At 38.1% G+C, this 122848-nt stretch overlaps 1 protein-coding gene across 1 annotated transcript; it reads right to left on the bottom strand.

The window, feature by feature from the left end:
• Positions 1-21506: 21506 nt before the first annotated feature.
• Positions 21507-67472, bottom strand: LOC149172970 (disease resistance RPP13-like protein 4). The gene is made up of 4 exons (XM_089426525.1): positions 67257-67472; positions 67140-67197; positions 23842-24697; positions 21507-23734 (listed from the first exon to the last, which is right to left on the bottom strand). The coding sequence occupies exons 1-4, from the start codon at positions 67470-67472 to the stop codon at positions 21799-21801; spliced, it is 3066 nt and encodes a 1021-aa protein (XP_089282651.1). The 3' UTR covers positions 21507-21798.
• Between the last annotated feature and the right edge of the window lie 55376 nt (positions 67473-122848).

Here is a 122848-nt window from a genome sequence, read left to right as displayed (position 1 = left end):
AACTGGGATGGGATAAGGAGAGAAAAATGGGTTGGAAAAAATAGAGAAAGAGGCCATAGGGCCCTTAGAATGCATAGAGGAATAGAGTTAAATGAATAGGAGAATGAAAATATTGATAAAAAAGAGACTTAGCTATAGGGTAAGGGACAAGATAGGTACCTTTACCATTGGAATCCATATTAAATTTATATTACTCACCAAAATAGTTAAATGATAACCTGCGGAGCAACATGATCACCATATTTGAATCCCCGAGAGTGCAATCGGAAGATGACATGATTTGCTTTAGAGAGAGAGCTTTCTCCTCATTAACCCCCATTGGTGGCACTCTAGATCAATTCACCTTTTTTCTCATAGGGAGCACACTCTCCTCTTCAAGCTACCCAAATTTACGGCACCTCCGACATCTGTATGGGATACCCTCATAATCAAGAATTAGTGGCAAAACAACAGGGCCCATTTTGATCGAGCTCGGAAGCCCTACTTGAAGATCAACACTGATGAGAATGTGGGCCAAAGATATGTCACCATATTTAATATAGGATGAATCATGCTCAAGATAGATCCCCAACATAATCCCAATATCCTTGAAGATAAGCTCATGCCAAAAATGCACTAAACGTCCTGGTATATGTACCATATAGGGATAGTAACAAAATGCTCACACTTGGTGTTAAAAATGGGAGTCCAAGATTTGAATATGATTGATGTAGAGTCATTAGGGCTTCACTCAATGAACCTTTGAAATATCACGTGAATTTGTGGCATACAAAGAAATACCCTTAATTTGACTACATATTGAAAAATACCTCTAAAAATCACATCATTTAACCCCCTATCATTATGAACCCAATACACCTTCCCAATTTAAAAACCCCTACATTCACTGGATATTGTAGGTGTCCATTTTTTCATTAACATTTTTTATACCCCTTTATATTGTTTCATTAATTTGAACTCCATTTTTTATACATACCAATATAAAAACTCTTTTCCCCCTATCATATGATCAATATATTATGTCATTTTTTTCTTAATATTTACCCCCAATATGAATGCACGTGGTATGTATTTCTCCCCTAGTGAAGCCCTTTGTGTAGATTCCACCTTCCAAGCCCTACCCATAACGACTTTAGCATCTAGTTCATCCTATAAGATGAGGTGAATTCACCCCTTGGCTAAAAACTGCACAAGCAAGGGGTTTTTAAGCACCAACCTCACCTTTGAATCCCCTGAGGTTGTGAGAAATAGAGAGATAAAATTTATCCCTAATTCTACCCACCTCTAAGGCCCAACTAAGGCCATATGGCTTTTGTAAAGCAATATTTGCGCTTAGAGACAAAACCATCTGTAATTCGTCAGTTTGTTTCACACAATGTTCCTTTTTTCATTTTCCATGAACTTTACTCTATCCTTTTCTGTCAAGGCCTCCAACAAAGGAAAAAAATGAAACTTTACCTAGATTTTAAGCATTAAGACCCTCATCAAGCGACCTCTCGTCATTTTCCTATATCAAAACACTGCTCATTGTAGGGAGGTTTGAAGGAATGTGGGGTGGGAGAAGTGTATGGTTCACCTCGGGAAGAGAAGGCCTTCAGTGTAACCATGACCCTCTAATACACCAGGGAAAGTAATAGAACAATGGGGACCAAACCCCAAATCACAGGGTTCTTTGAACTGTGACTAAGAAACCAACAATAGAGAATAATAAAAGCTTCATGGAAGCAACAAAAACCCATGGGAGCCCTCAACAATAACATTACCATTGAGCCCCCATCCAATTGAAAATCAACAACAAAAAATGGTAAATTACTGCTAGGTGTAAGGGGCATTGTGATACATGGGGCTAAGAAACCTAATGAAGCTGAGAGCAATCTGATTGAAACTGGCTAAGAGCCCTCCCATCCTGAGTCTCGTGACTAGAAGATGTCAGTTGGGCCCAAATGGCAAGAAAATATGAGGTGTCCACTGCATAATCTAGAGAAACTCCTTGACAACGAACTCCAACACAAACCACCCAAAACCCCAACAAAACCCTCGAAAACCCAGTACGAAAAAGAAGGGCAAAAGCACGAAAAACAAGGCAAATAATTGTAGGTTACAAATAAAAAGTTGACAAAACACAATCATTATCCTATAGAAACTCCACATGATTGTAGGGCGTGTGTGCACAAACAATAAAACTAAAACCCTAAGAAAACCGCCATTTCTATTGCCCTCTTGCGCCTACTCCTCTTTCATATGTCATATGAATGTCCTCTTTTATTTTCTAAGATTATTATTTATGCTAGAAGAAAAAATATGTATTTATAATTTATATAGATATTCATTACTTTAAATTTAAGTAAATTACTTTACTTTAAAAAACAAAAAAAGACTAACATTTTATTTTAATAATGACAAGTTCGCTTAATTTTATTATAAGTTCTAAGAATAATATTATAAATTAAAACTACATAATGATAAAAAATAATATGAAATACTCAAATGTTGAAAATGAATATTCTTAAATATCAAAGCATATTTGTTTTACATTGATTTTTTTTTAAATAATAATAAAATTTAATCACTAATTATTATCTTATGAACATTAAAAATTCAATTTAAATTATAATTAAAATCAATATTTGAATACTTATAAGAAGTAAGCATTTTTATAAATGCTTTCGCAATTTTTAATGTTTGTCTTTGTACAACAGGGTCGTTAAAAAAAGCAATATTTATGACAAAGATACGACAATATTTAGTAGGGTAAAAAATAAAATCAGGATTTTATATAAAATATCATTACATTTACATATTTGTATCTTATCTCTAATCATCATTCATATCCTTCATGTTTCACACCACTCTTAATCTATCATACCTCCTCTCACATACTTCCACTTTGATCTTAATTCACGGTCTTTAAAACTTTGCCAACAATGCATTTTCGTGTACTTGAAGCCCTCCACATCATCGTCATAGAACCGCATCTCTACTTCTACTTCTTTAAGATTCCTAAGCTTCATTAATCCTTTCGGCATATTTTCTCTACGCTGTCAACAAACTTCCTCTTGCATTTGTCGCACGCATGTGTGCTACCTGTTGCTACTGTTGATGGTGTTGCTCATTGTGATGCCATTGCCATTTCATATTAATATCTTTGTCCATGAACAACTTGATGTCTTCATATATAGGCAAGTTCATACACACTTGATCAACTACATCCCTAATTGTGCTATGAATGGTGTCATCGACTCTGCTCTCATGGAAGCCATTGTACTTGTGTTGCTGAGAGGTAGACGAACACCTGTGATACCTGGAGACATAGAAACACTCATGACAAGTAATTTGTCAATCGAAAACAAAAACAAACTGGAGGACTAACATGCAACATACTTGTGTAACTGTTTGTGAAGGTTGCACAACTTTCACTGGGAGTCTGGGAGACTGACTGCCAAAACTACGCAAGGCACAGTCCAGGCTATTGGGAGGCTCACTGACTATTGGAATTGCGCAGTGCATAGTCCAACCTGGCCTGTTGAGGACTGAAACTGCGTAATGCGTAATTTCAGTCAGCAGTGACATGCAAACCAGCAAACTACATTGTGTTGTTTCTGGGGCTAGCAAAGTACTGCCTCCCAGAATTGCACAATGCAAGCCTGGAGATCATTGTTGGGCCAAATTTGCGTAGTTTCTAGAGGGAAGCCAAAGCCTTCACTTCCAGAAATGCAGAATGCTAGCCGGGAAAAGGCAAGGTCCAGGCTAAGGCAGCCCAGACCCAGCGACAGGTGACTAAATACATGAGAATTCTGAATGCATGCTGAAACTGAGTGTAAACAAGTGTGATTGATCATGCATGAAAACACCAATTGTAGGATTCAGAAAACGGGAAAACATGTATGTGTGTGAAACGGGTTGTCGCAACGACGACCGTCGGTGCAAAAAAAATGTCATGCATAAGACAAGAGGTGCAAACGAAAAATGAAATGGTGCTTCTACAAGCTAACATACATTGATATAGCAACAAGCACTCATTGAAATCAAGTAGACAACACTCACACAAATCAAAACACAAAAAGCGATAGAAACCCAAGGAAAGACATGAAAACATACTTACCTTGAAACAACTAAGTTGAAAGTGCCAAAGACTCCTGGATGCAATGTGGGATGTCAGAGCTGCAAAATCGATGTGAGGAATGAGATCTGCAGTGTTGGTTGATGAGTTTTGATAAGATCGAGGTTATGACATGCATGTCACAAATCTAGGAAAAGTGACACTTGGTGAGAGGTTTCTAAAATGAGCTTTGCATGTAACCTCCAGCTACTAAGAATAGATCCCTAGATCTAGGGATGCCTTTTGCATGCTGCCTTTTTCTATTTCGGGAAGAGAAGCCCATGCATGAAAATCAGTTTTGCTTAGTCCCGAAGGGAACCGTCAACCTGAAGGCACATGCAACAACCTGCTTGACTGAGAGAGGGATTTGCACAATTTCTGAGAGGAACTAGGCTAGTTGTCAGAGGGATTGCACAATTTTTGGGAGGAGTAGGTGACTGCTGCCCAAAATTGTGCAATTTCTGGGAGGAGCTGGGCTAGCTGTCCTAGAGGGATTGTGCAATTTCTAGGAGGAGTAGGTGACTACTGCCCAGAATTGCACAATTTCTAGGCTGAGCTGTAGTGCTGGCCAGATTGCACAATTTTTCCAAGGAAGCTGTCTAACTTCTCTACGCAATTTTGGAGCTCAGCAGTCTGCCCAACTAATTTTCACAATTTCTGGGCTGAGCTGTAATGCTAGGCCATATTGCGCAATTTTCCCAAGGAAGACTGTCTGAGTGTATGCACAATTTCTGAGCCTAGCAGGCTGCCCAATAGATTTGCACAATTTTTGGAGGGAATGTTGGTTCCCCTCCAGGATTGTGCAACTTTTCGAGGGAGCTGCTCAGCTAGCAACTAGCCCAAGTCCGAGTGGCAGCCTGTGAGAGGAGCGAAGCAAACTAACATGCACAGGTTGGCAAGCTACTGAAAAAACCAATGAAGCCTATGTACATGACAGTGCAAGACATGTTGTGAAGATGGTTGGTAGGGAGGCTCTGAAACGAAGCTAAGGCAAAATTTTGGAGGGTGGTTGTAGTTGCTTCAACACCTAGCGACAAACTGGTAGAACTCCAACTCTCTGAATGGACCTTGTTCGTGAAAGAAAGTCTAACAACTTTAAAAGTATTGTTTAGTTCTCTGTTTGTCTTGGTTTCCACAATTTCTTAATTGTAAGATGTAGCATTTGCTAAGCTCTTGGTTGGTCGACACACATTCCAAGCCAAGCCAACACAATTGTTTCGATTCGGGATTGGGGTATATTGGTGCAAAAGTCATATGATCGTCAGATTTTTAGTTTCATCTCTGGTGTTGCTCTGCTGCCAGCAGGCCTGGACAGTACCCTGGCAGAGTCGCACAGGAATGCAAGCATCGCTCTACTACCAACGAACCTGGTTAGTACCCTGCCGGAGTTACTTGCATCACCTCTCTGCTGAGGAAACCTTTCTCTTCTTTCACCTTATTCATTTTCGTTTTTTCGAAATTTTTTCACATTTTCATTTTTTCATTTTTCATTTTCCATAATCGTGTATAACACTTATTCATTTCAGAGGCAGAAGAGGGATCTCGACTTATTGAGAGCAAAAGAGGTTTTTCCTTCAGAGAAGTAGTTTATATATACCTCTGACATGATTTTTAAGGTTTTCCCCCTCACCTTACTCTACTTGACTGAGCTGACAAGGGTTAACCCAAAAACACCTTACTAGAGCAGGTGATACTAGTTAGTGCGCAAGCATTGTGTTTTCACCAAGGTTCACTTCAAACAATATGTATTTTCCATCGACGTATCATGTACTGAAGATAACAAGTTCTTCATACAAAGGCAAGACAATAGATAACCAAGTATTGATAACTGTACAAGTCCTTTTGTAATTTACCCAGCTTGTTTCAAGAGTCTCACACGGTTTCATACGAAACTAGCCTACGGATGAAAACAAGAAAAAACAACAAGACAAAGAAAAAAAAGAAGTAAATCCGTAAGAAAAGTGAATAAGAAAACAGGTAGGAAAACAAAAAAACATGAAATTTAAGAATCAAGCATGCATACAAGAAAACAAACCAAAATCAAACACTACTCCTACTCCTAAGCTAATGGTGCACGAGCTTGATCATGTGAAGTGATACTTCCAATGCAGCTACCACCGCATTGGTCGACCCATGTTGGTTAAGGCATGGTTCATGAACAGTATAGTTGTGCAAACCAGCAAACATGAAAGATATAACAATGAAGTCAAACACAGTTCGTGTTTAAATGTGTCCACAAAACATAAGTGAGTGCAAACGCATGACATGCAATCCATGGACTTACCATGGTGTTGTGCTACACTGAGTGCAGATGTTAAGCATACATATTCTCTTGATTGTGACATGCAAGCAAACGTGAGGAAGGTAGACCACTTATATTGCACAAGTGTGCTTGTTGTGTAAGATTCCTTCAATGCAAGAGTGATGGGATTGTGTAGTTCAATTGGAGGAAGCGAAATCTAGGTGTTTGGTTGATCTTTAATGCAAAGTAGAGAGGGATGAGAAGCCTTGCGTGTTTCAAAATTTCCTGATTGGAAGTGAAACCAACCTTAGGACAAGCGAGGACCTGACATAACCATCAGCTCGAGCTAAGGTGCCTCGACAGTGTGCGGGGTTTCTACTTCGTCGACAGATAGATCATCATAGACCAGTGTCTTAGATAGATTAACAATGATTGAATCAATATTGTGATCAGATGAAGAAGTAGAGAGATCACGAAAACCAAGATCAGAAAATTCAGGATATTTTTCAGCATCCTCATGATTTGATGAATCGTGAAGAGGGGTAGATGAGAAGAAAGGATGCTTAACCTCTATGTTTTCAAAAATGACAAATGACAGATTGGACGGATTTTCAGAGGAAGATGTGTCCTCTCCGTAATGTAATGACAGACTGACATCCGATGTGTCCTGTGAATGATCGGAAGTAGAAACATCCGAAATGAGTTTTCACAGGGAAAATCAACAGTGGCAAAATCACAAGGGATGTCAGGATAGAGCGGGTGAGGCGCGGATGGAAGGGATTCATCCTTCACCGTGGGTTCTTCTTTAGATTCCCACACACACTCATCATGAATGATGGCACAGGTTGGCTGCATAACACTAACTCTGTTGACAACTTGATCCTCGTTCACAACAGGTGAGGAGTCCGGAATGGAAGAACACAAGACAGTACAATCCGGAGGATCAACAGAATGTGGGGACAGAGGTTGAGGGAATGAATCCACGTGACATCCAACAGGATTGCAATTGCAATTGAAATATGTGCAGATATCAATAGCAGGTGGGGTGGGAGGATGTGACAGTTCAACAAATGTGTGTGCATGTTCTCTCACATCACTCTGCGTTGGTGGAGCTGTTCGATGAGGTGAAGGCGGACGGTCACTTGTGACAATAATTGTGCCTGCCTGTGATTGCGTTGCTCCATTACCGAAGTGTGTTGAGCGGGGTTTGGATGATTTCAAGAATAGCATATTTTTGAATATGTGAAGAAGATACTTAAATATTCCATCGAGAAATTCCCAATCAATTTCATCTTTGGGAAAGCGGTATGCAAGATTACAAAAGCGTGTGTGAAACTATTCAACGAATTCATCACGTGCTTTTCGTAATTCCACAATTTCTTTGTTGAGTGCTTTACAGTTAAAGTGATTGAAAGCATGGTCTATCTCTGCGACCAGATGAGAAAGAGAATGAATAGATTTTTTCAGGGAGCGTGGCACACCAGTGCATTGGGTGCCCTCGAAGCATGTAGACAGCCAATGCGCAGGTCATGTGTTCTTCAAAGATTTCATGTCTTTTGCATGAGCCTACAACGTCGACCGTGCTTAACCAAGGCTACATAGCCTCCACCATCATATGTTTTATGTGACAAGTTATCCCAAAGCTCTTCCGAGATTTCCAAGTTATTTCCATAAGATATACACTTCGGGAGAGAAACTTTGTAGTTAGTCATGATAGATGTGCAGAGATTCAAAACAGATTGTGAGGACTCAACTTATCATTTGGCCCTCCTTATAACGCCAAAATGGATGGACCCGCCAACATGTAAGGGGATCTCTCCGTCAAGAAGTCCGAACTAGACCTCAAATCGTTTGGTGTAGGAATCCCAACAGTGGGTCGTACGATATCGCCTTGACTGTGGTTGCATGCAGAGGTAAGTAAAATGTCCCTATTGGTAGCAAGGGTGTGACATGCGCAACAAGCCAAGGAAGGTGTATGAACGGTTCTAACACACAAAAAGTGAGGTGAGTACGCCCCTTGGAAACTTGTGGCTTGGAAGGGAACACACGAGCGAAGATGAATCACAAACTGGAAATCAAGTAAGCTAACAATCCGAAGTGATGGTTAAACCAACAACACATCTCAGTAAGATTCATACATAATTATACAGAAAGATTCCATACATGCACGTGTAAGCAAACAAATACATTTATCATTTAGAGCAAACAAGATAGTTGAAATACAATAACAACGTATCCATGAAACATGTTGGCTCTGTTATATTAAGAAGTGAAAGTTCCAATCATACAGTACAACCATGGTCAACCACTAGTCCCGATAGCGGAATGTTACAGTCACTAGCACATGATCTTCCAAAGAAATGTAATAGATTTGCATTATGGAGAAGCCAAGGCTCGTTACAATCCTCTCCAAGCTTTCTCTAAGATACTCCTATCGAAAGTTGTGCTGACAAAATCCCCTACAATGAGTTATGAGGTACTATAAATAGCAAAGGGTGGGGTAACCCTTGACATCCCCCTTTGTGACCGTTAACCTATCCTCATGACTCTTCAACTACTCTATGACTGTTACATTCTACTATCGACACTTGGACTTCCACTTTACAAGATGTCACATCCAATCTGCACATGTACCCATGTGAGACAAAATAGGCTTGAGCAAGCCATGCAAGCTATCACTAACACTTGGAGTGTTTTGGTGAGACCAACTCTTTGACATCCTTGCGATGATCGATGTTGGTGAACTGATGCCAAGCTTTGGTCACCCATGATGGTGTTCGTGTGCTCAATGGTGACATCCTACTAAAAACGAACTCTTACCTTCATTGCATCTAGGTACACTAATATGGCTCCTTTGTCCAACTCGTCTGATAACATGTGCATCATCGCCTTGAGTGCATTTGGACCAGAAACATACTGATGCATAGTGTATGTGTGATATTCGAGTGTGTGCTGGTGACCATGCGCATCAACTTGTCAAAATACAAGTTCAGATTCAGTCGGACTTGCTTCTTGTCTTCGCTTTGGTGTGTGTGACAAATTGGTGGGATCGCATGCATGCGCACAATGACATCCATGCTCCTGAATACCCTTGCATGTGGTTGACAACATTGCTCACTTTGTCTACTCCATGCTAGCTATTGGATGGGTCCATAACCTATATGGGCACAGTTTCATCAGTTTGTGCATGTTGCGCCTCCTGTTGTGCATGGTCTTACTGTAACTCCTTCTCTCATATGTGCAACTCTTGTTCTTCCTTGAGTTGCTACTTCAGTACCTGCAACTCTGTTTCTCTCTCTGCCTTCACGCGATCCTCTTGTCGCACTATCACCTCATAGCCTCAATCTCCAAAGCTGCTTTCATCACAAGTGGATCTGCTTGAACTTGAAACTTTTCTCCACCTTTGTGCTGCTCGCTATGATGCCACTACCGTTTCATATTGATATCCTTGTCCATGAACAACTTGACGTCTTCATAGATAGACAAGTTCATAGACACTTAATCGATTGCATCCCCAGTTGTGCTCTGAACAATGTCATCGACTCTGCTCTCCTAGAAGCCATTGTACATGTGTTGTTGAGAGGCAGACGAACACCTATGATACCTGGAGACATAGAAACACTCATGACAAGAAATTTGTCAGTGGTGGAAAACCAAAAAACAGGAGGCCTGACATGCAACATACATGTGTGACTCTCTGTGAAGATTGCGTAATTTTCACCAGGAGGTTGGGAGACTGACTACCAAAACTGTGCAAGACATAGTCTGGCTGTTGGGAGATTGACTTACTGCTGGAACTGCATAGCGCACAGTCCATCCTGGCCTGCTGAGGACTGAAACTATGCAATGCACAATTTCAATTAGCAATGACATGCAAACCAGCAAAGTGCATTGCATAGTTTCTGGGGCTAGCAAGGCACTACCTCCCGTAATTGCACAATGCAAGCCTAGAGGTGAGTTCTAGGCCATATTTGCGCAATTTCCCGAGGGAAGGCAGAGCCTTCACTTCCATAAATGTGCAATGCTAGTCGGGCAAGGCAAGATCCGGGCCAGGGCAACCCAGACCCGCCGACAGGCGACTAAAAACATGAGAAGTCTAAATGCATGGTGAAACTGAGTGTAAACAAGAGTGAATGATAATGCATGCAAACATGAAGTGCAGGATTCAAAAAATGGGAAAACATGCATGTGTGTGAAACGGGTCGCTGTGTCGGTGCAAAAATAGTGTCATGAATGCAACAGCAATGAGATGCGAATGAAAACTAAAATGATGCTTCTACAAGCTAACATACATCGAAATGACAACAAGCGCTCATTGAAATCAAGTAGATAACACTCACACAAAGAGAAATACAAAAAGCGACAGAAACCCAGCACAAGACATGAAAAGTAGACTTACCTTGAAACAACTAAGCTTAAAGTGCCGAAGACTCCTGGATGAAATGTGGGATGCCATAGCTGCAAGATCGATGTAAGGAATGAGCTCTGCAACATCCGATTAATGAGTTTTGTTAAGATCGAGGTTATGACGTGCATGCCACAAATCTAGGAAAAAGCAACACTTGGCGAGAGGTTTCTAAAATGAGCTTTGCATGTAACCTCCAACTACTAAGAATAGATCCCTATATCTAGGGATGCCTTTTGCAAACTATATTTTCTATTTTGGGAAGAGCAACCCATGCATGTAAATCGGTTTTGCTAGGTCCTAGAGGGAACTGGTCAACCTGAAGGCACGTACAATAGCCTGCTTGACTGAGAGAGAGATTCACACACTTTCTTAGAGGAACTGGGTTGGTTGTCCTAGAGGGATTACACAATTTTTGGAGGAGCAGGTGACTGCTGCCCAAAATGGTGCAATTTCTGGGAGGAGCTGGGCTGACTGTCTGAGAGGGATTTTGCAATTTCTGGAGGAGCAGGTGGTTGCTGCCCATAATTGCGCAATTTCTGGGATGAGCTGCAGTGCTGAGGAAGATTGCGCAGTTTTTCCAAGGAATCTGTCTAACTGCTCTACGAAATTTTGGAGCTCAGTAGTACCCAACTGATTTTCACAATTTTTGGGCTGAGCTGCAGTGTCAGGTTAGATTGTGCAATTTTCCCAAGGATGATTGTCTGATTGTATTGCGCAATTTCTAAGCCCAGCAGGCTGCCTGACATATTGCGCAATTTCTGGAGGGAAGGTTGGTTCCCCTCCAGGAATGCGCAATTTTTTGAGGTAGCTTCTTAGCCAGCAACTAGCCCAAGTCCAAAGTGGTAGCCTGTGAGGGGAGAGAAGAAAAATAACATGCACAGGCTGGAAAGCTGCTCTAAAAAACCAATGAGGCCTATGTACTTGACAGTGCAAACATGTTGTGAAGATGGTTGGTAGGGAGGCTTCGAAACAAAGTTAAGGCAAAATTTTGGAGGGTGGTTGTAGCACGGGAGGCTCCGAAACAAAGCTAAGGCAAAATTTCGGATGGTGGTTGTAGCAATACGACATAGGCACAGATGCGTGCTTGCATCTGCCCGAGAAAAAGGCACACAAGCCATGTATGTTAGAGAAAAAGGTGCATGGGCAATAAAGAACATAAATTTTCACTTCCACGAGCTTAGAACAGGTCCTAGGGGTCTGTAAAAAATCCAGAGAGGTGAAGAGCACCTTGTAGGATGGTTGTGCAGAGAGGAGGTCTTGCAAAAACAATCTCTAGATTAATGAAAAGAGAGTAGTATGGTCGCCATTCCTGTTGTAGTGTTTTTGGAGCACAAGTGTACCAAAAGACACCCCCTTAGCAGTGGATTGTTCCCTGCAAAGGATCACAATCAAAATTGGTGTTGTTAGTGGATAGACTTTAAAAAACACAACATTGTAAATAGTGGAAACAATGGATATGTAAACATAAACTAAACAAAGAGGTACATAAACAAAAACAATGCTCAAATGGAGCAACAAATCAATAATATATGGAAAAATATCCCTTTATTGATTGCTAGTGGTAGAGGTTGAATACAATAGATGAATCTTAGACACTTGAAGAGAATTCTTTGAGCTATGGAGCTAAAAAATCCTCAGCAAGGGGGTTTCTTTCCTCAATCTCTTTGCAAGTTTCTCCTCTCAAAGAAGTGTGAAGACTCTCCAATGGTGGATTCCTCTTCTCTCACTAAGATGATGGGTTTCTTAGAAGAAATATGACCAACATGCTAGTGCTCTTCACTTCTTTGGCTTCAACAATGCAATGGTGGTTTGCTCAAACAACAATTTGGCCAGCATAACAATGTCTCATATTTTGGTTCTCCCATGGCTGGTTTACATATAAAAAATTCAATTCTTCCCTGTCTTGGTAAATGTATGATAAAGACACATGAGTAGGACAAGATGATTCCATTGAGGGTTGCATATCTCCAAGGTGACTCGAATTTGGTTGTACTGACTGAGCTCATGTCAGAGAATTGGCCCCAAGTGTGTAAAGTGGTCCTGGATCACTGAGTCATCATTTTCTGCAACCACGCAACTTTTGGAGGTTATTCCACGCATGCATATTTATCGAAGAAATAAACGCGCGACCTTAATTTTTTTCTTTATAAACTTTGGACCTTAGGAGAACTTTGATTTTTTAAACTTCATAATGTATTTGGCTAGAAAATGTCCACCTGTGCATTCTGCTGGACACTTTTAGTGTCTTCTGGATTGTACTAATAGGTGTACGATTTTTTGGTGTTAACAATACCACATTTTGAAACCCTTACAATTGATCAGCTTTTGACCAAACTTGTTCAGCACATTGGAGTTTTACAATAAAGTGGGAAATCATTTTGTCATCTCTTTTACATAGCATGCATATCCTTGAGTCATGTTTGTTCCTCTTTTGTAAAATTTTTGGAGTTAGAGACTTATTCTTAATGGCAAGGCATAAAATATCTGAGTCATCTTTGGGGTCCTTAGCTTCCAGGTCAACTTCCACCACCATCCTACTTCTTGTGTATTGACAGAGAACATTGTTTTGTAGCTCAAACATGCAATACACTCCAAAAATTTGTTTTGGACCATGCAAGAGTGTTATTTTCATTCATGAAAACTTCCTTAGATCCTTAAACAATGGATGTGCCTAAAATGACCAAAATGTAAGGCACTTAATGCTTATGACTAAGAGATACATTATAAAAAATAGAGTTTCAATCCATCCTTTTCTAAAATCCTCCAGAAATTCATCCACGCAACTCATGAAAGAAATTAAAGGTAAGAAGAAAGACACACCCAAGCAACAAGATTGTGCTCCCCTATTGACCTAAAATTGTCACGGGATTTCCTACCTATGATTAATTCTAACAAAAGAACCCCAAGGTTGTAGACATCTGATTTTATTGTTAATAGACCAGGGATAACATACTCTAGTGCACAATATCCATAGGTTCCCATCACACAGGTGGAAACATGAGTCTTATCTCCAAGCATCCCAAGTTTGGCTAATCCAAAATCAGATAACTTAGAATCAAACCCTTCATGCATTAATAAATGATAAACTTTTTCTCTTCTTCCCCATGTCCCTCATATTTTACGCTATCATTCTCTCCCTTAAAGCTACTCCACATTGCATGCCTTTCTCTGAAGTCCAATCGACACCTATAGGATAGGGTGTTCCCCCAACTCGATGCACTTTAGTTAGCCTTTCAATCCCGTTGTTTTCATTTCTGCCCTAGGAAAACATAATCAATTCCTCATTCATCTAGTCTATACAACTCTTCTTCATGTTTGAAATTGGGGAACAATTACAGCCAGGCTTGCGGATAAATCGGGGAACAAGTACAGCTAGGCTTGCCGATGAAAAAAAATGTATGACGACTCATTTTTCAAAGAATTCAATGTATTTTGGCATTCAAATGATCCACTATAGGAAAAACATGTCTCAATAATGTGTGGAGAAAGCCTAAATAATACTTCTTTTCATTCACTGAGCAAAAAGATAATGTAATGCCAACCTAAATCCTTTCAATTTTTGGAACTTGCATCCCTTCATTTCCAAGTCAGGAATACTATGCCATCTCTCATGCAAATCATGCATTCATATGCTACCTTGTAAGTAGCCTCGCCTACGGAAATCAAGAAAACAACAAGTAACCTTGTTTTTAACAAGAAAATAAAAATAGTTATGGAAAATGGAGAAGCGTGTAATGAGGTTCGTTAGGGAGGACAGACGAAAAACATATTTGGTACCTACACATAGAGCCTAACTAGATTAAATGAAAACACATAGTGTTTGATGGTGAAATATGGTACACTAGAGGAAAATAAGACTCCTCGAGCTCATAATGCATTTGTAGGATTCATAATTTAATAAAACATAATCCGTTTGCAAGATTCAGAATTTAATAAAACAAAAAGAGGGTGATCAGCACCAAGGAATTGATTTTGCAAGGATTTGTCCTCCATAGACATCCCTGTTTTGGAAATAAACACAAATGACTGCTCTAATGTTACTAGGTCAGAAATTCCCATTTTTTTTTTCAGAAATTCCACATTTCTTCTTCTACATTTCCGTTGAAAAGAAATATGCATTCTCGATGGAAGATAAAGCGGCAAGGCACAACAACGCCCCACCTTGGGCACCGAAGAGATCATTGTCACAAGTGGTGAGAGGTCTGCTCAAGGCATGAGAGTTGTAACCTTCAAAATAGCAGAAGGGGTGTGGACCAATCCAGCTTTGAATTTTGCCTCGAGCTACCTGTACACATAGAGGGTGATACCGGAGGAATGAGAGTTGTAACTTCAAAATAGCAAAAGGGGTGTCGACCAATCCAGCTTTGAATTTTTCCTCCATATACCTATACACACAAAGGATGATAACGGAAGATGAAACCAGACACAAAGGACAAAGGGTTGACCCCTATATAGGACAGTGGTGGGATGACACTTGTTCACGACAACACTTGTACAAGAAAACTGGAGGGAAAAGTACAATTGGAAGGAAAATGACAGGTGGAAGAAATCTCTACGGTGGAAGACGACGAATCTCTACAGTGTCACTATGAGGAACCTCATAATAAAACACCTATCGGCGTAATAAAGCTAAACCTATATTATATATTAAATCAAATAATAATGTTTTATGTAATAATAAATTTATCATTATTTCTAATAACTCCCTATATAAAAATAGTAGGAGCTATATTTACCGAGACTTTAAACACTACTTAACATAGGAATATAAAGATATATATGAAGTACCAAAAAGAAAATTTCAACAAATTTTATGATATTGTTTATTATTCTTTATATTTATAAACCAAAATATCAACCATATGAATATAAAATAATCAATTAATTACCATGAATCTATGCCACGTGTTAACATTCAATCATGTTTACAAGGTGACAAAAGAACATCATGTAAAAGTCTTTACAAAATGATTTTCCCACATATTTGCAACAAAGTGTATTTTGATTCATCACTCTTTCATCTCACATCACGTTGCTTAAGCTTACAACAATCTATGTAACTCCACAACATCTATAAAATATTTTTCATCATATTTTTGTAGATATTATTAATATAAAAAATATATCTAACATAAGCTTTCATTTTTTTAAGATTAATGTAAATCATGTATCCTCAAATGGGTGTTTAGTACGAGAGAAGGTGGGGAGCATATTGTCACTGTTCCACCTACCTATACAATCAAGGGATGTGGAAACATGCCTCTTTAAATGTTCTACTGTGGCAATCTGTAATGGTTAACTGCCACTCTTTCAAAGTTGAAACTTTGTATACAATATCAAAGTTGGATCCTTCATTTGAAGATGAAGCAACAAAACAAAGAGAAAAATCATCAACAACATTTGAATAACAATAGGAAGGGAAAAGTTTACAAATTAAGGATTCAGTCAAGGGCAAGTCAATAGGATGTGCTCGAGGCCTATTGGGTCCTTCATTTTTGGAAAAATTTGATCAATTTTTGGTCGGAAAAGAGTCGTAAAGATGATTATGGAAAGAATAAAAGTAAATGGAAAAACAGGTTGGAAGGCAGGACCGGATGGAAAAAGTGGCAAGCAGGGAAAGAATGTGATTATCTTGGGATTTGTCAAAGTCTTGAAAGAAGGATTTAGGTGTTAGTTGTGAAAAAATCAAGCAGAAGTGGACCAAAACACCTGGATTTCGTTAAAGGGAACAAATCAAACCAGATTAAGTGAGCGTGGATCAAGACAGAGAGGATATCTATAAAAACCATGTGCATTGCGCAAAATAGGAAAAATAGAGAGATAGTTATGTCGACATGCTATTAGAATGAGACGTGAACTCTTTTGAATGTATTGTGATTATATTCGAGACTTGTTCTATTTTATTTGATATAATCTTGAGTAGATCTTGAATAGTTTTCACATATGTATTGTAATGGTTTGACTCTTGATATAATATAAAGATAATATTGTGGGGCTATATTAGTGTTTTCTATGAATGATTGGTGTCTTTTCATGCATCTCCCTTTAAATTTTTTAAAATGATTAAGTAGATAATCGACTTTATATTTGTGTATTGTGTGCAAGATTGTTTGGGTTTCCTATGTAATCAATTGAATGATGAATGATTTATGCAAATAATCTTAATCCTAATATTATCTAAACTCCCCTCTCACATTCAAGAAGTCTCGATATGCCTCAGGTGAGAATTTTCTCCTTCAAGGAGGAGTGAAAATGTCATTGTTGCACTAGACTATGATGGGATCTTTTGTTGGAAACTAGTGACCGAACCTTATGTCAACATTACAAAACTCTACATCAACAACTCGTTTTGAAGAAACCTCTCTAATGTGTAAAAGGATGGGAGAGTGATCTGATATGCCACCTTGACCTTTCCATTGATTGATCATAGGTAAGGAATCCATTAGACCCCCCACAAGTGGGAATTGATCAATTCTCTTTGTAATTTGATCCTCCTCGATTCGATGATTCCTCCATGTAGGAGAGATTTTCCCGAGGTTACAAAACTATTGACCTACATTGAGCTAGCTTTCTTTTGAAGAAGTTGATTAAGGGGTTTGACCGAGCTTGATGACCCTAGGATTCAGAACGACCCAAAGATAATTTAAGATCATCACCAATGATAATTTTGTCAAATTTTAGAAGGGATTTATTTAGTAGGAGGTCCCAAAATTATTTAGTGTTTTGAGGGGGACCATATATATATTTATCAACATGAAATCCATATCCAAAGAATGTGAAGAGACCTTGACCGCCACCACATATTCCATACTCCAAAAATTTGTAACCTTGATATGACAAGGCCTCCAGTTTGTAGCCAAGCCACTCAAATGACCCGAGCGCCAAAGGCCAAAAATTTATTTCCTCTTAGTAAAGTTTAAAGATAAGAAGAAATTTGGATATTATTGCCAAGAGCCTCGAAGAAAAATGATGTCCTGGAAGGGAAAGGACTTATAACCTAAAAGGCCCTTAATTGACTTATTTGGTGGGGGGGTGGGGGGGGGGGTCAAGAGTTCTCTTGCTCACCCTTTCTTTATTCCCTCAAAGTTTGCTAGCGTTCTAAACCTGAGAGTGCTGAAATCCCACTCGACTTTGGCTTCGGCGCTGATTAGAGCCATTTCCCGCCTCTTGTAGACTTTGTGATGAATTCATAAGGACTCTATACCAACTCATCCAACCTGAACAAATCAATGGCAAACAGATGCCCAGCTAGGAAATCCACTGTTGTGGGAAGGATCCTACAGGTTTCTCAAATCTATTATGTTTCATGCTTGTTGCCCAGCAGGGCGAAGTTTCAGTGGTTGGAGCAGCTGTTGTGACATAAGCAAGCTGATCCTTATTTGTAAGCATTGGTATTTCTATTAGTAATAACCAACCCTCCCACCAATTGAGGGCTTCGGGGCATCATGTCTTTTAGCAACTTCTTTTTTAGGCAAGCATTCACGCTGGCTAACCTTCCTGTACCAATCTATTTCTTATTTGTAGAACATGAAAATAATTTTCTTCAATCGGTCTACATAGAGCTTGTTTTATGAGCGGAAAAGATAAAACCCTACAATTAAAAGATATAATTTTCATGTTTGAAACCCTAAAGAGGTTGGGCTTGCTCTAAGGGATCCCTTGATAGATTATTGTTTTTTTGTAACAAGGTATGCATTTTTCTCCTTAACTATGCAAAGAAAATATTTTATTCTCGTGGCTTTGACCATCCAAAGGGACAAGGGTGAGATGATTCAAACCCAAACAACACCATCTTTCTGAGGGACCACCGACGAGGATTTAAGGTTATACCAAACATCTTTAGAATCCTAAATATCAGATAAAGATAAGGTAGAGAGAAAAGAGGGTGAATAAATATCACCTAGGGTATAATGACAACAACTCATAGTTGGTATGGGAGAAGGAAAGGAAAATGGGTTGGAAAAATAGAGAAAGAGGCTAGAGGTCCCTTAGAAGCCATAGAGGAAATATAGATTAAATGAATAGGAGAAGGAAATTCTTGATAGAAAATTAACTTAGATATAGGGGCAAAGCGACAAAATAGGTACTTTAACATCGAAAGCCATATTGACCGATGATTAATGGGTTCAGAGACCACTTGTGGAGAAACATGATCACCATTTTTGAATCCCCTATAGTGCTGGCCGGAAGAGGAAACCATTTGCTATGGAGAGAGAAACTTCTCCTCATCAACACCAACGGTGGCACTCTATATCAATTCACCTTTATTCGCATAGGGAGCACAAGCTCCTTTGCAAGGTGTTCATGTTTATAGCACCTCTAACATCTAAATGGGATCTCGTAATTAAGGATCAACAATGCCACAATAGGGCCCATTTGATCAAGCCTGAAAGCCCTCCTTGAAGATCAACACAGATGAGAATGTGGGCTAAAGACATGTCACCAAACTAAATATAGGATAAATCATGCTCAAGATAGCTCCCTAACATAATCCCAAGATCGCCTCATGCCACAAATGCACTAAAAGGCCTAGTATATGAATCATATAGGGACGGTAACAATACGCTCACACCTAGTGTTGAAAATGGGAGTCCAAGGTTTGAATATGACTGATGTAGAGTCATTGGAGCTTTACTCAATGAACCTTTGACAAATCACATACAATTGTGGCATACAAAGAAATTCCCTTAATTTGACTACATATTGAAAAATACCTCTAAAAATCACATTATTTAACCCCCTATTATTATGAACGCAATACACCTTCCCAATTTAAAAAACCCTTACATACATTAGATATTGTAGGTGTCCATTTTTTCATTGGCATTTCTTACACCCCTTTATATTTTTTCATTAATTTGAGCTCCATTTTTTATACATACCAATATAAAAACTCTTTTCCTCCTATTATATGCTCAATATATTATGTCATTTTTTCCTCAATATTTATCCTACAATATGAATGCACATGGTATGGTATTGCTCCCCTAGTGAAGCCCTTGTGTGTAGAGTCCACCTTCCAAACCCTACCCATAACGACTTTAACATCCAAATCATCCTATAAGATGAGGTGAATCCACCCCTTGGCTAAAAACTGCACAAACAAGGGGTTCTTAAGCACTAACCTCACCTTTCATTCCCCTGAGGTTGTGAGAAATTCTCCCTGATTTGACCCACCACTGAGGTCTAACTAAGGCCATATTCCTTCTATAAAGAAATATTTGTGCTTAGAGGCAAAACCATCTGTAATTCGTCAGTTTGTTTCACACAATGTTCCTTTTATCATTTTCCATGAACTCTACTCTATCCTTTTCTGTCAAGGCCTCCAACAGAGGCAAAAAATGAAACTTTACCTAGATTTTAAGAATTAAGACCCTCATTAAGCGACCTCTCGTCATTTTCTTATGTCAAAACACTGCTCATTGTAGGGATTTTTGAAGGAATGTGTGGTGGGAAAAGTGTATGGTTCACCTTGGGGAAGAGAAGGACTTCATTGTAACAATGACCCTCTAATACACCAGGGAAAGTAATAGAACAACGGGGACCAAACCCCAAATCACAGGGTTCTTTGAACTGTGACTAAGAAACCAATGACACAGAATAATCAACGCTTCATGGAAGCAACAAAATCCCTTAGGAGCCCTTGACAATGACATTACCACCAAGCCCCTATCCAATTGAAAATCAACAACAGAAAATGGTAAATTACCTCTAGCTGTAAGGGGCATTGTGATACACGGGGCTAAGAAACCTAATGAAGTTGAGAAATCTGATTGAAACTAGCTAAGAGCCCTCCCATCCTGAGTCTCGTGACTAGAAGATGTCGGTTGGGCCCAAATGGCCTAAAAATATGAGGTGTCCACCGCATAATCCAGAGAAACCTTGTCCCCCATAGATGGGGGAAACTCCTTCCCACGTTAAAATAAATTTTGGACAATGACCTCCAACACAAACTGCTCAAAGCCCCAACAAAACCCTTGAAAACCCAGTAGGAAAAAGAAGGCCAAAAGCGCTAAAAACCAAGACAAATAATTGTATGTTACACATAAAAAGTTGATAAAACACATTCATTATCCGATAGAAACTCGACATGTTTGTAGGGCGTGTACACAAACAATAAAACTAAAACTCTAAGGAAACTGCCATTGCTATTACCCTCTTGCGCCCACTCCCTCTTTAATATGTCATATGAATGTCCTCTTTTATCTTCTAAGATTATTATTTATGCTAGAAGCAAAAATATTATTTATAATTTACATAGATATTCATTACTTTAAATTTAGATAAATTAAATTTACTTAAACAAACAAAAAAATACATTTTATTTTAATAATGACAAATTCGCTTAATTTTATTGTAAATTTTAAAAATAATATTATAAATTAAAACTACTTAATATATAAAAAACTCAAATGTTAAAATGAATATTCTTAAATATCAAAGCATATTTGTTTTACATTAATTTTTTTTAAATAATAATAAAAATTTTAATCACTCATTATTATCTTATAAACATTAAAACGTCAATTTAAATTACAATTAAAATCAATATTTGAATACTTATAAAAATAAACATTTTAAAAAATGCTTTCACAATTTTAGTTTTATAAGTTTTTCACAAAACTATATATAAAAAAAATCACAAAGATGAGAAAAAAAATTAATTAAATTACATATAAAATTTTCACATCTCCCTTAAACGATTTAAAATTACAGCGCCTTAAACACACTGCAAACGCCTTTATATGACAATGATATTTCTATAAAAATGCGAACACGTTAAATACCTTGAATTAACAATGATTTATAGACACCCACAATAATTTATTATCTGATGTCTTCACTCTTCCTTGTCTATTGGTTTCAGTACACATACTTGTAAAATGGTTTCAAAATAAAGTAACTTTAATGTTTGTCTTTGTACAATGGTTTCAAAATTTAAAAAAAAAACAATATTTATGACAAAGATACCACAATAGAATCACGATTTTACATTTACATTTACATATTCCTATCTCATCTCTAATCATCATTCATATCCTCCACCTTTCACACCACTCTTAATCTTTCCACATATGGCCGACCGGATACTACTTCCACTTTGATCTTAATTCCGCGGTCTTTAAAACTTTGCCAACAACGGCTTTTCGTGTACTCGAAGCCCTCCACATCATCAACGTGGACCCGCGTCTCCACCTCTACTTCTTTAAGATTCCTCAGCTTCATTAATCCTTCCGGCATATTTTCCAATGGCTTGGACCCCAAGATTCTCAAACACTTCAATTTCGGCATTGCATCCTCCTGGAGCGAGGGAATGCTTTTCAAATGATGAAAATAGTCTATGACCAGCTCTTCCAGTTTGGGAAATGCCCCTGCTTCCCCAAACTCATTTGGAAATTCAATGAAGTCTGGATTCCTATTGTTCCCCAAGTGTAGCTTTTTCAGATTGGGAATATTCTCTAACCCTCTAAAATCTGCACTGGAGCTTTTTAGCAGCCCGGATAATGATAGCTCCATGAGATTCCGAAGCTGAAAAATCCACTTAGGAACCGCGCAAAACTCAAGATGAACTATTTCAAGGCGTTGCATGGCCTCCATGTCCGTTGGAAGATGAAGGGTAAGCGCACCAGCACTCATAATAAGATCAGAACGAACATGTAGGGTCCGCATCTTTGTCATGCCCCGAAAAGTCCCCTCGTCCTCCAGTGTCTCGTCCTCGAGTGTAACATCATCAGCACTATTTGATACAAAGCGTATTGATAGGTGTTGAAGAAGGGTCAATTCTTTGAGATCCCTCAATTGCAAGGCACTGGCACTGGCACTGCGTGACTCTCTAAGATCGAAAGTGACACCATTCAATGTCTGTAGATTGATGAGCTTAGATATACCCACAAGGCGTTTACGATATATCCACTCTAAATTCAAATGTAGCATATGTTTTTGCTTTTCTATCCCTTCATGCAGCCTTTGAACATAGGTCCCACTAACATCCAGAAACTGGAGCTGCCGGAGACCACTCAAGGACTTGGGTAGTTTCTTAATCCTCGTCCCAGATAAATTCAGATACTTTAAAAGCTTTAAATTTCCAATAGATTTGGGCAATGACGTAATGGAAGTTCTACTTAAATCTAACACACACAGATATCTCATATTGTCAAAAAAACTAGGGGAGATTGATGTAAGAGAGCGATTATCAGATAGCAATAGACTTCGGAGCCGTGGACATTGGATGCCCTTTTTTATTGTAGATATCTCATTTTTCATCAATGAAATTCTACGCAATCCTCGGCACTCTTCCGCTGGCATGCTTTTCAATTGTCCTCCGGGTTTTATCAAACATTTAGTTTGCTCCTCAACAGCTAAATCATGCAGCAAGTCGTGCATTTTGCAACTGTATACTCGCCCATTCCAACCAACCTCTGAAACTTCGATGAGGCATCGATCAATAAGTTCTTCCATGTAGGAGCAGCCTACATCATATGCTTCTTGTAATTGTACAGAAACAAATCCCTGAGCAATCCATGCATGCACTAAACCTTGGGACTCTATCTGAGTATTCTTAGCAAAAACAGAGCAGTAAAGAAAACAAGGCTTTAGATGATGAGGCAAAACCTGGTAACTTAACTTCAATGATGGCATAATGCAGTCTCTCATCACATATTCTTCACTTAGACGACCAAGGGTCCATTCCCAATGATTAGGAAGCCCCTCTACTGATGTTGCCAAATAAGCCCCTATTGTTTTGATGGCAAGCGGCAGTCCGCCGCATCTATTAACAATTTCGTGGGCTATCTTGTCCAGCGCCTCTGGACAATGGTGTGCACCATCTGGGAAAGCATGGAGGCAGAATAGTTGCCAACTGTATTCTTCTGACAAACTCTTTTTGCGGAGAATTTGAGGTCCAGCCCCAAAAGCCTTTGCAACCTCTTCATCCCTGGTCGTCAGCACAACCTTATCTTGCTTTCTGAATGCAACCCAATCTTCTCTTTAGCAAATCTGTCCCACACGTCATCAACAACAAATAGACAACTTTTTTTATCTAAAAATTTATCAATCTTCTCTCTAAGCTCCTGCTCGCTTAGGTTCGTCAACATTCTATCATCTAGCTCGTAGGCCCCTTTTTTATCATTTTGCCGGTTGGCCAAACTTTCGTCGTTTCCTTCGAAGTGCTTGGCTCTCTCATATCGCTCAAATTGCTTCACCATATCACGGAGAAGTTCTGTAACTGCGAATTTCTGAGAAACTGCTAACCAAACCTGACAGTCGAAGCGTTTATGGACCACTTCGCTGTTGAAAACGTGTTGGAGCAGAAGAGTTTTGCCCTGCCCTCCCATGCCCACAACGGCAATGACTGGAGGGCTATCTTCCTTCAATATCCATTTAGTAATCACCTGAATATCGCTGCCCATGCCCACAATCTGTGATTCTTGAAGACGAGCATATGATCTTTCCCGGCTTTCTATAAAACTGTCTGCATGCCTTACCTGAGCATGAGCATTCACATCTAAAACAGGAAGCAATTTGAGACTTTCAGCGTTCCTCTGGATCTTCTCGAGTCGTTCCTTTAATTCCCTCATTTTGCGGCCCATCTTTAACCGGAATTTCAGTTTCACAAAGAAGTTATCAGCTGCCCCACATTCCTCGAGTAGGTACTCAGCATCGGCCATAAAATCCTCAAGATTGTCAAGCCAATTTGACACTGAAACGGAGTTCCTTTTCTCTCCGGCGTCCTTCAAAAGACATTTAATGGAAAAAAGCTGCTCACTTAAAAATTCAAAATCCTTTCTGAAATTAACAATCAGCGATACATGTTCGGAGAGTTTGTCTGCGACCATAGGAATAAATTTGCCTATAAGCGCGCTAACAACAGCTGCTTCTGCCATGCTTCCTTTGACCCTCGTAGAATAATTATTGCAGTATATTAGTGTGCTTCCTGATTTTGTAGCAACTGCAAGTAAGAAAAAGAATGAGGGAATATTAGCTGGTACAACTAGCTAGAAAAAGAGGCCAATCATTCCATCGCAGCAAGAATAAGATCGGGAAGGGAAGTAAGTAGAGTGAGAATGAAATGCTATTCCCTGCCGCACCACATTAGAAGAAGAAGCAAATCATTTCAAAAGCTTATTCCATGCTCCACCCATGTAGAAAATGAGGTTAATCTTTCCATCACAGCAAAATTAAGAATGAAAAGTTTTACAACGTTATCTGAAACCTGCCAATTTAAATACTAGAAATACTATTTTAGATTTTGTTTTGAATTTAGAGGCTCTTTGTGTTATTTACAGACCAAATCGATGAACGATGACATGGCTCTTCCTCAGAATTCAAATCCGAAGAGGGTCGAGGAAGCGTTTGCACCTGGGTTCTATTGACTGCGATTTATCAAAACTCTCGTGACTGCTTACAAATAGAGAAAGGGATTGAATATTGATCTATTGAAACCAGAAACTTATGGAACCTATGGAGATTGTGATTTTACCTTCTAAATTTAGAAATTCTCTTCTAAACCACTGGACTTTGGTGGATTTTCAATTAAAGATGTTTCTAAATTTAGATAGCCAATACATTTCAGATGTTGCTGAGTAGAATAGCTATCGCAGCTAAATATAGGTGCAAAATTAACAGTCATGAGAATGTGCGATAATTGTGTTGTATTTACTGTGCAAAGTTGTCCATCATACATCATAATTCTGAGCAATATCACCATTTGTGTGCTGTTTTTTTGCCACGAAGGGCAGAAGGATTCCCATAAAAATTTGCAGAATTGACATTTAATGTTAAATATAAAATTATGTCCTACCTCAAAGTTCCATGTGTTCCACTCCATTATTATTATTGTTGTTTTTGGGATGTCAAACAGTTATTGTTATTGTGGAATTGAAATTTAATTTTAAATATAAAATTATGTCCTACCTGAAAGTTCCATGTGTTCCCCTCCATCATTATTATTATTGCTGTTATTTTTGGGATGTCAAACAGTTATTATTATTGCGGAATTGAAATTTAATGTTAAATATAAAATTGTGTCCTACGTCAAAGTTCCATGTGTTCCACTCCATTATTATTATTGTTGTTTTTGGGATGTCAAACAGTTATTGTGATCGCAGTTTCTTTTAGGTGCTGAAGTGGTGGTCATGGCAGGTCTAGGAACATTTATGTATTAATTATTCTTCCTATTACCTACTAATATTATTTATTGCAGTGGGTTTTTCATTTTTTTTTGGAATGTAGATTATATTTACTATAGTGAATTTTTCATTTTTTTTGAATCATATGGGCGTTGACCGAGGCCCATGGAGACTGTGCAGGAGGCGAAATTAGCCCCTGGGAGGCTCGGATCGGGAAACATAGGGAGTTTTGGATGCACGATTAGCACTGGGCGAAAACCCTCAAAATGGAGAGGCCCCGAGCATTTGGTCACATGAGAGCCGGGAAAACCATGGGAAAAAAAAGCTAAAGGCTAAGGCGGGACCCGCGCTCCAAAAACTGACAATATTGATCGAGGGCATCCCGGGGCGGTAAGCAATTTTGGCAAAAACTGAGCGATTCCACTCAACGCCTGACGCGTGGCAAGCGGAGGAGAGAGAAAACTGCCGCTCATCGCGCGCTAACGGTCGAGCAAGTCAACCGCGCAAAACGAGCGAATGGCGTCGGATCTGGGGGCTCCAGATCTAACGGCTGAGATCGCGCCTGATGGAGAAGACAGAATTGACAGGGGATTAAGCCGCGATATGAAAGAATTTGAAGTCCGAATTGACCGCCAAGGTGGCAAATGACTCATTCCATAACGTAACTGAAGAAACAAACCGACGAAGCAAGCTGGCGCAGTTCGCAGGAGGACAAGTGGCCGCTCCCTGTGAGTCTGATGATGACGCTGAGACAGGGAACTCCAAGCGAAGCTGTAGCAGGCGATCCGACAGAGTTGGAAGAGGAATCGAACAACCATGAGCTCGAGTGGCTTTAAAGCCATGCACAGACCAGCAAAAGGGACACACCCACACACACGGAAGAACAGAGAAAGCAGATAGAGAGAGCAAAAAGCAGTAAGAAGATAGAGGGCTGAGCTGACCAAAGGCAACATCGAGCACCAGAGGGCTTGAGAAATTCGAGCCATCCCTGAAGGGGATCTGTCAGGACCGAGCACCACATTGGGCTCCTTCCATTGTAGACCCGAGAGGTCAGAAAGCTAGTAAGGCAAGAGTTTGTGTACTCTAGAGGCTTGGGAAATCCAAAAACCACCCTGCCAAGCTATCTTGTGACAGGAGACTCATATTTAGCTCCTTCTTTGTAATTTTCTACTTTAAGACACAATAAAAGAAGGCCACCACTGAAGGCTAGACCGGAGATGTAGCCCTGGAGGATAGGGTGAACTCCTTATTAATTTCTTGTGTTCTTATATTTTCTTACTATATTTCTCTGTTGTCTTCCATCTCAAGTGTCTATGTATTTGAAATCTAATCGATTCGTTGGCTAAATAACCTAGACACACACCAACACATGAGTCTGTAATACCTCTATTTAATAATTCTTAGCTGAGATCACTCACAGGGTGATTATCAGATCAAGTGGTATCAGAGATTTAAGTTGTAAGCTCAAATTAGGAGAAGGAGAGTTGGTCGAAACTAATCCGGAGATTGAGAGAGTCTATCCTCAGAAAACCATGTCAGAAGAAGGTTCCGTGGGTCCAGACCCTCAATTCATAGAGAGTTTCCTAGCTATAAAGTCTATGGTAGAAGAAATGTATAAGGATTTTAGAAAGCATAAGGATGAAGATTCATCAGACTCTAAACAAGATAAAGAAGAAGGTGAATCTCATTCCCATGACCACTCAAAAGGAAATGGGAAAGAGGAAAGCTTTCTCACACCTCCTAATAGCCTTGTGCTAATAAGAAAGCATCTTTGATCAAGCTAGATGTTAAATTCGATTTGCCTATATAGTGGAGAGCTAAATGCCGAAAAGTTGGAAAATTGGATTAGACAAATTGATGTGTATTGCAGAGTGCAGAACATCGACTCAAACAAGATCAAAATTCAGCTGGTAAGCTTACGCCTAGGAGGCACTGCCTTGGTTTGGTGGGAAGGCAGAACCCAAGCTGACATAAAAGGACATGGTAAGACTATCTCTGTCTGGAGTGAATTTTTTTCTGCCATTAGGAAGCAATTCTATCCATTGGCCTACATGCAACAAGCCATCATGAGTTGGCAAACTCTCTGGCAGTGGAAAGGGCAAAGTGTGCAAGGGTACACTCAAGAATTTAGAAAGAGAGCATTGATTCTAGGGATCTCATTAGACTCACCAGAGACTCTTTTGAAGTACATTGGTGGTCTACACAACTACATGAGGCATACCATCGTCATGTTTAATCCAACTAGTATAGATGAGGTATTTGTACGAGCTACTCATCTAGAGGCTAGAGGAAAGAATGGAAATCCAGAAGTTGGGGGACCATCCCAACCCACTGCAAGCAAGAGCAAGGAGAAAAGAAAGCAGAAGTGGAAAGCAAGGAAGGATAACACTGCACAGAAAAGCAAAGCTTCGTGCACTCACTGTAAAAAGGATCGGCATGATGATGAGCACTGTTGGATTCTGCATCCAGAGCTGAGACCTAAGAAGTCCGAGGGTAAGAAGAAGAAGACTGATGCAACTATTCAGAAATATTTCGGGTCAGACTCAGGAGATGAAACAATCATTGCAGCCACATGTATAAAAGGTAAGAGTTCTAAAGCATCTACTAGTAATTCTGCTCAATCTATTATTGATGAAGAACATGAGAGAAAAATACATGAGCTTTTCCATATTCGAGTTGTTTCCAAACATCAAAAGATTGACACTTTGTTTGATAGTGGCTCACAAGTAAATTTGATTTCTGAAGCAATTGTAAAAAAATTGGGATTAGAAACTACAGCTCACAAGAAACCATACCCATTAGGATGGTTCAATGATAAAGTAAACTACAAGTGACTAGATAGTGCAAACTCAAGTTTTCTTTTGAGTCAGCATTTGTAGATGAGGTTGAGTTAGACATAATTCCTTTGGATATATGTGGAATTGTTTTAGGGAGTCCTTACTTGTATGATAGAAAGGCTATTTTCTATAGAGCTAAGAACAAATATCTACTTGTTAAAGATGGAATCGAATACTTTGTAAGAGCTCATAGGCTCAAGAATAAATATACTCGCATAAACTCAGGGCAGATGAAAAGAATGATAAATTCGTGCAAACAATTCTTACTAATGGTTGTAAAGGAAAAGAAACCTGATAAAACCAATGTATTTGAGGGTTGTGATGCTAAGCAGCAAGCTGATATAGAAAAGATTGTTTCAGAGTATGATGTTCTGTTTCAAGAACTTAAAGGTCTGCCACCCAAAAAGGAAATAGTACATGATATTATTTTGCAGCAAGATGCTCCATTTCCTAACATTGGAATGTGCAGGTTGTCTGCTTTAGAGAATGCTGAAATCAAGAAGCAGGTGTAGGAGTTGCTCGAGAAGGGGTTCATTAGGCCTAACACATCACCATGTGGGTCACCAATCATTTTGGTAAGAAAGAAAGATGGCTCGTGGAGAATGTGCATTGACTACTGAGCACTGAATAAGATAACAATCAAAAATCGTTATCCCCTTCCTCGCATAGATGATCTTTTGGATTAATTGAAAAAACCCGTTTATTTCACCACACTGGACTTGCACAGTCGATACCATCAGGTCAGAGTTGCAGAGCAAGATGCATGGAAGACTGCTTTCAAAAAAAAGCAAGGATTGTATGAGTGGCTGGTTATGCTTTTTGGCTTGACCAATGCTCCTACTACTTTCATGAGATTAATGAATGATGTACTCAGACCTTTTTTTGATGATTTTTTTATTGTGTATCTGGATGACATTCTGATTTTTAGTAAAACATGGGAGGAACACTTAAAGCATGTTAAGCAGACATTAGATGTTTTGAAAAGAGAAAAACTTTATGTTCAACTCTCCAAATGTGAATTTGGCAAAACCTCTCTACATTATTTGGGTCATATAGTAGGGGTGGTGAATTGAAGATAGATCCCTCTAAAGTGGCAGTTATTGTAAACTGGCCTAAACCCAAGTCTGCTACAGAAGTGAATGCATATTGCTTGAGATTGTTTGAACCTTCAATGATTGAGGATCCTGAAGAGCAAAGTCAATTGCCTTCCATTCATGACCTGCTACCTGAATATCTGAATGAATTGCAAGAAGACACAGTCTTGGACAGGAAGGTGAGGACAACGCGCAGAAGAGATATTGAGTACCTCAGAGTTGGACTCAAAGGTTCAAAGTCGAGCAGTGCAAAGTGGATTGAGATTGGGCAAGTGAGACAACAATACCTTCACTTAGTCGATGCTTGAAATAAAAACCAACTTTTGGTGGTCCAAAAGCTTATCAGTGGGAAGGCCGTGATCCGAATTGGATCCATAAAGAATAATCGAAAGAACCATGGTTGTACCAGATTGGGACAGACTTCAAAGAATTAAGAGCAACGATCAAAAACACCTCTAAACCAGTGGCAGTTGGCAGCCAGCATGGAACAACGAGGACCTCGGTTAAAGTGCACTGACCGAGGCCCATGGAGACTGCGCAAGAGGCGAAATTAGCCCCTGGGAGGCCCGGATCGAGAAACGGATGGAGTTTTTTATGTGCGATTAGTGCTTACGCTGGGCGAAAACCCTCAAAATGGAGAGGCCCCGAGCTCTTGGTCACATGAGAGCTGGGAAAACCGTGGGAGAAAAAAAGCTAAAGGCTATGGCGGGACCTGCGCTCCAAAAACCGGCGGTATTGATTGGGGGCATCCCTAGGTGGTAAGCAGTTTTGGCGAAAACAGAGCGATTCCACTCAACGCCCGACACGTGGCAAGCGAAGGAGAGAGAAAATCGTGGCTCATCGCATGCTAACAGTCGAGCAAGTCAACCACATGAAACGAGCGAATGGCATCGAATCTAGGGGCTCCAGATCTAACCGCTGAGATCACACCCGATGGAGAAGACGGAATTGACAGGGGATTAAGCCGCGACATGAGAGAATTTGAAGTCTAAATGATCGCCAAGGTGGCAAATGACTCATTCCATAATGTAACTGAAGAAACGAACCAATGAAGGAAGCTGGCGCAATTCGCAGGAGGACAAGTGGTCGCTCCTTGTGAGTCTAATGATGACGCCGAGACAGGGAACTCCAAGCGAAGCTGTGGCAGGTGAGCCAATGGAGTTGGAAGAGGAATCGAACCGCCATGAGCTCGAGTGGCTTTAAAGCCATGCACAGACCAGCAAAAGGGACACACCCACACAAACGGAAGAACAGAGAAAAGCAGATAGAAAGAGCAAAAAGCAGGAAGAAGACAGAGAGCCGAGCTGACCAAAGCCAGCATCGGGCACCAGAGGGCTTGAGAAATTCGAGCCATCCCTAAAGGGGATCTGTCCGGACCGAGCACCACATTGGGCTCCTTCCATTGTAGACCCAAGAGGTCAGAAAGCTGGTAAGGCCAAGAGTATGTGTACTCTAGTGGCTTGGGAAATCCAAGAACCACCCTACCAAGCTATCCTATGACAGGAGACTCATATTGAGCTCCTTCTTTGTAATTCTCTACTTTAAGACACAATAAAAGAAGGCCACCATTGAAAGCTGGACCAGAGATGTAGCCCTGGAGGATAGGGTGAACTCCTTATTAATTTCTTGTGTTCTTATATTTGCTTACTGTATTTCTCTGTTGTCTTCCATTTCAAGTGTCTATGTATTTGCAATCTGATCGATCCGTTGCTTAAATAACCTAGACACACACCGACACATGAGTCTGTAATACCTCTATTTAATAATTCTTAACTGAGATCACTCATAGGGTGATTATCAGATCAAACACATACAGGGATCTAAATGCACAGGGGGTAGTTCTAGTTCATATCAAAGAGAAATGACTAATTCTGGTGGTCGACTCACAACAACAAATAACCTTAATATTGGCGCTATAGTAACATGAAGAGGAGGAAAGAAAGCACAGAATTCAATGCATAGGGCTATAAACAAAACTAAATCCTAAGCAACAATGTTCCAACAGAAGTATGGAAGATTGAAGAGGTGGAATGACATAAATAGTGGAGTGTTAATCATGGATATAGTCATCACCAATTAAAATTAAGTAAATCTGTGCACATTACATGTACATAAGTAAATCTATAGCTAACACAGGTATTGTCACTACTTAGCAACAAATATACAACCATGAAGAAGGGTAAAACCTACAGCTTCATTACACTATTTCAGAGGGAGAAACCATACATTAAGTGATAAACGAAGGAGAAAACATACTACAGATTTCTCTGATAGGAATCAAAAAAACAGTTTCATTAATCCTCGAATCTAAATCACTATTCCATTACATTTAGCAAGATATCGCTCAAGTCCCTAATGAATAGGCAAGTAGAACCAAAAGTGGAATCACAGAATTTTGAACACTGCGGGTGCAGAATTTTGGAACCACTTCTAATTGTTTCTTCCCTCTATTTATAAGAAGGGGGGGATTTGAATTAATAGTTAGAAAATATATCAGCGAAGGGCTATATGTCCAATTTGACTATATGTCTTGCAACGTGATAGCTCTGCTACCCACAATGATTCTAATAAGGATTTGATTCCTTCTTTAAAGTGAAATACATACAAAATAAATAAAAATTACAGAAATAATAAGAAAATGAAAACTGTATGATGATGGAGGAAGTACCCCTATGCCATTTCTGAGATTGTCCCTGATCAGGCCACGTCTCTGCCATGATATGCCTTTCCTACTTCTCGGTCGATTCTTTCCGCTTTTGCCTTAATTTTCTGGCTTCACCACTCTCTAGAGTTGGTAGTGATCAACTGTGTTGGCTTGTTACAGAGTAGAGGCAAAGATTGACTTGGTAGTCCTACATTGTATGACTGAGTGGAGCTCCACGCTGAGGCATTAAGTCTTCCTGAGCCCCCATATTGATTTACCACTCCTCAATGCTTTTATTTAATATTGCAGTTGCAGACCCATACGCATTTAGAGTTTTGTGCCATAATACTAGTACTTTATTGCATCGTGACATCTTAAAGGCATTACAGAACAACGAGTCTCGATCTCCTTTGGCTCCCTTTGGTTTATCCCATTTCTGCATTGCTTCATGTATGACCAGGGGCTAAGGCCTGGGGCCTATCCCTAAGACACTAGAGACTTTGGACTCGTGTCCAGGAACCCTTTTCCTTTGTTAAAGATTTCAGCTCCTTTTCTTTTATTTTCCTCTATAGACCATATCAGAGGTCGGTAAATTGATGATTTCCTATCCACGTCCTTGGTGCACCTTTGTGAAACTTGCGATCACTGATCACCCTTTATGTTTAGCCCTTGGTTCCTTAGCTCTTTATGTGACTGTGGGCTAACCCCTGTGTCGGAGCCCCTTTATCGGCGAATCACAATCGGAGGTTTCACTAGGAGCGACAATGCTCATCCTTTGATTGTCGGTCATTGATGTGACGTATTCCTCTACCACATGTCACCTTCCGAGTGGTGACATGTCTCACCCTTATGACCCCTTAAAATGTTGAATTTTCCTGCCATGTGGCCACCATACCCCCACATAATGCTGACGTCAACTACCCTGTGCACCTTATCAAAACCAACCATGTGCTGCCAAGTGTCATGTATTCGAACCAATCATGTGTAACCACGTTTCATTTATTAGATCCAATGATGTTCTGGCACAACCCCCTCGAGGAGAGAGAAACGGTTAGCCCTCTTCTGGTTTTGCAACTGATTTCCTTTGTTAAATTGTTTTCAGCCCTCCTGATGCTTTAACACTATCGACGTTCTTTTCCCGGAATTTCTTCATAGTGATCACTTCCAAAATCATCGATTTTTGACTTGCAATATGTTTGTGTTGTTGCGATCACCGATGTGCTTGCCCCAACTCATTGGATCGCTGATATGCGCTTAGTGCCACTGATGAGAAATCGTCGATGTGTGATAACCAATATCGGAGCTCTGCTATGTGAAGTGTTAAATGCCAAGATGCCTGATTTTGCAATATTTGATTTGCAATGAGCCAGGATCTCTGATTTGTGACATCCAATATGTCGAGAGATTACCCTTAGTCATTTTCTCTTTGTTTTCTGGCTTTGAAAAGGAAACTTCAATCTACTCTAACTTTTGATTCTGGAGTCCATTTGGGGAGTTCCATATACCGTTGGAAAGACAAGTTTGAGCACTACGCAATGGAGAGGGTTCGATTTAGCTTTAAGTTTTTATGTGGCTTGGAAGATGGCTGCAAACCTCTCTGTTCTTTGGCCCTCTTTTAGTACCTAAAAACACATTTTGCAGATGGTGACAACAAACACCAAGATTGCTTTGTGAAATTTGCATGAGTTAGAATAGGTTAAGATATTTACAACATATATTACATGCTTTATTTTGACCTTCAGAAACAATAACCCAATTTTGACATTTCCCTTGCAATTAATAAAACTTGTCTTCCAGCATTAAAAATCCATTATTTTTTACCTTTAAATAAAAGGTCAAGTCCAATGTGCGCTCTTTCTCTATAACACACTAGCGAATTAACCTCTTTGAAGTTTGGCCTACATCTTTGAATATTTTCATAGATGATTCAATTATGGTGACTTGAACATTACTTTTGTACCTCTCATTCAACCTAGTATCCATCCCTATGAAACTATACTGTACCAAGCCACTAATGACAACATTAATTCTTTCTATAAGTGAAAATATATCATATGCTTAGTTAGCATAAAATATGCTTAGCTTTGATTCCAATAATCAAAAATCATCTTTTGTAAAACAAGGTTTCAATTGATACTCCAAATTAAGTAATAGCATTGGCACTTATTTATAGACTTCCAATTTTGTTAAAATTGATCTTGTAACTTAAAATCTAGACTAAGAACTTATGATTTTTGATTGTTAAAATGTGAAAATTATTATTGTTTTTAAATTGCAAAATTGGACTCAAAATGTAAATATTACCTTTTAAAAATGTGAACTTTGAATAATTTATATTCTAAAAATGTGAATTTTGAATAATTTATATTCTAAAAATGTGAATTTCAATTATGACACTGTGGATTCAAAATTTGAAGTTTCAATTTCAATTCCAAAATAGATAATTTCAATTGGAAAAGTATATAAAAAAAATATTAATATCAAATTGCTACAATATGCATTTAGATTTCAATATTTAGATTTATTTTTTTATATTATATCTAAATCAAGATTAATGTATTGAGAATTTTATTATTTTTTGTCAATCTGTAATATGACAATGACAAACATTATCTAATATATCAATATTGAAGAGATGCAACAAAATACTATAAAATAAGTGATGATGACAATCATTGTATTGTAAAATTATAATTTAATATGTTCCATATGAACAAAACACAACTATGAGCTATTGCATTTTAACAATTTCCTCATTTTAATTGTAAACACTATAATGTAATTATTGAAAAGTTTATTCACAAAACTCACATCCCATGCCAAAATAAAAGAGACCAATTCGAATTTTAGCAAAAGTAATTATGTCAATATGTGTGTCTATTTTGGAATAGTGCTTCTAGAATTTAAATCTAGTTTTCAATAATTCTTAGGTGAATGGTATGGACTTAACCTCCACAAAATATTCTAGAATATTCATAACAACATAGTCAAATCAAAGGTTGGGATTTATCTCGAAAGCAGTAATGTCATTTTCCCCTTTTAATTAAATTGATTAATGAGAAAAAATGTGAAGTGATTTGTGGTTTTTTGGGCATGTGGTATTGATAAGTCATGATATTGGTCGATGTTATTATAACAAAACATATTTATAGATTAAAAATATTCATGGTAAAGTGGGGGTAAATCTCCATGGTTAAGAATCTTGTTCCATGGTTTTTTAAATGTATATATGTTTAATTTATATATTAATTATTTTTATAATTAATAATAATAACAACAACAATAATTCAAAATAAACTTATAATTGAATTATTTTTTATGATTTTTTCATTTCATCAATGTTAAATGTATCATGAAGTAAGTGTTTTAATGCTCGTTAGGCCTAACCGAAGGAGGACTTTAGCAATCGATTTGCAGTTTGATGGCTATAAGTTTAGCTTTGACTTATAAAAAGCCTAATGTTAAACTTTAGACATAAATAACGTATTTTTTATTATAATTAAAAAATTATTTTGTAAACACTTGATTGGACAAAAAAATTAATGTCTTATTTAAGCCTTAATACCATCTAGCCCAACTAACTCTAAGAAGTCACCATGTGGAGAATTGTCTCACTAATTTTTTGCAATGATTTCTAAAAATAGTTAAAAATAATACATGTTTCACTAATTTTTTGCAATAATTTTTGGAAACAATTACACTTAATATATGTCTCACTATTTTTTGCAAATATTTTTGGAAACCATTACAATTAATACATACCATTAACTATTTTTTTCAAAGTTCGATCTTAAAAAGCTATTTTCACAATTATTTTTCAAAATCTATTAACACTTACTAACATCACTTTTGTCACCACTCCAATTTAGTCCCAATTTCTTAATTTTTAAGACCCGTTAGTGCTTTGTTAAGTAAACCATGAGCAAATGACTCAATACTTTTTCTTTTAAAATGGTCAAGTAAATACTCATAACTAACTGGTTATGGGCCTCAGGCCTGCATCTCATCTCCCATAACGATCAAGCTAACTATCTTTTCTGCATGTGAATCATGCAATATCAAAAAAATTGTTTGAAAGGTTGAGCTAACACATTTCCTTCTCCTTCTTATCAACTACAATTGTACAAATCATGTAATTTGAACCCATTGCTTGGTCCTCCTCCGGACTTTCCATTCCTACTTTGTTCTTTACCCATCATCTATGCTCAATCCTACAAGTGTAAACAAAATGTGGAAAAGAAAATTAAATCTGTCCCATCTTGCAGACACTAAATACAATAGACATTAAATTCTTTGGTATCTACTTCAGTCACAAGGTACTCTAATCCATTTAATCTAGTTTTCCCTTCTCTTTCTTTGTTAAAAAATGTCATATTTATTTATAGTGTCTTTAACGACATACTTAATTAGCCACCAGTTTCTTGATCTCTGCCATGCAGGTTTTATGTCAAGCGTTGGGTGGAACATTGGAAAATGTTGTCACTTTATCTTTTTATTAGTGTACCTTGCCAATATCCTCGGATGAATATTGTACTCCACCTCGAACCTGGTGCCCAAACTAATTGGATTTCATTCATTATTGAGTGCCAAAATGGAGACGGTGATCTTAAATCAGAAGAACTAATGCATGTGAGGTGTTCTATAGGGTTATTTTGAATTTTTTTTCTAGTTGGTGTACAATGGAGGAAGATTTGACTTCTACATGTTTTGTTTTTAATTATGTAGGCAAACTCTAATTCATGGAAACTCGTGTAAAGGAGTTGGGGTGCCAACTAGGATTTGAACTACCCTTTCAATGGTCCTCTCTCCATTCATTTTAGAACCCTTTCCACTAGTAAAGTTCTTGTCACAAATAATGAGTTTCCACAAAACTGGCAGCCTAATACTACATACATATCTAATGTCAACTTTTAAATTGTAATTTTTTATTTTTACGTTTATAGATAGTTGTTTCTTTACACGCCAGTATAAGGAGTTAGCATTATCATTTAGCTTACTTATTGTTGCAAATATGAAATTTATGTACAAATATTTTGAAGATTAAATTTTAATGTTCCTACTAGTATCAAATTTAACACCTTTTTTTCACTTTTGGTTATTTGTTTATATATATATATATATATATATATATATAGTTAATGGGTGGGGACCCCACTACATCCAAAAAAACTTTTTATGGATTGATGCCTATTTTTTTTTACCATCGATTTAATTTATATCGTTACACTACTAGTTATTAACTGGCACAACCACAATAGTAAATGTCGTTGATATACACCGACCTCATTTTCTTCCTTTTAAAATTTATGGATCTAACACAATCATTCATTTTATAAACCCACTTATTGACATGATTCCATTTGTTATTTGATAATTTTCATGTTAATTTCAAAATCATATTGGGTAACTATGAAAAGGTACACATATATTCACATGATGCCATTTGTTATCTAATAGTTTGCATGGTAATTTCATAATTCTATTATGTAAATGTGAAACTATAAACATGTATCCAAAGGATGATATTTGTTATTTAATAATTTTCATGACAATTTCATAATTGTATTAGGTAAATGTGAAAAGGTAAACATAAATTTAGAGATACAAGCTACATAATATTTGAAATATATCCATTGATTTTGAGGAGATGATGAGAATATGTCAGAATCTTTCATTTATGACCATAAGATAAATATTTGGATTACAAGAGTGTTAATTTGGAAGATCAGTGACAAATTCCAATCATGGGACTAGATTCCTCTTTCCGAGAGTACCAATTTTGACCTTTGAAGCACTGGATTTGGCCAAGGGGAAGTTTATTTTTGAAGTGAATCCCACATATGCACAAATAGCCAGGTTGACCCTAATGAGAAACCAAACACTCTTGGAAGCCTATAAATACAAGTGACCTCAACCTCATTTGGAAATGATAATCAAGCATCCTCTTCTTCTCTTCTTTGGATTGGTTCACATAGGTCTGAAGTGGGTTCATGGAATTTGGTCCTTACGGGTCCGTAATTGCAGGGTCTAAAGTTGGCATGTGCGATTAGGGTTTTATGTTTCTAGCCGTAGGGTTGACACATGGAATTTTCGGTTATAAACATAGGCATGCAAGCTCATCCATGTGGTTGGATCATCTCATTTGCACACATAACTCTCCCTCCATGAGGTTGGGATATAGGGTTTTAATTTTTCATTTGGTCTAGATAGACTCAAATCAATATTGTTGTTGGGATCTTATTTTGATATTATTTGATTGATATTGTTGTATATTTTTGTATCGGCTCATTCTACTCTATGTTGGACATTTTATGAAAATCTAATAGAAGAATAATTCAAAGGGTCTCCCCCCTTGTTGACTAAATATGGTGTCTCTTTTTGTTGTGTTGATTGTCTCATATTGTCATTGCATTTACTATTCTATCTTTAGCTACTATTAACTGATGAAAAGTATTCATTTCTATTGAAATATTGCTAATTAAAGAATTGAATTGGGCTAATGTAATTGAAACGAGATAGTGACGATGGTAAAAATTAACATGGTATTAGAGCTAAAATGAAGGAAAAGGCCAAAGGAGACAACATCTAGAGAAATCCCCTTTTGAAAAATTGAAGGAGTCTACCTAATCAAGTAAATATGTCTTCCTCTTTCTTCAATGAAAATGATAAGCTAGGTGACCAATATAACTTTGTTGCATGGAAGATCAGGTTGGGAATCATATCAGAAGACAATGATGCCTTGGAATACATTCAAGGAAAGGTGCTTGAGCCTTCAGAGAATGCTTCCGCTACTTCCAAGAATAATTACAATAAAGGTGAGTTAAAAGCAAAGAAAATTATAGTTGATGATTTACAAGATCATTTACTTGCTTATGTTGGAAATTTGAATAAGTCTAAGGAAGTATGATAAGCTGGAAGACATATATGACGTCAACAATTTGAATGAGATCATATCCTTGAAGGATCAACTTAAAGATATGAAATGAATAAAGGATAGTACATGCAATCCTACGTTATGGTATATATCGTCTTCGAGATCAATTGCGAAGAGTTGGGGAAACTGTGTCAAACAAGGACTTAGTGGTGGTAATCCTTAGAGGCATCCCTCCTATTTGGGAAAACTTCATTACTAAAATAAGCAATAACAATTGCTTCCAATAATTTGATGAGATTATTGGAAAGCTCACTCAAGAAGAATCAAGAATGATCTCAAGAGGTAGGTTACAAAAGCATGAAGAAGGAGATCATGATTCTTTTGTCACTCATAAGAAGAAAGGAAAAGGAGGTCCATCAAGTTCAAGAAAGCATCCTCCTTGAAATTAAAATAGAAGGAATGGAAGAGTCAAGGAATCATCACACATTGAATTCTACAATTGTCATAATAAAGTTCACTATGATCGAGATTGACCTAAAAAGGACAATGGTCTATGCTACAACATCAGAAGCAACAATAATTGGTTTAGTAATCGAAGAAGAAGATATGACCGAAGAAATGATTTTAATGGAAGAAATGATAGAAGAAGAAGAGATGTTCCAAGTGATCATGAAGAAGATCGTCGTCCTCAAAAGAAGTCAAGAAATACTAGGTATGAATGTAATGTTGCAAATCAATATGGATATATTCTTATTTTTGCACTTTCTAGTTCCTTTCCTCTAAATACTTGAGATAGTTGGTTGGTTGATAGTGGGACATCTCATCATTTCTCTGGGTATAAGGGGATTCTCTCTATCTTGGTAGAAAGGGAGTCAAATATGAATATTCTTCTAGCATATAACTCCACTCATCCCGTCAAAGGCTTTGGATGTATTAAATTTCATTTTGATTATGGCGAATCTACTTTGCTTCATGATTTGATGTATGTGCCGAGGTTGAAGAAGAATTTGGTATCTATATATTCTTTGGAAAGCAAAGGGATTAGGGTTTCCTTCATCAAGGGAAAAGTACTTACTTTCCGAGTGGGATTCCCTATTAGAGATGAATTTACATTGGGACATAGATTTGAAATACTCCATAAAGTGACTAGAATACCTATTTTAGCATTGGTCCATGAAACTAATCATCAAAGAGAGATATGGAACTTAATATTGGCCCATATACACTATGAAACCCTTCCAAAATTGAAGCAATTGGTCTCCAGATTTCCCATGTTCAAGCCCAACATGATGGAGTATGTCCTCGATGTGCCAGTGGAAAGAAGACAAGGGTACCATTCCCCTCTAGAAAGAACAAGACAAATGAAATCCTACAACTCATTCATTCTAACATATGTGTTATGATTCCCATACACTGCATTGGTGGCCATCTCTACTATATAACCTTCATCGATGGTTTCTCAAGAAAACCTTGGATATATTAGTTGAAGCATAAGTATGAAGCCTTTGAAATGTTCAAGGAGTTCAAATATTTGGTCAAAAATCAAACGGGAAAAAAAATTACGATCTTCAGGTTTGGCAATGGTGGAGAGTACACTTCAAATGAATTCATATATTTTTGCAAGAAGGAAGGCATCAAGAAAGAGACAATTATGCCTGAAAATCCTGAACAAAATGGAATGGCTAAAAGAAAAAACATGTCTATTATAGAAGCTTCCCATACCATGCTCCATGATCAAAAGCTACAAAAGTTTCTTTGTGGAGAAGCTACTAATGCAGCTGTATATGTTCAAAATGGGGTGCCTTATCAAGCAGTGGACAACAAAACTCCTAAAGTATTCATAGGTGTCAATACTGATGTTGATCACCTCCATATATTTGGGCGCCCCATATATTTCATGTTCCAAAGGACAAGAGGTACAAGTTGATGGCCACCGAAAGAAAAGGTACATTTGTTGGCTATTGTGAAGATTCTAAAGCATTAAAAATATATATTCATGGTCAAAGGAAAGTTGAAATTAGTAGGAATGTAACATTCATTGAAGATGTTGTCATTGGGAAAGCAAGGGACCTTCCTCTGCCTCCTTTTGAGAATAAAAATAATGATATGGATATTTTAGAAGGTCCTTCCATGCCTGAATCTGAGAGAGACATTGTTGATGATCCCATGGAGCCCATGGACCCCTTATATCCTCCCCCATGTGATCCTCCTGCTAGGAACAAGCTACTTTGGTTTCATGACACATTACAAGATGCCAAGAAACATGTTCCCACCAGACGGTATTTTAGAGAAATAAAGAACCCATGTAGGTACCAAGGATATGCTACAGAAATGATCAATATGATTCAAGCTGAGCCTCACAACTTTGAAGAAGTTGTGAAAGAACAAGTTTGGAAGGATGTTATAGCTGAAGAATATGAATCAATTATGAAGAATGAAGTATGGGATGTTGTGCCAAGTCTGAAAGGAAAATATGTGGTGACTTCAAAATGGATATTCAAAATAAAAAATGGGGTTTGTTGTCCTCCCAGAGACAACCCCCAGGTTGAGGAGAAGGGCCAGTGCCTAGGACATCTTAATCTCTCTTGAAGATAAATAAATGTTGCTCAAGAGTTAAAAATAAAACTATTTAAATATGGCTCAATTGTCTTACTCAAAGGAAAGTCACATTTTACACATTAACAATATTTAGCTCCAAAGAATTAAAGTTTATCCATGGTGGCCTACACATAGATAGTGAAGTTTCTTTGACTATTGTAGTATAGGTGAAGGAAGGAATAAAAGAAGGAAGCCTAGTGCAAAGGGCTAATGATAGAATCCTATGCACTAAATTTCAGTGGAATCATGAATAGACAAAGAGAATGAAATCCGAAACCATGGAGCACATCTTAAGGCCTTCAATCTCATATATTACAGGTATTGTTTTCCATATCATGACATAGATAAATCTGACATATAAGACCGAGTTCCAACAACTAAAATTACACTATTTCTAAGTGGAAAGAAACACCTATGAAAATGACAAACAAAGATAGAATCACATACTCCACATATCAGTTGGAATCACCAAAAACTTCTTCATTAATCTTCCAGAACAGCATACACGTCATAAATCCTTAGAACTTGCAAAACTTGCAGAATATTACAATCTCTAGAGTAGAAAATTGAGCCCCTACAAATAAATGGAGGGTCTCAACAAAAACAATTACAAAAATATCTTCTAGTGCGACAACTTTCTAAACTAATCAACCATGTGAGCATGTCAATGGCGTAGTTTTCCTAATTATTGATTTAAAAACTTGATTCTTTCTTGAAAATAAAATATTTACCAAATTTCCAAAATGATAAAGATATGTCCAGATTCCAAATCAGAAAAATATTCACTACTAGCTCGCTTAATCTTTCGAAGTGGACCCATGCTCCACTGCCCAGACTCGTGATGGTTTAATCAACTGGTCACACCTTTTCCATAGAGCTAGATATAGTATGGGAGTGTGAATAAGGGTATTGTAGGCCTTCCTTAAATTTGTGAGGTAAGTGTAATTTGGTTGGGCGATGAACAAGGTCTTCACAAAGCCACAACAACTGAAGTCTCTCTGCAGATAGTTCACTATGGTCTTTCCCTTGAGAGTGGTTGTCTTCTCATGTGGCCTCAACTAATAATTTCTCATATTTCTCCAATGGTAGTGGATGTCCTTGGAATAGTTTTGTAGTCTAAATTAGAATTGAATTTTGCAAACAAATTTTCTAGCTCACTCACGCATGCTTCATCCCTATCCCTCACTTCCTTCTTCTGAATCATTTTGATGATTTCCATGATCACACATGTTAAGGACAATGATGTCTATCACCCTCAAATTATAAGCTAATTTCTTGTTAAGGAGCTTGATAAATGTCTCGACAGTGTTGGCATTCTTGGCATCCTCCTCTTTAGACGAAAAGACGGAGAATTTAGTGGCTTTCACTGCAGCCCTCTTCTCTACAACTAATTTCAGATGTTGCCATACTTTATTTATTTCAAAGACAATATCTTCCCAAAATATTTGTGTGGCTTCAACGAGAGTAATTTGGCCCTTCAACTTGTTATTTAGTGCTTTGATATCGTCTTGCGCCACCCGATACTCGTTATTAATTTAATCCACACTTGCCTTGGTGGACTTGAGTTGTTTCTCCTTATTCTCCAATGTGTACTTGGTGTTGTCCAATTCAATCTATATCTTGTTAAGCTAACTTTCCTACAGTTGCAAACCTGTGAGGGAATTAGTTAATTGCTCAGTGGGGTTCTATGGGTTATCCAACACAACCAAATCACAGATATGGGAATCGATCTTTTTGCAGCTCAACTACCTTCAACTTGAGTTCTACCACCTCATTATTCCTTTCAATCAAGTCCTTGGCCAAGATTTCATTCTCATTTTAAACCTATGCCAATTCCTTGGTTTGTACATGCTCCGCAACAGATATTTTAAGCTATTGCCTTAGTGATTGTATTTATGACTGTGAGGATTTGATAATAGCATCTATGACATCCTTATCACTTGGATCCACACCCAACTTGATAATAATCTCCTTGTAACCTTCATTTTGGAGATGGAGGGATGTTGAGTTGGAATTCTCCTACATTACCCTAGTAGTTGCTTTCTCCAACGGCTTCTCGACCTTGTTGATGGTCAAGGCTCCCTTGCTTAATTCACTAGATATCATCTCCCCTGCCTGCTTGTGTAAATTGATTTAATCTACAAGGGGACACTAGTAATGTCTAGAGATAAGTCCATTGCTATGAATTGTGGCCCAGAGGGGAGGGACTACACTGAAGGGTAATACATGGAGAACCTTATCTGATTTCTCTCTAGATCCATGGAAGCCAAGGGTCCAGTCTGAAATGGCACTAAAAGAGATTCCAGTTATGACAACATTTCATCCCTAAATTTCGTGTTCCTTTCCTTTGTTAGCTTCCCTTCCTCCCACTTAAGGCCTACTGCTGATGTGTTTCCAACTGAACCCAAGATAACTACCTCAATTGAACTAGGGGTGGAAACACATTAGGGATCCTCTAGTTGTACTTGGAAGCCTGACCATTCAAGGTTCTTTTTAGTCAGTTCTACCTTAATCTCCTCCTTTGTCTAATCTTGAAAATTCGCCTTCTTGGTCGAGGATGCATCCTCCATATCAGTATTCCCTACCTCATTAATACTCATTTTCTAGGACTTTTCCTTTGTGCTTGGTGTCTTGATTTCCATCTCTGTATTGATGGGCCATGAACACAGATTAGCCTTCCATTCTACCTCTAGTATATAATCATGTTCATAGGTAGAGGAATTAATCTCTTTCCTTCTACTAGAAACAATACCATGAGGATCATAATGACACACTTCTCCTACTTCAAAGTTCAACTCGTTTAAAATGAGTTCTACATGCTAAAAATCATGTCTAGTGTTTAAGCTCTGCCTGATGAACTCCAAAGAAAAAATTATCATGGGCATAAATACAGGCAGCTCGTAAGGAGGCAATTCAGACCCATATAGTCTGATCTTAATGTTGTGTTCAAATGGATACCAATCGTCTAGTCTAAAATCCTTGTTGAGTTGAAGGATATTCCTCTGTTGGGGTAAGACTCTAGGAGAGGAGACTTTCTTTATAATTTTAAAATCAGTGGCCATGAAAGTAGAGAGAAATTATGAAAACAACTCATTCTTGCGATTCTTCTTCAAAAAGTTGTCCCAGTCAACCACAAATTTCCTTTTCTTACAGGAGTCCACAATGTTGAGGCATAGGTACTCGAATTCTTCCACATGAGTGTAAAGGAACAAGTAAAAAAATATGGAGTAATAACTAAAGGATGAGACCAAGTAGTATTAAGAACACTGGAACTTGATGGCTTCAACCAAGAAAGAGGGAAAGTCAAGGACAAGGTGTGGCTTCATCATCTTATGTAGAAACCCTAAGGATGATTTGAAGATATTGTTTTTGTCATCCTCACCAAATAGCCATAAGATAAAAGACAGGATGAGCCACACAAACTTTGAAAACAAGGAAATGGGAAGGGTTTTTATGTTGGAAACCAATTGTGCATTTGGGGTCAGGATTAGTTGGAGAAAGACCTATTTCTCTCCCATGGCGAGCCCAATGTAATCATATAAGAGCCTAGTCTCTATAAAATTCTCCAAATTTGAGGATTTAAGATAAAGGAAGGTGTTGAGTATCAATTCAATAGTAATCTACAAAATTTTCTCCCCAGTGGAGGAAATACAACAATTTTATCTTTAACAAACGTGGCCATGAGCCAAGATATGAATTCTGGGAAAGGGTACATTGTCGGGGTGACTAAGTGATACAATCTTAACTCGATGACTTGGAAGGGGTATTCCTTATCTAGGTAGTGGCCATACAAGTCAAAATGAAGTTCAGATAGGTTTAAAGGGCAAAAGGAATTGTCAATTCCCCCCTTGGTGTCCATGAAGGGTTTGATGTGTCTCGATGGTTTGGGATTTTTGTTTTTTCAGGGTTTTTGAAAGCCTTTTTTTAATTTGACCATGGTGACAATTGTGTAATGACTAGGAGACTGTGAATAACCTGGTAAGAATAGGAAACTAGATGCTAAGGGTGCACAGAGTCCTTATTTTGGCTGATATTTAGACATAGGTAGTTGCGAACAGGTGGAGTAGCTTGACATAGAACATATTTAAATAGATAAGTTTAAATTGCAACGGTCGACATGAGGGGTGAAACAGTCAGTTTGCAAGGGTTTTTAGGTGGGAAAGGAAGAGATGGTGTGGGGTAAGACATGTGGCGGAGATGGATTAGGTGGAGGGCAAAGAAGGATAGTAGTGCGTCAAATGATATCGTGCTCGCTTGCCATGCTCACTTGATAGTGGTCCCAGTGACTGATGTGGTTGCCATGTTAGCCTGATAGGTGGTGCGGCCATTTTACCTCCTCTAGATGGGTATTTGGGCGGACTTGGAGGCATGGTTCGACCCCCCAAAATTAACCACAACCGTTGATTTGTGTTTTGTGTTTTTCACTTTATTGACTCTAACCTTTTTGGGGGAAGCGTCGACTTAACTTGGTGGCTCTTCCGTACTAAAAATGGTGTTGCCAAGACTTCTTCATTGTTGAGTTGGAACTCAAATGCCCTGGCGCTCTAGTTCCATGGTCCTCAGAAGCCCAACTCCTTTTGAAATGCAGTTCAAAATTCTTATGGTGTTCCGACCTCCTGGGGTATATTACTCAAATGATGTGATGTTGACGTCAACCAAACCACGTGTCAACCCATGATCAGTCCAAGTGTCATCCATATATGGGCCCTTTAGATACCTGAAAACTACAAAATTTCCTACCACGTGTCCACATCTTAGTGGGTGGTTGTTGATGTCAACACTACCCAATGACATGTTGCCACATGTCCAATCATAGGAGAGAGAAAAGGGTCCTTGATCCTTTGTTGTGCGAGCAATTTATTTGTAAATGGTTCAATTCAATGCCCTCAAAAATTGATTTAACAAAAGGTTACGGGGTCCTGAGATTCAAGCCTCCAATTATGTTACAAGGTTTCGTAAGTAGACGACCCCAACTCTAACAGTTGACGGATTCCTTGGTCCCTAGTCCCTAAATATTTTTGAAATTGATTTTCTTTTGAGTTATGGGATTTTAGGGAAACAGGGTCCCCGAGATTTTGACTTTTATTAGACCAACTTTGATTACCTCTATCTTTGATTAGGCAGGTCGAAAAACTTCACCATCTAGATTTTCCATTAAGAATGTGTTGTTAAATTTGGCTTCAGCTACCTTGAAGGGCCCAAACCAAAAAGAATTAAATTTTCCATGCCCTCCTTTGTCTTCTCTCCTGACATCCCATCTTAGCACAAGGTCACTTGGATAGAAAATTCTATCTTTGGCCTTCTTATCAAATAGTTTCTTCATCTTGTCGTGGTACTTGATTAGATTTTGAGTCACCTACTCTCTGTTCTCCTGCAATTCAACCAACTAATTTATCCTCCTAGTCAATAGATTAGGTTCGTCCTTTGCATCCTAAATTAACTTAGCCATTGGCATAACCAACTGACTAAGGAACAATTGCTACAATGCCATATACTAATTCAAACGATTATTTTCCAATGGATTTTTTTGTTGTGACTCTGTCTGTCCAAAGAGAAAATTTAAGCCGAGTCCCAATTTTTCTTATTCTCTACAATAATTTTCTTTAAAATAATCACTAAAGTCTTGTTTGATGACTCTGCCAACCCATTTCCCTATGGGTGGTGGTAGAGTGAACAAGTATGAAATTATACTTTTGGTAGAAATCAACGAGTCTTGAAGGATTAAACACCTAAACATTATCAGTCACTATCCTATTCGGAAAATCAAATCCAACAAAAATATATTCTTCAAGAAAAGTTCTAGCCGCTGAGTCAGTTGCAGTCCGGGTAGGAATGGCTTCTACCCACTTTGTAAAATAGTTAGTAGCTGTCAAAATCCATTTGTGTTGCCCACTAGAAGGTGGGTCAATCCCCGCTCATTGTCTAAAAGGTTCCTCCACAAAAACTAGGATTAGTTGCAATGGGGCCAACTTCCTCTTCTTAGAAAAAATTTGACATTCCTTGCAACCTCTCACCTACTTATAAACATCAGAAAACAAGGTAGGCTAGTAAAAACCAACATTTAGGATATTATGCACTATAGCCTTCCAACTATAATGGCCTCCACAATCACAACCATGGTATTCATTTATAATCTTAGGAATTTCATCTTCTGTTAAGCACAACAACAATACAAAAACAAGATACTTCCAATACAATAGACATTTGTGATTACATACTTCTGGGATTTCATTCCCAGAGCCCTATACTTAGCTTTGTCAAAATATGTTGGGTTGTAAAGAAATAACATATAATGAACAATACTTTTGTACCAATCTGAACAAAGGTATTTATAAGCAATTCTATTATCTCCTTACCTATTGCATTTGGTCAAGAAGTCTTAGCCAAAAAATTTATTCCCATCGCTTGACAATTTGCCTCTTATAAGATCTTGGATAAACCCTACCCCTTTGTTAATTTAGTTGGTTTAATGTCCATGTCATACTCTTGAATTTTGGCTATCCACTTGCCCCATTTTCCTTCGATGTCTCCTTGTGTGAGAATGTACTTCACAACTGTTGTAGGGACATATGGCATTATTTTAGACTATAAAACACAGGTCCTGAAATATTTCATGACCTTAATCAAAGATTAGGCCTATTTTTCGAAGATGTCATACTGCAATTTTGCATCCCTCAATACTTGGCTGAAAAGTGCCACTAGTTGTTCTTTCTCTTCTTCATTTTTTTTCAATAGGACAATTGCAATAATGTTAGGGGATGTAGGAGAAAAGATAAGAAATGAATTTTGAAAATTGGGGTTAGCAAATATTGGAGCCTCTCCAAAGGCCCTCTTAATTCTGGAAAATTATTGTCTTTACTTTGCAGTCCATTTGACCTCTTTGTCCTTTTTTAGCATATATGTAAGCTCCTTCACGATCTCAGCATAATTGGGTGTGAACCTCCTCATGAAATTTATCCTACCCAAGAAGACTTGTATCTACTTTTTGTTCCTTGGCAAAGGGACATTACTAATTGATTCAACCCTTTTGGGGTCAATTTTCACTCCTCTTGAGACTATATGTCTCAATATTTTGTCTTCTCTAAAGGAAAATTGAGACTTCTTTGGGTTCAAGGATAAATAATACTTCTTGCATTTCTAAAAAGTGTGTTGCAAATGTTGCAAGTGTTCCTCAACAGTGTTTGAGAAGATTGTTGTGGAATCTAGGTGAGTAAGCACAAATTTATCTTTCTCCCCCACAAATGCTATATCCATTTCCCTTTGAAAATAGTTGCAACATTCATGAGACCAAAATTCATTCGAGGATACATGAATGTCCCCCAAGGAATGGTGAAGGATGTCTTTTTCTGATCTTCAAGATGTTCATCAATTTGGTTGTATCCATAGAATCCATCAATCATGGACAACCTTGATGACCCCACCATCTTCTGCAAAATATAATCCATCTTGGACAGGGGCTAATTATCCACTGTTCATGTTTTTGAAATCCACACACAACCTGGTTTCTCCATTCTTACTTCTGACATTGACCAGATAAGCCACCCAATCTGAATATCTCAAGGGTATAATTATTTTATCTTGGAGCATTTTTCTGATTTCTTTCTGTATTAAGGGGAGAAGTAGGGGATTTATCTGCCTAAGCTTATGTTTGTGACGTTTAATTTAAGACTTCAAAGGAATCTTATGTTGAATGATACTAATATCATGAGTCTTCAATTCATCATAAGACCAAGAAAAAACATCAACATACTTTTTGAAAAGGTCAAGATATTTTTGCTTGTATCCCTTTGGGATCCCCTTGGCCAACTTAATTAGTTTGCGTTGTTGTTTTGTGTCAATATTACAGTCTTTTGTACCCTCCTCACACTCCTTCTTGGCTGGTTTGTCCGCCACATCATTAACATCAAACAATCTTTCCAATGGAACCAACCCCTTCGAGATTATGTTTCCCTTCAACTGTAAAATTTTTCGCCCGTCCATAGATTCTTCCTAAGGTGCTTGATGTTCAACTGCTTCAATTTCCTCAATATCTTCACCTTCTTGCTCTATTACAAAGTTAGAAAACTCCCAATCACCTCCATAAACCTTTTAATATGATATTCATCCTTAAACACCTGCCAATATTTTACATTGTCAAGCACTGAGGGTTTATGCCTAACTTCCACTTCATACCTTTGCAGGGGATTTTGTGGGGGCTTGATAGTGATCACTCTTGCTGGCAAAGAACCTTCCATTATGTTTTTCTCCCTCAGTAAAAATTGAATATGAAATGCCAAAAATAAATTCTCAACTAAATCCCACACTTCATTTCTGTGAATATTTCCATCACAACAAGAATAAGAATGAAAAAATTTACCATGCTCCACCACATTAACCAAAGAGATACTAATCATTCAAAAAATTGTTCCATGTTACTTCAGATCACAAAAGAGGAAAATCATTTTGTGTATATGAAGAGTAAGAAGAAAAAGGTTGTTGCACCATTTTGTGTATATGAAGAGTAAGAATAAAAAGGTTATTACATGTTACATTAACTGAAAAATAAAATAAAAATAAAAAACAATTTTGTTTCCTAAGATTATTTCATACTGCATGCAAAAGAAAAAAAGACCAGCCAAATCATTTTAACTACAATCTAGCTTTTTAACTACAATCTAGCTCTTGGAAACAGAAATCAGCGTGGTCAATTCCTCTTCCTTTTCTTCGTGATTTTACCACCTTAATTCCTCTTCCTCTTTTTCCCGAATTTGTACTATCTTCAAGACTTCTTCCTTTCTTTCGTTACTCTTAAGGTTCTCCCATCTTCGTTGCTCTACCACCGCCCTCCTCCAGCGGTCGGAGATCGCTTCATTTTAAGAAGGCTACCAGTAACATGAAATTTCTCAATACTAATGAAGATATTAAGATTGTTATTTATTACATTTATGTTCCTATGAAGACATTAAGATTGTTATTTATTGCGTTTATGTTTCCTTCATTTTTCTGCAGAAGATATTAAGACTGTTATTTATTTGGTTTATTTTTTTTTTCATTTTTCCGTTTTAGTTAATAATATATTTATTTATTTTTGACCAATTTTAAATTAAAAATATTCTAGTTTTTTCCAGTAGAATTTCATCATGATAAAATATGTTATGTATATAAATAAAATAGTTAGTTTTTTAGGTAGAATTTTATTATGATAAAATATGTTATGTATATAAATAAAATAGTTGGTAAATAAGGATAAGCATCATTTTATGGTAGAGATTAAAATTCTTATTTCATTATACATTTCACATTGTCAATTTGTGACTATTATTAAAGATATTCTAAAATATTTTGTGGAAATTAAATCTCTAATATCCATTAATAATTATGGATAATTAAATTAAAATTGTGGAAGATATATTCTAAGTCGATACTTCTATTGGAGTAATTAACTAAATTGACTAACTTGACATAGATACATCTATTAGGATAATTAACTAAACTAATAACTTAACACTTGTGACATGATGTTTTTTTTATTAAATTGAAAAGGAAAACGATATAACTAGTTTTGAGATAAATTTCAACCCCTCTCACTTGAATATTACTAAAAATGTTTTGTTGATATTTCATAAAAGTTAAATCCCTACTATCCCCTAATAATTATTAATAATTAAATTTAAATTATAAAAACTCTATTCTAAAATAAACCCATATAATTACAAATATTAAAACCAAAAACCATATAACAAATAATATAAAAAATCACTTTATTTTAATTATTTTCATATTATTCAAAAATATTATAGGTTTAATTGAATGAATCCCTAAAAATTTTAAATAATTAAGAATAATAAGATATAGATGTACTTTTGACTTAACCTACATATATGTTAAAAAACCAGGAGAAAAAATTGGTGCACTCTCGAGTGAGCCAGAATATAGTTTAAAATAGAGTGGTTAATCACACTATATACTTCGGGTAAAATAGAGTATTTATCTCATTTTTAAGTAGCTGAAACAAGAACAAAGTGCGTTTAGCCCATGGCAATGTTACCACACAATTAGATTGTTTTCTCACGCATATAGTAAGTTATATTTGTTTGTTTTGTTTTTTTAATAGTTCTAATTTTTTAGTTTGAATGCTTATCTTCTATGTTTTTTATTAGGTTTAAATTATTTACAATTTTTCAATTTAGGTTTATTTTAATTTTAAATTTAAAAGGGTAGGTTGTATCACTGAGATATAGTAAGTTATATTGGCTTGGTTTGTTATTATTTACAATTTTGTTTATTTTAATTTTAATTTTAAAAGGTTAGGTTGTATCACTGAGATATAGTAAGTTATATGGTCTTGGTTTGTTTTTTTTAATAGTTATAATTTTTTTAGTTTGAATGATTATTTTCTATGTTCTTATCTTGTTTAAGATATTTACAATTTTTCAATTTAGGTTATTTTAATTTTAATCGGTTAGGTTGTATTATTAAGATGGATTTATGTTTTTTTTTAAGAGTTTTATTATGGTGAGTATTATTGATTTATTGAGTCGAAAGATTTATTATATAATCACTATGAGGGGATACTTATATTATTTAAAAAAAATTAATTTAGATTTATTTTAATTTTAAAAGGTTAGGTTGTATTAATAAAATGATTTTTTTAAGAGATATTGGCTAGTATTCGTTGATAGTGGAGGGGCTCATTTTACAATCCAGTGTGACTAGATGTGTAATTTTGTCCGTGCTCCTTTTTAAAATAAAAATAAAATATTCTTTAAATATAAAAATAATGTGAGCTATAATCAAAATAAAAAACAAATATACATATTTGGTTAGTTTTACTTAAAACTATTATAAAGTGCAGTCACACTATAAACGTGAATGTGAGTTGTTGATATTACAACAAAATATAAAAGAGATATCGTAAAAATATTTCACTCTCACTTATAAATAAAATATAATTTTAGATCATTTTTTTAAATTCTTTCAAATAATTAAAACAAAAGAAAAATAAGGTTGTCACTATTTATATACGATTTTTATTTTTGTATGTCAATTGGATACACAAATAAACCATTTTAATATCAATGTTAACTAGTTTATTTTAATATCAATTTTAGGAAAAACATAAATATATATATATATATATATATATATATATATATATATGAGAACAAAAATAAAATATTTCAATGTGCAAAGAGAAGTAATTGAAATAAAAAGATTCAATTCCTTCCTTATAACACTAACAAAAGGGAAACGTGTGATTCATTGAATTTTTAATATAAAATTAATATGTCACATTTAAAAAATATTAAATTAAAAGATTCAATGTGCATCATAAGAAAAAATATATATATGTAAAATTAAATAATATTAAAATGTATTTAAAAATATATTAATAAAAAATATATCAAACAATGCAATATATAAATAAAATATCTCAATATTCATGTTAACTAAATTATTTCAATGTCAACAATTTACGTTGAAAATAATAATAATAATAATAAAAATGACTATTTATTATATAAAATAATTGAAAATCTAATTTATTATTGTTATAGCATTTCAATTATCATTATTTTACATTTTGATCCTTTTATTACGAGTTAATTTTGAATGAAGAAAATATTTGTTGGAATTGCATGTTTAAGCTATTTTATTCCATGTATGCAAGAAATTTTCAAGGGGTTGAATCCATTTATGCATTAAAAAATGATACATACATATATATATAAAGTTGATGGCAAAAATAGTAGAGAAGAGTGTTCAAGCTTAATGAACCAAGATAAGGATGAGCATAGAGGAGGGAGTTACAACAAAGAGAAGAGTTGGGAGAAAAGGAATAAATCCCAACCAAGTGCAAAGTGTGAAGAGATGTGAGATACAATGATTTCATAAGTGGAAGAGCCTTAGCAGGTAATTGGTCATTGGAGTTGTAGCATGTGGCAACAAAATTTAGGGCACTATGGCAAAAGACCTGCATCAAATAGGCTACATAAAGAAAGTGATATTTTGGTTGAGGTTGGAAAGGAGAGGAGAACACGAGAAGTCCCCAAAGGGGAGTCAAAGAGAGAAAGAAATTTTTTCAAGAGGTGAGAAGAATGCCAAATAAAATGGCATGGATAGAAGAATGGGTCAGGGGGAATTTGAGCTAGAAATGGCTTATTTAAAAGAAAGAGTCAACATAATGCTACAATTGCTAGAAGAGAGGGTAGAAGACTACAAAGAAGGTTGGGTGTTAAGGAAGAAGAAGGTGGAATGGCCTCTGTTGCAAAAGAAGTTGAAGCATAGCTTAAGTGCTTCATTAGAGGAGAATGAACTTAGGAGAACTGAGTGTGAAGGAGAGGTTGTTCAGTCTTGTTAACTAGAACAAGGATCAATTCTAAGAGAGGAAGATAACGGTGATGAGATGATGATGTGCTTAGCTCAACACAAGGAAAGGATGTCAATGAAATTAAATGAGGAGAAAGAATTTAATGCATTAAAATCTAATTGTTTGTATGAGTTTATATTCACACGTACCAAATACAATGAAGTTGAACAAGAGCAAGAATTTATGGAAGATGCAGAAAGTTAGGAGGAGTAGAGTTATGTTGGTCAAGAACAACAAGAGGCAGCAAATTTAGAAGATGAACAATTTCAAGAAACTGCCACAAAAGATAAATATTTAGAAATGTCTCGTGAAGACGGTGTGGAAGAAGTCCATGAAGGAGTTCGAGCTGAAACTCTCCATGTTTGTGAGAGGAGGAGTAAACTCAGAGGTATAATTGATTGGTTGCGTCTTCTCTTATTGAATGTTTATTGGATTACTTTAGAAGATATTTTGACATGGATTGGAGACCAATGGAAATTGGAAAGAGAGAGGAAACCACATGTTTTGTAGATTTGTGGAGCAAATAAGTGTGAAGATGGTGGAAGAGGGGCTGATAAGAAGAATTCATCTCAACGCATTTTGGCTAGTCTAAGTGAGGCCAAAAGAAATCAATAGTGAGGAAACAACCAAGAACTTGTCATTAAGGAGGAGGAGACATTATTGTCACATGCAATCAACAAAATGTGAAGGTTGATTTAAAAGGATAATTATGAAGAAGGGTATATAGTAGTGCCTCAAGGAAGAGTTGAAGAAAGGATTTCCTTGAACATCAATGAGAAGGTTAATGCTGAGTAGGAAATTGTTCTATGGAACAAGAATAAAGGTTTCAAGTATAACTGGAGAGTTGCACGAGATGAGAAAAGGGTTCAATGAGAAGCCCATATGCATGATAAGACTGCAAACTACAAAATTCCAAAAATAAGTCACAGAGAAGAAATTGTTTTCTATAATGTGTTTGTTGTGTGTGCAGGTATAACCAAAATTGATAATTTTGAAAATGGAAACAAACAGCCTTCCATAAAACCAGGGGAAGGTTGGGCACGAAAACCATATACACTAGATATTTGTGAAATAAAGTGGCAAAGAACTCTTATAATTCTCACATAGTATATTATTCGTACATTGAGAGATGAGTGGAAGAGGAGGCTTCAAGGGGACAAAATATAAGATGAGAGAAATGTGTGGGGTGACCAATATAACTTGTGGTTTGGTGAAAAGAAGAATGCTATATAGATTGATAGCATTAAAGGAGTAGACTAAAGACAACAAAGACACAAGAAAGAGAAAAAGTCAAAGACAACCAAAAGAAATATGAAAGAAGTGAAGAAATGAGGAAAGTGTTGAAAACAACAACAAGAAATGCTATAAATAGAATTTCAGGTACCAGTGTTGAAAATAGCAACAAGGAATGATAAAATAGAAATGCTATAAATATCATTGCTATAAATAGAATTTCAGGATAGATTCCAATTTTAATTAGTCCCTGAATTAAAATTGAGAATTAAAATTTGAATTTGATCTCAGTAGCTATTTGTAAAATAATTAATTAATTCATCTTGAGTTAATTAGTTGGAGAAAATCAAAATGAAGTCTTTGTGAAGACATGCAACAGTTATCCCTTTGATTGAGGAAGTTATCCCTTAATTAAAGAGATAAGGATGAGTTGTATTTGAGTTGTAATTAGTTAGCTTAGCTAACTAAGTTAAGTCTAGTTAGATTAGTTCCAACAGTTTGTGGAACTGATTGTGAGTTCAGTTAGTCAATTCGTTCATGCATGCAACTAGTGTTCTTTGGATAACTGAATATTCTCTCATAAATAACTCATGCATGCTAGTTCAGACAGATACCCGGTTGAGATTAAAGGAAGGGACAATGTACTATCAGTTGGAGGAATTTTCCTATATAGGAAACTCATCCATGCATAAGGAATCATCTTCTTCAGGATTGCTCAATTATGTCAAAGGCCAATGTTGTGTGTGAATTGAGAATCATAGAGGTTGTAGCTGGAGGACCCAAGAGAAACTGCGCAAGGAAATAGGAGGATTGGAGGACTAAAGGAAGGCATACGTGTTGTCTATTCTGTCTATGAGCAGCAGTGAGGGATTGTACTGAGAGCTGGATAGCTTATGAGCTAAAGCTTTGTGTAATCCTGAGATATTTCCACTTGTATGATAATACAGAGATCAGGGTTTTTAGCTGAGGCTTTCCCCAGAGTATTCTTCTGTGTTCATGTGTGATTGATTTCTTCTTCATCTGTTATATGTGTTCTATTTGATCTTGCTCAAAATCGATTAAGCTTCCACAAGTTTGATTGTAGAAGTAGATTAAGTATATTGCTTTAGTTACATTGCATTATCAGTTTAATCTATGGTGAAATTTCTACATGGTATCAGAGCAAAGGTGATCAAAGCAGAGAACAATATACTATGAAGGGAGAAATTCGAAGTTTTGAAGTTCTTGATTGTAGGTACAAAATCAATTTCTTATCACATCTCATAATTCACCAATGGCGTTCAATGGCTTGAGACTCGAGTATGCCCTGGATGGCAGCTTGAATTACATAGCCTGGAAGGATCGCATGGAAGCAGTATTAGAGGACAATGGTTTGAAGGACTTCATTGATCAAGAAGTCCCCAAGCCAGTAGTAGCTAATGCTACAGAATTGGCGGAATGAAAGAAATGTGTGGTGAGAGCGAGGAGGATTCTTCTGGAGGGAGTTCGAGACCATATTGTCTTGAGTCTCCATGGGAGGGAGACTTCTTTTTCAATGTGGAAGACATTGAAGGATCTATATCGGAAAAACAGCAACCAGAGGAAGCGGCGCTGAAGGACAAGCTTCGGAAAATCAAGTGTGAAAAGGGCGACACGATCTTTACATATCTGAACAAGCTCACCACCTACAGAGATGAGCTTGGAAGTGTAGGAATCACGATAGCCGATGATGATATGGTGAGTCTTGCTCTTCTCGGTCTTCCTAAGAGCTGGCATAGCTACCAGGACTCAGTGAATGGAAGAGAGAAATTGCTAGATTGGGGACAACTGTGGTCGGATCTGATGCAGGAGGAGATCAGGAGAAGCACCAAAGATGGTTCTTCATCCAAGGAGGATGAAGAAAATTGCGCCTTAGCGAGTAGGGAAAGGAAAGGGAAGGAGAAGGATTCTCATCCCAAATCGAGTTCTTCTCATGGAGGGAATAATATTGACAAATCTAAAGTGAGATGCTTTAATTATCATGAGGTGGGCCATTATGAAAGTAATCGTCCAATGAAGAAATCCAAGAAGGGATCCTCGGAAGGATCTGAAGGTGAGGCATTGGCCTCTGAGTTCGAATTGGATTTTACCCTCATCGCATGCATGGTTTCATCGATGATGGGTTGTGGTTGGTTTCTTGACAGTGGAGCCTCATTCCACATGACCGACGATAAGAGTTTGTTCAATACCTTAGAGGAAAAAGTCCTCCAGATACTCATAGAGATGGGTGACGATGAAAGATACCGTGTTTCAGGTGAAGGTACGGTTTCTTTTCAGAGGGAGCATGGAGATCGCATCACCCTGACTGATGTGAAGTATGTGCCTGGACTGAAGAAAAACTTAGTATCGATCGCGATGATGGAGGATACAGGCTATGATGTAGTCTTCAGTAAAGGAAAGGTTTTCCTTAGACACATCACCATGAGACAGGGAAGCATTTCAGTTCATGAGTCAAGAACCTGTATGCTCTTGAGGTTCAAGATGCATGCAAAGCCTTGAGGAGCAAGGAAACTGTTAGAGACTTGGTGGCTGAGAGGGAGAGTACATTACCTCTCAGCATGCAACGCCAGAAGAAGTCTCATACAATTATGGAGGAGCCATAATTGGTGAAGCAGCTTCAGGAGGTTGTGGAGTAGCCACAACTGGAGAAGTCGAGAGGAGACCAAGTGGAGGCATCCACTCATGAAGAGACCTCCAGTAGGGGGAAATTTTGGGCCAAGTGGGCATAGGTATCACATGCAGTCATACCTCCAGGTGTGAGGTGGGGCAATGTGAAATGATAGTCCCAAGAAGGCTAAAATAGGGGTAGGATCCTTGAGGTACCCAGCCTCTTTGATTAGACCTTGCTACGGGAACCCCGACGAGGAGTAGCATGACTAGTTAAGTGGGTAGAGATAGATGCAGATGAAGCGGCAGAGGAAGCTTCAACATCAGAGGATGTTTCTAGCCCAATAGGGAGGTCAGTTGGGAGATCAGTTACTTACTTCTCAGTATTTGAGTTGTAGTGCACTAGTGGGAAGCACAGTGCAACATGATGAGAGGAGATGCAGTGCTGGGAGAAAGGAGCAACAACAACACGGATGCAGCAGGAGGAATTAGTGTGATTGATGCAGTCAAAGATCAAAGTGACAGAGGCTAGAGTAGTCAGATATTGAAGGGCACAGACATGCAGAGTTTTCAGTTGACAGAGGCAATAACAGTCAGAGACTTTGATGACAGAGGCATCATTCTGATTAAGGTTGGATATTTTTTTGTTTCTAGAGTTGTTGGAGCAACAACACTTGAGAGAAGTGTTGCATGCAGAACATTCCAAAAGTTCAGGATCAGGTTCGAGTTGAATTCCTTTCTTGTTGAGGAGTGTTGAAAATAGTAACAAGAAATGCTATAAATAGCATTTCAGGTACCAGTGTTGAAAATAGCAACAAGGAATGATAAAATAGAAATGCTAAAAATAGCATTTCAGGATAGAGACCAATTTTAATTAGTCTCTGAATTAAAATTGAGAATTAAAATTCGAATTTGATCTCAGCAGTTGTTTGTAAAATAATTAATTAATTCATCTTGAGTTAATTAGTTGGAGAAAATGCCCACGGGGCTTTGGATTGATGGTGAATGGGTGTTCTGTTAAGGCACTCCTTGCGATAGGTTACTGGTTCAAATCCCCCGTGGGTACTTAGATTAGTCTTACCGAGAAAAAAAAATTAGTTGGAGAAAATCAAACATGAAGTCTTTGTGAAGACATGCAACAGTCATCCCTTTGATTGAGGAAGTTATCCCTTAATTAAGGATATAAGGATGAATTGTATTTGAGTTGTAATTAGTTAGCTCAGTTAACTGAGTTAATTCTAGTTAGATTAATTCCAACAGTTTGTGGAACTGATTGTGAGTTCAGTTAGTCAATGCATGCATGCATGCAACTAGTGTTCTCCAGATAACTGAATATTCTATCATAAATCACTCATGCATGTCAGTTTAGATAGAGACCCAGTTGAGATTAAAGGAAGGGACAATGTACTATCAGTTGGAGGAATTTTGCTATATAGGAAACTCATCCATGCAGAAGGAATCATCTCCTTTAGGATTGTGCAATTATTTTAGAGGTCAGTGTTGTGTGTGAGGTGAGAATCACAGAGGTTGCAGCTGGAGGACCCAGGAGAAACTGCGCAAGGAAATAGGAGGCTTGGTGGAATGAAGGAAGGCATATGTGTTGTCTATTATGTCTATGGGAAGCAGTGAGGGATTATACTGAGAGTTGGATAGCTTGTGAGCTAAAGCTTTGTGTAATCCTGAGATATTTCCACTTGTATGATAATATAGAGATCAAGGTTTTTAGCTGAGGCTTTACCCAGAGTATTCTTCTGTGTTCATGTGCGATTGATTTCTTCTTCATCTGTTATATGTTTCTATTTGTTCTTGCTCAAAATTGATTGAGCTTCGGCAAGTTTGATTGTAGAAGTAGATTAAGTATATTTCTTTAGTTACATTGCATTGTCAGTTTAATCTACGGTTAAATTTCTACAGAAAGTTATCTAGCTTGAGCATGACTCATATTACAGAATTCTGAGATGTCTAATGCAAAATTACGTTAAAGTAAGTATGGATCCATTTGAAGAGGAGATAACAATTGAGGACCATGACAAGATTGATGCAAATGATCGTCACTACCTCATCATGAGAAATACAATTCACTTGCTATTTTGTCATTTTAATAGAGCCATAGAACAAAGTATGATTGGAAAGTTTTATGGACTGAAGAGAACAAATAGAGGTACCTATTTTTGGTTGAATATGGCTAGGGGAAAATGTCTTTAGAAAGATGAAACTTGGAAAGGAGGAGTAAGAGTTTTTACAACTCTTACAAAGAACATTGTTGAGGTAAAAGAGAGCTGCAAAGAATGTAAGGTAGCAACCACGGTTGACGGATGTGAAAACCTTTTTCGAGCGCAGAAAAACAATTTCTGTAGCAGTTGAAAACCACTTTGTGGCGGCTGTTACACACTCTGTAACAACATTTGTTATTTCAAGGAATACTTACGATAGTGTTGTTACATGATCTTTTCTTCATTATTTTTGTAAAAATTACTAATATATAATAGTCGTCTTGGTTGTTACACCTGTAATAGTCAACGAATTCTAGAAATAAGTGGAATAAGGTATTTTATTACAACAGACATCAGACATCATCGTGGGTCTCGTCAGCGGAGTTAAGTTCGCATGTCTCACCACTGGAGCTAAGTTTGTGAATCTCGCCACCAATGACTTCTCCCCACATCACCCAGGTATGTCATACAAAGGTAATATCATTATCCACTTTATTAGGTAATTATGGCAACTTAACATGATATCCCTTTTGACGGCCGAGGTTGGTTGTCACATTTAAGCCCCGAGGGGGGGGGAGGTCGAATCATATTGTGTCGTGACCTTTGCATGACCTGTGATTATTTAAAAAACCCACAATTAAGGTATGGTGATCTGGTAATCATTGTTACTTAATGCTCGATCATATGAAAAATGGAAAGTGTACCTTTGACGAGACCTCTCATAACCCAACATTAATAAGGCAATATTACTGTGCAGTACGAACCATGATTGCAAAATCTTAATTTGAAATTTCACCTGCACCACCCTACCATTTATCCATACTGGAGCATTGCATCTCCATTTAGAGTGCTCAGAGAAGTGGAAAATAACAGTTGCAGGCTGAAATAGCTAAGTAGTGTGCCGACTGCCCCAGAACTTCTGAAGGAAAGGAAAAGGAAGGAAAATAACATTGAATTTATGTAGGAATGGGTGGAGCAGCAATTCGGCATGAGCCAGGGTAAACAGAGGCCTTGGAGAATTGCCCCGAAGCATGCCATATTTTTAAGGATGCAGGTTGGTTTGAGTTCTTCCAGAGGTTAGAGGGATCAGATGGCGGAGTTTCCATGGAATTTGTGAAAAATTTAGAGAGAAACCATACGAAGGTTAGGAGGTTGAAGCTGAAGGGTTACAGAAGAGGTGATTGCCTGAGTGACGGGATTACCAGTGGAAGGAAAGAGGTGGTTCAACAGGAAGGTTAATGACCCCTCCCTGAAGGGGGTTTTCCTCCAAGAGGAAGAGTCGCTCATGAAGAAAGGGATGGGGATTGACAGGTTGTTACTTCCCTAGCCATGGGCTGATGTTTCCCTTTACCTCATCAAGTACAAATCCTACGAGGGAAGGGTGAAAATTGTGTTCAATTACCACTTTCCATTGCTAAACCACCTTCGACATCGACAGTTGATAAATCTTCCCTACTTCTTGTTAGGAAACATTAAGCATATGGTTGCAGCCCTGAAAACACTTGCGCATCCAGAAACATGTGTTACCAACTATGGCCTCGTTAAGCTCATTGTGTTGGATGCCTTAAGCTGCCAGGTCAGGAATTGGGATGAATTCATGAGGAAGGCCAAAACCACCCGCAAGAGACAAACCAGGATGTCTGAGGAAGCTCCAACGACGACAAAGGAGCAACCCTAGCCTTCGATAGTAAGGGCTGGTAAGATGCCAGTCGACAAACCAATTGGTGATAGGTGGCCAAACAAGAGAATAAGGGTTAGCGGGCATCTAGAGTTCCCATCCATGTCAAAGAAGAACAAAGAGGTAGTAGAGCGGAAGGACAAGGAGAAAGCTCAGCTAGAGGAACCTTCCTCACCTGGTAAGAGCGAAACTCAATCCTTGCTGTTAAAAATTCGAAATTTAGAAAATGAAAATAGAGAGCTAAGGGAACAACTAGTAGAGGGGAAGGCAGGGCAAGAGCCCCAGGGTTAGACACTTTGGCTGAGGCCGTAGATAGGGCCAAGAAGGGAGATGTCCTGGGTACTGTGTGCACAGCCTGTGTTGAAAAGCCAGTGACAACGACGTTTAGAATCTCTGCAACAGACACCATCTCGAGGGAAACACAAACTGAAACCTGGGAGGCTGACACAAAAAAGCCCGTTGAGGATGTTGTTGTTACACAAGAACCAACAACCAAGACGATGCAATCCACAGAAAGTAATTTGGTAGCAAATACATAGGAGCCCTTGGCTGACACTGATGTTACACAAGAACCAGCAGTGGAGACAGAATTCAGCCAAGGAAAGGAAGGAGAAGTTGACATCCATGAGCCTGTGGTCGACATTGTCGTTACATAAGAACCAGTGGTAGAGACAGAAGCCTACCTGGGGAAAAACAATATACAAAATTCTATGGATGACACTGCTATTACACAACAACCAACAGTGGGAATGGAAGCTGATTAGGGAGAGAATGAAACTGTAACAAAAAAATCCATTGATGACACTGTTGTTACACAAGAACCAGTAGCCGAAGTGGAGCAGTTTCACCCTCAGGAGGTTGTTACACCCTCAATTGATAGTGCATGTGTGACAAAACTAGGTCCTTACAAAGGATGGTGTTTTGAAAAGATGTTGTTGTTACTAGAGCTACAAAAATTAAAGTAGCAGGCACTCTCTCTACAAGAGGGGGTGATCTTGTTCAAGGCACATAAAAGGATGATGGATTCCCTTAGGAAAAAGTGGTTAAAGGAAGAATGGGAGAGAGAATTGGAAGCACGAAGGCACAAGGAAGCCATGAAGAAGAAGGATGAACAATTGTATCAGTTACAACGACAGGTCTCAGACCTAACGAATGACAAGACCAAGCTCCGTGATTTTTCCCTAAACCTGGTAGCATGGAGGCGGTCGTCCCCATCGTATCCAGTGTTCGTTTGGGAATGATATTATTTATTTCAATTGAAATTAGTTTTTGAGAATATGTCTTATTTGGGTTCTTCAACCCAAACTTTTCTTGAAATTTTTCGCTCATGCAATTTTGACGAACAGAGCTTGCTTTGCTATCTATTTTTCGCATAATATCATGTGTGAGTATGTCAGCATGAAAATGGTAGAAAGTGTCTTCTCTTATATGGTAGATTTATAGTTGTGGGCCTTTCTTTCGTTCATGAGGAACCAGATTCAGTGGCATCTCGCCATGAAATCAACAGAAATTAATGAAGAAAGGACATCATTATGGGTTAGAGAAGGACCATGGATGGTTTATGAACTCAGGCGTGAGTTTAATCTATTCCTTAGCACTCCAGAGATCAGGGAATAGTCAATCGTCTATAGGAAAAGGATTGTGAGCATTTTCCTTAATTTGCATGCCCATATTAAAAGCTGAGTGTTCGCAGGGTGTCTTAAACACACCGAAGCCTGTAGCGTTGAGTTGCAAGAAGGATATCCTTTTGAATACAGAAATTTTGTGGCTTTTGTTACACGGGTGCCTGAGTATGCTCGGATCGTGCAGACATTAGGGGCATTCTAGATCGGGCTCAAATTTAAATTTCCTTTGATTTGGTTGCTAGTAGAAGAGTATCAACCAGAATAACACCTATGTGATTATGAAGAAGAATCCTGGCCACGCCAGTTGATGGCCATTGAAGGGTACAAAGCTCCGAGTGAAGACACTACTGGTGCTTACAATTTTACAGACTTGCATCGGGGGTATAGCAGGAGAAGTTAATATTCTTCATGGGGACATGCAGTTGCTTTAGTTGGGGGGAGATGTTGGGTGTGACCTTTTACCTATTTTCTGCACCTTCTTTCTTCAGTTTTGATCCTCTTATCCTACAGGCCTATGAACTTTACATGATTAATCAACATTTTTCTCACTTTTATAACCTATTCCACTGTCATGTTATTTTGTTGTATTTTGCTAAATAATACGATACTTTATTCCTTTTTGTGGCTAATTGGGGTGAGAATTGGAGGAGTATTTTGGAAGCTCTTCTTATTTTCAGGTGTTGCTCGCGGGGACAAGGCTATGGATAAAACAGGCAGCGCTGATCAATTACAGAGCAGGGTAGAGAAGTTCGTTGTTACACCTTGTATGTTGTTACAGATCGCTGTTACACATTGAATGCTGTTACAGGATGCTGTTACACTATGTGCTGATACAAAGGACTGTTGTTACACCAAGGGTGTTGTCATCAGTGATTGTTGTTACATCCCGAACCACTATTCACTCGCAGAATGTTGTTGCACCGAAGCTGGCAAGTGTGGGTACTATTCCACGTGACAATTGTCGGCATTAGGAATTGTTTATTTTGGAAACAACAAACTCAAGTGGTTGCAATCCTAAGCAATGTATATTTGTGTTTAGAAATAGGTTGTAACTACTTTTATTTTGATTAGCATGAAAATCGTGAGATTCTCATGACTGATCTATTTTCTAATTCGGGCATGTAATAATTATAAAAGAAACTCCATTTCCTATGTACGAGGACGACATATAAAAGAGTAATGTTACTCTGCTTCTATAACTCTGAATTATTTTTAATATTAAATGACTATGGTGATGTTGTTAATGCTCTTCAGCTAATTCGTACTCTGCTTTTGTAACTCTGATTATTTTTAATATTAAATCACTATGGTGATGTTGTTACTGCTCTTCAGCTGATTCGTTAATTAATCTCGTGTTATTTTTATGCTTCTGCTAAGGAGAAAGGGCCCTCCTCATTGGCAGGGACTACAATGGTAAAAGTAATGTACATTCCTATTTTGTTTATTTGTCATATGGTTTCCTACTGTTGTTGTACAAATTGCAAATTACATTTGCTGTTATTCCAATTTATATTATGCTGTTACATTAAGTAATCAAACAGAATGGTAGTAACAAGATGGAGTAGATATTAGTCACTGTGTGGCACGCCCTTACCTTTGTTGCTGTGAAATGTGATTTCAATTTTGTGAAGTATTTTTATTTCTACATGAATGATTTGATTTCAACAATTTGATTCAACCACATCTTTTACTGTTCTTTCTATTTTTCATTCAAGCAAAGAATGCACGGAGCATGAATTCAAGAGTATAGTGCCCAATCCAAAGAGGCAGCAACCAAAGGTGAGGAAAGAAACATGAAGGACAAAGATTCCCAAATGGAGATGGATCAACCACAATAAGGAGCAAATAATTAATGAAGAAAGCCGTAGCAAAAAAATTGCACAAAGACATGGGATCCTAGAAAACGAAGGCAGCAATACAACCCAACAATGATTAAGCGACAGGAGAGAGGCTTCGGGGAGAACAGAATCTCAGGAATCAAAACTAATCGAGCTCGAGGAGCTGGAGTAATTCTCGGCGAATACTACGGTTCTGTGTCATAGAAATCAGATATTAACCCGTGTTTTTGTTTCCTTTTTTGGAAAGGAGTGAATGAATCAGCGAGGAGGGCGCGATGTCCTGCAAGAAACTGTGTAATTCCCCAGCAAAGATGTTAGTTGTCGTCATGTTTTAATAAAAATGAAAAGGAAGGTTTTCTCTTTGCATTTAGATCTCCATGTACGCTCAAACATTGAAAATGATTTATGTAATGGCGACAGATCTACAAGTTGTATCGTAGACCTCAGGGTAAATTCATGATGAAGACATAAGGTCGGCGAGATCTCCGCAGATGAAGAGGTTGAGTGTATCTATGCGGACACCGTTAATCAAATCCGGCGTGAGGGCCAAGTCGGCGTAAGCGTAAAGATTTTAGCTCTTATCTTTCCAGTTTTATATTAGTTACCTTCTTTGCATACCACCTTATTTCATGTGATAATTTGATTTTGCATAATCAAAAGAAATTCTAAGAAATATAGGTTATAGTTGTGAAGTTTTAGGATTTTGAGTGTTTTAGAAGTTTTTAATAGCCCTGAATCTAGTTTTATTTTGAAAAAATGATTCAAATATCCCTGTAGCCAAATTTTTTGAAAAAAAATTCACATTTTACCAAAAATAACATTCTAACCAAAATTATGGCCCGTATAAAAGGGTGATAATTACCTATTGACATGACTTATTACCTTCCAAAACATAACTAGCATACTCCCAAAGGGAGAGAAAAGAACCGGCAAAAATGGTTTTTTGTGATTTTATTTTTTAGATTTACAAGACTGAACTACTGTTTCCTTTTATAATTAATAGGTTCTCTTAAGCTTCAATAAAAATATGAAATATTTTAATGAACCCTGAAAACCGATCAAGATCTCTGGCAAATTTCAGAAATACTGTCCTTTTTGTGAATATTGAAATTTAATGTTCTTAGGACATGATTATTTAATGTAAAACTAGCACAAATGGCCATTTCTCTAGCAAGATTCGGTGAATGTGAGATAATTTATTCTAACACTGAGATTTAGCTGAGATTCAGATTTTCTCGGTTATTTAAGAATTTTAAAACAAATTGAGGGAAATGATCAATAATAATAATAATAATATCCATTTTTAAGGTCACAGCCAAGCCAGACACCAAATTGGTGTATGAGACCCCCTTGTTTGTGGGACAAGGGACCCACCTCCGTGCAGTGATTTGACTGCTAAGTCTACGAAGGCATACATACTCTACCCCCTCTGGTTTTGAACCTGTGACCTCTTAGAAGGAAACACATGCTCTTAACCATTAAGCCCACTCAAACCCATTAAGGCCATTAACCAAAAGACCTAACTATCACCTGCAAGGAAGGCTTTCTATAAATTTACACATTTTCATAAAGTTACACATTCCTTTCGAAAATTTAAAATTAAGTGGAAACTGTAACTATTTCAAAAATATTGACACTCCGATACAAAACATACCTGCAACGTCCGAGATTACACGTAGGCCTGGTAGAACAAGCAGGTTCAGGTGCTCTGTCTAAGATTTATCATAAAATAAATAAATAAATCCCGTCCAGCATTCAACGACTTTGTAACCCGTCCAGTAGACTTTAAACGTTTTCCAAAGGTATCGACTGCATGAAAATCAGATCCGAGCACAGCCACAAAAGAAGATGAAACCCTCGAATTCAGAACGTTAACAATGCGATCTTGCAGAGCAGGGCTTCTTCCTTGAGAGATTATATTTATTGAATGGGGCTTATTCAGATCATGGTGAACATTTAAACGATGAATTGGATGGGCATCGCCCATTCACGCGGTGTACACGCAAGCAATCAACTTATTAACCCCGGTAGTCGGTAGTATACCAAGTGGATTCATCAAAACGCAGTCTTGAAGAAGTCTCACCTACCTCACTCATTAGTAGGTAGTCGGTAGTAGGTACCAAGTGGATGCAATCAACTTATTAATCCCGGTAGTCGGTAGTAAGTACCAACTGGACGCAGCCTTCAAGAAGTCAATCTCACCTATCTCACTCATTGTGACATGGATTAGCTGGATATGACGGGTAGATAAGATTTCATGAAAAAGGCCAAAGCTTCCAAATGTAGTGTCTCTCACTCTCAATAGACAACGCCTCTAAATAATGAGTACGAAAATCTGCCTGATGTACTAAAAGTTGATTTTTCTTTTTGAAAAAATAGGGAAGAAAGCTAGTTCCTTCTAAAAGGAGAAGGAGTGGTGGTGTGATGAAAGATGGTTTTTTTTTTTTTTTTTGCCCCTGGTAACCACTACTCTTTTGATTGATTGGTTTTTATCAAAAATAAAATTTTATATTGCAAAAAAATTATGAAAATATCATATCATAATTTATTTATTCACGTTATTATTCAGAGTTTTTGTAAGATAGTTCTAAACACGTGGATAAATAAATTTTGATATAATTTTTCGTGAAAATTTCTTACAATTAAAATATCGACCCTAATAAAATTTAAAATTTTATTTAATAAAATAAAATAATAATTAGAAATATAAATTTATTTATATATTATTTTATTTTATTTTATTTGAATATATAAAATGATTATTAATATATAATAAAAAATAATGGTTATTAGTATATAACAAAAAAATTTTATTTAATAAAATAAAATAATAATTAGAAATATAAATTTATTTATATATTATTTTATTTTATTTTATTTGAATATATAAAATGATTATTAATATATAATAAAAAATAATGGTTATTAGTATATAACAAAAATGCTTTGAATTCTTTTAATTATTACCAATAGTTTTTAATAAATAAACTTAATTCACTAATTTTTAATAGTTAAATAAACTTAATTCACTAATTTTTAATAGTTTAAAATAAGTTAGATTTCATTTTACTTTTAATACATTAAAGAAAAAGGAGTTGAATTTTATTTTTCTTTTTATATAAAAAAATTTAGTTTTTCTATGTACCAGAAAAAGTGTTTGCTATATAAAAATGAAGTTAAGTTTTATTTTTAAGTGGATAGAAGTTTTTAATAAATAGAATTTGTTTATTGTTTCCACACTTTTTAATATATTGCAACTTTATCTTTAATAATTTAACTTTGCAACTTCATTTTTAATAATTTAAAATAGGTTAGATTTTATTTTATTTTTAATAAAGTATGTTGTGGAAATAAAGAAATAAATAAATTATTTTAAGGTCTATAGGCTAAAGATAGCCTATGGGACAAATTGCTTCTTCATCTACTTGATGTATTTGGCTTTTTTCTGTGAAGCTTCAAAATAAATGCTCCCAGCTTCTTGACAGAGCTAGCTGCAAGCATATCTGCATAATTTTCCTTGTTGTCTTTGAAGGCCTCACATTCTAAAAAGAAATGTTTTTCTATTTCCACTTTTTCGGAAGAACAAAAAATGAAGACTTTTCATCCCACACTTCTTTTGGCTTTTTCCAACGTCATGTTTCACAACGGAGTTGATGAGAATTAGTGCTTAACTGAGCAATAAGAATTTTGGCTCTCAAGAGATATTGGCCTCTATGTATGCTTTTGGTTGATGAGTATGAGCAATAAGAATTTTGGCTCTCCAAGAGATATTGGCCTCTATGTATGCTTTTGGTTGATGAGTATGAATGAGATTAAACACTTCAATATAGTACTTTTTCTTTCTTCCTAGATCCTTATCCCAAGTACACTTGTGGAACTTTTCCATACCAAAAGCTTTTATCTCTTTGTTGTTTATGGGACACGTGTTCAAGCAAATACCCCATTTACTAAACGATTTGTTATTTTGTTGCATCCATATTGGGTTGTGTTATATTGTTTTCACGACTAACCAGCGGTCACAAGGTGGGGTGGTAGCCCACCCCCTGTCAAGAGGTTTGCACATGGTTATATTAACTTAAGTCATTCTTAACTTTAACTATATTACAAATATGATTAATTAGAAAATTTGTTAACTCTATATATATTTGTTATTTTTAAATTAATTTAAACGAATAGACCACTATGATGTTTTATGCAGATATTTCCACTTCAAATAAATGGTTAAATTTTTATGGTTATTCAATTATTATTGAAAATAAATAATTAAAAATCACTTTTTAACTTATTAAGATTAATAAAATTAGATAAGAAAATTATTTGAATTGATATTTAATGATTTTATTGAGAAAATTTACTTATACATTTTAGTAAATTGTTTAAATGATATAGTTATAATTTTTTGGAAAATGTTTCATTTTTTTTTGGAATATCTTTATTTTATTATGATACATTTACTTCAAGTCATATTTTATTAATTTGGTTCTTCGATTTTTCTTAAGAAGAGCAAAGAAACAACCACAACTATTTGAATATTATTATCATTATCACTCTTATTTCTTTGCCAAATAGAGAGGGCATTGAATCCCAATATTTATCAACTTTGTACAAACTAATTTTTTTTTTCTACCTTAGTTGAGTTGATTCATTTCCTTCAATCTTCGAATTTCACTTCACCCATATTTTTTCTACTATCTTTCATTTAATTTAATGTCTTATGCAAATTAATAATATATTTGAAGCTTACAATTTTTTTATTTTTTTTTACCTTAGTTTACTTATTTTATTTCATTTAAGTCTGAAATTCCACTTCACCATGATAATTTTTTTCTACTATCTTTCATTTTATTTAAGGTGTTTTGCAAATTATTAATGTATTATTTTATGCAAAAATAGAGCTCACTAATCATCCAGTATCAATATTATACATCTCATAGCTTATGGAATTTTGTATGATTTTTGAAAAACTTTCAACTTGTAGATTTACAACATTAAAAGAAACTAATATTCTATGCTATGAATTTCTAACAAAAACAAGAATTATAGAGTTGTTCCAATTGATGTAAAATTATGTAATTAATTACACAACATGTATTATATATATATATATATATATATATATATATATATATATATATATATATATATATATATATATATATATATACTAACATTATTTTATGTATTATTTTTTTTCAATGTGATTTATTATTTATTTTACCCGTTGTTTGTTATTTGATCATTTATATGGTAATTTTATAATTGTATTATGTAAATGTGAAAAGGTTTAGAGATATAGTATTAACATTTGAACCTCTATCTATTAATATAAAAAATAAAAGCTAATAAACTTAGAGTTAAGATGTGAATTTTAATTATTTGAAATGAAATTTTGTTTTAGGAAAAAGTTTGGTTTTATATTTTTATTTTTTTGTGTAAAATTGGTTGTGTTAAGAGGTGTTAAGAGGTGTTAAGAGGTGTTTTACAATTTAATATAGAGATGTTTATGTTAAATCGTTAGATGTAAAATTAAATCAGTGCGCATCCATCTTAACCCCAAAAATATGAACTACCAAAAAAATTAAAATATCCCGATCAATAAAATAATTAAAAAATAAAAATTTAATTTAGAAAAAAAAAAACTCAAAAATATTTATTTAAAATTATAGATTTACTTAATATTTTCAATACTTATAACCCAAATATAATTAATATAAAATTATTAATATTAAACAAATTGATAAATATTTACTATAAAAAAAAATAACTAATACAAAAACAATGACCAAATAATTGCTATAATAACCTTCCACAAAAAATAATAAAACAATAAAAGCGTTATATTATAAAAGACACATCATATTTATGTATTTAACTTAGCTATTTCATCTCCATCTTTATCCATTGACGCCCTTGGCCGTCTTCTAAACTTCGCCAGCTACGACAGCTTTTATCACTCTCGCAATTCACGGATTCTACCCACATCTTCAATGTAAAATTCGTGATGTAAAATTTCAATGTTTTTGTCATTATGTGACAATTATTTTTGAAAAATAAATACAAGGTACACGTTGATAAACTTCACCTGCTCCAGCAACTCTTCTGACCCAGATGCTCGGCGCGTATCCGCCCAATCTTCGAACCAAATCTGTTATTTTATGGACCCAAAAATAAAATACTGCGTATACAAGTTGCAAGAATAATATAATCGCAGTCGAACCTTTGAAGTCAATACCGACTACTCTATATGTGCAACTTGATCACAATCCATACTTTTTCGAAATCATAAACAAAAGATAGTGGACATACTTTAATTTTAATTGGCTCGCTATACACGCTTTAAAATAATAAAATAACCGCTCCGGAAATATTGGCACGTTCGTTGGTCAATTCATCGTATAGGTTCTTTGTTCGTTTCTATTTATGCATGGATTCCGGGCACGTCAATGAACAAAAATTCCATAAACTATGCCGTTTGTCGCTTTTTGGTTCATCAAATTCACGTTTTTATTTCTGTCAGAAGCGATGCAATTTCTCCGAAGTAGAATCCACGAAACTGGTTGGTCTGGTCGGAAAATTAATATTGATTTTTTTTCCTTTCTTTCCTTCTGGTCTCGTCTGAATTTCATATTAATGAAATGATTTCACTGGTGTTGTCTATGAAGTATTATTAAATCTCATGTTGAAATGGGATGGATTAGTATTAATTTTCACACTACACTGACGACAAGTGGAATCATTAATATATTGACTTTAGTAGATTTTTCGAAGAAATTTCGTTCCGACCGATCCTGTCACGCCCCCAATATTTTTTTTGCTAATCGGGCAGCGCGCGGCACCACCAAGCGCCCAATCTTCCGATTGTACGCTTATGGACTACGCCTAAATACAAGTTATCAACTTATATTAATCTTCCTTAAGCATTAATATACAACTTCAACATAATTCACATAGACAAAATCGTCATTTCCACATAACAACAACTCTTTATTATAATGCAGAAAATACAACCGGGCGGGCGACCGCCCGTGCGCCCCGCACGGCGGTCCGCCAAGACCCACAATACAATATACAACACAAGGGCGCCCCTGCACGATGATCCGCCTATCAGACCCGCCGTTCTGCCTTCGGGCGCCTCTGCACGCCGACCTGCTCGTCAGACCCGCCGTTCACTCCTTGGGCGCGCCTGCACGACGTTTCGTCCGCCGTTCACACCTGGGCGCGCCTGCACGACGTCTGTCTGCCTGACCCGCCGTTCACACCTGGGCGCGCCTGCACGACGTCCCCGTTCACACCTGGGCGCGCCTGCACGACGTCTGTCTACCCGACCCGCCGTTCATACCTGGGCGTGCCTGCACGACGACTGTCTACCCGACCCGCCGTTCACACCTGGGCGCGCCTACACGACGTCTGTCTACCCGACCCGCCGTTCACTCCTGGGCGCGCCTGCACGACGTCTGTCTACCCGACCCGCCGTTCACACCTGGGCGCGCCTGCACGACGACTGTCTACCCGGTCCGTCGTTCACACCTGGGCGCGCCTGCACGACGTCTGTTCGCCCGACCCGCCGTTCACCCTCCGGGTGCGCCTGCACGACGGTCTGTCCGCCCGACCCGCCGTTCGCGACTACCCAACCTGCGGTTACTGCGACCCACGCGCCGTTCGCCACAACTCCTGTTTACTGTAGCTCGACCCTCGCCCGCTCACCGGGCTCATCACCTTCGATCCGCCACTTACAAGAGAAGTGCGCCCGATTCAGAGGTATCAAGATAGAAAACCTCTCCATGCTCATGACCTTCGACTCGGCGTCCTATTTATACTTTTCCCCAAGTATTTCCACCGCCTCAAGCCGACGCTCCAAGGTCCACTTTACTCGCCACCATTCATTATTTTAATCGTCGGCCCGTTCTACGATTAACTTCTATAATGGTCGGCTCGTCGTTTTATTTCGTCTTGGGCGCGCCACCCGCCTTGGTTTGCCCGCCCATCCTTGTTAATTTACATGTTGGGAGAGAGCGCGCTCGGGTGGACCTGCCGTTCACCCCATCGCGCGCCCGGGTGGGAGCGCCGGTCGTCACATTCTCCCCCACCCGAAATCATTGTCGTCCCGACAATTCCAGCCTTTCTCCTCAACATTTTGTCATATCTGGCGATCTTCCTCTTCCATCTCCAGAGTGAGTCCTCCGTTTCCCAGCTTTCTTCTTCTGGCGCATCCTTCCATCTACAAAGGAATTCCCGTCGTCGATGGCATCCAACACCTCTAGTCCTGAGATCTACAAGTTTTTCCAACTCCAACCCTGGCCTGTCCATAATTCCAGCTGGTCCTCTTGTTGGCTCAACTCTCTCTGGGTGTTCGGAATCAAGTCGACATTTTTTTAACTGACTCACATGAAAAACAGGGTGTTTCATGTTCATGTGTCGTGGAAGTTCTAACTCATAAGCTACTTCCCCCACTCTTCCTTTTATCCGGAAGGGTCCTTCATATTTCCGCCTCAGTTTGCCCGTCGTTCCCTTGGCTGGCTGAAACTGCTCTCCGGTAATTCTGAGGAACACCATGTCTCCTTCCCTAAAGCGCGCTTCACGTCTCCCTCGATCCGCATACTTCTTCATTCTTCTTGCAGCATCGTGCAAGCGCACTCTTGCTAACTCTAAGGTCTCTTCCCACGCCTTCATGAACCTCTTTGCATGAGGATTTCTCAATACTCCTCCTGTTACTACAGTATGAGGTGTCATCGGCATTCGTCCGTTTACCAATTCGAACGGACTGTACCCCGTCGCAGAACTCTTCTGGAGGTTGTAGCTGAACTGCGCGATGTCCAAGAGCTCCGGCCAATTTTTCTGGTCGGCTGTCACATAGTGTCGCAAGTAATCTTCTAGCAACGCATTGATTCTCTCGGTCTGTCCATCGGTCTGGGGATGGTAACTCGAGCTCATCAATAGTTCTGTCCCGATTAGTTTGAACAATGTTGTCCAAAATCTTCCTGTGAACCGTGGATCTCTATCTGACACTATGCTCATCGGCATTCCCCAATACTTCACCACATTTTTGAAGAACAGCTCCGCTGTCCGCTCAGCTCCACAGGGTATCTTTGTGGGAACAAAGATAGCGTACTTGGAGAAGCGGTCGACCACAACCATGATCCCATTGTATCCCTTGGCTTGTGGTAGCTGTGTGATGAAGTCCATCGAGACACTCGCCCATGGTCTCTCTGGTATCGGTAATGGCTGCAACAATCCCCCTGATCTCTGGTTATCCGACTTGTCCTGCTGACAAATGATGCACGTGTGTACATACTCCTCTACTTCCTCTCTCATCTTCTCCCAGAAAAACCCCCTCTCCAATAATGACAAGGTCCGCCTTTGCCCTGGGTGTCCTGCCCATGGAGAGTCATGACACTCTTTCAAAAGGTGTCTCCTGAGTCCTGATGATTTTGGCACATAGAGTCGGGTTCCAAAGAACAAGAATCCATCCCGTAGGAAGAATTTCCGCGTCTTCCCTTCCTTCACCTGATTCACTATGTTTTGTGCCCAAGTATCGGTTTCGATACTTTCCTTGATCTTCTTTTGCATCTCCTCCGTCATCTGAACTCGACTTCGGCTCCCACCGGCCTGATCCTCTCCCTCTTCCAATGCTGCCAACTGCCCTTTTCTGCTAAGAGCATCTGCCACTGCATTGTATCTCCCCGGTCTGTACTCGATAGTCATGTCAAAATCTGCCAGAAAATCTTGCCACCGAGCTTGTTTTGCTGACAGTTTTGGCTGAGATGCAAAGTAGCTTGCTGCAATGTTATCTGTCTTGACAATGAACGGCTTCCCGATCAGGTAATGCCTCCATACTTGAAGACAGTGGATGATGGCGGTCATCTCCTTCTCATGAACTGGATATCTCTGTTCTCTCTCCTGTAGCTTCCGGCTTTCATAGGCTACCGGGTGTCCATCCTGCATGAGAACCCCTCCTATAGCAAAGTCCGAAGCATCGGTGTGTACTTCGAATGGCTTTTCGAAGTCAGGCAGCTTCAATATCGGAGCAGTGACCATCCTCTTTTTTAAGTCATCAAATGCCTCCTGACATTTGTTCGTCCAATTCCATCTCTTGTCTTTCTTTAGTAGATCTGTCAGTGCTGATGTCACCTTGGAGTATCCTTCTACGAACCTCCGTTGGTAGTTAGTCATACCCAAGAACACCCTCATCTCATGGACACTCTTTGGTTCAACCCAGTCTTCGATGGCCTTTACTCTGCTCGGCTCCATCCTTATGCATCCCTGTCCGACAATATGACCAAGGAACGGAATCTCCGTCTGGGCGAACACGCACTTGGACTTTTTCAAGAACAACTGGTTCGTTCTTAGCGCCTCGAACACCATTGCCAAGTGCTTCTTGTGATCTTCCATGTTATCACTGAACACCACTATATCGTCCAGGTAAACTACCACGAACGAGTCCAAGTATGGTCGAAGGACATCATTCATCAAGGTGCAAAATGTAGCGGGAGCATTGCATAACCCAAATGGCATAACAAGGAATTCAAAGCTGCCATACCTTGTCACTATTGCGGTTTTCTTCTCATCCCCTTCTGCTATCCGCACCTGATAATACCCCTGTCTGAGGTCCAACTTGGAAAACACTCTAGCTTTCGCAAGTTTGTCGAAACAATCGGCTGCCAGTGGCAAAGGATACCTGTTCCTTACCGTCTGCTTATTCAGGGCTCGGTAATCACAGCACATCCGCAGCTCGCTTGAATCTTTCTTTCGTTGAAACAGCACCGGCGCTCCGTAGGGGGACCTTGAGGGTCTGATGAATCCTGCTTCAGTTAGTTCCTTCAACTGACGCTTCAACTCCTCCAATTCGGGTCCTGACAACCGATACGGTGCCTTGGCTGGAGGTTGCTTTCCTGGCTCCAGCTCGATGCTGTGGTCCACCGTACGTCTCGGTGGAAGTGTCTTTGGAAGCTCATCTGGCATCAAGTCCGCATATTGGGTAAGTATCTCGGATATTTCGGCCGGGACAGATGCTCCTTTTCTTCCCTCCTCCTCAACATCCTTGAACATTACCGCATATGTCTCCATACTTGAGTCTTTCATGGCCTTCTCAAAGCTCAGTGCTGAGACATGCTGCACCTTGGTTTCCTTCTTCTGCCTATGGGTGGGCAAAGTCCAAACCTTTGATTGCCCGATCAGCACCACTTCCTCGCAGAAAGGAACAACGATAGCCTTGTTCCCTTTCAAGAAATCCTGACCTAGTATCATGTCGAAGTCATTCATCTCCATTACTGTGAAGTCCAACTGACTCCTCCATTCCTTTATCTGTACTGGTACGTCGTGTACTAGTCCTGCTACTTTGGCTCTGGAGTTTACTGCCTTAACCTCCATTTTTGATGGGATGATGGTCAGCCCGATCTCTTTCGCTAACCATGTTGCCATAAAATTATGCGTGGCCCCTGTGTCCACTAAAGCTTGGACAGTCTTGCCATGCACCACCAAGTCTACGAATCCCAATTGATTCTTCCATGCCTTCTCCATGTTCACCAGCTCGCCGACCGAGCTCTGATACCACCTGTCACGCCCCCAATATTTTTTTTGCTAATCGGGCAGCGCGCGGCACCACCAAGCGCCCAATCTTCCGATTGTACGCTTATGGACTACGCCTAAATACAAGTTATCAACTTATTTTATCAACTTATATTAATCTTCCTTAAGCATTAATATACAACTTCAACATAATTCACATAGTCACAATCATCATTTCCACATAACAACAACTCTTTATTATAATGCAGAAAATACAACCGGGCGGGCGACCGCCCGTGCGCTCCGCACGGCGGTCCGCCAAGACCCACAATACAATATACAATACAAGGGCGTTTCAGCTGCCCGACGGTTTACCCAACCGCCACCCTTCGTTTCACCCTGCACGGTGATCCGCCTGTCAGACCCGCCGTTCTTCCTTCGGGCGCCTCTGCACGACGACCTGCTCGTCAGACCCGCCGTTCACCCCTTGGGCGCGCCTGCACGACGTTTCGTCCGCCGTTCACACCTGGGCGCGCCTGCACGACGTCTGTCTGCCCGACCCGCCGTTCACACCTGGGCGCGCCTGCACGACGTCCCCGTTCACACCTGGGCGCGCCTGCACGACGTCTGTCTACCCGACCCGCCGTTCATACCTGGGCGCGCCTGCACGACGACTGTCTACCCGACCCGCCGTTCACACCTGGGCGCGCCTGCACGACGTCTGTCTACCCGACCCGCCGTTCACTCCTGGGCGCGCCTGCACGACGTCTGTCTACCCGACCCGCCGTTCACACCTGGGCGCGCCTGCACGACGACTGTCTACCCGGTCCGTCGTTCACACCTGGGCGCGCCTGCACGACGTCTGTTCGCCCGACCCGCCGATCTCCTTCCGGGTGCGCCTGCACGATGGTCTGTCCGCCCGACCCGTTGTTCGCGCCTACCCAGTCTGCGGTTACTGCGACCCACGCGCCGTTCGCCACAATTCCTGTTCACTGTAGCTCGCCCCTCGCCCGCTCACCGGGCTCATTACCTTCGATCCGTCACTTACAAAAGAAGTGCGCCCGATTCAGAGGTCTCGAGATAGAAAACCTCTCCATGCTCATGACCCTCGACTCGGTGTCTTATTTATACTTATCCCCAAGTATTTCCACCGCCTCAAGCCGACGCTCCAAGGTCCACTTTACTCGCCACCATTCATTATTTTAATCGTCGGCCCGTTCTACGATTAACTTTTATAATGGTCGGCTCGTCGTTTTATTTTGTCTTGGGCGCGCCACCCGCCTTGGTTTGCCCGCCCATCCTTGTTAATTTATATGTTGGGAGAGAGCGCGCTCGGGTGGACCTGCCGTTCACCCCATCGCGCGCCCGGGTGGGAGCGCCGGTCGTCACAAATCCTGTCTAGTGGATTCTTTTTTCCTATGATTTCCGTATGGAAGAGCGCTTATAATTAAAAGGACGGACTTAAAAAGTTTTATGTTCCCAACATAATGCACTCACAGGTTTTAATGGATGCCATGGGAATCTTCTTCATTAGAAGACAAATAAATAATTAATACATCCAAACGTTGTGGTTTTTCTGTGAGAAATAAACGACACAATGAAGTGACCAGTGCAGTTTAAAATAGCATGCTGCTAGTTTTAAGAATGTGCATGTGTTAAAAATGCATGAAATTGTTTTTTTTTCCTTAATTAATAAACTGTGCACATATTTCTATTTACATTTTGAGGAGGCATGATTTTGCGTTGTAGTGGGCGAGTTTGAGCTGTAGCGGGTGAGTTAGTTTTTTTGTTTTTTTTTGTTTTCTGAATTTGTCTACTCTTATATAGATACAAAAATATGGTTACACAGAGGGAGAGGCCTCGAGAGTTCTAGCCCATGAGACGGCATGCTTACAAAAATCGCTTGAGAAATTGACCAGAAGACCTGCATAATGACTTGCTTTGAGACTTGATATAATTGGAAACTGTAACTGAAGACCAGGACAGATTGATAGGAACCAATCAAAACTTAGTACAACTGCTACATGATCGGAATCTGACCCATAAACAGATTGAACCAAGACAGTGACAAAAAAAAGGAAATTGCCGCCCACGCAAGGGAAACCGACAAGTCAAAAATTGAAAAAGACCTGATTCTGAGAACTAAAAACATGAAATGACTATATATCCGGAAGGGATTGAGCGTCTTCTTTCAGCAGTTGAACAAAACCAGAAGGTGCAGACCTATTCAGTCTTCATGCGAGGTTGGAGGCGATTCTTCAACAATGCAGCAACCGAATTGGTCTGGGTCTTCAAACTCAGAGGGTTGGCCCTCTTTACTTGAAGGAACACCACCTGCAGGAGTGCTCGGACCAGCATGAATGGTTGAGTCCAGTGTTACAGAGCCACCTGGGTCCTTTCTCTGAGTAGTCGCAATCTGCGAGGATTCATTCTGGTCTTCCATCCTCGGTTCCAAAGGAGCCCCTGGACTGACAGCCCCCGAACCCATAGTATCCTCACACAACTCTACGGTGACTGACGCAATGAAGGAGGAATTGCCTAGAGTGCAGGGGAAGCGGAAGTGAGCTGTGTGAGAATTGGAATGGTGAGAGCGCACTTCGGTGATGAACTGCCCTCGTCCCCTACCACGACCACTTCTGGTCACAGGATATCTATCAAAGCAGAAATCCGAAGCCTCAGACGAAGGGTCCGAGGTTGTGGAGGAAGGCTGGCGGGAGACACGGCCTTAGGAGCTGCCTCTTCTACAGCTCATCCTTGAGCGCACTCTGGGCATTTTGAAGTATGCTGGAGGAGCGGAACAAACAACCGTAGAGGGGACTGAGAGGGGGTGACAGAAAGATGCAAAATGGATTATTTGAAGCATGAAAGCCCTGATAAGTATCAACGCCTCGATACAGAGGCAGACGATACCCTGGTCTATCTCGAGAGCGAGGAGCTTCAACCTCGTTGAATCAGCGTGAATGCAAGGGAGGAGCAAGAGTGAATAACAAGCAGAGCGTCATTGCCGATAAACTAACATACTGGCGAGAGGGAAAGAGCTGTGTTAATGCAGCATTAAAGTTGATGGTCTGAAACATTAACTCTTTCCTCATGCGAGGCCGGTTGGCGATGGTGATGAACCACGCGCCCACCCTCCATGCCGCCTTCGTACTACTCGCCTAACTGTACACCCGCATTCGGGGGTAGTGGGTGAGTTTGATTACCATAGAAATGAAGGATTTGACCATCTTTGAATTCATTTATTTGAAATAATTTTATCTATTATTTCTTATTCTTTTATTTGTTAAATTTTTCAAATTAATAAACACTATAAAAAAATATTTTATTTTTATCTAAAGTACCATATAAATTATATCACAAAAAATATTTTATTTTTATTTAATGTAACATATAAATTATATGTATGTAAATAAAAAAAATGGATTAGAAAAAAGATCTAATTCTCACTCCAATTAATAGGTATACATAAAAATAATGAAATTGATGATGGCTTTGAGTTATTGCAATCTCATTATTGGTTTTAGAAACATCAAGAGCCTTTACTTGCAAATTTTGATTATTGGTTTTAGAAACAAGAAGAGCCCTCACTCCTGAATACTATAGGATAGGTTTAGATAGAAACTGTGTGAGAAATTTACAAATTTCTCCACAATAACTTATGACCTTGTTTTTTAATCCTAACATTGGTATACATCCTATTTTGACAAAGCACATATTTGTATCGACTAGGGAAAATGACAACCATATATAGCCTCCTAAATGGATATGTGATATGTGACTTTTGACATATCTCTCTGCAATAACATGAGGGCATTGTTAGCACTCCAGGAAACTCTCCTAGGTTGTGGCTCGGAGATGCCTAGTAACATATAAATCTTCAATATCGTTCTCGGAACTATTGGAATGGATGATGGTTTGGATCAAGTCAGATGACTGTTTCAACTCTGTTTTCACTCAAGACATGCATGAACACCCTCAACTTGACAAGGCTTTAGACCACTAATTCTCAATAGTTTATAGATTCAATGGATAGATGGAGAATCCTGTCTATACCAGCAGATACATATATAAACACATATGAATGGCTAGCTACAGAAAGTAAATGAAGCATGCAAATCTAATTTATCAATGCAGAGATAAGATGACAGTTATCTAGCATTCGAGACAAAAGAAAACATGAATAACTTATTCAAGTGCAAGCTTGGAACAGAGGACAAGATGGAGATTGAACATGTAACAACAAAAGAAGCTTGTATTACTAGAATGAAGATGAGATGTTGGGAGGAACAGAGTATCCAAAAACCCCAAAATTTGAACCTCTGTTTCTTCTAGCTTTCAGCTATTTATAGGCTTTTTACAATGCTCTCGGGCTTTCTGAGGCTCGAGAGGTCTTAATCTATCCCCTCTAGCTTCTAACTTCTTGATGCCATAATGAGACAGACATGAGCCAGAGGTCTCTTTTCTAACAACACAGTAACCAAATTCTGGTAATTTTGCCTCACTGTTAGGTGGCTCGGTCGTGCCAGCGATGCTCCATGATCACTTTTGTTGGTTCGGTTGCATCGTGTTGTGGCTTTTTCCCCTTTTGACTATCTGTCTCCCGACCTCTGTCCGCTTGAATCCCTCTTCTAGCATTAGCAATAATTGCTAAATGCTTCTAAGGATGGTGTCCACCTGTACTGTAACAGAATGGGTCTTCGGGCCTTTGAAATCCTTTCGAATACAAAAAACGATTGTTTTCTGTTTTACACAGAGAAATGCTGCAACATTTTGAAATTCCGCCAAAACTCTGTTCATTTCGGACTTCAAAAGTCCTTAAATACGGTCTGTTCCTCTATCGGGTTCGTCCTTATTGCTATCGCAAGTCGCTTCGGCCTTGCTCCTTTGTATTTTAAAAATACATTAAAAATCGGGAAAATAACGTGAAAATTGGCTCCCTCTGGACCTTAAATATTATATATTTCCCTTCATGAACCATTTCGGGTCTGGGTCTTATCGCATCAGCGTTGTTTCTTTGTATTTCGTTAAATAACGAAATATGTGAAAATACATTAAAAAACACCTTTCGACAGATCTCAAAATCTATGCAATAATGTTTATATAGCCATCGGGTTTGGCTAATCGCATCGCATACATGTATGGGTATAGGCCCCGCTCCATAATGTTTCTCTAATTGCAATATCGCGATGCGATTAGTCACAATCACATATTGCGATAGCCCCGGGCCATTGTAAGCACTCTGTTTTGGTTGCCGATTGTGATTTGCCGATCAGATCTGGACCGTTGATCGACCGGATCTGACAGCTACTATACCTTCACTTGTTTATGCCTCCGATACTCTGTTTTCATTTTTTTTACATGTTTTTGGCCTCCCGATAATGTTTCTCCACCATTCTAAGGGCTCTTCTCATGCGATTATTTTGATCTTTGGTATGATTTTACGAGATTTTGAAGACTTAGAGAGCATATTTAGATCCATTTGGATCAAGACCCTATGCAATTATAGATGCGAGAGTAATATTTTTGAAGTCCGGCTTATGGCCAAAACAGAGCAAGAGGAAACGTGGTCGTCAGAGCTAAAACAGGGGACATTTCCACAAAAAATAATAGCACTGCACCTCAGGGGCTAACACTAGCTCCTTCTGGGGATGAAAGCCTCCCTGTGAGGTTTCAAGAACTATAGACTACTGCCTTTCCGGTAACAACCAAAACAAAATTATTTCCTAGTGTTCCATTGGGCATGGAGTTTATTTGCATGGAAAACAAAAACTGAAAAAACCTATTAAAATATTAAGGCCTTAAAGCCTCATATGAAGTAAAGTTTCAAAAACTGCCCATTCACTTGGCCATCAAAAACACCTTCCCCCTCCAAATTGTGTAGAATAAAAGTATTGTTCATCTGAACTTGAGTAATGACAAACAATCCCGTCCATAAGGCATCAAATTTACCATGGTTGCCCTTCTTTTCCTTCAATGCATCCCATTTGTGAACCTAGTCACCAACCTAAAAACTGTCCATTTTTGCCTTTCTATCAAAGGTTTCTTTGATCTTCTTTTGATGAATTCTTGACATCTCAACCAGTTGTTCTCTGATCTCCTGTAATTCAACCAATTTACTCATTCTCCTCACTATGTCATTCTCTTCATCCTGTTCTTCTTGCAAGAATTTGGCCACAGGGAGAATCAGCTGGATAGGAAAAACAACATCAGCGCCATAAACCAAATTAAATGGAGAATTTCCTATGGACTTCTTGTTGGTAACTCTGTCAGCCCACTGTGCAAATTTGAACTTGGAATCCCAGTTCCTTTTGTTGTCCTCCAGCAGTTTTTTGATTGCCCTTACAAGGCTCTTGTTAGATGATTTTGCCAGGCAATTTCCTTGAGGATAATATGAGGTAGAATGAACCAATTGAATGCCCATGGCTTCAAACATGTCCACCAATTCTTCTACCCTGAAAGCTGCTACATTATCAATGACTAGTTTGGTTGGGCAACCAAATCTAGTGAAAATATTCTCATTCAAGAACTTTATGATAACCTCATGATTAGCATTTTTAGTGGGTATAGCCTCAATCCATTTGCTGAAATAATCAGTGGTTACCAAGATCCATTTGTGATGGCCATTGGAATGTGGATTGATCTCACCTATGAAGTCCAAGCCCCACTACTGGAAGGGACCATTGGTGTGCACTCACTTCAAGGGCAGAGATTTTAGTTGTTACCTTCCTTCAAACCTCTGACATTTGTCACAATATTTCACAAAAGAAAACACATCAGAGAACAGATTAGGCCAATAATATCCAACTCTCAGGATCTTGTGGGTTGTGGTTTTCCAATAATGATGCCCTCCACAGATGCTAGAATGGAATTGGTGTATGACTTCCACAGATTTTCCTTTGTCTAGACATCTCAAGAGGATCTCTGATGGGTCTTTCCAATAAAGCAGGTTTTCATTAATGCAAAATTTGGCTGATCTGATCTTAATGGCACGGGCTTGACTTGAGCTATGCCTTGGAGGGACTTCTAGCTTCTGTAAAAAATGAACTACACTGGAATACCATTCACATGTGGCTAGATTTTTAGCTAAAGACTGATTCTACTCTTGCTCTTCTGCTGCTTCCTCTGTCCGCTCACCACCTAAATTTGAACCCATGCAATTGATGTCTAACAAACTGCAATTCTCCTCAGCCATATGCTTAGCCAAGCCCTGCCCTTTGACAAGCTTGGTGGGCTTCACCTCTATGTTGAACTCTATGAATTTTGCAATCCATTTAGCCCTCTTTCCATCAATATATGGCTGAGTTAGAACATCTTTTACTGAGGCTAAAGGTACATATGCAATCATTTTGGAATGTAGATTATAAATTCTGAATGCCTTTAAAGATTTTATGAGTGCATAAGCTTGTTTTTCAATAAGGTCATACCTTAGTTCAACATCCCTCAGAGTTTTGCTGAAAAAGGCCATGGGGTGCTCTATCCCTTCATCATTTTTCTACAATAGAAATGTTGCAAGTGTGTCATAAGAGGCAAAAGAGAAGATATAAAACTCCCTGGTATAATCTGGACTGATTAGAGTGGGAGCTTCCATGATAGCTTGTTTGATGGCTTCAAAAGAGATTCTTGCACCATCTATCCATTTTATTTCTGATCCTTTCTTCAGCATGGAAGTGATGTGCTTCACTAGCTCTGCAAAGTTTGGAATAAATCTCCTGACAAAGTTAATCTTACCCAGGAAAGATTGAATGTCCCTTTTTGACCTTGGGATGGACAATATCTGAATTGCTTGAACTCTTGCTGGATCGATCTTCACACCTTCAGCAGAAACAATATGTCCCAGAAGTTTTCCTTCTTCTAGAGAAAAATGTGACTTCTTTGGGTTTACAGAAATTCCAAACCGTCTACACTTTAGAAACACCTTATTTAAATGCTGCAAATGGTCCTTGTGACTGCTGGAAAATACTGTTATGTCATCAAGGTAAATAAGGAAAAACTTGTCCTTCTCTCCCACAAAGGCTATGTCCATGGCCCTCTGAAAAGAAGCCCAAGCATTCATCAGTCCAAAAGGCATCTTGGAGAAAGTGCCCCAAGGAGTAGTGAAGGCGGTCTTTTCCTAATCTTCTGTATGTAGAACAATCTGATTGTAACTTGAAAATCCATCTAAGAAAGACATGACTCTAGCCCCAAAAACTTTTTGTAGCATGTGTTCCATCTTAGGCAGGGGGTAGTTGTCTTTTTTAGAGCATCTGTTCAGATTCCTGAAGTCAACACAAAGCCTGATTTCTCCATTCTTCTTTCTTACTATCTCAAGGTTAGCTATCCATTTTGAATACCTTAGAGGAACTATGATCTTGGCATCCAACAACTTCTTGATTTCCTTTTCAATTAAAGGCAATAAGAGAGGGTTGATAGGTCTTAATTTCTGCTTAAAAGGGATGGTGTTCTTCTCCAGTGGAATCTTATGCTGAATGATGTTGGTGTCATAGGTCTTAAGATCACTGTACTCCCAAGCAAAAATATCAGCAAATTGTTTCATCAAGGTGCAATACTTAGAACTTTGGGCAAAAGACAAGTGAGTGGATAGATTTATGTAATTTGGATGGGCTGGACTCCCTACATTATGTCTATGAACAATAGACTCATTTTCTTTTTGGCAGGCTTATAAGGTACATCATTATGATCAAACAACTTTTCTAGGGGTACCAATCCTTTGGGTATATGGTTACTAGGTAGCTGAACAATGCTATCTTAACCAATATCTTCCTTTAGCTTGGACTGGTTGTATTCTTCAATGGTTTCGTTTTCTTGGTCAATGTGCATTTCATAAAATTCATCAATGACCTGTAAAAACCTATTAATTTCATCGTCATCTTCAAAAACTTTCCAGTACTTGACATTGTCAGCCAGAGATGGTCTATATTTCACCTGAACTTCATAAGTCAATTTAGGAGGCAAAGGAGGAATAAACGTGTTAGCAGACACAACAAGAGAATCAGCAAGTTGGTTCTTCTTTCTAGGGATGTAAGAAATGCTGAAACTATTAAAAGAACCCTTGAGCTTCCATACCTCATCTCTATATGCTTTCAGCCTTGGATGCTTTTCTTGGAAAATTTTGTTCACCTGTTGAATGATAAGGTCCGCATCTCCAAACACCTTCAGACCTTTGATGCCCATTTCTTTAGCATCGTTTAAGCCCAATATCAAGGCTTCATACTCTGCTATGTTATTTGTGACCTGAAAAGTTAACTTGAGAGATAAATGAATGCATTCTTGTGTGGGGGACACAAGGACTACACCTACCCCTATAGCTTCCTTGGAGAAAGCTCCGTCAAAGAACATGTCCCAAATTTGTGGGCCTTCTTCCTCTGTGATCTGGAAAATCGGCTTCCTAAGCTACATGGAGGCCAACTGGGATTCTTCAATCTGAAGAATATAGGATCCAAAATCAGTGTCAACATCATAGATGGTATGATTAGTGGGATTCCTTTCATCACTGATGATATAAGCCAACTAAGATTCTCTGTATCATCTCCTACTCTCACCTCCAAAAACTAGGGCAGTAGCATAGGACAGATCATTTTGCAATGTTCCACCTAATCTCTTGATCCAACCTCTGGAGAGCAACATGCCAAACTTGGGGGTACATCTACTACCAAAATATCCATCATCATGCTCTTCATGGGCAGTTGAGACAAGGTGATGGCTAGGTGTTCGATTAATCCCAAACATTTCACTTTTATAGAGTCGAAAGAAAACAGGTCATGATAAGGCTTGGTAATGTCAAGACCCAACTCATCCATGGCAGCCTTGGGCATTAGATTATGGCTGGCTCCTGTTTCCAGAAGGCAGTTGTGGAGGATTTTGTCATGAATAATCAAAGAGACATAGAATGATGGGGAGCCGTCATCACAATTTTTCAATCATTGGGCTGAGAACAACAGTTGGTTTGTCGTCTTGCAGATTTACATAGTCAATGGAGGCTTGGATGGCTTTAGGCTCAAGGGCCTCGAGGATAGATCTCTTGAAGGACTCATTCTTCACTAGTTCAATAAGAGGTATAGGTATGCTTAGCTTTTGAATTTTTGATTTAAAACTGAAAGGAGAAGGAGACTTTTCAAGGCCTCTTACCTCGTGAGATGGAGCTTTGAGGATGATGGGATCAACTGCTGGTCGTTTCTGCTTTTTAGCTTGTTGTATCGCAGGGATAGCAGCTCTTTGAATGGGAGTTTCCTTGACATTATTCATCTTCAACCTCATATCATATCTGTGTCGATCATCTATTTGCAGAACAACTTCACCGTCCCACTCTTGGCTGATGTGGTCATTGAATAATGACTTTTCATAGGCAGCTAAGCTCAAAAAGGAGGCACTGCCTTTGTCTTCCATACAATGGATCTCATCATCTTCTTCAAACTGCTCTTCTTCCATGACTACATTCTAGAAAGGGGTCTTCACCCTTTGGTCTTCATCGGCATTTTTTCTTCTTTGCAGAATCTGCAACTGCTCATTAGTTCTTCTATATGGATTTGGATTTCTAGGAGTAAAGGTATTAGGAACTCTTCCTTTCCCAGGGTGTTGCTCAACCTTTAATTTGGAGAATTCAAAGGCTAATGACTTTATCATCTTGGTCATTTTATCTATCTTGGGATCGGAAGATGATGAAGATTCGCCCCTCTGTCTCCTTCTATCAACATTCCCCTTGAGCTTCTTTGCAGCCATGATGTTTGATTCTACTTCTAAGGCTACATCCTTCATATAAGCTAAGGTAGCACATCATCTCTCCCTCAATAGTAGATAGAAGTCAGAATCAAAGGCACTGGCATAGGTAAGTTTAGTAGAGGTAGTGGTGGGTTTTACCTCAGCTGGTATCTTGTTGTACATGTAGTTAAACCTCTTATTAAAATCAGATAAAAACTCACCATTTTCCCTCTTTAAGTTTCCAAACTTGGTTTGGTAGTAGAGTAGATCCTTCTTATCCCCTGAATGCTTTAGGAATACATCATCTAAAGCCTCAATATCTGCTATAGACCTTGGGGTTAGTTCTCTGAACCATTTTCTAGCCTCTCCATCTAGGCTTTGGACAAAGACTCTCATCCACACATCATCTTCACTAATGTCTAAGTTATCAGCATAGCTATAGAATGATTCAAGATGTTCTTCAGCTGTAACACCTTCAGTCCCAGTGAACTTAGGCATATACTTCTGATATTCTCCAGTAGGCATGGCATTCAAAGGAGTGGGCAGTACTAGAGGTCCATACCTAGCAGCTATGATTCTTTCCATTTTGGTAGGTGCTTGTGGTCCTGCCATAGCTGTGATGGCTATAAGGGTACTAGAAGTCTGAATGACAGAGGGTTGAGGAGTGACTGATAGGACTAAAGGAGTATGATGGATAGGAGGAGAGGTTTCCTTTGGGCTTGCAACAAAAGGAGAACCTAAAGAATAAGGAGCTCTATGAGTCTCTGAGATTTTTTCTTCACTGCTAGTATTATATGCTATCCTCTCGTCATGTATTTGCTCTATTACAAGATTTTCTTGAAGAGATATAGAATATTGTTTAGAGTTACTTGAAACTAATGCTCCTTTTTGCAACACCTTTCTTTCTTTTATGATTTTTTTAGGGTCAGGTAGTGGGTCAGCTAGTGGCTTCTAAGGATTTCTCATAATATGCCTAACAAACTGAGCCAACACTGTGGAGTGGAGTCTCCAAGAGGTTCGTCCTCCATTAGAGTCGCTAGATAGATGATTACAACCAAAATAGTGTCCAGAATTTGCCTATCATCAAAGTTGGATCTGTGTCATTCCCCAGGGAAGTTGAGCTTCAGTTTCCTTTCCCTAGCTTCGTCGCCAATTATGTTAGCACTCCAAGAAACTCTCCTAGGTTGTAGCTCGGAAATATATGGTAACATATAAATCTTCAATATCGTTCTCAGAACTATTGGAATGGATGATGGTTTGGATCAAGTCAGATGACTGTTTCAACTTCGTTTTCACTCAAGACATGCATGAACACCCTGAACTTGACAAGGATTTAGACCACTAATGCTTAATAGTTTATAGATTCAATGGATAGATGGAGAATCCTGACTTTACCAGCAGATACATATATAAAAACTTATGAATGGCTAGCTACAGAAAGTAAATGAAGCCTGCAAATCTAATTTATCAACACAGAGATAAGATGACAGTTATCTAGCATTAGATACAGAAGAAAACATTAATAACCTATTCAAGTGCAAGCATGGAACAGAGGAGAAGATGGAGATTGAACACGTAACAGCAAAAGAAGCTTGTATTACTGGAATGAAGATGAGATGTTGGGAGGAACAGAGTATCCACAGTCCCAAAAAGTTGAACCTCTGTTTCTTCTAGCTTTCAGCCATTTATAGGCTTTTTACAATGCTCTCGGGCTTTCTGAGGCTCGAGAGGTCTTAATCTATCCCCTCTAGCTTCTAACTATTGATGCCATAATGAGACAAACAAGAGCCAGAGGTCTCTTTTCTAACAACACAATAACCAAATTCTAGTAATTTTGGCTCGCTGTCAGGTGGCTCTCTCATGTCGGTGATGCTTCATGATCACTTCTGTTGGTTCAGCTGCATCGTGCTATGGCTTCTTCCCCTTCCATCCATCTGTCTCCTGGCCTCTGTCTCCCAGTCTCTGTTTGCTTGAATCCCTCTTCTAGTGTTATAAATCATTGTTAAACGCTTCTAATGAGGGTGGCCACCTATACTGTAATGGAATGGGCCTTCAGGCCTTTGAAATCTTTTTGAATACCAAAAATGACTGTTTTCTGTTTTACACAGAGAAACGCTGCAACACTGTGAAATTCCAACAAAAATTTGTTCATTCCGGACTTCAAAAGTCCTTAAATACGGTCTATTCCTCTATCAGGTCCATCCTCATCGCTATCACAAGTCGCTTTGGTATTTCTCCCTTATATTTTAAAAATACGTTAAAAATCGGGAAAATAACGTGAAAATTGGCTCCCTCCCGTTTCCGGGAAAACTAGTGGCTTTTCGATCTGCTAGCTCCACTAGGATTGGCAGCTATCCTAGAAGCAAACAATCAAAGCAATTTTTTATTTCCTCTATGTATGATAGATAAGAGAGAAGCAAAGGGACCAACCTGGATCTTCCACTTGACTCTTTGCTTGATTTCTCTCCCCCTTGATAGAGCTTGCAACTCTTCTCCTACTTGTCCTGCTTAGAGAATACCTGTAGAAACAAAGTAACAAAAGACCATCAAAGAATCTCAATCTATTATATCATAAAAAATGCAGAATCAGAAATACATTGAACATACAATGGCATTCAAAAATAACAAGAATCACAAGTACACGATTGTATGGAGGAAAACTCAAAGAACTTTATTAAAATAGAAGGGAGGATTACAACCCAGCTGTCTGATCCAGCATCAAAACCCTCTTCACCTCATGAAAAACTAGATCACCCAACAATACAATGCCCTTTCTCAAAGACAAACTATCAGCGCTTCCTTACAAATTACAAAATCCCAACCTCTAGATCTCTCAGATGAGGGATCCATTTATAGATGTCTGCAAGGGTGTGAGTCATCTCTGGGTTTTTTATTAGTGTCATTCCACTTGCTGTTCTTGGTTCAACTTGGAGATTTCATTGATCTCTTACTCATCCCTGAGCGAATTCAGAGAGGCAAGTGTCATAGGAGAAGTTTCTAGAATATTCCATGAGCATCCACTTAGCAAACTGTCTCAGACATTTGTCCATTCTCGCTCATCGCACCCCACAAAAGGCCTCTTCAATATGCATCGCACCTGGCTAGTGTAGAAGTTAGTATGCATCACACTCTGACAGTGGAGCAGTCAGTATGGTCTAGTTTTGGCCAGTTATGAGTGGTTTTTCAAGTGGAACTTCTGGGGAATGATGTAATCAGTTGACCATGATCCTTTAGGGTATGAAACAACACTTTTAGGGGTTAAAGAGCCCTTGGTTTATCGACATATAATATTGGGGTTGTAGTGCCCAAATATGTCTATAACAATTGCCCCCTAAAGCATGAAGTCGTAAATATTTTGATGTTGGGTGAAATGCTTTATCATGAGGAGCCGAGGTATTTGAACTGGAAGGTGACCTGTATAAGATACAATACAATACATCATCACAATATTATTTTCATGATCTAGCTAAGGTGGGCATTCCCATGCTCAGCTTTATAAATTCATTTTCATGTACATAGAACAGATAACCGTCTGCGGTTGTAGACTACTGATTCTTTATATGTAGAGTCATCATCCCTAGCTTGGATCATCATCTGTGTAGCTTCTGTATACATTTGATGTCTTTATATCCATGAATATATCGCAGCCCGGATGGATGGAACTAGATCCGGGGTCTTCAAACTCGTTCAATCTTTGCCCGATGTACATGTCGATCCATGTGAAAAGATGTTCTGAAGTTGAACATGGAAAGACATTTCCTAATTACCAACCAATAATGTAAGCTATTAACAGGCGTGAGAGGAATCACCGATAATGATAATGACCCTCAAGGTACTACAATACAATTCACGTGGTGTGAATATATGATCCAATGTCGAACACCACCCAAAATCTTTCGGTCGAAGGCCATTGATGTAAACATGTCATCGGAAGCGAGAAACTTGCCATTGAGGCATGCAAGCTTCAAAGTACTGAAAGGGTTGTTTCTAAGTCAACTTCTTGGATAATGAGCTGATATCGACAAGAAGTGACCTGTCATAGGAGGGCCTTAATGTATCCCACATCTACGACACGAAACGAAGAAAATTATTTTCTGGAGGTGAAAACGATCTGATGATACAAGGTTCAGGAATGGCGGTCATGAAAAATGGAGGGTGAAGGTATTACAGTGGATGAGGCATTAACTGGATGGTGAATTATCTGAATGACTTCTCTTGAACATATCGGCGACACTGAGATGGATTGGTAGCGTTAACCCCAAAAATGGATGGTATGGAGGACCAATGGTGATATGACCGGTGAACGGAATAACCCAACCCGACTCAATCATGGTGATGGAGTGAAAGTGTCATGTTCAAGAGTGACCTACTACCAATAAAATTCTTCAAGTTTTCTTCCCTTTTTCCCCAGTCATTGCTGACCAGTACCTCTTTATTTTTGTCAAGCTTGAGGAGGATAACATATGCTTGTTCTATAATTTTCCCTTCGGGCAAACCTATCGCTATGTTTTAGCGAGCCTAGCGACAATGAAACTCGTTCTTGTTTGGGTGGACAAGTTTGTCGCTATTGTTTTAACAAGTTTAACGACAAAGATAACTCGGTCCTTTTCATGTTTAGAGAGTTTGAAAAGGGACAAAAAGGAAACTCTAGCAGTTCTTTTTCATAGCATAATCCCTTAAGTTCGGAAAAGGATAAAATCATACGAAAGGGATGACTTTTCCGATCACTTTAGTGAGCCGAAAAAGACAAGCACTCGAATTTTCATGAGATAATCCCTCAGGTCTGAAAAGTTTAAAATATACAGGAGGGATGGCACTTCCAATCACTTTAGTGAGTTGGAAAGGCCAATAGCTTGACAATCTTTCCATATTTAATGAGTCTGAAAAGAGTTTAAAGGAGGCTCGTTTTTTAGGAACGAGTGGCGTTTAGGGTAGAAACTGGTTCCAGGTAATCTTGGAACTTCTCAAAACATGGTGATGTGAAGAGGGTGGCTAACAGGACCACTCATTGCAGTTGTTCCTCAAAATGGTAAAAAATCAAGTGGAAGCGTATGATCGGCCAAAAGGATGGAGGTGATGGAAGGAACACAACCAAGGTTCAAAAGGCAGATAGAATGGCAATCACAAAGGTTATTTACCGAAGGTGGGTTCATTTTTTAACGAGCTTGAACTCTGGGGGAACATATGCTCAGTGGCGGGTTTATTTTTTAACGAGCTTGAACCTTGCAGAAACATTGCTCATGGTGGTAGGTTCATTTTTTAATGAGCTTGAACTCTACGATAACATATGCTCAGTTTTCTTTTTTATGTAAGCTAGGAATGACCAAACTAAAAAGATAAAAAACTAGAAAGCTAAGGAACTACTGAGTTTAGGTAGGATGGTTTCGTCCACAGAACGATTCAAACACTTCCTTTGCTTCATTTGCAGCGTAGACAAAGGTGAATAGTGGATCAGACCAATCACCTAACCTAAGAAGTTGAAAAAACTAAAAAGCTAAAAAATATAAAAAGCTAAAAAATGAAATTGGTCGTTTTTTGCTTGCATAAAAAGGTTTACATGCCCCTAGGCATCGAGAAAAGGAGAGTCTCCAGGTAACCATATGGGAATCACTGCGGTTAAGCAGGATTATTTTTTGTAAGCGGAGCCGATGAAACACTCCCTTGGCTTTGTTCATCAAATAAACAAAGGTGAATGGTGTGAGATAACACTTCAATCACATAACCTATAAGGAAACCTATCTTTCTAGCTAGGTTTGTCTCAAAATAGGCAAGGGTGCATGCCCCCTAAGCTTCGTTACATTCACCGGACTACTTGCGGTAGTTAGGTGGATGGAATGAAGGTTGAAGAGACACTCTTGATTCAATAGGACCATTTAGGGATGATGTTTGTATTGAAGCTGTGCTTGGACCGGGAAATGAAAGCTGGTCAACAATGACAATTTTGCCTTCATGCGGGAAACACATCACTCGAAAGAGTGTTGAGACAATAGCTTCCATGTTGTAAACATAGTCGCATCCAAGGAGTAGATTGTAATCTAACGGTCCTTGGACTACCATCACGTTCAAGTGAACGATTTTCCTTCTCAAAGTAATGGGTAACTTAGGAAGGATCCCTAACGGTCGACTGGTTCCTTTGTTAAAGCCTGACAAATTCTGTGTAACAGGCATAAGCGATGGCGAACCAAGTGCTTTCTAAGCAGTTGAGGAAAGGATACTCACTTAAGCCCCTTCATCTATGATAGTTCCAGACATGACCATTTTGTAAACTTGTACTATGATCCGGAATGGTACATTAGAAGGAAGGCGGGATCTTGCTAGTCGATTCCAATCAAAGGAAGTGACTAGACTACTTGGAGGGGGTATCGAATAAACGGTTGAAATAGCCCCTTGAGTAGTAGGAACTGGGAGATTCTCTTCCTATTGCGAAGGAATGCGTGGATTTCCCCCAAGTTCATCGGACTCTGAAGTAACAAAAATAATTTAAACAGTATTGTTCTCACTCTCTTTGGGAATGGTATCATCTGAAGGTGGACCTTTCGAAGGTAAAACTGGGTCGACTGCCATCTCGACCTGTTGACTTTGTTCCGATATGGACTCAGAAGATTCGCTTTTAGCGATAGGTATTTTGACCGATGGTTGAGTTATTCAATTGGATTTTCAACTAGTAAAGGACTTGAGGTGAGTTTCTTGTATCCAGATGGAAGTCGCTACGGTGAAACAGGATGTTTATGCAAGATTCTCTTGGCTTCATTAGAAAAAGGACAACGGGGAAGGGTATGATCCCCTTCACATAACTTACATGGAATTTTGACCTTTCCTTTTTGTCCATGAACTTCATTTTCACTAGTTGATGGTATGCTGTCAACATGATCACCAGAGGTTGATGACACCGGACGGTGCGAATGGGGAGACCATTCTATCAAGATTCGCAGAATGCAAGGACAATCTTGATGAAAATGGTCTCCTCTGCAAATTCCACAAGGAAATTTAGGAGATTTAATGTGCGGATTTTCACCAGATGATTCATGGTTGCCCCCTTGCTTAATTGGCTTCTTCTTCTTCTTCTCCTTCCCTTTCTTCTTCTTCTCAGTCACTTGGTTACTAACATCACTATTTTCACCAACTGAACAGGAAGAAGGGGAGGGAGAAACAAACGAAGAAGAAGGCGAAAGGTCAACTCTAGCATTAACTAGTTGCTGATTCGATTGCTGAGGAATTACGGAATTTTGAACAACAGAGGTTGAGAATAGCCATACTGGCAGGCCAAATGTGATTCCCGGAAGGGACAATGTGGCCATATATGGAGCACCAATATCTCCCCAAGAGGATAAAGGACTAGGATTCCCCTCAAAAGTGATTCCTTGATTGGTACACTCCATTATCTCGACCTAAGATCAACGAAGGAACATGGATGTTATTCCGGATTTAATAAAATTTAATGACGCTTTGACACAAATTTTCTTTTTCAATTTTTAAGATTCGAGAAAAAGCTAAAGATGACTCTAGCCCCCTTCGATTTTTAATGAGCCAGTGCTTAGATGGACCTTTTCCTTTAAGGAATCAAAAAGGAACGAAAGTGACTACTCTAGAAATCTAGATAGAGGGATTACCAAAACAATCGCAAAATTGCAATATACACCTTGGTGGTAAATTAAAGAGAAATTACCAAGGACTTATGTATGGCAGTCAATCTTCTCGAATGCTATGTTCAGTGCATTGCGATTGATAAGGCGGTAGACACGGCTTCCTATGGATAAAGGATATAAGCCTATTGTGGTCTCCCAATGTATTCTTGATGGTACGGGGAGCACAAGTCCATGCTAGCACTTGTCGTATCAAAGAGAAGGAATCACCCAACCTTCGATGAAAACGAGAGTTACTAGATTTTACGACGCCGGAACACGTCTCTAGCCTAGACTTCTAAATGTGTTGCGTTAGGTTCCAAAGCATTGTTAAGTTCATTATATTAGAGTTGATCTTGTTTAGAAGTTTGCCTTTCAATGGTTCACCATGTGATGTAGATGTAAAATTCCTAGATATGCAGTCTACAATGATAAACAATCGTTGTTTACTTTTAGCAATGAAAATCTTAGCTACTAAGGAAAGAAGATTACGATTCTTATAAACCAAGAGAAAAGAGCACACACTAATGCACTTTTCCTAAATCATTTTTCGCACACAGTCTATATGCAAATGCATGTATTTGTTTTTTTGTTTCCCTTAATGTGAAGAATGCCAAAAAGGAAAACTAAGCATCGTAAAGATCTAAAATATTTTTACTCAAAGCGACATTTCGACAATTTCTTTTTTCAAAATAGAAAGGAAGACTAAATGAAACTTTTCAATTTCGAATAGAAAATGTTTTCGACACTTCAAAGATCAACAAATCAAATCAAATACATGACAAAAAGTTCAATCGACTATCTAGAGAAGGAAGACTTTACGACACTCCTCTTTTTTGACACAAAACGATAGTTACGACACTTTTTGCACCAAAACGACAGATCGATTTAAGCAACTTTTCGACAAAGGATTGTAAATGATGGACAAATACCTAAAAACATCTACTAACACTAATCAATGGAGGCTGGTCTATGTAATGCAAGGAGGTTTCAACAATGAGATACTGTTCATAACCAACAAAAACAATTAAAAAGAGCTAAAAACAAGGACAAAAGCACCAAATTTCAAGGAGAGAAATAGGATTATTCAGTCATCGCACCTGTGCTTCACAGAAACAGGGATGCATCTCACCTGCTACACTCGGGAAGTGTGATGCATACTGCCTTCCAGTGACAGACAGTGCGATGGGCTAGGGAGCGCATCTGAGATGGGTTTTGGCGCAAATTTGCAGAAGATTTCAATGAGTTAAGCTGAGCTATTATGGACAATAAAGAGCAAAGTACAGAGGAATGATCTTAAGAGGTTACTGAGCTACCAAAAGGGCATCTAGAATGCTTGTAAGTTAGATGTTCATTTCATAAACTAAACCAGAGATTGGCTAAAGCGGCATTCATCTACTATGCAATTACAGAGCAAGAGCCGTTCGAAGGCTATCTGGCTAACTTCAGGCTCCATCTATAGTTTATAAAACAAACAAAAAAAATAAACAAACAAACTATTCGTTCCCTAGTGGAGTTGCCATTTTGTTTCCGAGAAAACTAGTGTCTTTTCGATTTGCTAGCCCCACTAGGATTGGCAGCTATCCTAGAACAAACAATCAAAGCAATTTGCGATTTACTCTATGTATGATAGATAAGAGAGAAGCAAAGGGACCAACCTGGATCTTTCGCTTGACTCTTTGCTTGATTTCTCTCCCCCTTGATAGAGCTTAGAACTCCTCTCCTACTTTTCCCGCTTAGAGAATACCTGTAGAAACAAAGTAACAAAACACCATAAATGCATCTTGATCTATTATATCATAAACAATGCAGAATCAAAAATACATTGAACATACAATGGCATCCACAAATAACAAGATTCACAAGTACACGATTGTATGGAGGAAAACTCAAAGAACTTTATTAAAATAGAAGGGAGGATTACAACCCAACTGTCTGATCCAGCTTCATCCTCCCAGCATCAAAGCCCTCTTCACCTCATGAAAATCAAGATCGCCCAACAATACAATGCCTTTCTCAAAGACAAAGTGTCAACACTTCCTTACAAATTACAAAATTGCAGCCTCTAGATCTCTCAAATGAGGGATCCATTTATAGATGTCTGCAAGGGTGTGAGTCATCTCTGGTTTTTTATTAGTGTCATTCCACTTGTTGTTCTTGGTTCCACTTGCAGATTTCATTGATCTCTGACTCATCCCTAGGCGAATTCAGAGAGGCAAGTGTCATAGGAGAAGTTTCTAGAAGATTCCATGAGCATCCACTTGGCAAACTGTCTCGGACATTTGTCCATTCCCGCTCATCACACCCCACAGAAGGCCTCTTCAATATGCATCGCACCTGGCTAGTGTAGAAGTCAGTATGCATCGCACCCTGATAGTGGAGCAGTCAGTATGGTCCAGTTTTGGCTAGTTCTGAGTGGTTTTTCAGGTGGAACTTTTGGGGAATGATGTAATTATTTGACCATGATCCTTTAGGGTTGAAACAACACTTTTAGGGGTTAAAGAGCCCTTGGTTTATCGACATATAAGATTAGGGTTTTAGTGCCCAAATATGTCTATAACACCTCCGGACTTCAAATATTATATATTTCCCTTCACGGACCCTTTCGGGTCTGGGTCTTATCACATCGGCGTTGTTTCTTTGTATTTCGTTAAATAACGAAATATGTAAAAATAAATTAAAAAACACCTTTCAGCAGATCTCAAAATCTATGCAATAATGTTTATATAGCCATCAGGTTCGGCTATTCGCATCGCATACATGTATGGGTATAGGCCCCACTCCATAATGTTTCTCCAATTGCGATATCACGATGCGATTAGTCAGAATCGCATATCGCGATAGCCCAAGGCCGTTGTAAGCACTCTGTTTTGGTTGCCGATTACGATTTACCAATTAGATTTGGACTGTTGATTGGTCAGATCCAACAACTATTGTGCCTTCACTTGTTTATGCCTATGATACTCTGTTTTTCACTATTTTTACGTGTTTTTGACCTCCCGATAGTGTTCCTCCTCCATTTTAAGGCCTCTTCTCATGCAATTGTTTTTATCTATGGCATGATTTCACAATATTTTGAAGACTTAGAGAACATATTTGGATCCATTTGGATCAGGACAAGATGAAATTATAGATGCGAGAGTAACATTTTTGAAGTCTGGCTTATGGCCAAAACGGAGCAAGAGGAGACATGGCCGTCGGAGCTAAAACAAGGGACATTTCCACTAAAAATAGCACCGCTGCACCTCAGGGGCTAACAGGAACCGTTATATTTTCTTAGAAAATTGTGTACCATTTTTTTAGGTTACCATCTCAACTACTTTAACAGTGGCGAATTATAAGGGATAGTAACATTAGGGTACCATTATATTTTCTTAGAAAATTGTGTGCCATTTTTATAGGTTACCATCTCAACTACTTTGACATTGGTGAATTATAAGGGGTAGGTTATGGGTTTGAACGATTGAAAAAATATCATGCGTGACCCATTGTAAAGCTTCACCCTACTAGGTAGAGGCCGAAACCCACTACACAATATCATGTGATTTCAAATAACATTCGTTAGACATAAGCATTGATTACCACCATAACTATTAGTTTTATACAACATAAAACATCTATTGATTTATTTCCTCAAAAGGGATCTTCAAAAAATGTACAACTTAATAGTGGAAGAGGAGGAATTGGGTCTTCATGCCATGTGCTAAATTCTAGACAAAAGAAGTTACATGGATAGAGTAGACATTTTGATCATAGATCATGTGATCTTCATCAATGCTCTAGTTCTAAGTAAACTTGATATGGACCAATTGAAGCTTTTGTATAAAATGTTTTCATGGATAATGCTAGTATGAAACATTTTTATATAATTTATTGGGTATAGATAGATAAAAATATGCACACACAATAAGTTTTCTATAATGTTGATTATGTTATTTTTGTAAATAATTATTTATTTTCTCATGTATACTTTTTATGATTTGACAATACTTATGCTTGACCCTCATATTTTTAATCACAATTTCAATCATTAATGTAACACAATTATATCAATTCATTGTATTGACATACCATTCACACATTTTGTTTAAGTACGGTACATTTTAATCCTTTTTTTTTGTTGCTTTATCAATGTTAATTTGATAACATAATCCATCAATATATATATATATATATATATATATATATATATATATATATATATACCAAAATTTTATGCTTAACTACGATTTGTTTTATATAACGTGAACCATGCATATTACAAAGCAACATATAGAAAATACTTTGCAGTTAGAAATAAATTCTATTGATAGAGATATTTTTGATCTAATTAATATACGATACATTATGGGTTTTCTATGTTATTCAAAAACTACCTTTAGAATCAATAAAGTAGATCAACTAAGCAGGTCTTCAGAGACCTATTGATGTCTTCATGATCTAAAGGGTATATGTGTATTTAGGTGAACATATTGTCCCTATAATATATAAAAAGAAAGAAATAGAGAATTCGAAAGGAAATAAAGTATTACAATGGCACTAGCCACATATTCCATCCATGAAAGTAATAAATTTTCCTTGATTATTAAGAATGGTTTGTAGACACCCTTGAACTAGAGTTAAACATTAGTAATAATCATTTACATGTATTTTCTTTTATCGGTAAACATTTTCTAGATTCACCTTTTGTAGAGCGTAGTTCACTTAAAGACAAATAATACCTTGTGAATTAACTTGTACTATGATGATTTATTTATGACTATAATAATATTCTACAAACTGCAAGTCTCAAGTAACTCCATTAAGATTTCCTTCTCCTTTGTATTCACATCATTCCATTCCAATCAAAAGAGATTAAAGTATCTTCAAGTTCCAAGTAGACTTTATCCCATAAGGATTTCTAAGAGCATATCTTAGTGTTCATTGTGATTCATGTGTGTCTATATTTCACTATTCTCTATTTTCTGCATTTTATCTATTGCATACATAAATGACTAAATCAATAATAACATATCTATAATCTAAAGGAATTGACCATTTATATTATATATATATTTTTTTACTTTAACGGATATGTTGTGATGAACTATCCAATAGTATTCATGGTAGATCATGAATCATATTGGTATTATAGTATGATTTTTTGAGAAATTTGTGGGAAGTTGCAGGGGATTTAAGAAATTATTTGAATAAAAAGGCATAAAACCCTAATCATGGTTGACGAATCTATTTGTAATAACCCTCAAGATCTTGAAAAGGAGAGATTGTCAAGGCTAGAAACACATGTTGTGAATATCAACTATGATAGCCCTTTTTGATACCCCTCTTGTAAATGTCACTATGAATTGCAATTCATGTAAATAATGTGGAAATGTGAACATTGATTGGGTTGGAGGAGTAGACACAGATTTAGAGGTTTGAGGAGGAGTAGTTGCTTGTTGAGTGTAAACCAAAGCCATTGCATCTATTTTATCACCCATCTCCTTGATGAATTTACAACATTGATGGTGCAAGCATTGAAGAAATGTATGGACAACCTATAGTGAAGGACAAAGGCCCATATAGTCCTTGACCTCGGGGGACATTTTGTGGAAGTTAATATAATAAGAGTGTATGAGAGGAAAAAGGTATGGTAATATGTGAGAGAGGACATGATTAAATTATTCTAGTTAGTTAACGATATGCGAGGGAATAAAAATAGTGGTTGTTGGGTGCAATATAGGGCTTATAATTGTACCAACATTTAATTTATCAATCTGGATAGTTCGTGAACTTCATGACACAGCACTAGAAATGCCATAGAAATATCGTGGCAACCTACAAAACAAATGCTAGTCTATCTTGCATATTAATCACTAAATGAAATCCTGCACTAAAAGAGAATTTGAGAAAACACCAATCCAAAAAATTAAATCATGCAGGAAACAAAAGAAAATTAACAATGCGAAAGTAAATTCAGAAAGGAAATCAAACTGGAAACCAAACAGTGTCGATACAATATCGAGAGACTGTAAATGCTGGAATGAATTCAAAAGCAATTCAAAATCATTATGCCTATACTAATTTTTCTTGTACTAATTTTGTCTGAAATTAACTTGAAAGCATCGACAAGTAAATCTACTACGTAAATAACTTATGAAAGAAATCAAATTAATATGAATCTCACCTTCCTTGTCCCTAAAGAATAAATCTTGCAAAATTGTCTAGAAGTTTAAAGGAAATGAACATGATCATTTGCAACATAATGCAGCTTCCTTTCATGAATGCTCGCTCTGCAGTATACAAGAATCACAACTTTAGATAACATAAATTATATGTGATCTCTACTTCTTGAATGATACTCGGGTTCTGCAACATAGTTAATTTAAATTTAAATACATTTGATGGCTATGATCTCACCATTCCATAATCATTCAAATCCATCAGGTGAGACCGATTACATTCCAGAGCACAAAACCCGTCAGATCTTAGACCAAAGAAAAGGATTCGAATTGCATATTAAAACTTGTAGAGGTAGAGTGTTATAACATAAGTCGATCTTGTACATTCAAACGTTTTGGCAATCCTTATTCAATATAAAGAAATATTTCTAATGTGAGAACAATTTTTAAGGCAGAAAACCAGATCAACCTTGTAGTCGAAAGGGAAACATTGCAGCAGATTTAATAATACCAATTTGAAGAAGGAAATAGTTAAATCTTTCACACAACAAATAATAATCTAAATGCTATTTAATCTAAAAGATGTAGAGTGGTGTCGAGCTGGTCTGGCGGCCAACCCAGCTAGCTCACACCCTCGCTTAACCTGGTTCACATAGTAATCAGAATCATTAGATGCAATAAATGAATAGACAAAGCATGGATAAAAGTTTATTCAATTAACTCTTGAAAAACAATCTTTACATCAAGTAGACAAAGCTTAGCTCCAGCAAGACAAGAGGAGTGATCCGCTGGTGATAAATGCATGATGCTACATTGGGACAACTCATTTTCCCTTCTATGCGCTCCCTTCATGCATGTTCTTGTCTCTAAAGCTCTATTGATCGATTAGCTAACTAACTAAGTTCACCCATTGCCGCTCTAGGAAGTCTATTATATATGCATCAGATTAAAATTTGGGACTCTTAATTAGCCAATAAAAAACACAAGAGGTAGATCATCGATCATAACAATTTGCCGTGAATAAAATTAGTTTGCAACTGAATTTCAAAATAGGGATGATTCTGGTGAATCATTCATCTTTTCCTAGAACGGTGCTATTGTTGGACTCCATGTAGGATGGGTGCAATGCTGCATCATAACCACTTGGCGTAGATGTGGATATGGCATTGCATTGACTCCAGCATTGATGTGGCTGCCATTCTATAAGCATCAGTTTTGATAAATTCGCTAAGGATCTTAGCTTCAGTATATTGAGGGTAACCAAAATCCATCATCTCATCTAATAATTCATACACGATGACAAAGTTATCTCTCAGAGACTCTTCTTCCAGCTCCTCAAAATAGTGCTTGAACATGTCCATGACCCGGTGAAGAAAGAGCAGTAGGTTGGCCTTGAGGATTGCAATCTGGCAGACAAATGACGGTTGAGAAGTGTGCTCCTCATCCCCGTTGCCCTCCGTTCCCTTTGATCTTCACAAAACAACAATGCTCAGACCACACTTCGTCCACGATTATCATTTCAAGTTGGGGTTCGACACGGTATACGTGTGAAGAGATGAAGCTACTGAAGGATTATCACATGCACATCGTACTTTCACATCACTCTTTGGAGATGAACCTACAACTCCATCTTGGACAAAGAGTTTTGGGATGGATGAAAGATGAGAAGTGACCTATTTTAGAAGCTTATTGAATTGTGGTTTGGAAATATCAGCTGCCCCCAAAGAGAAGTTTCCTTGAGAAAATACTAGAATTCCAGTGGTGGGTTCTGCTGAAGTTGCACCATGCTTCTTTAAATCAACATCTTTCAAGTTGCAATAGGCTTCCTCCTTTGGGAAAACATTTTTGGAAGCAAGGGCCCAATTTAACTCATACGAAATTCCTGGACTCTCCCTTGGAAATGGTAGTGGTTCTACATCCTCTTCTGCTAAACTTGTTGTGGCTGCAAACCATTTGGATGCCTCCATTATCTGACACATAGCAGGCAATGGCATTGTTCCACTATCGTGCAAATGCCTGGGCCAATATCAAAGGCTTGATGGGTTCGATACCTGCACTAAGACCATCTTTCTGATCACGCCTGAAACTAGCTCTGAATGAATCTTACGATCATAACCATTAGAGATTGGCAAAGAGAACTTGTTGCATTCAAGTAATTTCCATTGCAAGCCTCTTTGACTTCTTATTTCAAACTAACAATACACAGATATATTACTGCCCAAATCACTTCATTATCGAAGATAAAATTCATGATAAAAGAAACTTCAATAAAATAAAGGATGTTCTGGTGAAGCAATTAAGAGAAACAACACAAAATCATTGGACTCATAGTAAGGAATGTGAATGTAGTTCAGGAATCCTTCATAGTGCAGGAGGACATAAAATGGTGCAGGCGGGTAAATGAAATGGTGCATGCGCGTAAATGCAATGGTGCAGGCACGTCCAAAAGCATAATCAAACCGGTTTTAATTCTACAACATACAAACCTTAATTAAACTCTCATTAATGTTATTTTAATCCTGTTAAAACAAAGAAGTAACAACTACTCTTCAAAAATAATCATTTAACCAATCGACAGAATGATAAAAATAAGACAAAAACGAGACCCAACATCCCCCAATGCTAACCATCTTGCATGTCCTCATGCAAGGAAATCTGGTGTTGTTACTTCCTCGCAAAAAAACAAAATTAAAAATATTTGTAGGTGTTCAAAATGATGTTCCTGCAATTTTTCGTGATCACATTTCCTACGCTAGATAAAGCTTACTCTAAAATAGAGTGTCTGCTGGACTCTTTATTTTCTTAAACTGATTTTAAGAAAACCTAAAATGAAAACTGCTATGAAAAGTAAATTGCACGGATGGTCTTATCTCTTGAATAAAAGAGCTAACTTTTAAAATTTCCAAAAGAATATCTGGGAGGCATCCCTCATCAGAAGTTTCACTTTTAATATCCTCATTGTAAAATGAGTGACCTGATAAAAACATCATAGTGTTAAAAGTAGACATAGTAATACCTTCCCATAGTGATCATTTTACCATTATCCATGTATAGTTGAAACTCCTCTTGTCTGGGCACAGTGAATTTCCTACACCAAGGATCCCACATCCATAAAAATCATTCCAAAAATATAGAACTCCAAGGTATAACAACAGAAGGATTTTAAATCCATTCTCCAAGAGATTGATAGTGATTTTAGGGATAGCAAAATCAGCCAAGTAAACTATAGTGTAGAGTCAACTTTAATACCACAGGCATGGCCATGCTTCCAGCAGGCGTCCATAGCCGCGACAGGGATACCTTTTAACCTTATGAAATGCTTTTTCCCCACCTATTAGATATAGATTCAGAGTCGTTTAAGAACATTTTAATTTTTCTCTTTTTAGAAGTTAATTGAAGGTTGTTGTCTTCACTTGGTAACCATCTATCGATAGTGCCATTCACGACAACTAACAAGAATGAACAAGCCAGCTCGCGATGAGACCTCCCGTATTCCAGTTTTTCAACTGAAAGCCGTTACCCTGGCTTGGTGACCAGTGTGGTAATGTCATTCTCCTTAGGACCCATTATCATATTAGGTCGGCTCGCAATGAGACCTCTTGTCCCTCAATTAATTCGTTTATGTTTTTAGGAAAAAAAACTCTGATTATGATTAACCTCAGATGGGTTACCTAATAGGTGGGGAAGAAAATCTACTCCTTAAGAGTGCGGATGGCGTGAAAAGCTTTTTAATTACTATTCTTTACTGGTTGGTCATGCTACCCTAAGAAGTCATTTCAAAAAATATCTTAGATAATGACCAAAAATATTCCTTGAGTTGATCATGCCAGGGTTCTTTATGAAAGCTTATTAGATTTTTGTAGGCGTGGTCCACCATAAAAGGTTTTTCACTGGTCCCTTCGAAGAGTAACTTGAAAATATTTTCTATATGATAGTTTGTTAAAATAGGAGAGAAGTATTATATGTAACTTATAACAATATCCTTGACTGACATGTTAATCCATAATCAAATTCACTTTAAAATATGAGGTATTAAGTGTAAATTTCTTCTGACAAGTCTTACCATGAGAGTGCATGATAATAGAAATTTCAAAAAGTTGTGCTTTTAGGGAATCACAAGTTCAAGAGTGTTGTTATGCATATTTATTCATTATTCTCCTATTATCATACCCTATTTTAAAAGAAAGAAATATCACCTTTAAGTGAAGTTGTACTTCCAATGAAGCCATGTGCATAACAAAATCCTAATTATACTCACACTTGTTTAAGGAATAGACTTCAAGACATACCAAAGCATGAGAAACCAATTGCTTCAATTGACATGGTACCAAGAGTTTCCAAATGATGAGGAAATAAGGTGGCTTGATGACTGCTCGAAACCAGGATTCAATGGAATCCACATATGTATGATTCTCCAACTGATGCAAGTCTTCCACAGTTTGATAGTCACTTTCCTGGAGGCACAAAGAATTTGGTGAAAGACAAAAGATAAATCCCTCAAATTCAGGCTCAAATATTTGATTTTCAAATTGACAAGAATGGTTGAGAGAGATTCTAGGGTTTCGAGTTTCAACAACATTTTCAGAACAAGTTCCAATGAAAGATTGCTCCTCTGGTGGTCTTTGAATGATAACTTCCCAGGGTGAATATTCTATGGTAATGGGGGAAGTTTCCAAATTCATTCCCTTTCCAAACATGGAAGATGTAGCATTTTTTCAATGGGAAGAATAAGTGTTTGAAACTATTGTGCAACCTAATGGTTTATATTAGGGTGTAGGATATCATTTGGGCTAGGGTTTTGGTTAATGCGTGGACTAAGGCTTAGGTTTGGATTGGGATTAGGGTTTGGACTAGGGTTAGGTCTAGGGTGTGGATTAGGATTGGGTCTAGGGTATGGATTAGGGTATGGACTAGGGTTAGGGTACAAATTAGGGTTTCAATGAGAGCTAGGGTATGGGTAAGGATAAGCAATGGGGTAAGGATTAGGATAAGGGGTAGGTTATGGATTAAGGCTAGGGTAACATTGCACATGCAGCTAAAACAATGGGGGGGGGGGGGATAACTTAATGATGCATTGTGTTAGTGTCAGTATTTGCATACTACCATCAGTGATAAAAATTCCTCTTTTCATATCATATTAGGGTCCCATTCTAATTTTTTTTTCATTCCACTAGGTCGTCATGCAAAAATTTGGTCACTGAAGGTTGAATTAGGGTTTCCTTTACTCCTTTTAGAAATTTACCCCTTGTTGGCTCATTTCAACCTTGCTGAGTATCCATTGTCCATAAATTTAATGACATCATGCCATCACATCAGTCATGTCATCTTGAAATTCAGTCCTTCAAGGTCTCATTAGGTCTTTTAGGGTTTTTCAAGGTTTCATTAGTTCATTAGGGTTTCCAAGGTTCCAATAAAACTCAAGTCCATTTCCAAAATCATCCCAAAGCAAAAGTCAAAAATCAAGATTGCTAAAGCATCATCCAACTGTCAAGGGCAAAAAAGTCAAAAAGTAAAAAAGCATTAAATTGAAAATTTGAAAATGACAAGAAACATTAGAAAGTGGGTGTGCAAATCATAAATTATATTTCATCCAAGTATAAAGGCTCTCAAACACACCCATGAAACTTCATCTGCACTCTAGCACTATCAAAACTCCTCAGCAAAAGAAATTTGTCGATTTTAAGGCGAAATTGGGCAAAAACAGAGCAAGAGAGCGCATTTAACAGGGTCACTGCTCATTTAGCCAAGTCGCTACACATTTGACTGGGTCTCTACGCATTTGCTAGAGATCCTAGTGTTATTTACAACGGAGCTACACTCCTGTAGATTTCGTTGTGCGTTTGACCAGGTTGTTGCGCCTTTGCCTGGGCCACTGCGAGTTCGCTTGGAAGGAGCCAAAACGTGCTAAAAACCCTCCATCACCACCAAATTTCCAAGTTATTCATTATATACTTTAGCAAATCAGGTTGGTGGAAAATTTACTCACTCCTTCCCTCCATTATTCACCTACATAGGGTTTAAGTTGTTTGTTGTTATTCCTAAGATTAAACCCTAGTAATACATTCCCACCATTTCAAATCACATTTCCTAGCTTTCATTACAATTCCCCCTCACTTAAAAAATATCCTTTGTCACCTCCCTCATTCCACACATCCCCATATCCTCCTCATCATCTCTCCTCACATAATTCCACATTTCCCATACCCACAGTCCATTCTACCATTTCCCTAGGGTTTTGACAGTAACAAATCATGGCAGAAGAAGAACACAGAAGTTAGAGTGAGGAAGAAACAAAACAGAGGAGGAAATATAAAAAAGGAGGGAGAATCATCAAATATGATCCAACCAACACTAGAGATCTCATGGCATCTCCCATCACTGTCACAAGCTTCAAACATATGGGCTATTTTGAGTTTTTTGAGAAGGTGGAAAGAATCCATCATCATTCTTAATTGATCAGACAATTCATCATCAACCTCCATGATAACCAAGCAACCCTTGTTGGTTTCACCTTTACTATATCTTTTTCTATCATATCAGCTGCTATTGGGATCCCAAATGTTGGGGGAAAATGGTTTAAACAGGTAGAATTGGATTATTGCTACTATGAGCCACATCTTAAACCCAACCACAAGAATGAATGAAGGAGGATTTTCCTTTTCTCTTACCTCCTAGACAGACATGTTCCTATGATGAGAATCATCATGAAGTACTTCACAGGTGAGGGCAGGTTTTTTAGGCTCTATTCCTATCATATTCGATTACTCAAGCATTTTACAAGAGTCAGAATGCTCAATCTGCCCTACTATCTTTGCCGGGATATCGACAATATGTCATACATTGCCCAGAGGAAAGATCATGATCATCAAATGCATATCATATTTCACCATTCTCTCATCAAGATGATAGTCCTACACTGCCTTGATCAACTTAACATTGCATGGGACACTTTCATATCGAATGAGATTTTCACAGTCCCACCTATTCAGAATGGCCAAGAAGCTCCTTCATCCTCTCATCCATCCACCTCCATTCCTCCACCTCAGTCCATACATCATTCATCTTCATCTGATGAGTTATCCACACCATCACCTCCATCATCACCATTTCATGAGCCTATTCATTCACTTGGCAGAGATGAAGGCATTGGGCAAGAGCATATTGAGCATGGTGAGAGCAGCAAGCCCAAAAGGGTTGGCTTAGGTACCATGGCACATATCTATCATAGAGGGCATAGGCAAGTGTTTTCCCCACTGATTGTCGGAGGGGCCTTTCCTTCTTCATTTACAAAGTAGGTACAAAAGGGTAAGGAAAAAGTTGTAGAGGCAGAGATCCAGCAGCAAGAGGAAGACCTCCATGATATAGAGCATGATTTTTAGTTAGTTGACTCAGTTGAGCATGATGACAGTAAAAGCACAACTATTGTCATCAAGGAGAATAATGAACTCATAGATGAGCTTGAGGTCAACTTGCAAAGGACCAAATGGATCATTTACTACTATAAGCAGGAAAACAAGTAGTTTGAGGTCAAACATGAGCTCATGGAGATTCAACTCAGAAAGGCAAAGAGAGAGGGTGAAAAGGCTAAGGCCTTACTTAATGAGGCATATGGGCAGTATGGTGAGAATCTTGATGAATAGGTGCCAAGAAGAAGGCCAAGGACTAGAGGCCTAAAGAGAGCTTTGGAGCAAGAAAGGAAAAGGGAGGAAGAACTAGCGAATGAGCTCACCATGAATGAGAAATTTGCCAAGAGAGTAAATGAAAACCGAGATTATTGGCTTGAGAAGGTAAATGGTCATCTAGAGAACCTCCTATACAAGGCCAAAATGGACAATGATATTCAAAGAAGGATGGAGAAGCACTATGCCATGAGAGACAAAATTGCAAGGGCCAAGCTCAAAAGAGCTCATGCAAAAATTGAGGCCTTGACCAAGCAAGAGGAGAATAAGAGGTTGGATATCCTTTCCGAGGCATCACTCCATGACTCAAAAATATAGCCAGCTGTCAGCCCACCAATTTTGGCCATTTTTGAAATTTTTTGGCAAGATATGTTTTACTGTGTTTTTTGAGAAATTTTGGCACAGTTAGAATGGTCAAACGCGCAACACCTTGGACGCTGCGCTCTTTTTTTGAGAATCCAATGAGGAAATCGTCAGAATTTTTGGATTCAAAATGATGAGGACATGCACCCCTATACGTTTTTAAGAATTTGGAGCAAACTAGTCAGCCAAAAGGGTCAAAAACTACCAAACAATCACCTTTCTACCTTTTTCTGGCTTGGTCATTGCGCGTTTGAGTAGTCTTGGGAGATTGCAATTTTGGAGGGGAAAATCATTCCCATTTTGAAAAGCAAGAGTATTTTTGGAAACTAGATAGGATAAGCTTTCCAATGAGCTATCTTGGAATAGATTTGGACATCAAGAAGGCAATCAAAGGTTAGCATGAAGAGGTCATTATGTGTTTGACATTGGTGCTGCACGTTTGACCAAGACACTTTGCGTTTGACAGTCTTATGCTATTTTCACTTTTTCACTCCAAGTTGACTTTTACCTATGGGAAATTCAAGTTTTACTCATGTAATTGATCTAGATGATGTAATTATTATGTTTTTACTTTTATCTAGGGTAGATATATTAGTTAAATGGCCTATGTGGCATGTAATGAATCAGTTTGCTAGAGTGAGGGATGAGTCACTTCAACCACCCTACACTCCAGCTATCAGTTCAACCTTTCTTGCAACTACTCCTCCTCTCATGGATTCGACCCCAGAGCCTAGGATGAGTTGATTTTAGGCCTATATTATGTATTTTCTTAGCCATTTTATAGGTTGGAATCAGTTGGATGTTTGGCTATTGATCAGAGACACTAGTGTAATCAGTATTTGGTAGAATTTAATGAATGAGTTGTAGCTATTTTGCTGGAATACCTATGGTATGGAATTTTGACATAGTTCCTTCTTATGTTTGATATGTTTGAATGTTTTTTACTCCCATGTTTCAATTCACTTCTATGATATGTTGGTTTTCAATTTGATGAGCAGAATACATCTTACATGCTCTGTTTTGGGGAAATCTTCATAACTTGTCCAATTTCTTCAGTTTAGAAAGAATACATGCTTTTCTTGCTCTTTCTAGCACCTCACCGGTCTTATCCATCTCACTTTAGAACCTTAAAGTATTTGAGTGCCTGCCTACCTTGCTCCATCAGATGTCTAAAATCATACCCGTATTTGCCCTGACCTAGTCTCTTTGACCTAATCCTCTTCCAACAACCAAATCATATAAAATCAAACAACCCTCTGCACTTTACATATAGCCTAAAACCCTAAGCTATCCAGCCCTCCTGTCTGTGATCCTTTGGAAAGAGACTTCTCTGACTTGGTAGGGCTAGCTACCAAGTCAAAATATTGGGTTTGTGGTTACCTCAGCCAGAATCTTTCTTAGCCTTGAAGATCCGGAGGAGTGATAACATACTAGCACCATTGCTGAGGATGAAAGCTCTATCTTCCTCAGGAAAGAATGACAATGATTTAGATCTAATTGTTGATGTTGAACAATAGTTGAACACATAGGAAGGTTGTACCATTCACCTAGTGACTCCATTGATTGAAAGATCTAGAAAATTAATACTTCATGGAGACTCCACCTTTCAAGAACCAGTAATTTGAAAACCTTCTTGGTGACTTCATTGTTGTCAAGATGAGTTCTACTGCAAGAAGAAATCCTAGGTATGCTCCTATGGATCGATCTCAAATCCCTGGATTTCCAAATACTACGCCTCATGTTTTCTGGTTTATAAATCTTCCTATATTTAAAAATGTACAAGAAGATGATGCTATTTTGCATTTAGTAAGGTTTCATTTACATGTATGTAGACTAAGAGTTGAGTTTCCTGAGGACTGTCTCATGAAGTTGTTTATGGCTACCCTTGAAGATAAAGCTAGGGCATGGTATGAAGGGTTACCAAAAGGAAGCTTATGTTCACTAAAGTATTTCCATAATGTGTTCTCAAACCTTTATGTGAAGTCTTGTATTTCTTTACAAAGCTATTGTGATTATAGTGAAGGTTTCATTGCATATATTGAAAGTGATGATATCAAATGTATGGATGATGAAGAAATCGTTGAAGCCTTCTCTGATTTTTCCCTTCAACAATAGTCTGAAGAAGCCAGTCACTTTGATACATAAGATCATAGTCAACATACAGTAGCTTCCTCTTTGCTTGTAGATGAAGGAATTTTGCATCTTGATAGTCAAAAGGAACCACATTAAATGAATGAGAAGTCAGATGAAAATTTATATACTTCTTTGCTTGAAATTAATGAAGATATTGAACATACTTCTCATATTTTAGGAGGGAAAGAAGAGAATTTTTGTTTTGTCCAAATAAAACAAAGAGTACTTCCTCCTTTGATTGAAGAATAAATAAATCATATTCTTCTGCTATTTTCACTGTTTCACTCCAAGTTGAATTTTACTTATGGGAAATTCAAGTTTTACTCATTTAATTGATCTAGATGATGTAATTATTATGTTTTTACTTTTATATAGGGTAGATACATCAGTTAAATGGCCTATGTGGCATGTAATGAATCAGTTTTCTAGAGTGAGGGATGAGTCACTTTGACCACCCTACACTCTAGCTATCAGTTCAACCTTTCTTGCAACCGCTCCTCCTCTCATGGATTCGACCCCTAAGCCTAGGATGAGGTTGTTTTAGGCCTATATTATGTATTTTCTTAGCCATTTTATAGGTTGGAATCAGTTGGATGTTTGGCTATTTATCAGAGACACTAGTGTAATTAGTATTTGGCAGAATTTAATGAATGAGTTGAAGCTATTTTAGTGGAATACTTGTGGTATGTAATTTTGACATAGTTTCTTCTTATGTTTGATATGTTTGAATGTTTTGTACTCCCATATTTCAGTTCACTTCTATGATATGTCGATTTTCAATTTGATGAGCATAATACATCTTACATGCTCTGTTTTGGGGAAATCTTCATAATTTGTCCAGTTTCTTTAGTTTAAAAGAACACATGCTTGTCTTGCTCTTTCTAGCACCTCACTGGTCTTATCCATCTCACTTCAGAACCTTAAAGTGTTTTAGTGCCTACCTACTGTTATCACTCTAAAATTTCCCTAGGTTTGTCATCTTATGTTTAAATAAATAATAGAGGTAACCACAAACCTACTTTTGAGATCAGGATCTAGCCTTCCTAATGCTTAGAGAGGGTTCTCTCTTAATGATTTAACTTTGTTGGATTAATTTATTTTAGGCTAGTTATTTAATCTTGGTTGGGTTTTGATTTAATTGGGTGGTGGAATCAATGATTTAGATGGATAGATTAATGCCTCTTCATCATTGGGCCATGAAGTCCAAATGTCAAGAAAACAAGACTGAATCAAGTCTTAAAGATAGTGTTCACAGGGCATGATAGCTGAGTGAATTCATATCTTTTAGGCTGGATGGTGAAGTGGTTTTTCAATCGGGGTCAAGGAGCAGTTCAGGATTCCTCAAATTGGATAATGAGGGAAATGAAAGAGGTCAATCAAAACTAGGGAGCAATGAAGAATTCCCTCCTTTGGATATCAGAAAAAAACATCAAAATGAATAATTGTTCAAGACAGAGTGTACTTAAACAAATTCTGTAGTAACATTCTAGTTATTTCATTCAAATTGGAAAACATGTATGTATGTGAAATACTTAAGAAAATAACAATTTAACAAATGAAAGATACTTCACTGAAGTGGCCCAACACATGAATCCTGTAATTTATTACTCAGTCCAGTCTGCTGACATGAAAATGTTACAATAAACCCTCAGGTTTTAGATCAATATAACTATAGAAATGTTCAACAATCCACCCCTAATACTTCAAATTATTAAGTATTTATACAAAAACTATTACAAAATATCCTAAACTGTTTTAGGCATTATTCAAGGAAAAATAAATATCTTCATGCAAGAAGATAGAGACAGATATGTAACTTATGCAAGTTTTCCCTCTTTTATTATTTGTTGTTGACTTTTCTTTGATATTATGTTGCATTTTCTCTCTTGTTGTTTGCTTTCTCACTGACTATCTCTTACTGATCTTGCCTTTTACTGATACTCTTTCATCTTTAAGCTTTGTTACTTTATTGTTTTACCTTGACTGCTCTGAAATTCTCTGTTTTACCTTTCATCTTCATAGTAAATCATTCAAATTTTCCCAAGACTCTGCATCTGGTAATTTAATATTCACCATTCTTCTGTAGATTTCATCAGTTTTGTGTATTTTGCAAAAGTAGGCTTGTTTATAAAGAGATGTTTTACCTCATGCTAGAGGTAAAAGAGGTTCTCAAAACTCTGATAAAGCACTTTTCCTGTAGGAATCCTCTTCATGGAGGAGTTGTTGGCTTCTTCCTTTGCCACTTCTTTGATTTTCTTATCATAGTCTTCATGTGCCATCAACCTATCGTTAATCATCAATGGATTAGGCACACCTTTCTACCTCAAAGCATCAAATTTCACCATAAATCTGGCTATTGCTAGCACCATTGTTTGGCATTTCTCCTCAAGTTGTGTCATCAGGTTCCTCTTGGTGATTACCATCTTTACTTCTAGTATGGTCTCATTTTGTCATCTATTCCAAGCTCCTGCAATTCATACTTGTTCTTTGAGTTAAGGAACTGGATTATTCTTGAGGCTTCTTCTATCTTATTCCCAAGTTTGGCTCTTACCCTTTGAATTGCCTCACCAGTATCTTTGACCAAATCACTTTTCTCAAATATCACCTGTATAGAAGGCCAAATATCATTAACAGAGTTAATGATATTGGCCCATAGCTATTGCTTTGCTTAGGCAAGTGTTTCTTTCAATGTCAATTCTTTCTCTAACCTCTGTATTCTCTCAATCAATCTGTTTGACTTATGTTTTTCATTTTAATGCATGATTTGTGCCATCTTCTTTTTATCCTCTAGACCTTTTATTTGTTCCTTAAGTCTATTTATTTCATTGGTTTGGATGGCCATATCCTACATAACTTTGATTAATTTACCTGCTTCATCGCTAGGATGAGTTGTTGCTGTTGTTGAACCTATTGCTGATGTAGTTTTTGATGCAATGGGAAGTGTTGTAGCTACTGGAGCTGTTGTGGCCACTGAAGCTGCCAAAGCAGAAGGAACCACTGTAGTAACTGTAGGAATAGTAGTGACAGTAACTGCTTCCATGCTGACCTATTTCTCCCGCACTAACTTTCCCATCTCATTTTCCATTTCTTTAATTGAGCATTTAACTGAAGCATGAGGTCCATCATCTCATCTTTTTGGCTTTGATTCTCTAGAACTTCCTTGGTATACGGATGTTCAGAAGGAAGCAATTTTAGCTTCTTCTTCAATGCAACAATGTCTTCATTCTTCTTTTTCATGATATTTTTTGCTGCCTCGATGTCATTTGGATTATAGTCAATCTCAAGAACCAAGTCTTCTAGTCATTTAATTCTATTATCCTATGCTTGTGAGGATGCCTTCTCTAGTTTAAACTGTGCTATGATATTCTCTAGAGAATTTTGATGTTTTTGTACACTCATAGCTTTGTTGGTCATAGTTGAGTATATCATTTCTCCTTTATGTCTTTTTCTTTATCTACTGGTTTGCTTGATGAAGAGACTTCAATACTATGCTTCTTTTGAATAATCTGAGTATTAGAGGTTGAAGGCTGATGAGTTTCCTCTGAAACTACTGGAGTTGTATTCTCTTTAACCACTGTGTCAATATCAATGATTTCAATTGTCTTAATTGTCTCTTCTTGCTCATTTACAGGATTGAGCTTGGGCTTCTCCCTACACGTAATTTCAAATTTGTCATTTGTTATGTCATTGTTTGAGGAAGAACCTTCTTCCTTATTCCTTTTTTCATTTCTCTCCTGTAGGGCTGGAGTATGTAGAATGGAACTAGTATCCATATGTTTCTCCATATCCATTAAGGTAATTTCCAACCACTCTTACTAGTTGGCATATTTTTCAATCTCTGGCTTGGACTCATGCATAAAAGGGATCAATTTAAACTTGAATCTCAGTTTGTTTATGACACCTAAAGGATCATACTACCATTTGAAACTATTACTTAACTTCATTTCCTGTAAACATTTTTCTGCTTCTTCTCCAGCTTCCCTATTATTGCAGATAAAAGGACCAAGTTGGTTTTTTATTTTAAACTGTGTTTTTCTTCTGGGCTAATGTTACACTAAAAAATGTCACCATGGCTATTTACAGTCAGTATGGCTCAATCAACAGTCATACTACCCTTTTGAGCAAGTCTTAGCCCTCTGCTATTCATGTCAAAATCCAAGAAAGAGAGAAAGTCCTTGTAAAATATGTTTATCTCTGGGTACGCAGGTTCTCTCAAGCCTTTCCTGCAGGTACGCATCTTTTGTTCACAAGGTCTGCGTCCAAGGACGCTCTGTATCTAAAGGGACAGGTGCGTCCCTCTGAAAAGGTTAAAATGCGCGAGTTTCATCTTCAAAAACTTACTTGTGGTCACTTCTAGAGCTTTCTAGAAGGTTCTTGGATGAATATTGAGCGCCTCCAGATGGTTCATGCACTCCTATCAAAGAGGAACTTATCCCATCAATAAGGGAGTGATCCCATCCAAAGAGGGGACTATCCCATTGATGGTGGACCTGATTAACTTCCTCTTGAGCACTATAAAAAGAGGCATTGAGCCAGAAGGAAGAAGGTTGAAAGCTATAGATTTCTAAGGGTAAATGCTGCAGGAATTAGGACTCCCATTTAGAAGCTTGTGAGGAGAGATTGTCACCCTTACTTGTTCTATTTGGAAGTGGGTGAGCTTTGTCAAAGTAGAGGAAGACTCTTGTGGACCCTGGAAGGAGCTTGCACAACACCAAGGCTCAGGTTGTAATGGTTCCTTTTGATTACCTTTAATGCAAATTGGTCCATTCTTCTCAATAGCTTGTTGTTAATGGGTTATTTCATGTACTCCTTGGTCTATATGTTGAATATGCTTTGTTTTATGTTATAATCAGGTGCTATTTAATTGTTTGAACTGTTGGTGATTGCAGGTTTTGGAGAACGGGAGGAGCTCATCCGGATCAACAAAGCTTGGACTTCTACAATAGCGTTTGGACAGAGGTAAGAACGAAACACCTTGATTTCTCATATCATAATGTATGTTTAGAGAAGGATAGCTCCAGTTTGTTTTGTTTGTCATTAGAATGTCTTAGACTTCTAGGAAGGTCAGCTGTGTCCGCACCCTTGACTGATTCCGTGTGACAAATTGGCGAAACCTCGTTAAAAAATGAATCAGGTTTGAGGATAGTTCCTGTTACTGAGTCAACCTCGTTAAAAAATGAATCAGGTGTGAGGAAAGTTCCTTTTACTGTGTCAACCTCGTTAAAAAATGAATCAGTGAGTGCGAGGATAGTTTGTTCCTCTCTCAACCTCGTTAGAAAATGAAATTGGATGAAACGAGGATAGTTTTTTCCTGTATCAACCTCATTAAAAAATGAAACAGGTTAGTATGAGGATAGTTCTTTTACTGAGTCAACCTCATTAAAAAATGAATCAGCTAGAGTAAAGTTTTTGTTAGGTAGACTGTAGAAAGTAGTTATGAGCATAGTTCCTTGTCTTGTGTCAAGCTCACTAAAAAATGAAACAACTCCCATAAGTCTTTCCAAGATCTTGAAAGTAAAGCTTCATTCCATCCACCTCATTAAATGCAATGAAGCTTGGGGGGCATGTACCTCGTTTTGCATCATTATGCTGGGGGCATGCAAACTTATAACAAGCATCGTTTTTCGTTTCAAGCTTGCATAAACATGAAACCGAATCCGAGCATAGTTCTTTTCCTGTGTCAAGCTCGTTAAACAATGAAACAAATCCTCCTCTACTTGAGTCGAGAGATTGACTAGATCTCATAAATGTTAAGTTGAATATTTAGGTTAGTTAGTTTTGCATAATTTTCTTATAATTTAGGTCGGGTCTTTCAAACGATCTCGTTCATGAACCTTCATTTCATCCAACTGGTTGAATGAAATGAAGCAGGGGGGCATGCACTCTAGCAGTTACGCTTAGGGGACATCAAGCACAGTTTTCTCTCTGTTTCAAGCTTGTGAAAAAATGAAACTACTTTGAAGCATAGTTTTTATCTGTTTCAAGCTTCTGTAAAAATGAAACCTATCTCGAGTCAATTTCAGTTATTTTCAAGACTCGTTAAACTCATGAAAATACCGAGATTATTTTGCTATTTTTCATTCTCGTAAAACAAATGAAAATGCCGAGTTCTTTCCATCTTTTCCTGCTCGTAAATTAAATTGAAAGTCGGCCATATGAGTACATTTTTATCATTTTTTCGAACTCATTAAAACTTACGAAAATGTGAAAACCATGAGTACATTTTTATCCCTTTTTCGAACTCGTTAAAACTTATGAAAAAGTGAAACCTCAGAGTCATATTTTAAGCCCTTTTCTGACTCCTAAAACATGAAAAGATTGCCGAGCATTTCTTTTACACTCGTTAAAACGGAATTAAAAGACGGTCCCCTTATAGCTCTTTTCTGACCGTAAAATCAGGAAAAGATAGTCATGTTTTTGTCGTTTCAAACTCGATATGGAAATAAAACGACGTGTCCTTGATCGCTTTTTACTTTTCAGGTCAGTGACACTAACTATGAAAGTACTCCTTGGTCGCAAGATCAAGCGGTTCCCCCAGGTATTATTTTATACTTTTTCGGGCTTGAGGGACACAAATTTACGAAAAAGTTCAACTTGGAGTTTTCTTAAGTTTTTCAGACTCTCTAAAATTGAAAAACACCGAGTTTCTCCTATACTGGGCTCGTTAAACATTTCACAGTAAAGGACCTGTTCAATTACAAACAGGAACGAACCACTCCTTCCTAGGGTTCGAATCAAAACTGGGTTGGACTCATCCGAAGGATGAGCTTATAATCAAGCATATGTTATCCTCCTCAAGCTTGTTAAAAATAAAGAGGTACTTGCCAGAAATGGTGGGGGAAAAGAGAGAAGAATGAGCCTATTTGTTACCTTTTGTCTCAAAAGAAACTTTATTACCACTCTTGGACACGACACTTTTCATTCACATGGGTTGGGAAATCTTTTACCTCACAGTCAATCAAACCACTTTTGAAAGTCTTTAACCGGGTTCCGGGGATTAACTTTGAGTTATTTAGCACCAAACCATCTGTCGTGTCGTTATGTGTTCAAGAGGTCTGCAAACAAAACTTTCATCTGCAAAATACTTGTCATCCATTTGACCATCCCTGAGTCAGTCCTTACAGCAATATTTCTTCAACTTGAACAATGATTTCGTGTTGTGGGCTTGCCCACAACGGGTCTCTTTCTATCGACATCAGCACATTATCTAGAGAGATGACTTAGAAATCGTTAGTGCCTTGAAGTCTGCATACATCAATGGCAGGTTTCTCGCCTTTGACGTCAGTTTACATCATTGACTTTCGATCGAAGGATTCCGTGAAATGTTCGACATCAACTCATTCATTCACATCTCATGGATTGTACTGGGTACTTTGAGAACCATTGACATTACTGGTGGTTTCTCTCACACTTGTTAACAGTTCACATCATCGACTGGTAATCAAGAGGTTTCTACCATGTTCGAAATCGACTCATTTATTCGCATGGCTAGAATCGTACCAATTCGAGAAGTAGGAATGAAGACCCTGGATCAAATCTTTACCGTCCAGGCTGCGAGGAGTTTTGTATTCATTATCTAAGTAGACTAATCATAATCAGATGGTTGCGACCATACTGTGTCTACAAAAGTCTATGATTATGATGTACTACAAAATCATTTCTGTATCAAAGTAGTTTAATCTGTTAGTTAAAGTTTTTATCTGAGTATGGGAATGCCTACCTCAGTGATGATATAATCTTATCCATGTATTTTGTGTTGAAAATTGCAGGTTCCAACCAGGTTCTCCACGAGATAATCCTCGAAATGATAAAGCGCTTCACCCTTCCTAGATAATACAAAACCCTAATCTATTCCAGGCTTCGCACTTTAGGGGGCAATCTGTTACACTAAAAAATGTCACCATGGCTATTTACAGTCAGTATGGCTCAATCAACAGTCATACTACCCTTTTGAGCAAGTCTTAGGCCTCTGCTATTCATGTCAAAATCCAAGAAAGAGAGAAAGTCCTTGTAAAATATGTTTATCTCTGGGTACGCAGGTTCTCTCAAGCCTTTCTTGCGGGTACGCATCTTTTGTTCACAAGGTCTGCGTCCAAGGACGCTCTGTATCTAAAGGGACAGGTGCGTCCCTCTGAAAAGGTTAAAATGCACGAGTTTCATCTTCAAAAACTTACTTGTGGTCACTTCTAGAGCTTTCTAGAAGGTTCTTGGATGAATATTGAGCGCCTCCAGATGGTTCATGCACTCCTATCAAAGAGGAACTTATCCCATCAATAAGGGAGTGATCCCATCCAAAGAGGGGACTATCCCATTGATGGTGGACCTGATTAACTTCCTCTTGAGCACTATAAAAAGAGGCATTGAGCCAGAAGGAAGAAGGTTGAAAGCTATAGATTTCTAAGGGTAAATGCTGCAGGAATTAGGACTCCCATTTAGAAGCTTGTGAGGAGAGATTGTCACCCTTACTTGTTCTATTTGGAAGTGGGTGAGCTTTGTCAAAGTAGAGGAAGACTCTTGTGGACCCTGGAAGGAGCTTGCACAACACCAAGGCTCAGGTTGTAATGGTTCCTTTTGATTACCTTTAATGCAAATTGGTCCATTCTTCTCAATAGCTTGTTGTTAATGGGTTATTTCATGTACTCCTTGGTCTATATGTTGAATATGCTTTGTTTTATGTTATAATCAGGTGCTATTTAATTGTTTGAACTGTTGGTGATTGTAGGTTTTGGAGAACGGGAGGAGCTCATCCGGATCAACAAAGCTTGGACTTCTACAATAGCGTTTGGACAGAGGTAAGAACGAAACACCTTGATTTCTCATATCATAATGTATGTTTAGAGAAGGATAGCTCCAGTTTGTTTTATTTGTCATTATAATGTCTTAGACTTCTAGGAAGGTCAGCTGTGTCCGCACCCTTGACTGATTCCGTGTGACAGCTAATAGAAAATTCACATCAACTTAATTTATGATCTCCCTGATATACTCTAATGAAAATATCCTAATGGGTTGATATTTTGGCAGCTTATATGGAGTGAGTTGACATCCATACACCCTTACTTCAGTGTGGTTCTAGTATAAATACCAGTCCCCTATTCTACCGTGTTTGGACAGCTGTAAAACTTTCCTTATCTCATCACTAACCCTAGGTTGATTGCTATTGCTTAGCATGTTAACCAATGGGTGAAAAAATGAATCAATGAACTCCTTGTAGCTGAAAACTGTGGAATAATTTTGGATTTAGGGTGTCGAAAAGATAACAGATCTAGGATGGCCCTTAGTGTCCAGTTTTTGGGTGTAACTGTAAACCTTTTTGACTGGAAGTATAGAAACATATGGAATAACACTGAAGAATATTTGAATACTCTTTCATCTGGCAATCTGATCAATTGATCATGGATTCTGCTTGCTAAGAACTGGGCAAAATTGAAAACTATAGCTGCAGGCTTGCCTGGGAAAAAAATAGAAAGGAAACCAAGTATAGGCTCATCTACATGTTCATTAGTGGTATATCCTAGAATACAAGACAACATGGTTACAATCTATCTAGCCCTCTCAGAGAAAATGGTGGCAAAGTATGGAGGATTGTCTGTAGGAATATGAGCCTCTTTTAGGATGAAAGTCTGAAAGATTTGAGATCTCTTGGGAAGGTCCATCTTTAAGTACAAATAAAGTAGGTTTTCAATAGAAAATGGGGTTTCATTAGGCTTTGGCTGGATCTGCAACATTTCATTTATTGACTCTGCAGTGATTGTGAATAAAATCTACTGGTTAGGAGAGACTATGGCTCTTTGACTTGGGATATAGCAGAGTTGGCATAGGTGGATGATTTCGGGGAACTGGTATACTTGTGGTAACAAATATTTGGGTAAATTAGAATCCCATAACCAAATATCATCATTATGGTTGAGGAATTTGTCTTTACTCCAACAGTGGAATTTCAATAGATGGCTAGGGGAGGCTGTGTCTTTGATATGGAAATCTCTGTCGTCCAATGGGATGTGGTCAATATTCAGGTGAGGAGTTTGCAGGGGGTTTTCATTCAGAATTCTTTGGGAAGCCATATATTTGTTTATTTTATTGAATTAATAACTATTTGGCTTAAGGAGTAGGCTTAGGACCTCAGGAGAGATGAATACAGTCTGCAACAAAGGGTTTGGGATGAAACAATGCCTTGCTTTAGGTTGGCCAGGCTTTTAATTGGTTACATTGATTAACTCATTAAAAATGTTGTGAAAAGCTTAAGTATAGGCCTTTTGGTCTTCTGGAATACCCAGAAAATGAATATTTGGTATGCAAACAGGTTCTCTGGGGGAAACAGAGGCTTTTTGAGGCTTCAATGGTCTTTATGCTGCTTCAAATAAGAGTCTGCAGTGTCTTCTCGTCGTACATGGGTTAAAATTGTTGAGCATAGTTTCTGGGCTTCAGAATTGGTTGGCAGAAGTTCTTTGCAACATAATAACAATGAAAAGAATAGTGGTTAACCTTTGGGCACGGGGTTAATGTTTGAATAGTAAGTGGTTTCATCTTACGCAGGGAGGTTGTATTATGGTTCATCACACCACTTTTGAGTGGTAGGGTGGTATTTTTTCGGAGGACGTGATATAACATGGGGCTTCCACGTAGCAAAAAGGTAAGCAGGGAAAACCGTGAATCTCACATGCTTTTGAGATATTAAAGATCAGATTTCAGAGTGCGCGATATGGGATGTGGGTTGTTGGATCAAGAGGTGGGTGATCGGAGGGTTATCGCGTGGCAGAGTTGTGAGGGATGAGTTGGGGTGTGGTGCCAGGTTTAATTAAAATGTAACAAGAAGTAATATATGCGATGGGTATTTAAAATAGAAGTGAGGACCATGGGTTATAAGATGGAGAGTTATAACCCATGTGCAAAGGTTTTTAGGGATCGAGGATATAGTTTAGTGGGAGGGTGAAATATATCAAGTGGGAATAAATGTATAAAGACTATAGGTTAGAATAATATAAAGGGTTTGGAGAGTACGAGAGTGGTTGTTTAGAAAAACATTTGGAATGAGTTAAAAGGGTATCAGGGAGGGTTTTTCAATGGGTCCCAATACATTTTAAGTTTATTAAACTTAGGATAAGGGGGTTTTAGTGCGTTTACAAGGGAAAATGAGATGAAATAAGGGAAAAGGTAAAATGAATGGGAAGGGATATTTTTACAAGGGGAAATGAAGAGTGAAGGGTA

The sequence above is a fragment of the Pinus tabuliformis genome, chromosome 4_2 (assembly GCF_031772625.1).
Source record: "Pinus tabuliformis cultivar Carrire ecotype Pingquan chromosome 4_2, CPIR1, whole genome shotgun sequence".
In the NCBI taxonomy this organism is placed as follows: Eukaryota; Viridiplantae; Streptophyta; class Pinopsida; order Pinales; family Pinaceae; genus Pinus; species Pinus tabuliformis.
Note: the sequence above shows the minus strand (reverse complement) of the source record. Positions and strands in the feature narration are given on the sequence as shown.

Coding starts and splice junctions, on each gene's coding strand:
- LOC149172970 (XM_089426525.1), bottom strand. CDS start 67,472: ATGGGCGATGCCCATCCAATTCATCGTTTAAATGTTCACCATGATCTG. Junction 67,198..67,256: donor GTTTAAAGTCTACTGGACGG/GTTACAAAGTCG, acceptor GATAAATCTTAG/ACAGAGCACCTGAACCTGCT. Junction 24,698..67,139: donor TGTAATCTCGGACGTTGCAG/GTATGTTTTGTA, acceptor TCTTACTTGCAG/TTGCTACAAAATCAGGAAGC.